Source organism: Glandiceps talaboti, chromosome 20 (genome assembly GCF_964340395.1).
Source record: "Glandiceps talaboti chromosome 20, keGlaTala1.1, whole genome shotgun sequence".
In the NCBI taxonomy this organism is placed as follows: Eukaryota; Metazoa; Hemichordata; class Enteropneusta; family Spengelidae; genus Glandiceps; species Glandiceps talaboti.
In genome coordinates, this window is record NC_135568.1 from 5006271 (window position 1) to 5150449 (window position 144179).

The following is a 144179-nucleotide window of genomic DNA, read 5'->3' on the forward strand; positions in this document are numbered from 1 at the left end:
AAATGATCTTGACACCGGTGTGTGATTTGGGTAAAAAATGTGATTTTTGGTCAAAAAAACTACTGGCCAGATCATTCTGAAATTTGATAGGAAGATTCTTAGGGGTGTTTGGATTAAGAATTGTTCATGACATGATGATCCTATCATTAAGATGCAAATTAGGTCTAAAAATGTGGGTTTTTTTGGTCAAAAATCTACAATTCCAAAACTACCTAGCAGATTGGGCAGGAATTTAATGGGGATGCATCTGGGGATGTGGTGAAGCTGTATTCGCATCCTGATGATTCCACTGATCAGCAATATGCAAATTAGGTCTAAAAAATCTCAATTTTGGTCAAAAACTTATATCTTTGAACTGCGTGGTGAATGGGGTTGAATCTTGAGGAATGTATCTGGAGGCGTTATTCTGCAGTTGTTGTTGAAAACATTAATATTGACACAATTGCCCTAGCAACCATGACCACGTCCACAGCAACGGATTACTAATGGTTGATATTGCAAAGATGAAACTGGAAATTGTGGGCAATTTGATAAAGATTCCCAAAATATGATGCAAGTATGCCAAGCAACAAGACCAGGCCCATCGCAACAAGACCAGGCCCATAGCAACAAGACCAGGCCCATAGCAACAGCCAACTACAGTTGTGCTACAATGTCATTGGTGGTATTTAGGGGTCAATTGTATCCATAAGTTGTACAACAGATTCAAACCTTGATCGCATTTTAAACAAAACTTTGAATGCAGACCCAAAAATCATTTTGATGGGGTTCATTGTGCCATATATTGTGTACAACTGCACACACAAATACTTTTACCCACAGGTGATGTTGAAGAAGTACAATATTAACATTATCATGGTAAGTCCAAAATAATAGTGTCTTTCTGATAATCTGATCGGCCCTAGTTTTAAGCCCCCCCCCCTCCCCCCATCCCCGCACCATAAACAAATTTTTGCATGCAAAAAAGGTAAAATGATAACCATTTACTTCTATATCAGTGTACACCTTCATGCCTTTGCCTCGTCTGTGGACAATTATATAAAAAAATATTCCAGAGAAAAAGTCCCTTTTAGACTCTAACAGTACAGTCTGCATAACGTGTTCGTCTACTTAACTTACATTTATAATTGCCTTCATTTACTTCTTTTACACCAGTGTTGTGATCAACGAATATCTTATACGTATCTTGGGGGTCGAAGCCCCTATGAACACATCGGAACTATACCCATTACCTCTAGGCTTCTATCTTACCTGTGGTGATAACCGATTCCCGTAATTTTCTGTTTCATCGCCTCATGAATAAAAAAAAATCAGAATTCTTTATCAGACTTGTCACAACGCGATAAGATATCGATGTATGAGGGCGCCTCATCACGGCCAAACATATGTAAAGACAATTTTTTTTTACGTCTGTGAAGAAACGGGCTTTCATGATGTATACTGCCATCTACTTTATATTCATATTTGTATTTCCTTGAATAATTTCCCATCGCAGATACATATTTATCTTAAATTATCAAAAATCCCTCCTAAATTTTATGTTTCTGCATTAAAAACTTCTCTTATACGTATATACTTGGGCCATGGGCACAGTGAAAACGAATTATCACTTAACAGGTGAGAAATGTCATTTCTTTATATTGCTAATAGCAACAGGTGATCCCAGAATCAACCCATTCCGGCCTGGGTCTGTATGGTACGCCGTAATAGGGTGCCCTCAAGCATCGCTCTCTTAGATGGTTTAAGAATTCTGATTTTTTTTATTCATGAGGCGATGAAACAGAAAATTACGGGAATCTGTTCGCACCACGGGCAAGATATAAGCCTAGAGGTAATGGGTATGGTTCCGATGTGTTCATAGGGGGCTTATAAGTTCTGCAATCGTCTCTGGTAGTTTGCAAAGGTTTCTATTGTTCAAACATACGCCGACAGTTACCGAGAAAACCGTGATTTGCTCTTCGGGAACCATCGGTCTTTGCTTCTTTGTTTGGTGTAGCTGTGTATAGCAAAGACCGATGATTCCCGAAGAGCAAATCACGGTTTTCTCGGTAACTTTCGGCGTATGTTTGAACAAAAGAAAGCCTTGCAAACTTCCAGAGACGATTACAGTGATTATAAGCCCCCTACGAACACATCGGAACTATACCCATTACATCTAGGCTTCTATCTTACCTGTGGTGATAACTGATTCCCGTAATTTTCTGTTTCATCGCCTCATGAATAAAAAAAATCAGAATTCTTTATCAGACTTGTCACAACGCGATAAGATATCGATGTATGAGGGCGCCTCATCACGGCTAACCATATGTAAAGACAATTTTTTTTTTACGTCTGTGAGGAAACGGGCTTTCATGATGTATACTGCCATCTACTTTATATTCATATTTGTATTTCATTGAATAATTTCCCATCGCAGATACATAATTATCTTAAATTATCAAAAATCCCTCCTAAATTTTATGTTTCTGCATTAAAAACTTCTCTTATACTTGGGCCATGGGCACAGTGAAAACGAATTATCACTTAACAGGTGAGAAATGTCATTTCTTTATATTGCTAATAGCAACAGGTGATCCCAGAATCAACCCATTCCGGCCTGGGTCTGTATGGTACGCCGTAATAGGGTGCCCTCAAGCATCGCTCTCTTAGATGGTTTAAGAATTCTGATTTTTTTTATTCATGAGGCGATGAAACAGAAAATTACGGGAATCTGTTCGCACCACGGGCAAGATATAAGCCTAGAGGTAATGTGTATGGTTCCGATGTGTTCATAGGGGGCTTATAAGCTCTGCAATCGTCTCTGGTAGTTTGCAAAGGTTTCTATTGTTCAAACATACGCCGACAGTTACCGAGAAAACCGTGATTTGCTCTTCGGGAACCATCGGTCTTTGCTTCTTTGTTTGGTGTAGCTGTGTATAGCAAAGACCGATGATTCCCGAAGAGCAAATCACGGTTTTCTCGGTAACTTTCGGCGTATGTTTGAACAAAAGAAAGCCTTGCAAACTTCCAGAGACGATTACAGTGCTTATAAGCCCACTATGAACACATCGGAACTATAAGCACTACCTCTAGGCTTCTATCTTACCTGTGGTGATAACTGATTCCCGTAATTTTCTGTTTCATCGCCTCATGAATAAAAAAAATCAGAATTCTTTATCAGACTTGTCACAACGCGATAAGATATCGATGTATGAGGGCGCCTCATCACGGCTAACCATATGTAAAGACAATTTTTGTTTACGTCTGTGAAGAAACGGGCTTTCATGATGTATACTGCCATCTACTTTATATTCATATTTGTATTTCATTGAATAATTTCCCATCGCAGATACATATTTATCTTAAATTATCAAAAATCCCTCCTAAATTTTATGTTTCTGCATTAAAAACTTCTCTTATACGTATATACTTGGGCCATGGGCACAGTGAAAACGAATTATCACTTAACAGGTGAGAAATGTCATTTCTTTATATTGCTAATAGCAACAGGTGATCCCAGAATCAACCCATTCCGGCCTGGGTCTGTATGGTACGCCGTAATAGGGTGCCCTCAAGCATCGCTCTCTTAGATGGTTTAAGAATTCTGATTTTTTTTATTCATGAGGCGATGAAACAGAAAATTACGGGAATCTGTTCGCACCACGGGCAAGATATAAGCCTAGAGGTAATGGGTATGGTTCCGATGTGTTCATAGGGGGCTTATAAGCTCTGCAATCGTCTCTGGTAGTTAAGTTTGCAAAGGTTTCTATTGTTCAAACATACGCCGACAGTTACCGAGAAAACCGTGATTTGCTCTTCGGGAACCATCGGTCTTTGCTTCTTTGTTTGGTGTAGTTGTGTATAGCAAAGACCGATGATTCCCGAAGAGCAAATCACGGTTTTCTCGGTAACTTTCGGCGTATGTTTGAACAAAAGAAAGCCTTGCAAACTTCCAGAGACGATTACAGTGATTATGAGCCCCCTACGAACACATCGGAACTATACCCATTACCTCTAGGCTTCTATCTTACCTGTGGTGATAACTGATTCCCGTAATTTTCTGTTTCATCGCCTCATGAATAAAAAAAATCAGAATTCTTTATCAGACTTGTCACAACGCGATAAGATGTCGATGTATGAGGGCGCCTCATCACGGCTAACCATATGTAAAGACAATTTTTTTTACGTCTGTGAAGAAACGGGCTTTCATGATGTATACTGCCATCTACTTTATATTCATATTTGTATTTCATTGAATAATTTCCCATCGCAGATACATATTTATCTTAAATTATCAAAAATCCCTCCTAAATTTTATGTTTCTGCATTAAAAACTTCTCTTATACTTGGGCCATGGGCACAGTGAAAACGAATTATCACTTAACAGGTGAGAAATGTCATTTCTTTATATTGCTAATAGCAACAGGTGATCCCAGAATCAACCCATTCCGGCCTGGGTCTGTATGGTACGCCGTAATAGGGTGCCCTCAAGCATCGCTCTCTTAGATGGTTTAAGAATTCTGATTTTTTTTATTCATGAGGCGATGAAACAGAAAATTACGGGAATCTGTTCGCACCACGGGCAAGATATAAGCCTAGAGGTAATGTGTATGGTTCCGATGTGTTCATAGGGGGCTTATAAGCTCTGCAATCGTCTCTGGTAGTTTGCAAAGGTTTCTATTGTTCAAACATACGCCGACAGTTACCGAGAAAACCGTGATTTGCTCTTCGGGAACCATCGGTCTTTGCTTCTTTGTTTGGTGTAGTTGTGTATAGCAAAGACCGATGATTCCCGAAGAGCAAATCACGGTTTTCTCGGTAACTTTCGGCGTATGTTTGAACAAAAGAAAGCCTTGCAAACTTCCAGAGACGATTACAGTGCTTATAAGCCCACTATGAACACATCGGAACTATAAGCACTACCTCTAGGCTTCTATCTTACCTGTGGTGATAACTGATTCCCGTAATTTTCTGTTTCATCGCCTCATGAATAAAAAAAATCAGAATTCTTTATCAGACTTGTCACAACGCGATAAGATATCGATGTATGAGGGCGCCTCATCACGGCCAACCATATGTAAAGACAATTTTTGTTTACGTCTGTGAAGAAACGGGCTTTCATGATGTATACTGCCATCTACTTTATATTCATATTTGTATTTCCTTGAATAATTTCCCATCGCAGATACATATTTATCTTAAATTATCAAAAATCCCTCCTAAATTTTATGTTTCTGCATTAAAAACTTCTCTTATACGTATATACTTGGGCCATGGGCACAGTGAAAACGAATTATCACTTAACAGGTGAGAAATGTCATTTCTTTATATTGCTAATAGCAACAGGTGATCCCAGAATCAACCCATTCCGGCCTGGGTCTGTATGGTACGCCGTAATAGGGTGCCCTCAAGCATCGCTCTCTTAGATGGTTTAAGAATTCTGATTTTTTTTATTCATGAGGCGATGAAACAGAAAATTACGGGAATCTGTTCGCACCACGGGCAAGATATAAGCCTAGAGGTAATGTGTATGGTTCCGATGTGTTCATAGGGGGCTTATAAGCTCTGCAATCGTCTCTGGTAGTTTGCAAAGGTTTCTATTGTTCAAACATACGCCGACAGTTACCGAGAAAACCGTGATTTGCTCTTCGGGAACCATCGGTCTTTGCTTCTTTGTTTGGTGTAGCTGTGTATAGCAAAGACCGATGATTCCCGAAGAGCAAATCACGGTTTTCTCGGTAACTTTCGGCGTATGTTTGAACAAAAGAAAGCCTTGCAAACTTCCAGAGACGATTACAGTGCTTATAAGCCCACTATGAACACATCGGAACTATAAGCACTACCTCTAGGCTTCTATCTTACCTGTGGTGATAACTGATTCCCGTAATTTTCTGTTCCATCGCCTCATGAATAAAAAAAATCAGAATTCTTTATCAGACTTGTCACAACGCGATAAGATATCGATGTATGAGGGCGCCTCATCACGGCTAACCATATGTAAAGACAATTTTTGTTTACGTCTGTGAAGAAACGGGCTTTCATGATGTATACTGCCATCTACTTTATATTCATATTTGTATTTCATTGAATAATTTCCCATCGCAGATACATATTTATCTTAAATTATCAAAAATCCCTCCTAAATTTTATGTTTCTGCATTAAAAACTTCTCTTATACGTATATACTTGGGCCATGGGCACAGTGAAAACGAATTATCACTTAACAGGTGAGAAATGTCATTTCTTTATATTGCTAATAGCAACAGGTGATCCCAGAATCAACCCATTCCGGCCTGGGTCTGTATGGTACGCCGTAATAGGGTGCCCTCAAGCATCGCTCTCTTAGATGGTTTAAGAATTCTGATTTTTTTTATTCATGAGGCGATGAAACAGAAAATTACGGGAATCTGTTCGCACCACGGGCAAGATATAAGCCTAGAGGTAATGGGTATGGTTCCGATGTGTTCATAGGGGGCTTATAAGCTCTGCAATCGTCTCTGGTAGTTTGCAAAGGTTTCTATTGTTCAAACATACGCCGACAGTTACCGAGAAAACCGTGATTTGCTCTTCGGGAACCATCGGTCTTTGCTTCTTTGTTTGGTGTAGTTGTGTATAGCAAAGACCGATGATTCCCGAAGAGCAAATCACGGTTTTCTCGGTAACTTTCGGCGTATGTTTGAACAAAAGAAAGCCTTGCAAACTTCCAGAGACGATTACAGTGATTATGAGCCCCCTACGAACACATCGGAACTATACCCATTACCTCTAGGCTTCTATCTTACCTGTGGTGATAACTGATTCCCGTAATTTTCTGTTTCATCGCCTCATGAATAAAAAAAATCAGAATTCTTTATCAGACTTGTCACAACGCGATAAGATATCGATGTATGAGGGCGCCTCATCACGGCTAACCATATGTAAAGACAATTTTTGTTTACGTCTGTGAAGAAACGGGCTTTCATGATGTATACTGCCATCTACTTTATATTCATATTTGTATTTCCTTGAATAATTTCCCATCGCAGATACATATTTATCTTAAATTATCAAAAATCCCTCCTAAATTTTATGTTTCTGCATTAAAAACTTCTCTTATACGTATATACTTGGGCCATGGGCACAGTGAAAACGAATTATCACTTAACAGGTGAGAAATGTCATTTCTTTATATTGCTAATAGCAACAGGTGATCCCAGAATCAACCCATTCCGGCCTGGGTCTGTATGGTACGCCGTAATAGGGTGCCCTCAAGCATCGCTCTCTTAGATGGTTTAAGAATTCTGATTTTTTTTATTCATGAGGCGATGAAACAGAAAATTACGGGAATCTGTTCGCACCACGGGCAAGATATAAGCCTAGAGGTAATGGGTATGGTTCCGATGTGTTCATAGGGGGCTTATAAGCTCTGCAATCGTCTCTGGTAGTTTGCAAAGGTTTCTATTGTTCAAACATACGCCGACAGTTACCGAGAAAACCGTGATTTGCTCTTCGGGAACCATCGGTCTTTGCTTCTTTGTTTGGTGTAGTTGTGTATAGCAAAGACCGATGATTCCCGAAGAGCAAATCACGGTTTTCTCGGTAACTTTCGGCGTATGTTTGAACAAAAGAAAGCCTTGCAAACTTCCAGAGACGATTACAGTGATTATGAGCCCCCTACGAACACATCGGAACTATACCCATTACCTCTAGGCTTCTATCTTACCTGTGGTGATAACTGATTCCCGTAATTTTCTGTTTCATCGCCTCATGAATAAAAAAAATCAGAATTCTTTATCAGACTTGTCACAACGCGATAAGATATCGATGTATGAGGGCGCCTCATCACGGCTAACCATATGTAAAGACAATTTTTTTTACGTCTGTGAAGAAACGGGCTTTCATGATGTATACTGCCATCTACTTTATATTCATATTTGTATTTCATTGAATAATTTCCCATCGCAGATACATATTTATCTTAAATTATCAAAAATCTCTCCTAAATTTTATGTTTCTGCATTAAAAACTTCTCTTATACGTATATACTTGGGTCATGGGCACAGTGAAAACGAATTATCACTTAACAGGTGAGAAATGTCATTTCTTTATATTGCTAATAGCAACAGGTGATCCCAGAATCAACCCATTCCGGCCTGGGTGTGTATGGTACGCCGTAATAGGGTGCCCTCAAGCATCGCTCTCTTAGATGGTTTAAGAATTCTGATTTTTTTTTATTCATGAGGCGATGAAACAGAAAATTACGGGAATCTGTTCGCACCACGGGCAAGATATAAGCCTAGAGGTAATGGGTATGGTTCCGATGTGTTCATAGGGGGCTTATAAGCTCTGCAATCGTCTCTGGTAGTTTGCAAAGGTTTCTATTGTTCAAACATACGCCGACAGTTACCGAGAAAACCGTGATTTGCTCTTCGGGAACCATCGGTCTTTGCTTCTTTGTTTGGTGTAGCTGTGTATAGCAAAGACCGATGATTCCCGAAGAGCAAATCACGGTTTTCATGGTAACTTTCGGCGTATGTTTGAACAAAAGAAAGCCTTGCAAACTTCCAGAGACGATTACAGTGATTATAAGCCCCCTACGAACACATCGGAACTATACCCATTACCTCTAGGCTTCTATCTTACCTGTGGTGATAACTGATTCCCGTAATTTTCTGTTTCATCGCCTCATGAATAAAAAAAATCAGAATTCTTTATCAGACTTGTCACAACGCGATAAGATATCGATGTATGAGGGCGCCTCATCACGGCTAACCATATGTAAAGACAATTTTTTTTTACGTCTGTGAAGAAACGGGCTTTCATGATGTATACTGCCATCTACTTTATATTCATATTTGTATTTCCTTGAATAATTTCCCATCGCAGATACATATTTATCTTAAATTATCAAAAATCCCTCCTAAATTTTATGTTTCTGCATTAAAAACTTCTCTTATACGTATATACTTGGGCCATGGGCACAGTGAAAACGAATTATCACTTAACAGGTGAGAAATATCATTTCTTCATATTGCTAATAGCAACAGGTGATCCCAGAATCAACCCATTCCGGCCTGGGTCTGTATGGTACGCCGTAATAGGGTGCCCTCAAGCATCGCTCTCTTAAATGGTTTAAGAATTCTGATTTTTTTTTATTCATGAGGCGATGAAACAGAAAATTACGGGAATCTGTTCGCACCACGGGCAAGATATAAGCCTAGAGGTAATGGGTATGGTTCCGATGTGTTCATAGGGGTCTTATAAGCTCTGCAATCGTCTCTGGTAGTTTGCAAAGGTTTCTATTGTTCAAACATACGCCGACAGTTACCGAGAAAACCGTGATTTGCTCTTCGGGAACCATCGGTCTTTGCTTCTTTGTTTGGTGTAGCTGTGTATAGCAAAGACCGATGATTCCCGAAGAGCAAATCACGGTTTCCTCGGTAACTTTCGGCGTATGTTTGAACAAAAGAAAGCCTTGCAAACTTCCAGAGACGATTACAGTGCTTATAAGCCCCCTACGAACACATCGGAACTATACCCATTACCTCTAGGCTTCTATCTTACCTGTGGTGATAACTGATTCCCGTAATTTTCTGTTTCATCGCCTCATGAATAAAAAAAATCAGAATTCTTTATCAGACTTGTCACAACGCGATAAGATATCGATGTATGAGGGCGCCTCATCACGGCCAACCATATGTAAAGACAATTTTTGTTTACGTCTGTGAAGAAACGGGCTTTCATGATGTATACTGCCATCTACTTTATATTCATATTTGTATTTCCTTGAATAATTTCCCATCGCAGATACATATTTATCTTAAATTATCAAAAATCCCTCCTAAATTTTATGTTTCTGCATTAAAAACTTCTCTTATACGTATATACTTGGGCCATGGGCACAGTGAAAACGAATTATCACTTAACAGGTGAGAAATATCATTTCTTTATATTGCTAATAGCAACAGGTGATCCCAGAATCAACCCATTCCGGCCTGGGTCTGTATGGTACGCCGTAATAGGGTGCCCTCAAGCATCGCTCTCTTAGATGGTTTAAGAATTCTGATTTTTTTTATTCATGAGGCGATGAAACAGAAAATTACGGGAATCTGTTCGCACCACGGGCAAGATATAAGCCTAGAGGTAATGGGTATGGTTCCGATGTGTTCACAGGGGGCTTATAAGCTCTGCAATCGTCTCTGGTAGTTTGCAAAGGTTTCTATTGTTCAAACATACGCCGACAGTTACCGAGAAAACCGTGATTTGCTCTTCGGGAACCATCGGTCTTTGCTTCTTTGTTTGGTGTAGTTGTGTATAGCAAAGACCGATGATTCCCGAAGAGCAAATCACGGTTTTCTCGGTAACTTTCGGCGTATGTTTGAACAAAAGAAAGCCTTGCAAACTTCCAGAGACGATTACAGTGATTATAAGCCCCCTACGAACACATCGGAACTATACCCATTACCTCTAGGCTTCTATCTTACCTGTGGTGATAACTGATTCCCGTAATTTTCTGTTTCATCGCCTCATGAATAAAAAAAATCAGAATTCTTTATCAGACTTGTCACAACGCGATAAGATATCGATGTATGAGGGCGCCTCATCACGGCCAACCATATGTAAAGACAATTTTTTTTACGTCTGTGAAGAAACGGGCTTTCATGATGTATACTGCCATCTACTTTATATTCATATTTGTATTTCATTGAATAATTTCCCATCGCAGATACATATTTATCTTAAATTATCAAAAATCCCTCCTAAATTTTATGTTTCTGCATTAAAAACTTCTCTTATACGTATATACTTGGGTCATGGGCACAGTGAAAACGAATTATCACTTAACAGGTGAGAAATGTCATTTCTTTATATTACTAATAGCAACAGGTGATCCCAGAATCAACCCATTCCGGCCTGGGTCTGTATGGTACGCCGTAATAGGGTGCCCTCAAGCATCGCTCTCTTAGATGGTTTAAGAATTCTGATTTTTTTTATTCATGAGGCGATGAAACAGAAAATTACGGGAATCTGTTCGCACCACGGGCAAGATATAAGCCTAGAGGTAATGGGTATGGTTCCGATGTGTTCATAGGGGGCTTATAAGCTCTGCAATCGTCTCTGGTAGTTTGCAAAGGTTTCTATTGTTCAAACATACGCCGACAGTTACCGAGAAAACCGTGATTTGCTCTTCGGGAACCATCGGTCTTTGCTTCTTTGTTTGGTGTAGTTGTGTATAGCAAAGACCGATGATTCCCGAAGAGCAAATCACGGTTTTCTCGGTAACTTTCGGCGTATGTTTGAACAAAAGAAAGCCTTGCAAACTTCCAGAGACGATTACAGTGCTTATAAGCCCACTATGAACACATCGGAACTATAAGCACTACCTCTAGGCTTCTATCTTACCTGTGGTGATAACTGATTCCCGTAATTTTCTGTTTCATCGCCTCATGAATAAAAAAAATCAGAATTCTTTATCAGACTTGTCACAACGCGATAAGATATCGATGTATGAGGGCGCCTCATCACGGCCAACCATATGTAAAGACAATTTTTGTTTACGTCTGTGAAGAAACGGGCTTTCATGATGTATACTGCCATCTACTTTATATTCATATTTGTATTTCCTTGAATAATTTCCCATCGCAGATACATATTTATCTTAAATTATCAAAAATCCCTCCTAAATTTTATGTTTCTGCATTAAAAACTTCTCTTATACGTATATACTTGGGCCATGGGCACAGTGAAAACGAATTATCACTTAACAGGTGAGAAATGTCATTTCTTTATATTACTAATAGCAACAGGTGATCCCAGAATCAACCCATTCCGGCCTGGGTCTGTATGGTACGCCGTAATAGGGTGCCCTCAAGCATCGCTCTCTTAGATGGTTTAAGAATTCTGATTTTTTTTATTCATGAGGCGATGAAACAGAAAATTACGGGAATCTGTTCGCACCACGGGCAAGATATAAGCCTAGAGGTAATGTGTATGGTTCCGATGTGTTCATAGGGGGCTTATAAGCTCTGCAATCGTCTCTGGTAGTTTGCAAAGGTTTCTATTGTTCAAACATACGCCGACAGTTACCGAGAAAACCGTGATTTGCTCTTCGGGAACCATCGGTCTTTGCTTCTTTGTTTGGTGTAGTTGTGTATAGCAAAGACCGATGATTCCCGAAGAGCAAATCACGGTTTTCTCGGTAACTTTCGGCGTATGTTTGAACAAAAGAAAGCCTTGCAAACTTCCAGAGACGATTACAGTGCTTATAAGCCCACTATGAACACATCGGAACTATAAGCACTACCTCTAGGCTTCTATCTTACCTGTGGTGATAACTGATTCCCGTAATTTTCTGTTTCATCGCCTCATGAATAAAAAAAATCAGAATTCTTTATCAGACTTGTCACAACGCGATAAGATATCGATGTATGAGGGCGCCTCATCACGGCCAACCATATGTAAAGACAATTTTTGTTTACGTCTGTGAAGAAACGGGCTTTCATGATGTATACTGCCATCTACTTTATATTCATATTTGTATTTCCTTGAATAATTTCCCATCGCAGATACATATTTATCTTAAATTATCAAAAATCCCTCCTAAATTTTATGTTTCTGCATTAAAAACTTCTCTTATACGTATATACTTGGGCCATGGGCACAGTGAAAACGAATTATCACTTAACAGGTGAGAAATGTCATTTCTTTATATTACTAATAGCAACAGGTGATCCCAGAATCAACCCATTCCGGCCTGGGTCTGTATGGTACGCCGTAATAGGGTGCCCTCAAGCATCGCTCTCTTAGATGGTTTAAGAATTCTGATTTTTTTTATTCATGAGGCGATGAAACAGAAAATTACGGGAATCTGTTCGCACCACGGGCAAGATATAAGCCTAGAGGTAATGGGTATGGTTCCGATGTGTTCATAGGGGTCTTATAAGCTCTGCAATCGTCTCTGGTAGTTTGCAAAGGTTTCTATTGTTCAAACATACGCCGACAGTTACCGAGAAAACCGTGATTTGCTCTTCGGGAACCATCGGTCTTTGCTTCTTTGTTTGGTGTAGTTGTGTATAGCAAAGACCGATGATTCCCGAAGAGCAAATCACGGTTTTCTCGGTAACTTTCGGCGTATGTTTGAACAAAAGAAAGCCTTGCAAACTTCCAGAGACGATTACAGTGATTATAAGCCCCCTACGAACACATCGGAACTATACCCATTACCTCTAGGCTTCTATCTTACCTGTGGTGATAACTGATTCCCGTAATTTTCTGTTTCATCGCCTCATGAATAAAAAAAATCAGAATTCTTTATCAGACTTGTCACAACGCGATAAGATATCGATGTATGAGGGCGCCTCATCACGGCTAACCATATGTAAAGACAATTTTTGTTTACGTCTGTGAAGAAACGGGCTTTCATGATGTATACTGCCATCTACTTTATATTCATATTTGTATTTCCTTGAATAATTTCCCATCGCAGATACATATTTATCTTAAATTATCAAAAATCCCTCCTAAATTTTATGTTTCTGCATTAAAAACTTCTCTTATACGTATATACTTGGGCCATGGGCACAGTGAAAACGAATTATCACTTAACAGGTGAGAAATGTCATTTCTTTATATTACTAATAGCAACAGGTGATCCCAGAATCAACCCATTCCGGCCTGGGTCTGTATGGTACGCCGTAATAGGGTGCCCTCAAGCATCGCTCTCTTAGATGGTTTAAGAATTCTGATTTTTTTTATTCATGAGGCGATGAAACAGAAAATTACGGGAATCTGTTCGCACCACGGGCAAGATATAAGCCTAGAGGTAATGTGTATGGTTCCGATGTGTTCATAGGGGGCTTATAAGCTCTGCAATCGTCTCTGGTAGTTTGCAAAGGTTTCTATTGTTCAAACATACGCCGACAGTTACCGAGAAAACCGTGATTTGCTCTTCGGGAACCATCGGCCTTTGCTTCTTTGTTTGGTATAGCAAAGGCCGATGGTTCCCGAAGAGCAAATCGCGGTTTTCTCGGTAACTTTCGACGTATGTTTGAACATCAATCACCCGTCAATTAGTAACCCGGGAATCATCGGTCTTTATTTCCCAAAATAACAGCAAATAAAGAAGGAAATCATCCTAAAATCCCGCTACCTATTATGTTTCTGTATTAAAAACTTGTATCTATTTGGGCCATGGGCAATTGTTGCTATTGGCAATACAAAGAATGTGACATTTTTCAACCACTACATAATTAATAACGTTAATACAATCACAGTCCCTCTATGATACAGGGTTGAAAAATGTCAGTTTCTTTGTATCACCAATAGGAATACATGCCCATGACCCAACTAAATAATAGTGTAGAAGTGAAGTGAGTATGTTGTCTGTTAGTCAACCTTCCCACACTGCCTTCCCACATGTAAAGGGTTGTGCCAATTGAGGACTGTGCCAAAAGAGTAATAAGAATTGTTCAGTATATTGGGCAATATTTAACCCTTGGAAAAAAAGGTATTATTCAAAATATGCATTATTGTTAATATAATAAACACATAACACAGTTTGAGTCAATTACATTTTATTTGATAATTCAAACTGTGTAAGGGATACACATCAATTTCTTTGTCTTCTTGCTCTGGTTTCCTATTAAAATATACATGAAATGCCTAACCTTATATATGGATATATTGCACAGTACTTGAAAGGTTGATATAGCCTGTCTTATTGGCCTAGATTTCTCAGTTTGTAAACTTATGTATGTATGTATGTATGTATGTATGTATGTATGTATGTATGTATGTATGTATGTATGTATGTATGTATGTATGTATGTATGTATGTATGTATGTATGCATGCATGCATGCATGCATGTATGTATGTATGTGTGTGTGTGTATGTATGTATGTATGTATGTATATATGTATGTATCTATCTGTGTATTTGTGTATGTATGTATGTGTGTGTGTATGTATGTATGTATGTATGTATGTATGTATGTATGTATGTATGTATGTATGTATGTATGTATGTATGTATGTATGTATGTATGTAGGTATGTATGTACGTACGTACGTACGTACGTACGTACGTACTTACGTATGTACGTACGTATGTATGTATGTATGTATGTATGTAATCTGCAGTATTCGCTAAAAGTGGAATGTACCACAGAAATAAGTCTTTCAGTTTTGCAGTTAATTTCTTAGTGAAAACTCACACCCTTTCAAAGATAAAATCAAGAAAAATTCAAGGGTAATTTCAATATTTCAATTGATTTGAGGTCAACATAATATTAGGACTAAGGGTAACCTGATGTTTTTTTTTTCTGTTTCTCATTACCTGACTGACTCATATTTTCAGCTCTGACATAAAAATTGAAAGAAAATTATTTTTGCCTGCTCTTAATATTTTGTGGAACAGCAACGTCCCTGGCAAGAATAAGCAAGTGTCTGGACTGTTGATGTCATCTACAGTCATGGCATTGTCGATGACACTTGTTCACTAACATAGAATTTCTTTCATGATGGAAGATTGAAGATGGGGCTGAAAACATGCCAATTTTGTAGAGAAGCTGTGAAAGGCTTGTTACCAGGAATCCAATAAAAAGATGATAGAGACACGGAGGAGGAAAAGGAGAGGCAGAGAAACATGAAGAGGATGATTTTTAATTTTTTTTTTTTTTGAAATCGATTGACTATAGTTGCTATGAAAAAGCAATGAGAAACATAAAATAAAAAGGAGTCACCCTAAGCTATTGTAGAATTCAAAATGGTCACCCTAAGGTATTGCAGAATTCAAAATGGTCACCCTAAGATATTGTAGAATTCAAAATGGTCACCCTAAGCTATTGTAGAATTCAAAATGGTCACTGATTACTGTGTTAGGTGTAACTCTATGGTTAAAAATAAGATTGCTCATTTCCTTAGAAACGAAATTGTGAACTCCAAATTTGTTTATCATGTAAGTATTATATTGCAATCTTTGTCTTGACACTCTTTGCATTTGAGACAAGAAGATCAATAAAAGTGTACTAATGTAGACATAAGTCTGACTGCACTGTTCTTTTGATGAAATATGTCTCCATAGAAGACAAAGTCTGTTAACTTAATAAGATGTCTCTTATTTTTCCCTGAGTGTTATTTTAATGTCTAATGGAAAGTGGCTAATCTCATCCACTGATTGCCTAAAAAGTTGAGTATGCTGCCATGCAATGTTTCCTCTTCCACCGCTCATTTCTGCTGTCATAGTAACAGATTTAGCTCCTTCAAGATCATCAGTTTGTACGGCATCTTCACCTGTATGGTAAAAAATCACCAAAAATATTGCGTTACAATTGAAAATTTCTACTCGCAGTCAAAAACATTTTTGTCGGTAAATTCCAAATTTTTGCCAACATATCATCAGTATTATCGATGGCTGTACTGCAGAGTTTGCATTTACTGTTATGAACCCAAATCAATGAACACTAATTATTGTAAAGATATATAAATTCATCTGTCAGAACTAATGTATAGATTATTCAATATTCATTTCCATTGGTCTTGAATCTAGATATTACCTGGTTTAGACCCCCTAACTGATCCTCTACTGACAACATACTCTGGGCTACACTTCATGTGAGGAAAGGAAGTGGTTTAGTTCACACTACCTGTAATAGCATTTTACCTCATGCTAGAGGGTCAAAATAGAACAAGAAGGTCGACTTATTCTCAGTAGTTACAATAGTATTTGACACCTCATGCTAGGGTCAAAATAGGACAAGAAGGCAGACTTATTTTCAGTACAAAAATGTACCTGCAATAGCATTGTACTTCACGCTAGAGGGTCAAAATAGAACAAGATGGTTGACTTATTCTCAGTACCTGCAATAGCATTTTACCTCATGTTAGAGGGTCAAAATAGAACAAGAATGTTGACTTATTCTCAGTAGCTGCAATAGCATTTGACCTCAAGCTAGGGTCAAGAAGGCAGACTTATTCTCACTGTGCATCTGCAGTAATGTATGCATAGCGTGTGGAGTGCAAGTCATGTGCTGATGATTGTTATGTTTCTAATGCACCTCGGCTGTAAAATGCTATTTCAGGTACCAAGAATAGGTCTTTCCAAAATTTGCCATGGTGGCGCTCTACTTCCTGTCTGTGTGTATCTTGGGGTATACATGGTATAGGTTACTTGGTTAATCATAGAGCACTGCTGCTTTCCTCAATGTCTGAACAATATGAAAAAACATCCCTGATTTACACTTCCACAGAATACCAAGGAACATGAGGTGATAATACCCTAATCTGAGTGAGGGCGCTGTATTCTCAATTTCCTGTCTGCAGTCTGGAATGGCCTGAACTTTTTAGTGGTCTGAGCCTAAACTAATTACACAATAGTAAACTTTATGCTCTCTCCATTACATATGAACTCTAAATGAAAACATGTATTGAATACTTAACTAGGGAGTACTGTCCTTTAACTTACCTTCATTTAATAGTATACATTACTTTTCACTAAAAAATCTCTACACCCATTGATCTCCAAAACATATATTGAATACTTAACTAGGGAGTCTTGTCCCTCTAACTCACCTCCATTTAGTAGCACACACTGGTCTGGACTACATAGTCGCCATGATATTATTCCATTTTCATATGTTTTACTAATTGCTGTCACAGTCACTTTACTGACTACAAACTCAGTGTCATTAAAATCAAATTTCCAAGAGACCTTTGCTGTGTCACTGCCTTCTGTTCTGGCAAGATAAACCTGTCAATAGAAATAAAGAAACAGAATATCAAAATGGTGGTTTTGACACAGGGTGAACCATGCACATTTTGTTGAGCATAGTTGTATACATGTACATGTAATTAAAATCCACCAGCATCATGAAGGTTCTACACAAGTAGTTGGTGGTTATCAGAGAGTTTTTTGATCAATGAAACTGATGCCAACCACAACCTTTTAAACTGATTCTGACATTAACTTTATAAGTGTTTATGCTTTGAACATAAATATACCAAAATAAACTTTGACCTATGAACTATGACACCTACCATCTTCCAATCATGTTCTACTTAACAATACCAATGTAAACTTTGACCTATGAACTATGACACCTACCATCTTCCAATCATGTTCTACTTAACAATACCAATGTAAACTTTGACCTATGAACTATGACACCTACCATCTTCCAATCATGTTCTTCTTTCCTGAAGACATTGTCACTTTCCATTAGCAAGCTAGACCATCCATTAATCTCACTGTTATTATCTGATAATCTCTGATATTTATCAGCAGCACAACTGTATTTGATATGTATATATTTGTTTGTCTTCTCTACTGGAGTCAATGTGATCGTCTTTGCAGTGTGCTGTATTTTGACAGTTGTAAAAGAAAATAGAATATTTTGTGTTAGTTCTAAACTGAAAGCATAAATAATTTTACCTATTATATATTTTGGTTAAATCACTCAGCCATCTTCAGCTATGTATATGATTCAATGAGATAGACTTGTCATATGACTGTAGGAGGCCATTGTATACAATACGAGCTGACGAAAGCTAAGTGAATTAGCCAAAATAAGCTAAGTGAATTATTTGGCAAAACGGCTTTTTCACTTCCTCAACTCCCTGGGGAGCATACATTCCCTTGTAGCCTATAGGATTTACATTGCAACCTCTATCCTACCAGGTCCCCAATTATACAGATGGGTTGACTGAGGCAGAGTTGTGATTCAAATCTTGCCCAAGGACTTTAGCCATTCAGAAACAAAATGGCAGCTGTGACATTCAAACCTGCAATCTACAGATTCCAAGCTGGCCACTCTAACTACTTGGCCATCGCGACTCCACAAGATGATGAAATGGTTTGATTACTTAGTGAGTACAACAGCATGAATGAGTTTAAAATGTGAAAACAATAATGAAAAACATCATTGGAACATTGCAGTTACAACTAGTGTGGATTATAATGGATCTTGAAACAAAGCTGGAAGATTAGACTTTAACTTAAGGGCATCACTTTTTGCAACAACTTAGGTAAAACAACAAATGTCAAACAAAAATTTATAACAAAGTTCAACCGTTGGCCAATAAATTCAGGATGGCATTTTGTCAAAGAATATGCTCAGCACCAAGTCAAGCATCATATGTTGAAAGTAAAAGATAAAACTAATGTACCTGTATGCCACTTTGTCCTGTTTCACCTCTTGCTAGTCTCCATGCCAACGACCCCGATGACCTCCCTTGCTCCTCTCCTTCTTTGACTGTCTTGATACTCATAAATTCAACAATTTCTGTGACAGATCTCAGCTGTAATAATTGTTTCCTGTCGCCTGGCAACCCTGCTTGCCTCTGTTAATGATATAGTAATGATAATCAGTGTAACTATATATCGGTATTGAAATTATAACAAGATGTGTTCATTCTCCAACCTTAGTACAGTTGAAATGATGTTGGTTTGGTGTTTCACTCATGTAACATGACATTTTTACACAAACTTGACAACTTCAATGCAAAAGAAACAATTATATAGTGCCATGTACAGTGGAGATGTAAAAGTAGTCAAGTTGATAATGTTGATTATCACATAAACACATACAAATCTTCACCTGTGTGATGTTAAACATGACAGATCAAAAACACAAATCTACTGAACTTTTCTCTCTCTCTCTCTCTCTCTCTCTCTCTCTCTCTCTCTCTCTCTCTCTCTCTCTCTCTCTCTCTCTCTCTCTCTCTCTCTCTCTCTCTCTCTCAACTATTCAAAATGATTTGTTCCTGCCGTTCTATGCTATGATCACATCATTGTTAAAATTATGTATTTTGAAAATTGGTAACTGCACACATTACTTTACATACATCCTTGGGTGGTACAGGTCTGGTATGCAGTGGTACTTTGATTGTATTTAATTCTAGTCAAAATCCCTACTTGTATTAATCTGTGGAATCATACTTGAAGTTGGAACATTATGACGTAAAACTAACATTGATTACGTGGGATTATATATAAATATCATGAACAATACAGGAAAAGATTTACGTAAGTATTTACAGCAATGACAGTAGTGTCTAAAGGTGGTCAGTGTGTGACTATGACAACTATGGTTAGCTATAGGATATTAACTATAGTATACATCAATGTTCATATACAGCATTATTCATAATTCTTTACTTCACAACCAATAACATCTATGCCTGTATTTAAAGGCTAAAGTTAGCAAACACAGCTACACATGGTTTAGTCTGTCTGCAGTGCTTGTGGTACCCCATTGTTCTCTCATACCATGCTTGTTTTAAGAATGTTTAGAAAAGATTCGGTAATCCACCCCCCGAAAGTCGTTATCGAAAATCTGTATGTTAAATTTACAAAATAACATATAAATTATCACATGCACACTTCATGAGTTAACTCCTGTGTTCATCTCTACAGTATGTTTATTTACATAATGATTTCATTTGAATAGAACACCCCTAATTTACATAATTACATGTAAATTGTACATTATATATGTACAAATATGTGTGTACATTTACATAATGACTTCATTTGAATAACGTTGTCATGGCAATAATCAGGTTATTGGGCACCCATTTTCCAACTGTACTATGAATTACCAACATTGTCACATTTTCAATACAAACAGTACAACTGGCTGGGCCACTATGCAAGACTACAATATATCACCTACCTCTTTATTTAGTCTGTTTATTATCTGTACCAGCCATTCTTCTCTGCATTCACTTCTTCTTTCCGTCACTTCACTTTGCTTGGTAGTGTATCTCCATATCACATCTACAATCTAAGGTCAAAGGTTACAGGTCATCAGTGGTTTTCTTTAAAGTGACAACTTCAAAAGCATGGGACCATATCGACTTTTTTTGTTGAGAAGTGGTGATTATGGTATTGTTTTTTGACAATCAATATCTCAAGATTTTAGAATCTAGGTTTCTGTTGTCTTCGGCTGTTCCAATGTAAAAATCACAAACTCTACACAAGGAGAAAATCTTAAATCATTTTTCCCTTGCCACCTTTAGAGAAACCTATTCCATACATCAGTTTTTACATATATTACCTTGTCCTATTCTTAGAGAGTGATTTCACACAGGACAAATTTTTATTTAATTTTTTCACTTCATCTTTAGAGAAAGCTAGTACCGGTATACAAGACAGATATTAATTTCTTCTTCTCACCTCATCCTTAGAGAAAGCTATGACATAAGACAGTTTCTTGCCCCAGCCTACTTCATATATCAGAGGTTTATCACAGGCATCTTCACATGGATCGCAATGTAGCCATCTCTGTTGAGATTCAGTGAAAACCTCAGTCCAGACATGATCTGTAAGATAAATAAAAAACATGATAAAGTGAAAACCTCTGTCCAGACATGATCTGTATAGTGAAGAAAACACTGACAAGTGAAAACACTGACAAAGAGAAGACTTCTATCCAGACATGATCTGCAAGACTAACAGCAACAGTAACATATATTAAATAGCAAGGTAAGGCATCTACAGCAAGCCATAGCCCAGTTTTCAAAAAGACAAAAGATTTTTTCAGTTTGGCCACTAGGAGTGCTGTTCATGTATTAGTCAATTAAGCTATCTAGCAAACACTCACCAGTCCAATCTACAACATATCTAGCTTCAAAGCCAATAGCTCTACAGCACAAAGTAAAACAGTTTGCCCATTCTCCACATCGCCCTGTCCTTGTCTCAAGCAGTTTAGAAGGATGATTATATCTGCAAATTAAAAATAATTTAGGATCAAAACAGGAAAGTAAGACCTACTAGTATATATTGTGTTCTAGAACTAGACTAATACATCATGACAGTCACAAACCATTAGCGGTCCAAGTGCAACAAACCCTCGGGCTTGCCTGGCGAAAATGGGTGTCATAAAAGTTGTTTGCATCTCTAAAGCTGTTTGTAACATTACTTATAATAGCCTAATAAATTGATAACAACTGATATAAGACGGAGATAAGGTTTGCCTCAATTGCAGTCCATGCAGACGGCTGAAGAGGTTTTACAGCTGTTTACTTGTGTTATGTAAGAGCCCATCATCACATGTGTAAATATTGGTACTCTTTGATAACAAGTCCACTTGCTTGGCTAATGGCTTGTCCCAGTAATGTCATATTCTGGTTACCAATGTTGCAGCCATTTTGCATGTAATGGTTGAAAGAGGGCACCCCAGATTTTGCAAAGTGGGGGTTAAAATTTGGCCATGACAGCTGATTGTATGGCAATGCACAAAGCAGTGAAGAAAATGTATGTATAAAGAACTGTGTGAATTCTAAAGGGAACATTACAGTAGTGGCTAGGCATGTTTTGATTACCAGTAGTTGCTCACATACTGAACAGTACAGGGTAAAATCCTTACACACGATTTGAACCATGACTGTGCCTCAGTCAACCCAGCTGTATAATTGGGGACCTGGTAGGATAGAGGTTGCAATGTGAGTGCTGTAATCCTATGCACTTCAAGAGACTGCAATGGATTGTATGCTGCCCAGGGAGTTGAGGAAGTAGAAAGGGACCTTGTGTTGTTGTATACATGATTATGGTACTTGTAAGGAAAGTTTCTTTGATTACCTTGGAAACCTTGTATGCTTGTTGCAGCCATAACAGAAGTAGTCTTCGACTCTATCAGCACCCCATCTACGTTCTTCCGGAGTTGAGTCTACCATACCAACAGATTTCGTATCTCCATTACATTGACAACATTTGGGTGCGTTAGTCCATGTGAAGAAATCCTTCTTAAACCAATGAAGTAGCTCTAATAGTAAACAATCTCGCATATTGGGTGCTTTCTCACCTGGGGTGTCTGTTAATAAACAAATTTAAAAAAATGTATAAATTATACTAATAAATGCATATTACATAGTAGATGAGGTGAGCATGTATAGAAACCATTTTTACACAAGCTCTATTTAGTAAACAGTCTTTTATATTGGGTGCATTCTCACCTGGGGAGTATGTTAATAAACAAATTCAAAACTGCAGAAATTATAAAATGCAAATCAAAGGTTGTATTAAACATTTTTCCCCTCAAATTCAGTGCATTCTCACCGAGGGGGTGGGGGTGGGGGTGGGGGTGGGGGTCTGTTAATAAACAAATTCAAAACTGCATAATTCATAATAATAAATGCATATTAATTATCATGTGGACCAGATATTATATTGAACAGTTTGAGTTGAAATATGTACAGCTGACTATAATCCAAGATCATCTAATCACTGTATAAATCCTTGTAAAGACCAAAGTTGGATTAGGATTAGAATTTGGGTGAGAAAATCAGTTGTCTGACAGAGGTATAGAAAAAAGCTGGTGTCACACAAAAGAATGATACTAACTAATCCTTATTAGATAGTATGTATGCAAAAATAACAAGACTGATAATGTTAGGGGCAATCGCACAATGTCAATTAAGCTCAATAAGTGAACTTTGTTCGGGGAGTGGGGAGTCTGGTATCAATGCAATTGCTGAACTTCATTTTTGCACTTCAAACCAAATTTCGATGGGGAAACTTTCACACCTTCAATGATAACAACTTTTGTATTTACTACTGAGAGTTTAAGTTGACAAAACTTTACTTCTAACGTGATATATGGTGCTGGGTTTCTTGTAGTATTTTAATGTGTTTGCAATCATATTTTTACATTACATTGACCGTAGTGGTGTGACCGCTACAGTTTTCATCACATATAAATGTTTGATGTCGCACTTGTGAATGTTCGTTTAGAGGAGGGGAGGGGATTTTGACCTAAATGAACGATGTTTGTTTGTTGAGTTTGTGTGACATTGTGCAATCATTCCTTATACAGTGTAGTATAGTGTAGTACATATATGTAGTACATTGACAGTATACAAAAGCTATATCTAACATTAACAGAAACACAACACATAGCAATCACTTACCTGCACTTGATAGATTTTGTTGAATACTTTCCATTCGTTGTCCAGCTTTTTGACTAAGTTCTGATAATGGTATACAAGATCTTGCCTTCTGTTGCACAGACTTGTCTTCATACAGTAACACATGGTCAAAATAATTTCTCAGCTTAGAATAGAATACTCTCTCCTTTGCCTGCAATAAATGTGTTAATGAAGGGCTGTGTTACAATCCCAGTGAAGCTGCAAGGATTACATAGGAACATTATTTTTTGTTCTGGACCAACTTTTTCTACCAGAAAAGTTTTTCATATCTAGAATTTAATCCTAATATGTGGTGTGTCCTCAAGATACAACGGACTCTATACTTTCATTCTCACTGCTTTTGTGGTTTCCAAATGCCAGCAACAGAGGGTGAACTCCATGGTTTCAAAATGCCACCAACAGAGGGAGAACAAAGTTGTACATATTTCTATACTTTGTATTTAGTTTTGGTAGCCTATCTGTAGCTGTGAGGAGCAGCTGACATTATTTCAGTAATTATAACTGACACGTTTCCTAAACATTGTGTGTAGATTTGATGAGTGAAATCCAATATGTATTACTTTAACTAGGGTATAGTTTTAGTGGATACCCAAGTAAAATATCTGGGGAACTCAGGTAGATTTTAAATCTGCTCAAGATCGGTAATGAAAACATCAACTAAGTTACAACAAATTCACATATTTGTAAGTTAGCTGAGATTACATTAAAGTGGTCATATGGATGAGGATTAGGTTTTTATTTTGCACAAGAAATGTGTAAATGTTTGTTTTTGTACATACAATACCGTCAATAACAAACTTTTACACACTATTTTAAGCTTCTTTGCAATGTATTGTGTTACAAACACAGACTTAGTCAATGTTGTTTCACATTGATTTTTCAAGTAGGAAGCTATAATGAAATTGTTTTATAAATTAAAAATCCAAAATAAATACCTAATCCTCATCCATATGGCCACTTTAAAGTTAGTGTCAAATGTAAATATGCAATAGACACTGTCATTGTGTCATCTTATCTAAACAACTCTGACATGACACAGTACAACATGATCTTGTAATATGAAATAAACATAACCACCAATGACTAAAAGTTAGAGACTGTGTGCCTTTAACCCTCAGAGCGCTGTTAGTCTGGATGTCAACTTGGTTTTAACTAAACCACATTTGGTCAAAGTCCCTCAATCAGCACAAAAAGTTGTTCATCCAATCAATGAATCCCAACTGTTATGCAATAAACATAATAAGTTATCAGTGCAGTCATTTAAATGTAATACAAAATGTATTACATTATCTGCATGCTGAGGGCTAAGTGGACTTTTGAAAAGGGTGAACTTCTCTGTTCAGTTTTTTTTTATTCAAACTTACCTGATAATGGACTGGTGGTGAGGCAGTGCCTGTTGCCCCGGTAACAGGGCTAGCACCAGTGGTAATGCTTTGTGAAGGTGTTGCTGCTGTTGATGATGAAGAGGGGGAGGGGGAGGGGGAGGTGGAGGGAGCAGGAAGTACTTGTTGTCCAGCTAGTTTCCTTTCTCTCACACTTTTCAACTCATCATGGATTCTCTTCATATTATCTAGAGAAGTAACTTCAGGTAAGACCAAGTATTCTGAATTTGTACTCTGTTGAAAATAATGGCAAGAAAGTTATGCTAGTCAATGGAAAAAATATCCTTTGTTGGTTTGAGTTGATTGCAACATTCCAAACAAGAGGAAAAAGAGAAATCACAATATAAAATATATATCTCAAATCAAAATGAATCATTGAATCAAATTGAAATTCCTCAAATAATTTAGTTCCTAGAACTTTATGAAAAACACCAAAACATTACAAGATTGAACATATTTGAAGCTGTCATAATAATCATATGTTATTAATCAAGATCTTCATTTAGCTGAGAAAATATATTAGTTACATAGACGACTTGTCAACATGAGTCAATGATGAATGGTGACAATATTCTTGTGTCATTTGCATTTTCCAGCTAAACGAAGAAAAATATTGGTGAAAAGTATCATTTTACCTGCGCAAACTTAATTTAGAAAATTCAGAATTGTTTTGAATATTTTGACTACACAATTACAAAGCTGGATTGACTGAGGCACAATTATGACAATGGTGGTTTTAATCTTTCTTGACAGGCATTCAAGAACAAAAGGTTGTGATGAGGTTCAAACCAGCAATGTACAGATTCGGAGTCAATCACATTAACTATTTGGCCACCATGACTTCAAAATCAAAATCAATTGTGTGTGCAGACATACCTCTTGAAAACCCATGGCAAATAGACATTGCAAGCCACCAATGGTAGGCAGTATACGAGATTGCACCACTGTATTACCTAGACGAATGGACCGATACTTTGGTACTGTTGGATTTCTGTCAACAGAAAATGTAGCAAGAGATTAATGTTTAAATTATAAGGAATGTAAAAAGTACACTTAGGCTATTATTGTCATAGAAACAGTAACAAGAATTAAGATGTGTTAAGTGTCCCTGCAGTGTATGTATCCATAGCTAATGCCACTGTGGCTTTGAGTATTCAATTCTTGGTACCTGCAATAGCGTTTTACATCATGATAGAGGGTCAAAATAGAACAAGAAGGTCAATTTATTTATGGAACAGAAGTTATGATGTCAACCAAGAAATCGAATGGTCGTTACTTTTATGATGTACCTTGGCAGTAATATTCTATTTCAGGTACCAAGAATTATAACAACCTTCCCAGCCCAACAGAAACACAAATTTATTGAATCAGGGGATTAATATGAACAAGTATAGTTAAAAAATAATGTTGGTACGAATGAGTGTACTGTGTATTTTCCACTTGGTTTTCTCAATACACTGATTCATGGCAATATAATGTACAATGTTTGATGTGGTATATAGCAACAGAAAAAATATTTGTTTATAAAATATTTTATATATCCCACCGGAAAAGCATGATGGAATTAACAGCGTACAATGATACACTCATAACATAACGTTTTGCATATTCACCATACAAGCAAAATTATATGTCACTGCCCCCCCCCCCCCCCCCCCGAATGTGATGTCCTGAGCATCTGTAAATGCACAGTCACTTGTGAGCTAATATTCCATTCCAGGATGGTGATATCTACTAGTCTAGGATGATCATAATACAAGATAATGACGTGATTATAGGTATTTTACAATACGATACCTTTACAGTTTACTGTTACGGATAATTATCTGATATATATTTTTGAATATCGCAAATACATATACTAACGTCATTATTTTGTATTATGATCATCCTGGACTAGTAGAATATCACCATCCTGGAATGGTTGACTGTTCACAAGTGACTGTGGTAAAATATCATACCCCCACCCGGTACCCCAACAAAAGTGTGCGGTCGTAAAATAAATACTCTAATAACGCGTTGCGATTACTACGATCATCTTCATTCACACTGTGTGGAGATAATCGCAGTAATCTGTAACGCGTCGATAGGAACTAGACTAAACATGCCGGAGGAGAACCGAAGTCAAGTCCATTCCCGGAAGTAAATACCGTATGTGCTTCTTGTGCAGACGGCAAATTACTCAGCAAGTATGGATGCTGGTGTAATTTATCACTTTTAGCGGGTTTTGATGGAAACAAGTAACACGTATGCAATCTCTAAACTCTTACCTCAGTACGTTGCCAGAAAATCGTAATAAAAGTTCAGAGACGTCGAGAAAAACAGCTGTTTCATTTTCCAACAGCTGACTGACGACATTATTAGACGCCATTTTGTCGGACGTGATAAAAACAAAAGTAATATGTATTTTACTGCCTGGTGGCGCAATACCAAAGAAATGAACACGGGCAATTTTCAGTGTTTTTTTTTTTGCTTGAGCGTTCTAACTTTGTTTATCCACATGCCAGAAAAAGGAGAGAGAGAGAGAGAGAGAGAGAGAGAGAGAGAGAGAGAGAGAGAGAGAGAAGAGAGAGAGAGAGAGAAGAGAGAGAGAGAGAGAGAGAGAGAGAGAGAGAGAGAGAGAGAGAGAGAGAGAGAGAGAGAGAGAGAGAGAGAGAGAGAGAGAGAGAGAGAGAGAGAGAGAGAGAGAGAGAGAGAGAGAGAGAGAGAGAGAGAGAGAGAGAGAGAGAGACACTAGGCATACACAACCAACTGTCAATAGTATATATTATACGTCAGTAAAAAGTAGTCTCCATAGGGGGAAAACTCGATAAAGCAGCAGTTTGTTTTTTCTCTGTCTCCTAGTATTTAGCTATAATAGTACAACGTTTAGGGGTTTCTATTGTGATTTTAAATCAATGAGTTACTTGGCATAATGACTTGCAAGTTATCGTTAACACACTTACATAAAATTACACTATAAGCTTATGCTTCTTATAACATTCAAGGTTGCCCTGGCATTACCCCAAAGTTCTGTGTACAGATTGTTCTTTCTGAAGTGTCTGATGAGATCTCTTAACATTGTGTCAAAGGTACCATCATTACCATAGATATTCTTTGTGCTAGCAGAATACGAAGGGGTAAACACCCACAGAATAAGTAGATTCAATTTGGATTGCAGATTTGCAGACAATAGCCTCGGTTTGAAAGTATGTCACTGTCCTCACTCGAGGACAAAAACTAAATCGAGTCAAACTATTCAGTCAAAGGACGGTCCATACGTGTTTGCATAGAAACGAGGGGTGGGGCAAGGCTGTTTGGAGTACCTATATGAGAACCTAGCCTTGGAACGTGTATGTCATTCTTTAGGCGGGTTGGACCATAACAAGATCATTGGACCGGATTGAAAGTAAAATCCACATCAGAGTACAGGTACGTTCCCCAACTTCTTTATACATTGCAAAGAGAAGAGCTGGGTTAGATTGTTCTTATACAAAATACAGATACCCGAAACACTTGGTCTTAACTTCAAGTTGCCTACCATGTTTGGTATTTTTTTAACTTAAAGATGACGGACATTTAGTGAATAATTTGTCCACCGGGGTAATAGAAGATCATAGTACCTCAGGCATGTATGGAGTCACACATCATACACATAGCGGTTTGCAAAACGAATGATCAAGTCACCTGGAACTTAACTTAACAAGAACCTAACACATGCCATTGCATCATAGAACAGAGATCGGATTTCCAAATTCAGTATATTGCAAAATATGACTAACCTGACCCCCTCCATCCACCTTAGACACGAGGCTTTGGAAAACCGATATAACTTACAGTTTTATTGCTCTTTAACGTGTGTTTGCTAAAGACGTTACAGAACGTTGATTTACATGCATAACTGAACAAGTGCCACTCGAGTGTTTGAGGTTACTATGGCCGTGTTTACAGCAATTCCCATGAACACGTGAAGTGCAATGCGACTTTGATATAGCGACAGACTCTCGCACTCTTCGAAGATGAAAAGTCGGAAACAACTGGATGATAGAAATATAATATTGATGATGTCATCAAAGTATTAGGCCTAAAAGAGCAAGTGGCAACAAGTTTTTAAATAAACGTTTTGAGAAAAAAAATACGTGGGCGCGAAACTAGTGGGAAATTTAAACAGGTTGAACTCTTATCACAAAAGTAACTGTGACCCAAATAGCGGACACCGTTGAGGTATTTGTGAAATTTCGATGTTCGAGAATCGTATACATATTACATGTAAAAGTTCATTTATTTTGAAATTGTGTACTTCGTGGGCAAAAACTTTTGTTTGGTCTAATATCACCCTGGAAACGTTACGACATACGAATCAAACACAAGATGGGAGAAAATCACCCTTTTTATATAAAGAAGGCACGTGCACTGTTTATGTCTCTTTTTCTGTAAATGGTTATCCAACATCGCAAGAAATCGCCCGATGGGTCTGAATGCAAAGTATTTATATGAAATATCCATGGTTATATTTTTGTATTCACTGTTTCTATGAACATACATGACATTGTATTTGTGGTCTGTAACCAAGACCCCATTTTTGAACAAAAGGCAGTGTACACGATGCACATACACACGCAAAAAAGACACGCACTAAAACGTGTAAAAGCTTCACTATAGTTGTTGGGGTATTATTTTCAATCAGACATCCAACAATATATTCAATGAAAGTTGTTAAATACAAATTTGTACATGTTAATCAAAGGGCTATTTAAACTATAAATAGTACAGTTGGGGCACTGATTTTAGGATGCGGACCCAGAAATCAATTTGGTTAAATATTGCACCATATTATGCGTACAGCTACACAAATAAGTTTACTCACAGGGGACCCAATAATGTTCAGGGTGTACGATATTATGAGTAAGTTATTATATCTTAGAAAACAGTTTTAAAAAAAACGTCCTAGTTGCATCAACGCAGAGACGCTTTCTAAGTTTATCCAAAGAGGCTTGCAATTCGAAATGAAATATTTTAATTTTTTTAGTACGTTTAACTCAGCATGTTTAGTATAGTTGGATTTATGGATATTTCAAAATTAAAAAGCAACCATCGAAACCTATAAATTAGATTATCAATTTAAAGACCCATGTTTTAATATCATGTTGTCAGATTAGCGCTATCTTATCAGTGCAACTAGACGTATTAGATTTAGGATCACTCATGTGTTCGAGACTAACATTTCAGATCTGTTGACGACTGACGACAATTTTAATCCCAATCCGACATGAGAAAATTGAATACAAATTGATATAGAAACAGCTATATGGCATGACACTTATTAATTTTATTAGTTGACGTACTTTCTAAATTTCTGGCATTCATTGCTGTCCTTCATCAAATGTGGTCCTCAAAATTGCTGCCGTTCTGTTGTACACTTTCAAGGGGTAAAAAATCAAAAGTCTCGAGGCTTCGTTTCCTCTCGAAGTATCGCAGCCAAAGTTTGTGGATTCTCTTGCAGTGTATTCTCGAAGGGAATCTTGGTCAGTCACTCAGTCAGTCAGTCAGTCAGTCAGTCAGTTTAAGTCAGTCGCCGTTGACCATGCCCGACCTCTGTAGTCACGTCACACAAAACACAATTCTAATACCTTTCAGCCTCACGTTGGTTATTTCCTTGATGCCACCAAACCACCTCATCCTTGGCCGTCTTCCCCTTCTTTTTCCTTCATCTATTCCTTGCAATATTGACCTGGCTAAGTCTGAAAACAATGAATGTTACCAACTGGAAATATCACTATAGTATAATACAACAGATAGAGGTTTTGGGTCAACCAAGGCGTGGTGTGTGCTAACCTTATCTGTAGAAATGTACACTTCACAATATAACCACGACTACACCGTGAGATCCATTGAAACTATGCAAATGACAACTCGTCCAGACATCATGGATGATATAGTGCTTATTATGTTCGTCATTCACATTTTATCTCTCAATAATATCATTTCTATGTGGTTACTGAACCATGCAGTAGTGAAGGACTGGGTTTGGTCCGACAACACTTCTCACAGTGCTGTACAATTCAAAAGATATGACATCACCAACTCACCAGACACAGTCATAGTTAGAGACCAAGCAATCCAGTATTCGAGTAAAAATATTTACATAAAAACGTCGATTAAACTATATTAACACCAATGTATGTCTTCTACGACATTACAAATTACCTTCTGGTATTGTTAGAACAGTTGATTGCATAGTATGGATTCCTGCCCTGGTGGACATTTTTTATACGTATAAAAAATTACGTCATTGAATAATTTATAATTATGTTATCTCAATACCATGTTAGACCTGTCAATTGCAAGTACGTTACTTCAGTAAGTTTAGATTGTACCCCTTTAATCATTGAAATAGTAATATAATGAGACTAAGTTGTCTAATTTTTGTTGCTTGTTCGCCGTGTAAGAATCTACCCCGGTCTGTGATTGTATGCTGGACACTAACCACATAGCATAGTAGCGTAACTGTCAGCATAACAACCACGCAGCGAAATTTACTTGACAGAACGCACATCTCTTTACATCTGGTTTTCAAGTCTCGACCTCCTTGGAAAGAAGTACTGCTTACATCAGCTACATAAGGAGTTGGCAAGGATAAATAAAAAATTGCAAATAAAATAAACAGATGAAATGAATTTTATCTTAAAGTGCAGCTGTTGATTGGTGCGCATGTGCACATAGTTGTGTTTATACATACTGTTTGTACAAAAATATAGCTTGCTTGGCCGAGAAAAAAACAACATCGTTACTAATGCTGGTATGTTGTTAAAATGACGTACAACAGAACCTGAAACTAAACTTTAACAAAAAGGAAGACAAGAAATACACACATGATGATGATCGATGATGATGATGATGATGATGATGATGATGATGATGATGATGATGATGATAATAATGATGATGATGATGATGATGATGATGATGATGATGATGATGATGATGATGATGATTATTGATGATGATGATGATGATGATGATGATGATGATGACGATGACGATGATGATGATGATGATGATGATGACGATGATGATGATGATGGTTTATATAACATACCTCAAAATGATGGTTTTGTATTCTAAATTTAAATAAGAAGTTGCTGCTCTCACAACATTTACTTGCTTCCCTGTAAGTCGACTAGATGACACTATTTCAAACGCTAAACTCAGTTTTTGTTCGATTGATAGTTTAATGGCACCAACGTTTATTACGTTACGTAGCTAATGATGTCATCATAATGAAACGAGTGCCCACTAAAATGAGCTGAAGAGATTGTTTGAGCTGTGACATACACAGACGTGTGTACCATGGAACAAAGGAAAACCAACAAATATTGGATTAAGTATATTGTCATCCTCATTATTATGTACCAGTCGTGCTTTCAAGCATTGAAAAGTTCTCTCTGATTTGTGTGACTTTGTTTGGTCTCTGTACGCCTAGCTATGGATCGTGTCCCAACCACAAAAGATACACAGCACGCTGTCGAAATGTTCACATTATTTGGTATGTAAATAATCTGTGTTGCTTGACCTTAGAGGGGGCAAGGAGCATGTATATCACCGATATGTAACCACACCCTCTCTTGTAACAAGGTCTCCTTTTCATTACGTTTCACTGCTTTGTACTCGGATTGTGAGAATTAGTTTAATGAGAGGTCTGTTCGTTCATTGTCGGGTGCAGGGAAAGGAAAACGAGCATGCGCAGGTAGCTAAGTAAGTTTACAGTGTATGTAACTTAGTCATTAATAGGGTGCACAAACTAGTACACAAGATTAACCAACTAACAAACAAAAACAACAAAAAGCAAACAAACAACTGACCAATTTACCAACACAACAGATCAAGAAATTACATGCAAAAATCGAAAACCTAACTAGAAACAGATAACACATGAATTCAGAACTCAAAAGCCACCGATTCTTAAGAATCCCTGCTGTTAAAAACAGAAACCTTTAAGTTGTTTATTATTTGTCCTATGGTTTTCCATGAAAAAAGTGCTTTATTGTCATACGAGACGACGTACAAGAACTTGAAAGCATAGTCCCGCAAAGCCCCTTACTTCTCGCGGCTTCGGGACTATAGTCACGTGTCTGGCTGCGAGACTAAAGAAAGTACAGATGTGGGGACAAGGTGACATGTTTATAGATACAGCGTGGCACACCCTCCACTCTTTGACTACTTTTCATTGTTACGCACGTCCACTTTAGTAGTACGTCCACACCCATGTAGACAAACTTTTCGTACACAACAGTTATACTTGCTATCCAAATCTACCTGTCATGGTTGTATTGTCCCATTGTGGGGTCAATTGTGATATAATATATATACTGTGAATGGTTGACGATGGTAAAACTTTGTACAATACAGCCAATCATCTCATCGCTTACATTTGAAGTGCGTTGATGGGACAGTTTTCGACTACCTTCATTTCACTGTCGTGTGTTCTTTCTAGCTAACAGGTTGTCGTGGCAGTGATGGAGATGAAAATGGGGATATATTGGATCACTTTTCTTGGTTGTATCTTTTTGACGCTGGTGACGGTCAACGGTACCGATGTTGGGTAAGTATGGTACAATATATTTCATTTGGCATGAAATAATGTATACGAAGATATATGCAGCTTTAACAGAGTACGTAAAGCACAGAGAATCACCATTTTTTTTTCAAAGTTGAAATCTATTGGTATCACGGTGGTACTTACAACATTAAAAGCATAATATAATGCCTTGTCAGTGACAAATAAACTGTACAGTGTGGAATGATTATTACAGCCCATTTCATGTTGGTGTTCACTGGTTTGTTTGATATAGCCACTCAGAAACTAATCAGAAACTTCACACATTTACACACTTCAATATAGCACAAGATTAAATGAATACAGTTTCCAGTGACATTTTGTCTAGATGAACTCAACCAACGTGCCTCTATGTAGACATTAAACAGATATCAAAATATTGGCACTCTTGTGTCTATATCCAGTTACAGCATGTTTAAATTGTATATATAGACAAAATGTAGATCTTGCATGCTATCTTAAAGTGTAGAATGTACAGTTTCTTGGTTTCTGCATGGTTGTATCAAACAGATCCGTTGAATGCTGCATGAAACCTGCTGTATTATCAACGGATAGATATTATCTAAGTATAGACTTTATTTAGTAATAGACACTTTTGGCATCTATATACAGGGGACACGATTTTTTATGGCGATATAAGCCTTACATATGATCATGATGTTTTGTTTTGTTTTGTTTTAAAGGAGCAATGTGTGTTTAAGGACCTTAAGCCGAACAGAGCTTGTTCCCGAAATCGAGTCAACTAGATCACGTGAGGTGGACTACGTAACATGTGGTGAATGTCACTGTGAGACATGTCCCATATACAGGTGAGTTTTCATAAGTTTATATTGGTTATTGTGAGACGTGAGTTAGTTTTGATGAGTTTATGTTGTTAACTGAGAGACATTTCCCAAGTATAGTTTGGTTTTGATTAGTCTATGTTCAAATCATTAAACTTTTTTGGTCGTCTTAGGTTGATTGTGAGACATGTCATATGTACTGCTCAGTTTTGATTGGTTAATAGTACGACGGGTGGTTTGTACAGGTAGGCTTCGGGTTGTTAAAGGGGCACACGCCGAGTTTGTTCGTTTTAGTTTGGTAACTTTCACCGAATGGTGTAGTATTCTACTTGATCATGATTCGCGATTGGAATGATTCAAACCTGGTATTTAGGTGATATATGTGATCCGATGACGTCATTTAACATACGTACACTAAAATGTCGATTAAACCCCATATCATGCCATCAACTCTACTAATGACGACAGAAGATGGTATTTAAAGCCATCGAAGACATACACATTTGTGCTCTGAACTTTTTAGGGTGTGGATAAGTAATTTAATGTAGGAAAAAAAACACAATTTCTTTTAGAGGGAGGGGTGTGAGCTATTTTAGATATCACCTTAAAAACGATTTTTCTTTTAAAGGATCTGTTTTGCACCCGTAAATACAAATATTTCTAAAAAAATATCAAATTGAGAAATGGAAGAATTTTCGCTATAGTAAATGCATGGCACTAAAATAAAGTAAAGTGTCAACAAAAGAAGGAATTTTTCCTCTACATACTGGGTTTATATTCATAGCATTACAAACTACTACATACTGCTATCTGAAACAATTTCAATTTTGTCCAATTTAGTAGAAAGGGTTTGGGTCTGAGGTCTAATAAAAGAATGTGGTTTTTATCCCCTACATTGAACTATTGATCTCATCCCTTGTGACAAAGCCACATTTTGTTTGTTTTCTAGGATTATATTCCGGAACTGTACAAGATTTATAAATCGTACTAGATATTACACTGATCCTAGATGTTGTGATGGTTGGAAAGGTCGTGATTGTGATATACGTAAGTTATACTGGATTCTCTAAATTTTTCCACCGTCGGCGTGCGCGCACGTGCGTGCATACATACATGCGTGCGCGTTTGTTTGTTTATTTGTATGTATGTATGTATGTATGTATGTATGTATGTATGTATGTATGTATGTATGTATGTATGTATGTATGTATGTATGTATGTATGTATGTATGTATGTATGTATGTATGTATGCATGCATGCATGTATGTATGTATGTATGTATGTATGTATGTATGTATGTATGTATGTTTGTGTATGTCTGTGTGTGAGGATGGGGCGGAGATGTGGGGTTGGTGGGTTTCTATTACTGTAACTGCAAAGGAGCAACGTGGGTTTGCAAAATGATATAGTTATGCAGTCATGTTTTGCGTTAGAATATTCAGTTATATTTGATATTAATTCTAGTCACCAATACTAACATAAAACTGATATAGAGTCGACTGGTGACCGAGAGACAGCAATGTAGTGTGATATGTATCAATCACGTTGCCATAGCAACATACATTTATGGTCTATCGCGCCAGGTCCGGGGTGCAAATAGCTTCTCGTACACGATTTTTCAATGGGATGAGGTGTTTTTATCGGTCAGTGGATAGGGAAAACAACTAAATATTTCAGTAAGCGAAACTTATTTCAGTTGAGTGGGTAATGGGAGAAGGGAAAGGTACCAGCAATATCTTCTTGGAAAAGATGATGAAGCTGAATGTGAGGAGGGTAATGGGGAGTTGGGAGTATGCCTATGGGGGGGGGGGGGGCGACACCAAGACAAGTACATATGATTCTGGATAGTGGGCATGTGGATTCAGGAGGGGCAAGTCGTGAAATATATTGGCAGTGGGCATACAACTTTAATAGTCAATGTAACTACATTTGTTAAAAAACTTGCCAACGTAGTTCATTAACTGTTTTTGGTGTTTTGTCGAATGAATTTATTTGTTGGCCGCACCGGCAAATATTAAAGGAATACTGTAATTCTCTTTCATTGTAAATGACTACTTTTGATTTAATGTTTGTTTGTTTGTGTCTGTACGTACAGCTGTGTGCAGACCCCGATGTGGTGAAGGTCAAACATGTACTGCACCTGATACATGTACGTGTCAACCTGGCTATGAGCTTAACGATGATGGTGAATGCGAAGGTATGTTGTAAAATGTTTTCGAAAACGTTTAGAATAGATTCATATTAACTTAGTATGAGCCTAAGAATCTTTTGACAAACTTTTACTGTTACTTTGAGAAGGAAAAATCAAACTCATCTCGTTGCAAATCAAAAGAAAATTAATCAGAGTTGAAGTGCACATTTTTTGATATAGAGGTAAAACTTTTTACCCTAAGCAAGTCATTTCAGAATCCAACAAGCCACAATGATTGTTTAGCTTGTGTAAATACTTCGCTATGGGAACAGGAAAGATTGTCCATTCCTTGAAAACACGTGGCAAACTCAGAGTTCTTTCAGAAGACCAGGAACAAGCTTAAATTTCATGCAACAAATAGAGATCCCAAGAACTTTTATTTTCTCGGATATTGGTCTTCGAGGTTTCACTACATGTTGTATTTATAGACCTTCAAAGTCAACAGACTTAGTATTTTTACAAAATAACTTTATGATGAAAGCGTTAGCTATCAACTCACTTTTTGTTCTAATATTAAACTATACTTGAGAAATGGTTTCAATATTTCGTCTTATTTTATTTGCAGACATCGACGAATGTGAGGAAAACAACGGAGGCTGTGAACACGACTGTGAGAACACAGAGGGCTCCTATCATTGTGAGTGTGACGAAGGGTATCGACTCGGAGATGACGGGCGGACGTGTGAATTTCAATGTGATCGTAAGTTTGAAACTTGAACATTTCTTAATCTAATTAATGAATTTGTGTCAGTTGACATTCTGGTTATATAAATTAGCTCTGGTCAAGTAACGTAACTTTATCGAAATCTCGAAATTCGTTAATTTCAAATCCATTTGAGCTAGTCGAGTCCTAATGGATATTGAGTTGGTGTTCAGCCAACAACATTTTGAACACGACAGCGACCTCTATCGACAACATGATACTCACAAATATGTATATACTAAGCTGTCAATATAATATTGTACAAAAAGTGTCAGAAGTTAGCGCATTTCCCTTTACTAAATCACCCATTTAGAGTTGAATTTGGAAAAAAGCCTCATGCTTCCCGTCTTTTCAAATCTCTTTTAGGACCGAGTTGTAAATGTCTGGGTTGTATACGATATGAAGTAAATACGGAAGAAGTCACTTGGCAAGTTGCCAAAGAAAGATGCGAAGCACATGGTGGACAATTAGCGATGTTGAAGACCAGTTATATTCACAACCAGATCCGAGAATACATTCTAAGCAACAACCTTCATCTTGATGTTGCTAAAGGATTTTGGTTTGGACTTACCGATCTCGTTGAAGAAGGCGCATTCAAATGGGAAGACGGCACTTTGTTGTCAGATACTGGATTTACTAAGTGGTCCGCCCGAGATGATAACCCAAACAACAACACAAAAAGAGATCCTGAGCACGGACAAGACTGCGTCCAGATGTGGTATGATGAATTGCGTCGTTACTTCTGTAAAAAAAGTACAGGAATGAAAGTACTACAATTGAGTACAAACAAATAGTTCGACAAAAATCTTACTAATATTGCTACATTTTATCGTCTGGCTCTACAAAAATCTTACTAACATTGCTACATTTCATCGTCTGGCTCTTCAAAAATCTTACTAACATATATTGCTACATTTTATCGTCTGGCTCTACAAAAATCTTACTAACATTGCTACATTTCATCGTCTGGCTCTTCAAAAATCTTACTAACATATATTGCTACATTTCATCGTCTGGCTCTTCAAAAATCTTACTAACATTGCTACATTTCATCGTCTGGCTCTACAAAATTCTTACTAACATTGCTACATTTTATCGTCTGTTCAACATAAATCTGACCAATATGGCTACATTTTATCGTTTGGCTTACAATATCTTACCAAAAGATTGAAAAGTGCTACATTTTGTTATCTGACTCACAAAAATCCTATTAACATTGCTACATTTCATTGTCTGACTCTACAAAAATCTTACTACATTTTATCTTCTGACTTGGCAAAATCTTACTAAGATTGTTACATTTTATCGTCCGGCTCGAGAAAATCTTATTAACATGGCAGTACTAATGGATTAAAATGTAACAATTGTTCTCTTCAATTCGACAGACAATGTAGCAATGTTATATTTTAGTGGTGCCAGACGATAAGAATACAATGCAAGCTTCCACACATCTAGACTTTTAACCTAAAAATGAAACATTTGCAATGAAACATTTGCAGTCTCCTTGAATTCAGATATTGTTCACTACTTTATTGCTAAAAGTGAAAGTTAATTTCATGGAAATAATTTCTTTGTAGGAAAGCGGAAAATCTCGACTGGGACGACGACTACTGTGGTGACTTCAGACGAGAGAAAGGGTACATCTGTCAGTTTAACAGTAAGTACACGTTACCATTTTCGTAGCAGTACCAACAATTCTAGTCTGTAAGGTACGCCGTGACGGTGCGCCCTCAAACATCGGCCAACCCCTAACCCCTGTGAGAGGAGGCCGGTGAGGGCGAAACGTCACGACGTATCTTACAGTCTACAACAATTCCCGCTAAAATTAGAAATAAACGAATTCTGACGTCATTTTTACAGTAAACTTTCAAGCGATAGGTAACACCCGTATATATAATGTTAGTATAGGGGCAATGTTGTTTCACAACTTTATCGCATCTTGCCCACAAAACTCCCGCCCAAACTTATTGTTAGAATGACCATAGAAATAATCACATTATATTTAGATTTTTATAAACCCTTCATACGACTCACATTGTACCTCTTGTTTCTGTTTTATCCACAGTTTGCCGAGTATAAATCGTAGCCATGACAACAATAGTGCAGCATGGCCAATGATGAAGATTATGATGATGACAATGACGATATGATGATGACACATAACGCGTGACTTCCCTTATTTTTAGTAACCAAGGGATACAGTCCAGCTTGACTTAGAATGATATTTTATATGTGCAGTAACACTATCTACGTATATTTAACCCAACGCATGTATTAGTTAATAAATATTTACCTTTTTGTTGAGGAGTGTGTGTGTGTGTGGGGGGGGGGGGGTTAACCACATAGGAAAGTAAGTGAGTATGTGCGGCCCAAATAGGTCGGTACTTTTTACACGAAGAGTCCATAGGGCTTCTAGAGAAACCACTATACTAAGTCCCAGCGGTTGAAAATCCCCATGCGTAAGTCCCTGTTTTGTCTAAATTTTCCCTAAAATCAGAAAACCATGCAAACTTTGGCAGATGATAAAATTGAGTTATTGTAAAACATGGCTATCCCATACTCCTATACTTTCAATTTCTAAGATGTAGCGCTCCCCCAAGAACCAACTTGTAAAATCTAAATTTCAACTCACACCCTACCCCACTTGCAATTACTGCAGATTATAAAAGAGCGAGTAATTCGACTTTAAAGACGAGGTATAACATGAAACTCGAGATGTACCTTGTGTGCAGGAGATGTTTCCAATATCATTCACAGCATTGGTTAGTAAACAGTATTTTTCTTGAAATTTAGCTTGATTATTTCATTGAAACATATTTACCTCATATTGGAAACTGTCTCTACTTCATTCAAGACAATAAAACTCTGTACATATTATTTATCAGTTATTTTTCTGCTTGTGTAATGAGCGCCTAGTACTTGCCGCCTTGTTTGTTTGCTTTGCCTGCCCGCCCTTAGTTTACGCATCTGTATGTTTAATAATAGTCCGTGACCAATCGCGACCAAGCTTTTTTTTTTTTAATTTTTTTTTTTTTTTTTTTTTTTTTTTTACAAATTGAAAATAGCTTGGCCGTTATTGGTCAGGGACAAATAATTTGTGATCTGACCAAGAATGATGTATTTGTTTGAATGTCTTTGGCAACTGTAGACTTTGAATATCACCTGATTTCACTATACTATACTATACTTCTGAGCAATGGTATATCTTCGACTGAGTTCATCATTTGAGTTAGTCTGTAAGGTACACTGTGATGGGCACCCACAGGCACCGGCCAACTCCGTTCAACCCTTGCTGGAGCAAACAAGTGAGGGCGAAGCGACATGACATATCTTACAGTTTACATTAGGCTCGTCCCAAGTCACCTGGTTTGCAAGTTGTCAAAACATTCACAAGTTCAAAGTCACAATTTTGAAATTGAATGTGTTTGATTGTAATGCATAACCTATTCACTAGTTTAGCTGCTAGACATTCGGGCTTTCTTCCGATACGATACGACAAAGCCCGACAGCCTAGCAGCAAGACTACCTATTCACATGGAAAGTACATGTAGTCTGCTTGATATGTTTTTACAATCCATTTTCAGATATTTCCCTCTTATTAGAATATTTTTAAAGTCATTGTTATAATTCATATATTTTCTTGTTTTCAATATAATTACCCAGCATGCAAATTTATACATTCTACATATTATAATCATATTTCCATATATTCATTCAGATATCACTATTTGTATATTAAAAGTGGTATTCACAATCCGATTTGAAATTTCAGTGACGTCACAATCGAGTTTGGAATCTGACTAGAAATAAAAAGGCATTTCAAGTTTGGTACAAGCACAATATTTACTCAGAAACCCGTATGTCTACCTTTAAGGAATGAAACCTCGACTGACGTCATTGAATAAGATACCCGTATGTACCATGTCCAAAATGTACAAATTGTAGCCGTTGGGTCAGGCGTTAAACTGCTTAATATGTGTTCATGGATGTTGGTATTTGTTACTTGTATTCTTTAGAGATTCTGAATTATATATATTAAATGAAGTTGAACTTGTAGAAAAAGAAAATTGTGTCTTTGATTTTCTGTTATACTATATTCACTTTCTTACCATCTAATTGAGAAAGAGCCTATTTGTGCAAACCCCGTATACATTACGTCACCTCAGCTGAACATCAAGTCGGGTGTAGAGCGAGAACGAGAACGAGAACGAGACGTTCGTAAATATACATCATCGATAACAAAGACAAACTTGTTGGTTAACGCGTACGTATCTTTGATTTTATTTCTATGTAAAATTCAGTCAAACGTTTTGGTGAGTTTAAACAGGACTGTTGCTTATTCTGTTTGTGTCGAACACTAAAAATCTATGATAACGTGACAGCACTGAATGTATTGCATTATAATATGGTAGCAAACAGGTACAATCTTCATAGTCTAGCGCCCTCCCTCGCTCCCTTCCTTACTCTCTGCCCCTCTGTGTCCGTCTGTCTGTCTGTTTGTCTGTCTGTCTGTCTGTCTGTCTGTCTGTCTGTCTGTCTGTCTGTCTGTCTGTCTGTCTGTCTGTCTGTCTGTCTGTTACTGTCTGTGTCTTCTCACAACCCCCTCTTCCTCTATTTTTATTGTCCATGGACCAGACTAATTGGGTAGGTAGAACAATACCTCATTTACTTTGAAACAAGCAATGAAAAACAATTCCCTTAATTTGCATTGACTTTACAACAGCGAAAATAGAGACTCAACTATACCATAGACGTTGACGTCTAATAAGACAATGCCATTCCTCCAACGTCTATAAACATACCGACAATATTGCCTATATGTCAATACGTGACACCTTAGTACTTGCATATTTTTCCCTTCAAGACCTGAAATTTACAAGTGATTAAAAAACTTCTGTACCCTTGAAGTTGATACATTACCTTGCCATGCACTATTTTCACATGTGATGCGTGCCGCAATACAATTGGGGGTTTGAAAACTTACAACTATAGAGACTTATGAATACAGTAATTGATATAACCACAGACAGTGGAGAAGCAACCACTATCTATGATATAACGAGATGTCCAGGTATCCAAAACGTGGCTAGCATTTTCTTTAGTTTCAGTAAATACGCCTTTGCAATGAAAAACCTGGTAAGTATATGTCAGGCGTTTCTCTGGCCATGGAGGTATCATCTGTGATGTTACTTCTATGCTACGGTCAACCAATAGAATAAAACGTTTATGAGATCACGTGATACTAAAATGTGTGATCCTCTGACCGTCTGATTTCGACTGTCAAATATTGGAGTGTTGAAATATATATTGTAACATTACAGTTTGAATATCATGCACCCTTTTGATTGCCAATACAATATAATCTATGTAATCTGAACTAATATCCTTGTCCGAGTGATTGAATAACAAGACGGGAAGGTCGATTGAAGAAAGGGCAAGAAATATATGAATAGCAATGGTCTTCTAAACTTGGACGTAGATGAGGAAACATAACACGGTGAACGTCACATGAGTAGTACAAGAAGGATAGCGTGGTAAGGGTATATAACGAATCCAAGTATTGGGACAAGGACAACTAAGGGAGCCTTCAGTAATTACAAGGGAGGGAGGGCCAGGGAAATCAACTCCAGTGTGTTACATAAAATGTGGGTCTCTAACCGTTGTGCTAAAAAGTGACACTCCCTCAATTTCCTTTCTCTAAAGGGAGGGCTTACCCGTTCAAATTTTCCAATGAAAAGTTATAAACAACAAAAGTTATAAAATGTGACCCTCCCCTAATTTCCAGCTGGTAACATATGCCCCTCCCCCTCCCCCGATTTGTAAAACGTGACCCTCTAATGACCCTTGCCCTCTCCCTTTTGTAAGTACTGAATACTCCCTAAGTTAACAAACTCCCTATCGTGTACCTAAAAGTAACCTTGACCAGACACTTTGTATTTTTGCCACCATGGCCTCGTGTGTTGACCATGACCAGAGTTGAACACTGGAATAACGATTTAACAGCCCATTACTGTTTGCGTGTAACCAGATAAACACTATATGATTTTAGAATTTGGCATAGCGGCGAATTCTACGCAGACCGGACTACATGTAGAGATTGACCACTTGGTCAGAAAAATTGGGCCTTGACGTAATCAGCGTTAATTTATGGAAATTATATTCACAGTATATTGTCCATATCGCAATTCGGAGAAAAAACAACAACGTGGAGAATTATTCACGTCTGTTGAATTCTCATGAGGCCATATTCGTAAGAGGAGGAGGCTAAAGTCTGACAACTACTTGGACTAAATTGTTGTTGTTCGTTGATTGACGATATCACATGTCATCAACCTTGGCTTCAAACGTGTGTGAAGTTCATCAACACTTTGGTAAGTGTCTTTTGTTTTTCCCAATGGATGTTGAAAGGCGAAGGCTTGGGAATCATGGTACGTACGCCATGATGAAGAGACGTGTTGATTAATTACCCCAGACAGTGAGTTGGTAATCTGACTTAGTACAGTGGAGGTAGTAGAAGTGCGAACTATACACTACTATGTATTATAGCCACCATAATGCATATAATAGAAAATATGTCTCTGGTCAAAGAAAATTTCGCTATAAAATTTAACCACGTTACAAATGAAGCCTTTTGAATTGTTTAGTTTGCTTGTTAGAACATAAATACTGTATTGTTGTTGATTATAATGCTAAAGCATAGTTGTATAATCTCTAAACCAAAGCAAGCTCATGAAATCAATAGGACGGGTGAATATATCTGCATATTTTCAAACATCTGAATAACTTCATTGCATAACTTTATAGTCAGGGGTTATATTCGCCAATATTTTAGTACCCAATGTAATATACTATATCCTGAAAAGCAGCAGGTATATGCAAACATAAAATGACTATTGTTAAGGTATGGTCGAAAAATCTCGTGCTGGGTTATTGAAGGTTAGTAACCTTGGCAACGTTGTAGAGCCGTAATGTGATAGCACCAAATCTGCACGAAACTTCTGATTCAGATTGAAGTACCAGAAAAGCAGTCATCAACCACAGACGAAAGTTTTGATGGTAAGATTTGGATGTGGTTTTCTACTTTTAGATTATTCGGGAGCGGTAACTATAGATATATTGTATGTGTGATATATTTTCTTCTCCCAGTTATGTTTTCAGTCATCTTAATGACTGAACCATCTTATTGTCACGTTTTCATTCGCAATGTACAATGTCGGGGATCAGGCTAGACTAGCTGTAAGCTATTTCTTGACTCCCCATTTACCCTTCTCTCCCTCTTGTTTTTTTATGTAACCATTATTTTGTAATTATTCATACGCTTGGATAAATAAACAGCTTATTTATTTATATATTTTAGCACAAATTTTATACAAATCTGTCAAAACTAATAATCACATTGAAAGCGCGTAAAGTGTGACGACATGTCTCATGGCCACCTGTTGAAATAGGTTTATAAGTTATGTATACAAATATGTTCTAAAGATAATGAGAATTGCCTCTGCATGCATTTTTATTACTTATTTTAACCCTGTAGATTGAAAAAAATGGACAAAACGGGTTGGAATAGTGATGGCAGCGTTTTAACTTACCGAGACCAAAACCATTCCCGATTATGCAGTCTCCGATTCGAAGAATTACGTCAGCATCGTCAACTGTGCGACGTCACGTTAGTTGTTGAAGATAAAGACTTTCCATGTCATAGACTCATCTTAGCTGCAAATTCTCCTTTCTTCAAGGCAATGTTTCTCAGCGGCATGCAAGAAAGTTTCCGTTCTAGAATCACGTTGCAAGATATTACGTCAGAAGCAATGACGTCACTTTTGCAATACATTTATCGTTCAACAATATCAATATCACAAAGTAACGTTCTATCTGTTTTACATGCAAGTTGTGTTTACCAGATGCCAACAGTGACACAAGTCTGCGTTGCTTTTTTAAAAGCCAACATGGATACATCGAATTGTTTGTCGTTTTTACGTTTAGCGGGACAGTACACTTTGCCAACACTGCAAAATATTTCGAGGAGATATGTATTAGAGAACTTTGAAGATGTATGTAAGACACAAGATTTTATGGAACTCGAATACGACATACTGTACAGTATTTTGACGGACGGCGATTTAATAACCGTGGACGAGGATGCTCTTGGTCGCAATTTGCTGCGATGGATAAAAAACTACGAAGATAGAATGATATACGCAGCGACTATACTTCGATTTGTTAATTCTAATGTGTTGAACGAACTTCTTGGAGACCTACGGAAAACAATTACTGATAGTCGACTGGATGAAACTCTCGTTAGCACTCTCGGAGTGGACTCGGAGAATATACTAAGTAGCGCCAACAGACAGAAACCGAGAAAACGATACGGATGGATAGTTATGTTCAGTACGGATCTTATCGTCGGACAGAGGAGTTTAGTCAGTTTGTACGACCCTATAAAACATCGAATTATTCGTCGTGCCGTCTTGAATCCTGTCAAACAACCAATATTTTCAGCTATTCTGATGAATGACGTCATCTATTCCGTGACATTTGCCGGCCAGTCATTTATCTGGCAACACCGGGAAGACGTCGATGACACTTGGACAGAAATTAGTAGAAGTTTTCACCACCAGTCCATGGCTGTTCCTGTGCATTTGAATAATCAGATATATTTGGTCCCGAACAGTAGCGATCATGTTTTTGGAAGATTAATGAAATTGGGTTCTGATATGACATGGAAAGTTTTAGATTCTGTACCAAACAGCATCGACGACTCTCAACCTGTTGTCGTGGTGATGAATAATACACTTCATGTGATTGGAGGAGAAAGTCATAACACTCATAGTACGACATCAATGAATGGTCGACGTCATCAGTGTTACAATCCAGAAACTGATAGCTGGAATGATTGTTGCCCTGCTCCCGTACCATTAGATGGCTGTTGTGGTGTCGCCCTCTACGGATTCATTTATGTGATCGGTGCCAAATGTCTACAAAGTAGACGGAACTGTGCAGTGTATCGATATGACCCTGCCGTAGACAGCTGGTGGCGAGTAAGTGATTTGAAATACCCGCGCATTCCGGAAACAGCCGAAGTGTGTAACGGTCGAATATATGCGTTTCACATTGAAAATCGTGATGTGGGTGACGAACTCGAACATAATTCAGACTACTATGGTGTCAAGTATCAATTCTTACATGTGGAATATTACGATGCTTCTCAGAATACATGGTGTTTGTTAAAACCTATCCCTGAAGTTGGCTTCAATGCCGCTATGTGTACACTCTCATCTCGAGATTCCTTATTTTTGGATAACTTCTTCGAGTCTTTGCTGAGAACAGACTTCGATTGAAAGATAAAATTGAAGAAAAGGTTGACTTAGGACCTAGCCCATGATGATATCGTGAAAGCCGCGAGAATGTATAGAGAAAACGACTTTTGAAATCACGTCGCTCATGAGACATTGGTGGTTATGTGAGAATGATTAACACAAGCAAATGTGAAGACAGAATGTAGAAAGGAGGCAGCTAGCTATGGCTATAATGACTTACAGAAGCTAACATGTTTTTATAGTTTGAATAATTGTATAACTTAAGGTAACTCCGAAAAAAGTGGCGTTGACGACAGCTGGCTCCGACTTGGGATGTAATATGCAAAATATCATTTGTAAGCTTTAAAAATTGAATTTGTATAATGACATGATTATTAAATGTACATTTTGCATTTGCAAATACTTAGTATACAAATCAACGAACACCACAAATGTAATCTTTGTTTGAGAAGGTGTGTATTGAGGTCGCATTGATGTGTCGAGTCCGCCCTCAAGTGGTGGGAAGCGATTTCTCTCAGATTGCGCGCATTCAGCAAAGGTGCATAAGTTCACCAACTCATTCGTTTGTTTAAAGATATGCTACTTCATACATAGTACAACGGGGTTGTATGTATGATATTATTAAACAATTCAGTCTGATATCGATGTGTTATTCTATTTAAATAAAGTTTATTCTGAATGGCATTTACTTCACAGAATATGAGCTCCACCTCTCTCCACCTCTCTCTCTCTCTCCATCTCCTCTCTCTCTCTCTCTCTCTCTCTCTCTCTCTCTCTCTCTCTCTCTCTCTCTCTCTCTCTCTCTCCTTATCCTCTTCCCCTTCTCTCTCTCTCTCTCTCTCTCTCTCTCTCTCTCTCTCTCTCCCTCTCTCTCTCTCTTCTTATCCTCCTCCCCTTTCGTCATTGTTGCAAAATTAATACACACACTTTAATTTATCAACGTATACCTTGAAGCGAAGTATATCGTATCGTCAATTTGGGTTTATATACACGACGTGTGTTATTAGGAAGTACACACACTTTACTTTATCAACGTATACCTTGAAGCGAAGTATATCGTATCGTCAATTTGGGTTTATATACACGACGTGTGTTATTAGGAAGTGTTATTTCCAAAGAAGATATAACTTTTCTAAGTGTACTATAATGTTTTCACAGAATTCAGTTTATTCCAAAGTCCAGATAGTGAAATGACTGCACATCAATATGATGCAAGTAATGCTTAGATCTTCAAATGAAGAAAGTCACAAATGGCAGTCCTTTGTTCAACCACCAATTCAAGTAACAAAAACTAAATAAAAATAAACAACAACAACAACAACAACAACAACAACACCAACGACGACGATGACAACAGCAGCAGCAGCAACAACAACAACAACAACAACAACAACAACAACAACAACAACAACAGCAACAACAACAACCAGGTACACTTCCATGCGAGATGTTATGAGTGAATTTGTCCTTCTTTTCTAATAATCAGAGCATTGCTAACAATGTAATAGATTCATTCAAAACAAGGGACGACTCGCTAAAACTTCGAATCTTCTCTTTTAATCTCCTTCGTCTTTCCTTTCTGGCTAATTTTGATCTACTTGATTTTTTGTGTTCATCAGACCTGTCCCTTCCATCAAACATGCCATTACTCCGACCGTTACAGATATCACTAAAATTCTGTATACTAATACTATCCAGAAAAGATTCATCTAATTTGCATTGATTTGCATATTTATCAAATACGTCATCTTTGTTGATGACGTCACTGAGAACATGTTTTGAATTTCGCTTCTTCTCTTCATATTTATATTTTTCGTCTTTGACAGAGTTGAAGTTCGTTGAGTATTTTGAGCTCTGGTCAAGTTTTTCACTTCGTCGAGGTCTAAATTCCGGTGTTGAACTTGAACTCTTCATAGAGTTCTGATCTGCCGTAGAAGAGTAACCAAATTCAAGTTTCTTTTTCGCAACAGGGTTTGATTCTTCAGTATCTGTACACTGTAGAGTCAAATTCCATAAGCTTTCACTCAACTGCGTATCTGGGCTCTCATTAATGTCCCGGATGTCGTTGTTATTTTCGCACACATCCTCGTACCAGGAATTGTCCATATCGTACATTTCACATGTTCTACTTTTCCCATGATTCAATTCGCTAAGAATAGCTCCCCATGGTTGGTTTGTGTTTTTCAAAGATTGCGCGGTTTTCCAAAGTCGTTTTACATCTCGCTTCACATGTTTGATTTCTTTGTGATACTTCTTGAAGTCGTCTTTTACCTCTTTCTGAAAAACAAAAACGGGGTTGAATGTCAAAAAAATTCAATTTTTATGATATTCTGCTGAAAACAAAGAATTTTCATGTCTGTGCCGAATCATTGTTTTAAAATATATAATTAATGTACGTTTTTTTAGAGCATTACGCAGTGTGAATGTAGTAGTGTAACGTGGTCCAAACTTACCATATCTTTCCGAAGAATCAAATAATATTCTTCAGCCGGTAATTCGTCGTATAACTCTTCGATGTCGTCATATTTGATTAGTCTCGGTATTTCCATGGCAACTAGTATTATCTATTTTCAGGTACAATCAACAGGGTTGTATTCTGAGAGTGATGAAGAAAATACAATTAAAATGCAATTACTACTAGTATAGTTTTTGTTATCCGATTCAGGATGAAATTGATCCCAGTATTAGTAGTACCCACTTTCGTCACCGAAGCAAATGCTTTTAAAACTTACAATGCTAATTAATGTAAATTGACCCTAATTAGTCGGACAGACTTAGCTCACTGATGCAAAAGTTCTAAAACTTTTTTCTATCGTGGTAATTAATCGAAGTGTTTTTGGATGACATAAACGCCTGTGGATGTAATCTAATGCGTATAATAATGACAGTTTTCAGAAAGAACATTCCACGAGTCCACCCTAATAAGAAGATTACGGGCTCGATAGGGCTTAGCGTTGTTACTTGTGTCCCTATTACGACATAGCTTTCAACCCCTTGTTACGATTCCTCTGAAATACAGACGGACTCCCAGCAGCACGTCTATAGGATTATTTCCCCACAATTTCCGACAGAAACGGGTACTAACTACATCATACAATCAAGCCCCAAGACCTATTTATAAATCTTTGTTGGTAGAAAATCAATAAAATTAATACAGAAATGAAGGTAACTTTAAGGTCATAGAGTGCAAAGATTTGCCATTTGTGAACATTTCTTACACTATTCATTTACTAATAGCTAATTAGCACATGTAACCATTCTCAGTATTGGACCATTTTTTGTAATTTTATTTTAGAAATACATCTTAGGTATGCAAAAAGTCACATAAAAGTAGATTTTTTTTGCATGACTAACTTTACTTGTAAAGTGCTGCCTGTGGATTGAACCCCCACTGCGGCATACCACAATGTTTGCGGCTGTTTGCCTAAAACTGCACAGGTAGAGATAGCCTAATTTTCTGTAGCGCTACCAAACTTAACGGTAAATGATTACGGTTACGAGAAGAAAACCCTATACTTTTTAACTTAATCGAATTCAAGTCACAGGAGGCACAGTTGAAAGCAGTCTTTCAATAGGAACATCATAGTGGTGTCCCTCCGGGCTGTCGAAACCCGAAGTAATCTTATAACGGTGTTAGGAATCATCGTGCTGAATAGAGGAAGCATTTGGAAGCAATACAATTTATACAAATCTTTTTACAGTTTACAGCCTATCCTAATTGCATACCGGTAAACCATATCTACGCTAGATAATCTTGTACGGACCACATGAATAAAACAGCGGACAATGGCCGATAGAATGCCGACTGTATGTCGATTGTTGTCCGTTTCTGCACTTTCTTGTGTGCTCGTTTTTGGACGCGAGCTTCCCATTGATGCCCATGTTGACGACAATATAGACCGGGCGAATTCTTCTAGACACTCTGCCAATACCTATTCATGCTGGGTTTTGTGAAAAAGGTCTGTACAGTTTCAGTTAGAGGGTATCATCGTTTGCCCTCAAGCTAAAAGAAGATCCAATGTGTGTGTGTGTGTGTGTGTGTGTGTGTGTGTGTGTGTGTGTGTGTGTGTGTGTGTGCGTGCGTGTGTGTGTGTGTGGGTGGGTGAGAGAGAGAGAGAGAGAGAGAGAGAGAGAGAGAGAGAGAGAGAGAGAGAGAGAGAGAGAGAGAGAGAGAGAGAGAGAGAGAGAGAGAGAGAGAGAGAGAGAGAGAGAGAGAGAGAGAGAGAGAGAGAGAGAGAGAGAGAGAGAGAGAGAGAGAGAGAGAGAGAGAGGGGTATTGAAGTTGATGATGGAAGAAAGACGACCTTCCTCTCAGTCACGTTGTAATTGAAGAGTCAGACGACCACTCCACTACACTACACTACATCAAACCATTTCGAATAGATGTTGTATCACATGGCATATAGTTACTAAAAGACCACTCCATTGCATAGGTCGTGGTAGAACTCCTTTTCAGAGGTGACGGTGAACGAGTAAAAAATAACAAACAATTTGACTTTATTTTCTTATCAGAGTGGCTCGTCTTGCATATTAAATAAGTCACTAGAGGCAGTAGATACAAGACTCACTTTAGAAGGTATGTTACTAATTGCTGTATGTATTGACAATAAACTACACATGCCTATTAAACAAGCATCGTTGCAATTCTAATGAACTTATTCGTATTCGAAACAGGTGACTGTAAATAACGTAATTAGGATAGTATTCTGTTAATGGTAGTCTACCGAATTCCTCACAAGTACAATGCTCTCCGACCAATGGTAAACAAATGGACTATGCAAGCAGAGAAAAAAGAACTTTTAAAGCTAACAGTGTCTATTACTCTCTGATGTATTGAATGGCCGACACAACGTGTCTTATAGTCTGATGCAAAATGTATCGTTACTTATGTCACTAATTTTAATCTGCCTACAATACAGAATATTGAAATATACCGAAATTCTTCAATGTGCATTTTCTTAATTTTGATACATGTTATGGATGTAGTGACGTCATACATGCATACATTAAATTTTCAAGGTAGAAACAACAAGTTTTGGCACGTCTGAACATGGCATTTTGGTCTGAATAACCTCATTACAAACCAGCTAATGTTTTCAAGTATCTCATCATCTAGTAAAACAGACGTTTGACAAATTTAAATGATACAGGACAGCTTACTCTTTAATGTACGTCTGTTAAGTTTTCTCTGGGGGAAGGGGGGGGGTTAAGACCTAGAAAAGCAATGGGAACTTGACACAAGTATGAGGGTTGGAGGGGGAGGAGTTATTTGTCAAACCTCTATTAGCTAAGGAAATGAAATTGGTACGACCAAATTAACGCATGGATTTTTAAAATCAGTATATGAATGAATGCATGCATGCATCGAATGGACTAATCTAAAATATACAATAATGTAGTGGCAATTTGTGGTAGGTGTTGCAGTGTAAGACCGCCCCGAAGCTATGCAATTATAAATAGGGTATTCTAGCCGAAATGGAAGTCTGCCTCCCTGATCGCCGTCTATTCCAAATCTAAAACATTAAAGCTTCCTTCGACTGTCTAGATAATTAATCAACTTTGGTAGGAAAGGGTTAAAATAAGTGATACTCGCAGTTTAAGATAGTAATACATCCATGGTACAGGCAATGGTAAACTGAGACGTAAACACATACACAAATAATTCATTGATGTAGAAAAATAAATTAGGTAGAGTACGCAGAGTTCACTCTATTCGTGGTTGTTGTTGTCACAGAAAAAATGTGATTCCATACCACGTACATCAACCATGGAATTAGTCTCAACATGGATGTATTATCCATGGTCTCAATAACAATACACATTTCGACGAACGACTTGTCTTTCTCCTCTCACGGCTATACGAAAAAGTACATGTCATAAGCTTAACTAATAGCATTAAACGTGATCTTACCTGTTAATACACCGTGAGACTGATCGCTAGGAACAAGCTCCGATTACCGAGACCGTATGAATGCTGCAAGGACACCCCTACTTCTGAGGATGACTGTAGTGCTCTGACAACTTCTCTAATCTTTCCGTTTCACAGCTTGGTTTGTAAGAAAGACCGATAATTGGTAGGCGAATTAGCAAACTCTTTAGAATAAGAATAGACGTGGCGAGTTGAAGCCACTTACACCTAACCACCTTTTGCATATCTCTATTGGCCGGTAATCAGATCACCTAGTCGCATTTATAAGTATCTTCATCGACGTAGAGTTCTGTCAAAATTCAGCGGGTCGTGAAATCCATTTATTTGCCATGTAATTACTTAGGCACGTATACTTTCAATGGTTCAGAGTTCATGTCATGTGTGTTCATTATGACCACTAATCTCTTCGCCTGTGTGACCTCAAGAGAACACCTTTTATGATGGAAATCTCCTATTTCAAATTATCGATTCAATAGCCGGTGTTTTTTTTAAATGACGCTCAGGCTGGATTTCTGTCAACTTGTGCTTTGTGTGGTGAATAATCTCACAAAAAGTGTATGTATATACTATTATAGTATACTATTGTCTTCTCAATCATTGTCATTCAAGAGACAGCCCCACTGTGTTGTTTACATATCATTTCATTTCAAAAGAATGTACTGTTTTACAGATTCACACTTATTGTTGTTTTTGGCGGTATTCACAATATCACTCGTTACATGTTGATACATAAAACCATTTACAATACAGTGGTGGGGTTCCACTTCATATCTTTTGTTGTCACCTGTTGCTTTAACTAGTTGTAATCATTCACTAGCAGTAACTGGGATATTTATTCATTCCATCAGACATCTAACAATGTATTCACTGAAAATTGTCCAAATACCAATTAGACACACATGCATATATACATGTTAATTAATTACAGTGGATTGTATCCATAGATATAGTACAATAACAGGTTGGAATCGTGATCGTGTTGGGAGCGCTGATTTTAGAGTGTGGACCCCAAAATCAATTTGATTGGTTTTATTGTACAATGTTATATGTACAACTACACAAATATGTGTTTATCCACACGTGGTCCAATACTGTGCGCATGGTATACGATATAACGATTATACATCTAACACTGTTAAAAACCGCCACAGTTGCAGCTATTGCAGGCTATGAGTCCGTGGACTAAACCTAGAGTACAGCCGATGTATTACTGTTTCTTTTTTTTTTCAAAGCCACTAATCAACACACAGCATAAAAAGTGCCATAGTTATGTTAAATTTTGGTTCCTCCAGGAAATACAAATTTCCAATAGAGTCGTGAAAAGGATGTAATTCGTAGAAAACAAAGTAAACATTAGAGAAAGTAATTTATCAATCTTCTACCTACTTATTTATAGCTCAACTACACACAGCAAAGGTTGGGTATTGTCGTGAGCAAATTGCGCACTAGATCGGCAATTTGCCGACAGAGGGCGCCCAACTTATGAACACACTCATCAACGGTGGCGACTTCGTTTGTTGTGTGATAGCAAATATATATCCACGAAATACTAGTAATACGCAGATTTTGACATTGGTCGTCAAAGTATTATGCACACACTGTCTTTCATCATCAAGTTCATATAGTATTGTTAGAGTTTACTGTGCTTTGATTCATGGTGAACAGTTTCACCAACGTGCAAGGCACCCAGATTTCGGGCCCACGGTACTATACGGAGTGACACACACTTGTACATTGATTGTATCAGTTTGGCAAACACAAACACACGAAGATGTCTTCGTTATCTTTTAATCACGTGGACAACTGATCAAAATCTTAGTATCAACTAAAATCTCTGAAGACTTTACCTCAACAAACTTGAAGTCCTCCAACCATAGACACTGTCTATGCTCCAACATAGCTGTGCGGGTTGTCTTCCTATCACGTAACATTGGATCACATTAAAGGTAAGTCATCACTGTAGTTACCATGAATTGACGGATTATCTTGAGTGTTGAGGTAAATCTCGATTTCACTAGAATTTGACGAAGTAAAAATATCAACATCAGAGTGTTTACACCTGCCTAGCTGTGTTCTGAAACAGGGCTCACGCACGTTAATTAGATATACATGTGAACCATGGCTTCGAAGAGGCATTTCAAGCAGATTAAGATGATTGTCATACATCTGCCAAGAATTCACTTTGTGATTCTCGTTTTAGCGTTACACGTTAAAAAACGGCGATCACCAAGGCTACTTTAAATGTATGTGTGTGTGTGTGTGTGTGTGTGTGTGTGTGTGTGTGTGTGTATTTGTTTATTCATTCGTTTTACCTAACAATTATGTAACAGATCGTGACCCCATTACATGTTTCTGCACCCGCAACATTATGTAATTCTTACTATAAAACATAAATAATCCAGAAATACGTTCAAATCTCTCCCATTACAATAAATACGAAGGTAGTTGCACCGTCGCAACAACCAAGAGCTAGTTCAGGTAAAGTTATTATTCAATACATTGACTGAGATCTGTGTGTAAAAAACACTTCGCCTGTTGCACGACCGGGAGAGTCGTTCCATAATGCGCCCTCAACGTCGGATCAGTAAGTTGTTGCTCCAAGACAGTTCTAACATGTGACAGCGCGAAATATAGTCGTGTTATTTGTTTTGGTTTAGTAATTTGATTATATATTCCTTTCAATGAAATACAATGCCACTTTTACAGCATAATATCAAGGCAGATGCAAGGAATGGGATACATATATTTTTATATATCTTGAACTGTTGAGGGAAGCAGGTACCGTTTTTTTCAAAGGTATTCAATGTACAGGAAGAAATCATCGTTTTTTTCTCACTGAACTCAAAATGTACACTCGAGCTCTTCTCTGCTATATGACAATCTGATTAAAGTGGTGGATATGGCTCGATTTCTTTATTTACCTCTATTTCCCATCGCTTAGTTTTGTTTGTTTTCGATTTTGTAGTTCCAAATTGTTTCATATTGTTTCATATTGGTATGAAATACTTTCAACTGTGTTTATCTGTAAGCGCATGTTTGTCCATGCCTTTACTTGCAATTCGATTGATTTTGACTTGCAACTCGATTGATGTATTACGTCGAGCAGACAAAAACGCTTACGTCAATTCAATTTTGGAACTCGATTAATTTTGACTGTAATACCTTGAACTAACAAGTCATAACCTAATAATTTAGATTTGAAGGCATGGAGAGAGATTTACTTCTCTGAACTTGAATTGACTAGCACGCGACACAAACGTGACCGGAAACTCACAAACGTCACAGTAAATCATTCCATGGGAACCTTGGACAGCTTTCATCAACCGTGACACGTTTAAACTTCGAAGTCGTCATCGTCTGCGATCAACAATTCATTTTTTACCAAAGTAGAAATGAACCGGATATGACGTCATGGACTGACGTCACAATCATAGAAAAGTTTACGTTGTGGTCAGAGTGTGACCCCCTTATTGGAAATCTGAATCGGGGAAAAATGACTTAAGGTATAGTCGTTTATTATAATCGATTGACTACATCGATTGTATGGTATAAAAAAAACATAATTTGAATGCCAAAAGTCGATTGTATATACAGGCATAATTATGAAAATCTTATATGTTAGTAAAACTTAAATAAAAACACACACAAACAAACTTTGAAACTTCAAGTAAGACCTCAGGCGTATCTTTTGACCGAGTTAACTTTTTATTGTACGTAATAAACGATATAAAAGGTTCAAAAGATAATCTGAAACCTAGTTTGAACAGCAGTTTCGTTGTCTGTGGACGTGTGAACGTTCTCTATATTGTTACTGAACAGTGGCTTTGATGAGCATAGGTCGTACAGCCTCAACCCACGTGACCTGTGTTTTGTGATCTTTACAACATGTAGTGTGTTATACAGGAAGTCGGTAATTTTTTGTGGGACACACCACCTTTTGGCGGTAAATCACACAACTGTCCTCCCAAAAGTCATGACAATACATACGTTATGGAGACCACAATACAGGACTGTTTCCATTTCAATGCACGCCAGTAGTATTTTCCCACCGTATTGTATGGACATGAGTCAGACGATAAGAACGTAACAGTGCAAGTAGCGCAAGATCGTTAGTGAAGTGTGGACAACATGGGTGTTCTTTAACCATAGAAAGAGTATGTTTATCGGGTTAATGTTAGTCAAAATTGAAAACCTATACTGCTAAACCACAAACTGCTACTTCACAAAAGTGAATTTGTATTAAAAGTGACCAATTTTCGTCCCAAATTGTGATTCTGCATGTTTGAGCAACGGTTACAAATCAAATGTTCAGTATTGAGTTAATTGTCATGACAACAAATGCGATGACTGTTTATAATCTCAAAAAAGAAAGAAAAAGTTGGGAGTACGTTTATTAAGAATGACTGACAGCATGGTGAGGAGCTCAGCACAACTTGAAAGTTGACGGTGAGAGTATACTCTTTAGTACATGAAGCGAGATTTGACGAGAAACTGTCACCAGATTATTTTTTTCTTTTTGGTTAATCTCAGAGTACAAGTTGATACATTACTAAATGGATACACGTTAACATTGAAGTCGAAAACAATAGAAATTGAATGAATGAACGGACGAATGAGTTATGTACATATACATTTGTGAGTTCTGGAGTAGTGGATCAATAAGTCAGTTAGTTATAAAGAAGGCCTGAATTTTTGGAAACAATGCTTCTTCGAGAAAGGGACAAGAATGAACCATGTAAACAGATTCTGATTAAGATCTAACCACACTCTAACTTAGAATAAAGAAAGAGCTTCCATAACAACAACAACAACAACAACAACAACAACAACAACAACGACGACGACGACGACGACGACGACGAAGACGACAGCAACAGCAGCAGCAACAATAACAAAACGCATGCTTACTTAACTTTTTAGCTTGATTTCGAAATATTGGAATTTAACGTCACAATGGAAGTTTTACATTCTTTTAAAAGCAGGGGGCAAATAAGGGGCAGGATCTATCATTCGACAGCACTGAAGCGTGGACTGATTGACTTTGGCACGGGTAGATCACAGGGTGTGGTCGGGATGAGCCAGTGATTTGAACAATACCAGACGATGATATCATTTCACACCTTATGTGTAAGAAGTAGTCAACATATCATGTAAGTTAGAATACGTGTAGTTTATATTCGCCTTACAAATTCCGGCCATAAAAATCACGAAAAGTGCCAACCAACACTTTTGAGAAAAGTGGTTCCTCCCAGAAAGAAGACACAGAAGTCGTAAATCTCAACAGATAGTTGTTAAGGTCACCAGTTTACCTGGATATATATTTTATGAAGTGCGTTATCTGGGTAAGTTGGATGCTTCGTACACTACTAACTAGAAACCACGGTAAGTCCATTTGCGACATAATCTTGAATCCTTGGATTTTAGTTTTACTACTTGAAGTCCACACAAAAGATAAGCAGCCAATCTTGCATTATATAATACTATTGATAAGTTCATAACTACATACTTCAAAACCAACTAAGTTGAACAAGTCAAGTACTATCCTAAATGATCTCATGGTATATGTAGAACATTCGAGAGTTTTGCTTTTGATTTTTCATGCCGGTTTAGCATCCACGTTCAAAATTGCGAAACAAAATACCCGCTTTCCATTTCTGAACTATTTCGCAATATTTTACAGTTTTCGGTGCACTTAGTGATAGAAAGTTTGTATATAAATGACACCATAGTGTGAAAATTTATCGCAATGGTAAGACCTATAACGGCAGACATACATCATCACCATTCTAGGTGTTGGATTGCGTTTAATAATCTCCATGAAGATCTTTATACATGTTTTTTACTTTCACGTGCGTGTATACGTTGGTTTTGTGTTTCGGATAGACATTACACAGTGCCGCCTATCCATTGCATGTTAATCCTTTTGTCGAACTTCAACACTCGAGCCTTGAGCACAGACGGCATTGGGGTGGTTGGGGGTGTGTGTGTGTGGGGGGGGGGCGAGACACACATCCAGTCAACTGATTAACGTACTTTTAGTGATACTCCAGACGCAATTCAACCTATCAACACACGTAATTCCTATCGATATTACAGCTAATCACATTACTTATGAAGAATGTGAAGAAAATTAACACTGAGTGCATTTTAAGTGCAGACAGAAAACAAATATTTTCACTCCCTCTGCTGTCAATGTATTTAGATGACCCATGATCATTTTATAGTGTGAAAGGTCAGCTGAACGGAAATAGAAAGCTTTAAGAAACCTTTACAGGTATCACTTAAAGTAATGGTATTAGAAGTAAAGACGAAGGTAGAGTAATAATGCGACTAGTCATGTGTGACGATAAACCTACAAATTAGCCCTGATTTAAGACCCACAAAAGTAAACAGATTGTAAATGCCACGGCCACTCATGTAAGGACGAAAAAGAAACCAGTAAGTTGAACCAGGAGTGCTTCTAAACGACTAGTCACTGCAACAACGTTAACTATTGTGAGATCTGATTGATGTCAAATGATGTTTGTCCGAGTGTTATGCTACAAACCGTGTATTCAGTAGCTATACTGATTAACGTCTGTAAGGGCTACAATGAAAAACACTTCGTGAAAGTTCACTCGGTGATCTACTTTTTCACTTCGAGTAAGTAAGATGTCGAGCCGAACCCCCCCCCCCCCCCGCCCCTTCCAAAGAAATCCGACGTCTGATCTTCAACCAAACTTCGTAAAAAGTTAACTTGGTGAAGTATTTTTACAACCCTTGTAACTTAGAAACTATGAAAATAAAAACAAAACGTCTGGTGAAATATGTGATTCTGTGCATAGTTACTATATGGTTTCAGCAAAGCCGCTCTTTATAATGTCGACTTTACGGTGCTTTGTTAACAAGACTGAAAGCTGGACAGAGTTGTTTTTGAAACCTTTTGAGTCGAGTCTTGTTGAGACCGTCCATTTTTCGTTTTTGTTTGTTCATAGAATGAATGACTGTGACAAAATGATAAATGTCCATTACATCAATATTGTATGTGTTTGAAAGCTAATGTCCGATGGCGATCAACGTTTGACGTTTTCTTGCTGATCTTATACAAATACCATCTCTTAAGTCTATTACTCAGCTATGTATTTTAAAAGTTACAAATTAAAAGAACTTGAACAAAAAAGAAAAGACTGTCGCGAAAACATATTTGACCAACTGACCCATGGTTCATTCATCAGTATATACGTCTCTTCAACGATCCACATGACGACCATCAATCCATTCAGCAGCATACGTCCCTTCAACGATAGACACAGCAACCAGTCGACGGTCGATCCACACAGCACCCAATCGGCCGTCGATACACACAGCCACCAATCGACCGTCGATACACACAGCAACCAATCGACCGTCGATCCACACAGCAACCAATCGACGGTCGATCCACACAGCAACCAATCGACGGTCGATCCACACAGCAACCAATCGACGGTCGATCCACACAGCAACCAATCGACTGTCGATCCACACAGCAACCTACAGACCGTCAATCCATACAACACCCAATCGACCGTCGATCCACACATCAACCAATCAACGGTCGATCTCTATCCATCATTACCATTTAGGTAAGAAGACAACTAACCAACCAACCAACCGACCGACCGACCGACCGACCGACCGACCGACCGACCGACCAACCAACCAACCAACCAACCAACCAACCAACCAACCAACCAACCAACCAACCAACCAACCAACCAACCAACCAGCCAGCCAGCCAACCAGTCAAACAGCCAGCTACCAAGGAAAGAAATTACAAGAATATTGTAAAACTGTCGTTACCCTATATCTCACCTTCCAAATATGGCATCAACGGCCTAAATTTAGACAGCGACACCAGTGTTGCTACAAGGTGGTCTACACATCGCTTACCACTACAATATCTTATTGTATATTGAACACTATAGCCATGGATGGCCGGGGTTAAGATGTGACCTTAGTGACCAGAATCACAATGTACGTGGTACAGGGTTGTCACCAACCTAATCTAGCGTGTTCAGCAATACTGACTTGCCATCAATACATTCATTCTGTATCATTGCATCTTATGTGTTAGAGTAGTTCGAGATATTTGTAGGTCGTCGAATCTTCCAGACTGGCTCTTGTTGAAGCACTCTTGTCACAAAGTCGATGTATCAATGAATCGTTGTTAACAAGTTTCCTTGGGTTACTGTGTTTAATATTGAGTAGGATGAATGTACGTGAAATCCGCTTTTGAACCGTTCACCCATCTATCGCGTTACTAAACAGAACGTCCTAGAAACTTTGCATCCCGAAAGGCAAAAATTGAACCCCTTAGTGTAAATATTTCTTACTAACTAAAGAAAAGTGACATTGTCTTAAATTCATAAATATTAAAAAAGTAGTTATGAATCATAACAAAGACGCCATAACAACATTGTTAACAAGTTTCCTTGGGTTACTGTGTTTAATATTGAGTAGGATGAATGTACGTGAAATCCGCTTTTGAACCGTTCACCCATCTATCGCGTTACTAAACAGAACGTCCTAGAAACTTTGCATCCCGAAAGGCAAAAATTGAACCCCTTAGTGTAAATATTTCTTACTAACTAAAGAAAAGTGACATTGTCTTAAATTCATAAATATTAAAAAAGTAGTTATGAATCATAACAAAGACGCCATAACAACATTCTAGAGAGTAACACGAATCGAGAGAGAATATGCGGAAAGGCTCCCAGTACTGAAGACAAAACGAAGGGTACATCATTATAGGTGGATGCACAGAGACTCAGCAGTATCCACGATAAATGAATGCATGAAAAATGGCATGACACAATGTTAAAAATCGCTCTTGGGGCGGGAAAATAATGAGGAAGGAACTTCTCAGAGATTGTACTACAGTGGAAAGATATATCTTTTTATACTGCAACTTGAAATATGTCTTCACTTTTTCAAACTATGGTGAGATGAGGTGAGGAGTTTCAAACCAACAACTAAATCTTGTACAATTGCTTTGGTCGTAAAGAGTTTTGTCAGTTGTCGTCATAAATCTTATTTCACCAGTTAGTGAAAATGGTAGAAGACACTGCGTCAAGTCATGCGCATTACTTCAAAAAGAGTTAACTATTCCCGCCAGCCAGACGGTGACAGGTAGCTTTGAGGGGAACTTCCTTAATGGTACCACAGGGCCTTAAGATGGTGAAGTGAATTCGCAATTGTGTAGTATTTGTTTCATGAAGATACATGTGACTTGTGAGTCGGCAAACAATCATCGATTACAATATATTGACAAACGTGCATAGCACCGTGTATTACAGGTCAAAAGAATTTCAACACCTATGTTAGAACACGAGATTGTGACGAACAACAATTCCAGGTGTGTAAATAGTTCGTGGTAACGATTTCATGACAGATCCTCTGTTTGTCGTCAAAGACAGAATAGACTGATCGAAGATGTACTTGTTTCAAAGAATAGCGGTATCAATGTCAAGTGTACGTGTAATGCCCTGAACCCGTGAAAGTAAAAGCACACTAAAGGTGTGAAAAAAGGTTGTCTTTTAGAGTTAGCTCAAAAAATCCTATGTAATCCTCATTGCTTCATTGATACGATTACACTAATGAAAGAACTTGGGATTGAAACCATGGTCTTTAAAGAATCTATAAAAAATCCTCTTGGGAGTGTACAATAGTAGCCTACCTACATTCTGCATTGTCATAGCTAATTTAGAGATATACCAACCTTAATTAATTCAACAATATGAGAAAAACCAAAACAGTTATTGTAGTGAATTCGCTTATTCATTGCATTCACTTCCATGAGATTATGGTCAGCTCTACTGTAACACCATCTTAGGAATGAAAGGAATTAGTGAAGGGAGGTACTGTCCAATACTTGTCTCTGCCAATAATCCTACCACTACTTGTACTATTAGCTGGGATATAAAAGATACCGTGTTTGAAAGTATGTGGTCATTGTGGTCAAATTAGGATAAAGTCTTTAATTGGTTCTCACTGCCTTGACAATGATCGAGCCTCGAAGGTTTTTGTAATGTTGACTCGGTCGGGTATCTTCTTGGTAAAGGTGTTAAAGAAGGGCAGGTAACTGTAGCTCTGAATGCTCCCAATGTTGGGTTTATTCTCAGTGGTCTGAGGTTTATGAAACTGTCCACAGTATTCTTACTTTACCTATACATTTGTGTCTACTCTAGGAACATTAACAGGTATTTATCTTCGTAAAAACAAAACTGCTTTTGTGTTGTTGCAAACAAAGAGTGTGGCTAATTGTTCAGTTCTTGATGTAATGATCACCGTCGATACCTGCTACTGTTCACCTCTATTCAGAGTGAGACAATACAGTGTTTACACATCACTACCCGCCAATAAAGAACACTAATTGAGTTCGATAAACTTTAGTTATCCCGATAGGCTTTGGCAGCGTAACCAATTTGCTTCTCACAGGGATCTACCTACCCGGTGGAAACAATAAGGGGCACGAACTTGACGAGAGGTGTGCAATTTTTGGTGGACGTAGAAAGGTTGACTGCAAGCGTCAAACTGAGCATATAGCTAAGTTGAGAAGGGTACACTAAAAGCAATCCCAATTACTGCAATTCTTCGTTGTGTTGGTGAGTTTTCTCTTTTAATTTGTTAGTTCGGTATTTGGTTAGTCTTGCAGCTCGACCATCGGGCTACTCTGGGTCAACCGAAGGTCATATAGGGCCCAACCAACACAGAGGTACTGCCACCCTTTCTATCAAAGCAAATTCTGGGGTCCCACTCCAAGACTAGTTGGTGTGAAGTACTAGTATCAAAGAGTTTCGTCATTGCTGATTCTGTACGAACGTCGAACACCGAGTTTCTTATCTACTACATAAAAACGAAATTACTGCAATCTTGGAGTAATGACCTTCCGTAGGGATGTCTTCACAAGGGAAATGTTTTTTGAGAGTTCAGTTGTAGTGACTAGAACATACACAAGAACTTGCAAATTTTCCAAGTCTATTTTTAAAGCTAACCTTTTCCAGTCACCCCGTAGACTTCTTTGTCGGAGAGATGCATGCAATATGTCTGAACAATCCACTGCAGATCAACTAATCCCATCAATGTAACAATATGTGTTATCTACAAAACTGTTTTATTCATGACACTTGCGCAGAAGTGCGGAAAGAGTTTTCAATTACATCTTAGTGTTGTTGAACAAAGTAGTTGAAAAGTTTGAAACACGTTTGTACGAAATTAAAGGTCATGGTTGTTTCACGGATTACGAACATATGTGAATATCCCATAGGTTTGAATGATGGAAAACTTTATGCAAATGATATGCAAATAATTAAGTCTGTTAAGAAGTTAAAAAATGGGATCAAGAGGCCATGTAACTTTTATGGTGTCTTACGAGGTACGTGTATTTCAAGGAAGATAACTCTAGCTGCAAAAAGAGAAGGGTCTCAGCGATAGTTTAGGTGATATTCATGATTGATAAAAAACTTGTGTCAAAACGTTCATACCGTGGCGGAAATAAAACAAAGCAAAACAAACAAACAAACAAACAAACAAACAAACAAACAAATAAACAAACAAACAAACAAACAAAATACAAATTTAATTATGTGTGATCTCACTGTTGAAAATGATCTCAAAATATAACGAAACTCAACCACAAATAGTTTTGATTGTTGGTTTTGGACACAACACATTATAAGAACGTTTTGATACTTGACTTTTATCAACAATCTTTATCCATTTTTGCAGCCCGGTTGATTTCTACTGTAGAGGTGAACGAGGTGAACATTACTAACGCTATCAGTAATTTGTCGTACATGTGTTACTTCGTTTTAATGAATATCATTACGGAAATTAATTTCTAAGAAAGCTGTCTACACAGAATATACGACTTTAATACTAATGAGTTGAACAAATTGAAAAAAAAATCCTAGGATAACTAATGATGATCAATCATAATACAACCATAATTTGTTGGTTGTCTGAATTGTAACCAGTAAGCTTTAATATGATTTCCAGTATCAAGAACTTTCCCGCCCTTTTTCTGACAAAAATTAATTTTTTTGGTAAAAATTCAAACAATTTTCGTTTAAAAACTGAATCACAGGAATATTCGATAAATTGATGACGAAATTTTGCTTCAACATTACATTATTCTCAATCCTAATAGGAAAGGAGCCGCCATTTTTATTGTGCGTATCGTAGGGACAGGGTTAATCTTGACGCGTAAATTTTCATACAAGTAGTTATACTGGCGATATGTCAATATTTAGGAGACAGTTTGTAAGGAGTCAACTCAACCCCTTAATTTGTGTTTCCCATGGGGATGGAAGTTTCATTCACTTACTTACATGCAAAATTAAATGTCGAACCATAAAGAAACATTGACGGACAAATTGATATGTTGCGTGGCTATAATTTGGCGCCAATTACATTATTTCCTGGATCATTCCATTATTTGATAGGGGTAATGCTTTCCTAAAATTGCTTCTGATTTAGTGTCGTCACACCAGCTTGAGTTTCAAGAATTTTGAATTTTTGATGAACATATTGGTATATTCATTAGGGAGTGCTTAGACCTGGCTTAGAGAGACGGAGAACACTAATTTCTATGTTGTGGTCCATGCGACTACACGTCTGTCAAAGTCGTTGCAGTCTAGAGTAATTTGCGTGAAACGTTATTATGCCTAATTTGTCACCGTGCTGAGCTGAGTTGATGTAGTTTTTCCCCGACCAATTTACCGAACCCTGGATTTACACGGTTTCACTGTCTTCAGAAGGATTTCAACACACAATCAATACGTTTTCTGTAAGTATGATACTAAGCTGACATACATCTTGGCGACTAACAAATGTAGACTTTTATTTGGACTTTTTCAGTTAAAATTATACATGTATATCGAAATAATGCATCGATAACTTCTTCTACATAAAAGTTGTCAAGTAAAACAATTCCGGATGTATATTCGACATATGTTGTTCATCTAAGGCAGAATTGAAATTTTCAAACATCTAACATTTTGAATTACACGAAAATGTATTTCGTCGTTTCAGAGCTCCCTACCAAAACGCAGTAATAAATTCTTCTTTCGTTACGTGTATAGCTTTGATAACATGTGATCTTAATCATTGCATCTAATATTACAGAGTTAAAAGCACGATATTTCGTTGAGATAAAATCCTTCAAAGACCTGATAGTCAAAAATCAACTGACATAGATATGGTTTCCTTACGATTAAAATCTCTAACAGTAATTTTGAATAGAAATGATTACATGCAATTTCGAATTCGAATCGACCACCTGTACTGAAACAACTTCTGAACTCTAAGTAATTATTTGTGTCTCAGTTTTCTACTTCAAATTTAATTTTGTTCACATAGCTTAAAACACGCCATGAAATAGTTCAAACGTTGACACCCCGATTGTATTAATATTTCCTGAAAATTACACAGAGCGAAAACGCAGTGCTTGGCTAGCTTTATTGCATTGGTTGATACAGCATAACAGTGGACGAGGCTAATGGCATAAAACAAACACGGTTGAGTGGTAATTTAATCAGGAAAAGGTTATGGGAAAATTGAATAACAAACTTAATTTCATTTACCATGCAAAATAAATAAGTTTGGAGAGCTCATTAATAGGCAAGGCATAACTGTGTCTTACTAATGAGGGGCACGAAAGGGACTGTTTTCAGTTTACTTTTTACATTTACTTAACTAAGAAAAATGACCATGCTATATTGAATTGTTCACGATCAGAGTCAAGTTTTAAAATTTTTTAGAGTGTTTACGTGTCAAACGATATATCCCGATATATATTAGCTGTGAAAGGACTGGCCATGCCAAATTTAATTGTATCTATGGAAGCAGTTAGTGAATGATTAGGTACAAAACCACATCGTTCAACTCATTTGTCTATCTAAGACCAAATTTACTGCATGACTTAACCCAGCCCATATTTGAATGTTGTACCACAGGCTGCGAAACCTGTGTAGAATCGAAGTTGTGCAAATCCTATGGGAATAGTCTTGTTAAAGGGACACACGTACACAAGTCCGCCATTTTTGTTACAGGACATTAAAGGGGAAGATATCTTGTGAACTGATGTTGTTTGATAAAAACTTGGATGTTAAATGAAATAAAAATGCGTTTCATTCACTTTCACTTAATATCAGCACGGAGTTGGCATCACTCAATCTGACGTATGAGGCTTGCTAGTCAGCTGTCAATTCAGCACACCTCTATATATAAGTTGTATTTTGGAATGAGTTTCGTTGATCAGTGCATGCTACTAATTAACATATTGCATAATTTGTATTGATTTTATTGTGTACGACACAACGTTGTACGGAGAAACCTGATTCGTTTGTCTTGGTTTTTAGAAAGTCTGAAAGACTTGCACTGCTATTGGGTGAGATTCTCTTACCCCATATAAGTGTTGATACTGTGGATAACGTGGTGATAAATAGAAGAGACTTTTATAACATATGTTGAAATTATCAGAGTTTGGTTATGCAACGACATTTTGCCATTAGATTGCACTGGGAATAAATACAGTACACACAGCCTGTAGTATGCCCCATCCTGTCGAAAAAGTAACGATATATTTTCAAACCACACGGAATGCAATATTAAGACGTAAAATGTTTACCTTCTGCCAGATTAACCTAATACAAGGGAAACAATGAAATTATGATTTATTAATATGTTAAACAGACACAAAAGTTAGCACGAAATATACTAACCAAGAGATTTTTTAACAGATAGAGTGATTTCAGAGACATGTACCTTATTCTACTGAATCTACCTTAGTATCTCTATTGTTGAGATATGTTGAGGACAACTCAGTCAACTTTTTAGATATTATTCACCAATATTTTCCGTCATTCAGCCTAGGAAAATACAAGTGGCCTAAGTGGTCTTGTTACAACGAGTCGCTAGACTGTCTTTTACAACTTTATCTTTTAATATGAAGCATAATTTATGAAAAATTGCACTGGCGATTTTGCACATTCTTTACTCATATTTCGAGCACCACAGAATCAATGACGTAGACGCGAGTTGTCGTGACGTAGACGACAAGGGTATAAATACTCATATTTTTGTTTTAACGCGTTCAACTTGGCTTGTGTGGTATATTAGGGATACTACACTGTGTTGTGTTCCGTGCTTACACATGGATGTTTAAACTTATGGCTGAAAAAACCTTGAATGTTGCCGACAAATCAATCAACATTTATACATCAATATATTTTATTAGCTGGGAATGGTCTCAGATGTTAAGAAATAATTAATTCTTTAGTTTTGAGTAGACCTGATTAATGTGAAATTGCATGCATCGGTTCACCGTGCTTAAAATAGACAGAAAACAAACAACCTTCCCGGAGTGACCATAAAATAGTTTAAATATCGAAATTGGCAAACATGCATGTGATATCTAATTGATATTGGGAACACTTCGTCTCACAATGACTAACATGGTTTGCTTATAACGTTCTTTTCAAGGAACCCGTCACTCTTAATCGCGGTTGGGTTAGATGTGTTCTACTTGGAGGGGGAGTTTCTGTGAATATATATAGTGCGGCCAACCAGAAAGAAACCTAGGAGAGGAGAGCTGTAGAAATTGAATCTATGCTATCATGGATGTGCAAAAATTGATTCATTATTGTATAAAGATAGATTCGGATTTAAAATCTTATAAAACGCAATTTCCTTTTCTCAACAATATTCTTTACTCCCTATCCTGATTCATATCATTTTAAGCTCATTCAGATGATGCCCGGTAAGGTAGGAAAATCCAGGCAAATTTGTTCGAACTTGCTCTGGATGTTTGATTAATGGTAAGAACAATTTATAACTACACCTGCCAACTTTTAGACAAGTAGCAAATTTGATATATCAATAATAGAAACTAAAAACATTGAAAAGAGGAGCGCGAGTGAACAGAATCAGTGGACACTACACATATTGTTTACCAACAAATAAAACCGACATAATAGACAGTCAACCCTACAACCACACTAATGGCCACCACCACCACCACCACCACCACCACCACCACCACCACCACCACCACCACCACCACCACCACCACCACGAACAACAACAACAACAACAACAACAACAACAACAACAACAACAACAACAACAACAACACGTGCATCACCAAATGCACAACCACTAACATCAACAACGAAAACTCTTACACAGTTATAGCCCCATGAAAACATAAGCATTTACCGACAAAGATGACACGCACTGCAAACTTTGACATGAGGCACTTATCATGTTTTCATGTACCTAATATCTCTCGGTGAACAATTCACAAAAAACTAGATTTAAATATTTCATTTTACACTGACAAAGGTGTTGTACACAGTGTAACTATGCTCTGCCAGACGTCATGCGTAAGCAAAGAATTTGAAGTTATACAGTAACCATTCCGAAATAACATTTGGTATGTAACATAATGACGTGGATGACGTATGCATGCAACATTACTATCATAGCAAATTAATCTCTGTGTACTGTCTCGTCCAAACTCAGACATTTTTAACGTCGACAAAATCTTTTACCCTGGAATGTGCCTCATCATATAATGAATTTTGATTGAAACTAATCAACGAACTGATGGGAATAATTGAATGTTCATTAAGGGCATTTTAATAAGTAGATGCACTCGATAGCAATGTTCGTTTAAAAAATAGCTTAAAGGCGAATGTGAAACTATATAAAAAATCACGCACAGAACTTCAGCGGACACGAGTCGAACTGACAGAAATTCTGAAACATAAAAATAAATACAGATATACGTGCTTAATCAGACTTCCTGTGTAAAATTGGCCTCAGGCAATGTTGTTGGATCTTAACCAACGTCTCCGGTGAGTTCGTTTCTGCTATTAGAATGCATTTAACGTGTGTACTGCTACTGGTAATGTACAGTAACATTAGCTATCAGCTGCAATTTAACCCCTGACCTCTAACTCGTGATCTTATCTCCGGCAATGTTACTCACATCACTTGCACTAAGTCAGTTGCTCTTAAAGCGAAGTCACTTTGTCTTACGTAGCTCGCTGATATAGCTTTGGTGGAATTTCCCTTGTTGATAATATCTACTATATTTGAAGTAATACATCACTTTGTACGTTGTACGACGTTTTCAATCTTTCACTTTTCTGGATATAATGAGAACAAATGCGAATCCATGTTGTTAAAAGTAAACGTGCGCTTAAAGGAAGAGTTTGTGTACTATACGTAAGAAAGCCAGTGGTAAGTTCCAAGACTTCATTCATATAATATACATCTTTCTTTATATATTTTTTTCACGTGGTGTAGGTAAACATTCCAGTGTAAGTCAATGTCATTTCAGGTGGTTTTGGCCAGACATAGTTCGAGTTTTGAACAAACAGAAACATGCGTTTTTTTCATTCATACGAGATACAATCAATTGAACAGCTTAGAATCGTTTATAGCAATGTTGTATTTACTAATAGCTTATACGTAGCAAAAGCACGACTTAAAACATGCGTTGGTGAACACTTCAACATTAGGAAATAACAAGCCACTTTTACTTCCAAATTTGACATTGAAATAAAATTAATTGCGACACAGTATTCCAATGTGTAACATTTGGGACCAACTAGCATACTTTAATGATACATTATCGAAGCTATATCAAGAAAAATATATTATCTGAAATATTGATGTGCTATTGTCATTAGTTTACTTTGAAGGTTCAACTGTCTCTGTTAGTACGTTAGAATGTGATGTTTTGTAGAGCTTTCCGCGAAGCGTATTTTAATCTACCCTGTTATGTTCTCAATACATGTATATAATGGAAGTAAACGTTACGTAATCATTGAATAATCGATATTCAATTTTAAGGAAAACAGTAACTCAAATAAAAAACATTTTTGTCCCTTAGTGTTGATTTTACTCCCATGTGAAGAAATAAGCGCAAACAAAACGCGGGCATATACGCGACTGAAAAAAACCTTATCAATGTACTTACATTCCATGTTCGATAGATCAGAGTTCCACTCCTGTTCTAAGCGCCTTGCGCCAAAAAATATAAAGTTGGTATGAGTGCGACAATTTTTTGTAGATGTAATTTTTTTTGTCAAAATTGAGACTGATATTTCGTTCATGTATGTCTGGTAAGGGGATCCGGAGGTCAGTCGTCTATATAGGTCAATGAAGACAAGAAGCTCATAAAGATATTTGCGACACTACCGCTGTCTTGTATCGTTAATATAAAGTCAATTTTCAATCATTTTTTATTGAGCCATGTGCTTCACTTGATTTTTATGTCAAGTAAAATACACCCTCGTTATAGCTGTCGCCCTAGACGAGTATTTCAATGAACGCAGACGATAACACTTGTCAGTGGAGGAATGCATGTGAAGGTATAGATAGCCCCGTATTGACGCAGTTTGGTATGCGGGAACAGAAATCATTTGGTCTGGGACAGCTGGCCACAGTGTCGAGGCCGTACCGAGGAGTGTGCGTGTGCTGATATCATACTAACTCAAGTAGTAGGAGTTCATGTGTACACTGACATTGGGGTCACAAATGTAATCTCACAATGACAACATTTAGAATGTTAATACCTCACAAAATTGTGAATGGTTGGGACCATAGACCCTACCCTGGTGTAGGGTCTATGTTGGGACATATTAAAATAGTGATCAATGTCGCGAATGGTGGTCAAAATATAAATATGATTTCTCGTGATCTCTTCATTCGATTTACGTAAATAGATATAATTTTTAAAGTTTCTGAATATAATCTTAAGTTGCCAGTTAATAAGTGTATTTCAGAACTTAATATATTTCAGGACTAAAATAATAAGCATGGAAGCAGTTTGTTTAAATATATTTGTATTTTCCGAGTACACCGAATTAATTACATTATGTTGTCATAGAGACGGAGTGGTACATATTGATTTATACGTATAAAAAAATCGAATTGTAAGTTGCAAATTAATTTAGTGTATTTCAGAACGTAATGTATTTAGTGTCTAAATAAAACAGTGAATTATGAAATGAGGTTTCGTGAAAGCCATATATGTATTTACCAGTACTAATGTCAGTTAATTATATTATGTTACCATGGAGACAGTGTGGTACATAATGGTTTGTATGTTTTAAAAAAATCAAATTGGAAAATGAAAACACTTTGTGATATATTACGATTATGTATTTAAAAAAAAATATTGAATTTCACTAATTTGAAAATAAAACTACTTTCAAGCGATCGAAAAAATAGTCAATGATTTGTCAGAGTACGATACAGTCGGTGTTATGTATTCGGAGCAAAAGGAAACTCTACTCGATAGTACTTTTATCGAAACATTTAGAAGTAAAGTGTCCTGTCATGGGTGAGGACCAAGGGCGATTGTATTCACCATGTGTATGTTCAACCCCTTGAGTGTATACAGTAAAAAAATAAACGTAAAATTTTATCCGCATCAGGAACTATACGTCGAAATATGTGGCAGCGAAAAAGACCTGAAATGTCACGATTTCAAAATAAACTGAAGACTGTGGGTTTTAAGGAATTTAAGTAGGCAAAGTTTCTCTGTTTAAATTTGTTTTCATTTTAGGGTCAGAAATAAGTTTTTTGCCATTAAAAGGGAACGAATCCCGTTCGTACATATGTATACGTTAGATTCTTGTCAAAAGCCTCTGAGAGTAAAACTTTGATAAATGTAAATAGACGTGATGTTTTAAAATTAAAAACCCCTTTTTAGACGAAATCTATACTAACAAAAAACTAAAAACTGTTTGAGTTTAAAACTATGGATATAGGATTACTAGATTGTATCATATATTTGAAGTATCCGTCTTATAGCAACATAACAAACATGTGAAATATGACTCGTCGTTGCCAAGGCAACGTCTACAGTGACTCACACAAATCATTGAAACATACGGGAGTTTTGCCGTACGGTAGTTGATTCGGTCGTCTTTGCTCCATACGGACCTGGTCATCATGTATTTTACATTAGCGTAATTAGAGTTGTCTGGTCCTAGTGCGCAGTCGCAGCAGTCTCTCGGGTCCGATTATACTATACTTCAATTAATTAACGTGACAGCGACTGATATCGATGTAGGTAGCATTACTAGTGAAGTAGGCAAACCGGGGAAACTACTTAGAATAATGCCATTTCCGATCCATTTACAAGCGGTACACCTTTCAATTTGTCAAGTATTCCGTGTGTAAACAATAAATGACGCTCAATCAAAACTAAATAGCCTGTCCAATTTGTACTACTACTTGCGTACAGACAAACAACCTCCATTCTATGATTTCATTTTTCTTCAAGGTCATTTTATTTTACCTCTTTACCGGTGGTTGGTATTTTTTTGAAGCAGTTTTAAATTGGGAATTTCCTGGAATACAAGAAAATTCATTAACGCTGTATTCAGGTTTACGCAACCACTGTAATTACCCTCTGTGACACTTTCCCCTTGACTTTCATTGATTTTCACGATATTCCCGCCTACAATTCTCTTATGCAGCAGGGTATTATATCCCTCCTTCGGAGAATTAGCACGTTTCAAAAATGAAATGGCGATACCGGGTAAATCTCGCATTTCAGGATTGAAGGCAAATTTTTCTCAAACATCTAATTCATCTGTGTTTCTCTACTCTTTCATTCACTGTCAAAACAAATACAAATACAATATTTCTTTGGTTATTTTACATCTTCAGAAAAAAATATAATATTTTAGTATAAATCTATTAACTATAGTTATGTCCTTCAGCCGCAAATCTCACAAAGAAGAATATCATAACTGTTTTCGTAAAAAGAAGCATTTTACCGTAACTGTGAGAATTTAGAAGTATGTATCGTCGTAAACCGCACCCTCTTTTACGGCACCGTCCACGACACACCGTTATTTCGTAGTGTCGCGGAAGAAATAACAGCTCTGGTTTGCGAGAATGAGAAGTATGGTGCGTGGTGGTTTTATAACGATGTTAAATCGAACCCAAACCACAGCCAAAAACTAAGAAACCCGTAAAAAAAAAACAGTGCATCGTAGCATGTCATTTTTAAAGAACATTTAGCGAGATTGCATGACAACTTTCTTTAATGCTTTTAATAGATTTTATCGTTCTAACCACTGTACATTCATAATAGATTCTCTGTGTGACCGAGAATATCAGTTGAAAATGAATGATGTTGTAAATGTATGCAAACTATGCATTACCTATGGCATCTATAATGAAGTAGGAACTCAGTGTAAATAAATGAACCGAATTAATTAATTATACGTGTGTGTTCACTGCAACTGGATTCCCTAAGCGCCTTAATTAATTCAATTCACGCTCCATTCGAATTCTGAGTAAAGAATTTGAAATCAGTTTTTGAATAATCGTTCTATCTCACTGGCATTTGACTTAACCGCTGAGTGACGCACCACTCTTGGTTTAACAAATTCTTGACGTAAATATTAATCTTTCTATCTTTTTATTTTATTTTACAGAGCTATGACGAAATAAAAGAGAAATGAATCTGCATCGGCTGCCATGGTTACTGGTGTTCTACGTTTCTACTGCACATTTTCAGCAATCTAATTCTCAGAACGGTAAGTGGCAATCTCAAAGGTGAAAGGTCAATGGAATTTATCTTTCCTTGTGATCTGAAATGACATTTTTTGCTAATTTGGTTGTTCAGAAGTCACCTTTGACCTCTCCTCCTGAGCCTCGCTTAAAAGATTGAGTTAAGGAATTTTAAAATGAACCACAAGTGGAAATTGTTTACTGTTGTTAGTTCATACAACCTAAAGCAATCAAGTCGGAAAAAAATTTTCCCGCCAAAAATTAACAAAAAAATGCGCGGGAATACACGTTTTCATGGAAAGAAGTTCATGACAAACAAGTCAAACAAAGCACTTGCCCAGGTACAATATAACGACTTTTGCTTTGTTTTTTATTCATACTTGGTACTGGTAATGCCGATATCAAAATTGTCAAACTCTTTTGACCACCTTCGTGGAAAGCTGAAATAACATTCACTCCAAGAGATCATAAACAGCGTGATGGTCGCTAAATAAAGTCACGAACATGTAGTTGACGCACAGTGTGTGTACCGTGTGTCAGCTGTTGCCACTTGAGCAGCTATGGAGATACACTATTTACGCAGATTTCTTAAAGCAGATTCAACATCATAAATCACCCTGAAGTTGATCTTTCAACAGAGTTTCGTCGAAATCCATTCACATAGATATTCTGTTTGAAACAGACAGACAGACAGACAGACAGACAGACAGACAGACAGACAGACAGGGGTGAAAACATACCCCCTCCAACTCGGGCGTTAACTTTATTGCCACATATAAATAATACACTTTATGTGGACTCGCAGCTCTTAATTTAAAAATTGAATTTCACATTATTTGATGTGGATACTTTCAAAGTCACCCATCCTGTTATTGGGCTACACCTATTGGATAGTTTCTCAATATAAAAAAAGAACAGCGCAAATTTTACTTGCAGCAAGCGTAGGGGGTTAGTGCACTCTGCTCTCTCTCTATATAAATTCTAAAGATGTCTTGAGACGAGAAACGTTAATAAGTTTAAGTAATTGAATCAAATGGAGCAGTGTTGTATCTAATTGATATAATTACACTGTAGTATGATGACTCACTGTGATAAGAAGGAACGTAAAGTTAAATGTCGTAATTTTAAGTGCTATCTCAGACAATACACCGAGTGCATATAGAACGATGCGTACGTGGTATCGAGACCAATTAGGCTGTGTCTCACTTCTTTACTTTAAATTAAATCGATACAGCACACACAGAATGATAATTAGATGGTATTCTCTCTCAAATACTTTTCGTCATTTATCTAAGGAGAAATACGAGTGACCTGAGGGGCCTTGTCAATTCGAGTCGAAGATAAAAACGTTAGGTCGTGCGTAATCATAAAGTTCTAGTTGAGTGAAGAAAAATATTGGGGAATAATATAATTATACATGCACAAGTGTAGACGTTATCAAATTTCTTCTATTCTCAGTCAAATATTGAATACATTCCTTTTGTCGCAGCGACAATACAGAATGATTAGAAACACCAAGCGTTGCTTCCATAAGTAGCCAGTTCAAACCAAAATATGTACCCTTTCATCGCACGATAAGCATATCGTATTCATCTAAACAAATTAATTTCATGTAAGCTATACATCAGCATAATACTTGGGGATTTCTCTATTCAGTGTAGTTTGTTTTACTTAAACCATGACCCCCCTCCCCAAAGAAAACCACCCACAAAGTTAAGTGGACATATAGCTAATATAAACAGTCTGCGGCCATTCTGATAAAACGAAACTTGATAACCACGGTATCTCTATTCCCTTTTGAGAATTGTGTAATGACCCATGGCTCTATAAGGTACTTCTTTGGAATCAACTACACAGTGTTCCGACGGTCTTATCTTTTTCCTTGGTGCGTTATTTACTGGAGATTCCCTAGTTATGGTAACGGCCGTATCCATGCATTTGTAAATTTTCTAACACTACCAGAAGACAATTGTAATGTCACAGAATGCATGCATTGACATTAATAGTATACGTATAGTTAGGTATTATAAGTGTTCTCTTCAGTAAACCATTTACAGACCAAGCTAGTGTCACTTTAACTCTGTGAAATCAATTTTTCTTAAAGGCGGGGTGGGGGTGGGGGGGGGGGGGGGGGGTGGGGGGGGCATGGACCCAATTTGAGATATTATAACCCCAAACCCTTAGCCTACTCGTCAAACTTAAACGTGTTTAAAATAAAGATAATCTATTTATCAACTACAACACATACACTGACTGAAAAATATTGTCAAATTCGTACCATAAGAAAACATTAATGTGATTTCACTAAGCTGAGATATCTTTGATATCTTTGTCTGATCACTGACAAACAAAGCTACAGTGAATTTCACAACACCATTCGGCTTTCCTGTTTGATACAACAACGCAGAAACCAACAAGAAACTGAATATGCCACACTCCAATAGTAAGATGACATTTTTTGCTATTTAAATGTCTTGCAACTCCATGGAGACATTCGGGCGCCAATGATTTTCTTTGTATCAAACACCCGATGAAGGGCGCGTAAAATGTCCTTTGCGATGTTCATTTGATGTCTGTATGGTGGCATGTTAGTTAGACAAATTGTAGCAAGAAACTGTCTTACTATCTTAAAGTGTAGCATGTGAAAATTCTACTTTTGGTTTCTGGGTGGCTGTACCAAACAGAAAAGCTGCACGGTGATTTGAAATTGACTGTATATGGTCTGCTACGACGAGATCACCACAACGTGACACTAACGTAAAACCAGTGGGTGAGTTGTAACAGCCTACCGAGAAGTCTGCACTTTGTCAGTATCAAATATTATTTCACCCTGTGAGATCTTCTATGACAAGATCACACTAATATAATCCAATATACGTCACCGTATGTGGCAAACTTAACAGTCGCTATTTATAGTTGTTTAACCTTTACAAAATGTCAAGTCATGACATCATCCGGTATAGAGATAGCACAAAACTACTATATAACGGGATAACGTGTACTTAAATCGAAGTTTAATAGTGTCAAAATTAGCAAAGACATTTTAGTGGCCTTTAACTGCCTCTTTTTAGACAGAAATAGTACGACAAAAGCAAGTCTCCGGGCTACGATCAAATAGTCTACACTCAAACGTTTTGGATGATCCACTGTTATAACGGACATTCCGAGAAAAAATAATTAATCCATGCGAATTTTAACCCCCTTCATATTCAATCTTAAAATAGTCTTAAAATCTGGCTTTCAGACAATATTGTTGTTTTCAAATTCTTGACTATTTCAAAACAAAAAGGCAACATCCCGGTTAGAGAAAATTAAAAATATAACGCTTGAAATAATTTAGAGACCTGACTCAAAAAGTATCAAATTCATGTCAATCAGCATGGTAGGATAGTAAGGCCGCCTTCCCGCCATTTTTTCTTGTTGTTTATAAATCTGACGACATTCACAAATCGCCAGTATGCTTTGATTACTCGCAACCTTCAGTATAATATTACTACACTGCGTTGAACTTCTGACTTTTCACGGGTATAATTTACTTATTTGTGTCCAATCTACGTACGTGTCATTTCACTACACGCACAATCTGTTATACGCACCGTACAGCTGCTCAGCTTTATTATTTTTATCTATTAATAGCGTCAAAATTGTCATGAACTACTTTACGAGAGCGATATGTCAAGTGGTCATTTGGACACGGCCACTTTGACGTCATAAAGTGCTGGTAACTCCGTCATACTCTGGAGACCGCGAGTTAGTGAACGATATCAACCTTCAAGAATGTCGACCGAAAGCATGTTCGACATCTTTTTGTAATCATACGTCTATCAGTTTGATTAAACGTTAATTCCAGATTCAGAATGAATCAATTTATTTTAATTCAAAGCAAAACATAAAAAGCAACAAATTTGCGCGGGTGGATTTGGCGGTGAAGAGTCAGACGAATCGTATAAAACGCCGCCAAAAAATTTGCTAAGATGAATTTTGGCGGGAAAGTGTCAGACGACATGTATACGTTTGGTAAAAATAGAAGTAACACTTTCCAACAGGATCGGTATCAATCATAGAATATAATTAAAACTGCCGTGGCAAGTATATTTTTAGAAGAAAAAAAGACAATGATCACTCAAATGTGACAATCTATCACATGCTCTGACCAGTCAGGAATTTTATCATGGTGACCTCGCCATGACCCCTTTGTGAGACAACAACAACGTTTGATGGTCATCATGCAAAAGTCACAAATAATGGGCCTTAAAAATAATAATTTTGGCGGCACTAGAACTAAAAGATAAAACTGGGAAAGCAAATCAAACTATCGCGAATGAATTTTGTGCTCTAGGAAACACAGAAACTATAAATCAACCCTTTTCATTCCAGGTATGTGGAGTATATAAACGAAATGCAGGGTTGTCATGTAAGTTATTTGACATAAACATGGAAATAAAAATACACCGAATTATGATTTTGGAAAAGTATGTATGTGTGTTTCGTCAGGAAGACAGACAGACAGATGTGCTATTACCGCCCGGTATTTCCGGCCTAGATTCGCCGAAATTCTGTCATTATGGACACACATGTGTACCCTTGACTTGATTCATAGGAAAACTTAATTAAAAACGTTATTTTAGTAACAAATCATATCAGAAAACAGAGGAAGAAATGGTTCAAGAATGTTCTATCGTGTCACCGACACTAAAACACAACATCACCTGGCCACATTCATTATACTGGGACCTCCTGTGACGTCATACCCTGTGCTATAAATTCACAGTGCCAGATTGCAAAGCTTTCCTGTCACGAATGAAACAATTGATTAATGGAAGGGTCGTGATCTCGTCAATGATATGACAAACTTACGAGTATTACCTCACAGGCGGAATTAGCAGAAACAGGCTATCAATTAATCTTTGTCTGACGAAGACGTCTATTGATGTCATTAAATACACGTAGGTAAAGTGTACATGCGTACGTACGTATGAATGTGCTATGTATGTATGTATGTATGTATGTATGTATGTATGTATGTATGTATGTATGCACGTATGTATGTATGTATGTATGTATGTATGTATGTATGTATGTATGTATGTATGTATGTATGTATGTATGTATGCACGTATGTATGTATGTATGTAGCTTCCTGCGCTATCTCAACATAATATTGGTTTGGTAGTTTTGTTAGATGAAATGAAAAGGATAAACATGTAGGGCAGCGAGACGCAAGTATGCCACATATTGTATAGAACGTAATTTTTATACAACGTTTGTTATTTTTTCGTGAAGTTTGTGTTGGGTGAGGGCGCTCGCATTGTTCTCGCTTCAGAAACTTTGTACAGATAGCTGAGAAAAGAAAGCGATCTTATGTTCATCATCGATAGAGTCTCAACTGACTTTGCTAGAATCATCATCGCTTATTGAAAAGTCAATGGTATTAAACCTTCACTGGCTGCAACGTGAACATTTTACTAGTGATATTTTATCTGCGCAGTAAAGATGCGCAGTAAAAAGACCAAGATTCAACCCTTAATTAGTGATAAATGTTATCCACAGGTAGTGTAGTGACAGGTTTAAAACTTTAGCGAAAGCTTGGTTTTGATTCTCCTCCATGTTAGTTTGACTTGCCTTATACCTATATATGGTAGTACTCATCAAATATTCAATATAGGTCACGAACTTTCAGTCACAGTAATTACATATACCGCATATTATTCACAGCGTGTCTCGTGAATGATTACATTTTGTGTGCAAATAGAACGAGTTGTGGTCGAAGGAGGCACTGATTTTAGGGTTCGTATCGTAAAATACAAATTCAGTACGTGGTGTGTGTATGGCTACATACGAAAGTTGGAAGAGATTCAATATACTTCATGGTGTACAATATTGAAAAGTAAGTCATTATAGCTAACATCACAGTTTCAAAAAATGGCCCAGTTGCCGCTAGTGCAGCTTTTAAGTCGATGAGCGTCGGTTTACCTGCGATGTCACCTGTTGGTAGCGTCTACAGTCGTTACACAGTATATTGAATTTAATACAACGTACCTATGTTTTGTCTCAGGTAATTGTCAACGTGGCGAGAAGGTATTCCAAGATGGTGAAGTCTTTTCATGGGATGAAGATCCATGTTCAAGATGTAAATGCAATGTACGTAAGATGGAATCTTACAATTATGCACATTAAGAAACCGAATCATCCTTCGATTGTTGCCATAGTTACAATATTGAAATAATTTGATGTAATTCTTTCATGGAATGCCATTTTATCAGTCAAATCGAGTATACTTTATATTTGAAATTATTGTAGTTTTGTTATGCATTTCTTATTTTAAAATCCGAATGTTATTTCAACTATTTCATTTTCTAGAATGGTGAGGTAACGTGTAATGTACAGAAGTGTGATGAATTGAAATGTGAAGTCAAAATAAAATGGCCAAATGAGTGCTGTCATCGATGTAGTGGTAGGTATTAAAGTCACTGTTGTACATTAACATGTGTCTGTCTGTCTGTCTGTCTGTCTGTCTGTCTGTCTGTCTGTCTGTCTGGCTGTCTGGCTGTCTGTCTGTCTGCCTGCCTGCCTGTCTGTCTGTCTGTCTGTCTGTCTGTCTGTCTGTCTGTCTGTCTGTCTGTCTGTCTGTCTGTCTGTCTGTCTGCCTGCCTGCTTGTCTGTCTGCCTGCCTGGTTCTTTTTTAATTCTGGATTCTTACGGAGACTTTTTATTAATCTGCAATTGATGTACCGGTAATTCCAATGTAATCATTCACATTTCACTTTAGATATGATTGTACATGATAGCGCTGAGAAGAACAAGAATCCTATGCCAGAACCGGTTATGATGGTAGCATTATCAGATGACCCAGCGCCAGCAACGACCACTGCAAAAATTATATTACGTTTACCACCTCCGCCGATGATTCCTCCCCCACCGCCGTCGATGATGGCGATATTGTACAATCATACGAATGACAACAAGATTCCAGTTACCCCGCCGACTACTTCACCGGAACCCACTCCTGTTCCATGTGTAAGGTTTCTTTAGCAAAATTTATTTTTCAACTGAAAAATTAGGAAGTTTCCTAAGGGAAAGGCAAATTAAACGAGTATTTCCACTGCTATTTTGTGAACGAAAGGAAATCTAGTTTAAAAAATATACTTCTGATTGAAATTTGGTCAGTTGATATCCACTCCAGTATAACGAGTCAAACTTTGGATCATTAACATATTTAAATCACAGAAGTTGTATCTTTAATTTTCAGCACACATTTCAAATCTGCAAGATGATTTTCTTATGATGACCAACTTTTTATTAAACGCACGTATCATCGTATTTTATATAGGTTACAGTATCGACATCATGTCGTATATTTTGTTGCAAAACATACTGCTATATTGCCTCGATTTAGCCTAAAATTGACATTGATGTACCTGTAACATAAAATGTTGGCACACATTTGTCGCTTTTGTCCATTAATCGAGACGCGAACTTGACTTAAGAGCAACACAGTTATATCCGGAAAGATTTGGTGAAATTTTCATTTGCAGGAATGCTTGTATACAGACTATAGTTGTTAGGGCTACAATAAATCGGAACCACGCTCTTATTATAAGAAGTAATTTAAAACCATTTCTTTCTTTTTAAGGAATCTGAGAATCAAGTCGAGCATTGCTCCTCGCCATGTGGATGTAAACAAGGCCCACAAGGTCCTGAGGGACCCCCTGGACCAATGGGTCCTCCCGGCCCTAAAGGACCAGAGGGACGAAAGGTTAGGTTGGACTTTGATAACTCCAGGACAAAAGCAATGCTTTACAAATATGTTCATGTGTCACAAGGGATTGTGAAGTATGGAAGTGTTTTATCAGAGCCTCAAAAATTTAACAGATAGAATTGAATGGCACGTGTAATAGTTGGTATGCAAATAGCATTGTACAATATCGCCTATTTAACATGCAACCAAAATAGTGGAAGAATGTAGTAATACTTTAAAGACACTTGCAGCCAGCCATATTATCTAATTTTGTATGCATTCACTATCCACACATTTATGTTGATGTAAGAATTGTCCATATGAACACTTTCTATCTGCTCAAGGTGTATATTCATTTAAGACAATTTGTGGTATGCCTTGATGAAATAACACATTTGTGACAAGTTTGAATGTACAGCTATACGTGCATAAACGTTGTAATCATAATTCAAATGCACCATTGTTACAACTGTACGTTGAAGCAGTGACAACAACTCTCCAAGTTTACATTACAGGGTAGGCGTGGTAAGAAAGGCAACATGGTTAGTAACGTTCATCAAAACCATTGTAACAAAAAGATCTTACTTCTATCATCACTCCCTCCATTGTATCCATTTTAGTCATTAAATCCCATAAACTAAAGTTATATTAATTTATGTTATTTTTCATGCTGCAATGCCCATACACACTCCCACATATACCTACCTATTTACCTACATATCTACCTACCTACCCACACACCTACATATTTTCACACACACACACACACACACACACACACACACACACACACATATGCACATAGATGGCTAGATAGATAGATAAATAGATAGATTGATGGATAGATAAATAGATAGATAGATAGATAGATACATGCATGCATACATACGTATATACAAATTATGTAATACATAATATTTATATATATATAATTAAAATCATGAATAACATTAAAGTCAGTCATACTAACTTGCTAACATTTGCTTGGTGACACTCCTTCTGTAACTAAACTAACGTATATGAGAGTGTGGAAATAATGACTGATATAGTCTATTCGAAAGGCATCAATTCCTTTCTCTTCATATATCATTATTTTCGTCGACATTCAGACTCATTATATTACAATTAAAATCAGTTTTTATTTCTGGTAATTTTGGCTGAACCCAAAGAATGTTTGGAGTCACGACTTTTGTGTGTGGGGCATCGCTTTGTATCAATGCCTCGAAGCTATTTGAATGGCTATACAATCAAATGTGTTGCTGTGGATGTGTAATGTTTTAGTGGTTTAAAGTTAATGACTTAACTATTACTATAACTATAACTATAAACATTAATGTTTCATTAACAGTGATTGTTTAAGTTAGTGACATCATCATTTGTGGTCATCAATTATTCGTTAAAGTGACACAGTCTGTAACTGGTGTTCAATTTTTAACTAAAGTCAATGTACAAAATGCAAATACACAACGCACACTAGAAGTAAAGCTGAATAAAAAGTGCGGAAGCTGTTGGATTTATAATACAAAGAGGCTTTGAAACCGAGACGGGTGTTTTTGGAAATATTTGGTAACCAATATATTATGTCACAATATCCTGTCATTACTTATGTCATATACACTTTCCTACCAATTGCTCTACCAGCTGCTGTCATGATTTAGCATGCTTTACTTGGAATAACATAACAATATTTCAGTAATATGGAAAAAAATATTCACCAAATACCATAGGGCTACATACTGTGTCCCTTTAATTGAACATTCATATTTTGCCTGAATTTCACCCGACAAAGAACACAATGATAGAAATATGGTGAAAACAGTGTACAGATAATGAATCCTTGATATCTTTGTGCATTCCTTCACCTTACTTTTATAGAACAAAGCACAGAACAGTATTTGAACTAGCATAAAAAGTATTGGAAAAATGGCGAGTTCCTTCGAATAAAGCAGCCTTAATGACACATAAATCACTCAACATTTTAAACGGTGGGGTTTATGACTAATTGCTTTCTAAACATAAATCACAGAATTAAATACGGTAATAGTACATGTATAATGTTTTGGATACTTATGTAAATTAGTGAGTTTCACACGACGTCAATGGCCTTTATATCTTATTTGAGATACGTTTTTGTACAGGGCGCACCTGGTCTTCAAGGTGAACGTGGTCTACCAGGATTGAATGGCGTTCCAGGTGTTCAAGGATTAAAAGTAAGTTTCTGGTTTCTAGTTTTGAGATTTTAAAGGTGATCTAACATCATACAAACACAGTGCCTCTTTGTGGCACAGTAGGACGTGCTATGTCACGGGAAAAGGATGCTATTGGGAGAGCTCTCGAGGACAGGGTGGTCATAAACTCACTTTCATTAAGAATGTTATATCGATGTTGACTCATATCTGAAAATCTGTCTTTTACAGGGCGAAGAAGGTGTGAAGGGTGAAAAGGGTGATGATGGCTTACAAGGACCTAAAGGACCTTCCGGAGAAACGGTATGTTATGGCAATGTGACTGTCGTGATGTCAAATTGAAGAAACATGCGCAGTTATGTCAATCTAAATAAAGCATGTGCAGTTAGGCCAATCTGAACGAAGCATATGAAGCTGTTTGCACGCGGTATGCTGTCATGGTGCATGGCGCTTAACAAAAATGAAATAGCATCTACGTCAAGCACTGCTAATGTGGCTTTGACTACTTATTTGAAGTGCTTGTTTGGGGATTTGCGGTTAAATGTGATGGAAACGTAATCTCCGGTAAATGTTCACGATCACATACTCAATATTGTCCTGCCCAGCTGAGCGAATAACAAACTGAGACCGTCGCCTGCATACTTGATGTTACTAACGCACGTCCTGGTTTCGAATGAATGTATTGCAATTGTATTTTACATACTTTAACGGCAATGGTGAGGGATAGACTCGAGAAAACCAAAGACATAAGCTTTCTCAACGCCAGCTGTATGCCACAGAAATGAGCAATATTACAGCACATCGATGATTTCCAAAGGACAAAAGAATAAACATTCAATTATCTCTAGCCATTTGCCACCGTCGACGTGATCGTTATGTAAAGAAAAAATTACTGGAGAAATGATGTTGTGCATTATAGGTAGAAGCCACAATTGACAACCATTGAGAGATAATAGTGAAATAAAATACTTAAACAGTTGGCAAAGTCAAATATGAAGGACGAAGACACATTGTCAATGTAATCATCAATATATAGCTTAACTCTACCTATCTATTTATTTGACATATTACAGGGTATTCAAGGACCACGTGGTTTGCAGGGACCCATGGGTCGAAATGGTACAAAAGGCAGGAAGGGAAGACGAGGGAAAAAGGTATAAAAGGGTTAACGTTCATCTTTACAAATTACATCTTCATATATTAAAATGTTATAAATAAGGCAACGATTGTAGATAAACGATGACGTATCAGACGGGGGGGGGGGTGCCTGTCACGTGACCTGGTATCCCCCTCCTCTGTATCAGACCACAATGTAGGGAAAGAGTAAACGATAGCTGATAACAGTATTATATGAAACGATTTCAATCCACGTTAAAAACGATCAACACAAACGTAACTAGCGGTATATACTCAAGCTTGCAGAGTTTGTATTTTAGCATAATCTCAATATTTGAAAAAGGCATAATCCACAATCTTTAAACGTGTCTTGTTATCCAAGTTTCACCTCAAAAGTGTCATAGTTTATACTACTACTTAATCGTACTGGTGTCAATAATTGGAAGAAATTATGTATTTAAACAATTACATAATAGTAATAAATATTTGTGTAATGGCTGTTAAGAGAATGGCAATAGCTATCGTGATTAATAAAGCCACAGTATGATCATTAGTGGTCGCTACTAGTTTGAAGCTAAAGGTTCTAAAATATCAAGTAGTGTCCGGGACTATACCATAATATACTCCCTTTAATCTGTTTATCGACTATTAGAATGTTATATGTGATATAATGCATAATGTTACATTCACAAGCCTAGTATTTTGTATCTCGGTAGAGTTACCAAATGAGATTATTTCTCTTATAGGGTGATCGTGGTGAAACCGGAATTCAGGGGCCAGGTGAGAAATGATACTGATAAAATGGATTTGCTTTATTGAGACTTCAACATGATCAAAGTTCCTTTCCAGACGATTTTCCTTGGATATGAGTATTTGCTTTGTGTTAATGAACAATCGAAAATAAATTTGTCAAACAAGGAAACATTTTCTTTTCAATTTAGACGGTTCAAAAGGCAGTCAAGGAAATGATGGATCAAAGGGTGCACCAGGTAGACATGGTCTCCCAGGTCCAATTGGCCCGAAGGGGGAAAAAGGAGATTCCGGATTGCCGATACCATCTGGGGTATGTACTGCATCGTTTAAAGGGTCACCTTCATCTGGTGCGCATGCTCGAATACAAAGCACTGCCTGTACACAGATGTTGCTCACTAGTGCTGTATGATGGCATAGCTTTAAGTCAACAACTTTGACGGGGAACAGAAGAGATGCTCTTCCATTCAAGAAAAGAGACAAACTCATCAAATGCTAAATTTATAATTAATTGAAAATGAATATATAAAATATGAAGTCTTGTCCTCACTCAGTGAGAAATATCAAATCTAGACACTTCTGACATAATCATGGTGCCTTTGTATTTGGGATTATGTTTGTACAACTTTGATTGGTGATCGAATTTGCAGTGAAATTGATTGTCAAATTATGGACTAAATTTGATTTCACAAATCCTTGTCATAATTTAGAATGAATATTCAATACTGACATCTAGACTATGTATCGTTTTCTTGCAAATCCAGCAAGTAGTTATAGTGAGTACAGAGCTGGAGATGAATAAACTCACCAAAGAAGGTCTCATAGCATACTGTATGGAGGATAAGAAGTTGTATCTTCGTGATGACATCAGTTGGAAGTCTGTTCAAATGAACGGGGTTTCATCAACTACCCCTTCACCTGACAAATGTCCACCTTGTAAAGAGGTAAGCCTTGTTTGTTCGATTGACAACCGAATGGATATTCTAATGTGTGCTGATGTGCACCATGATTTATTTAGACTACAAATGGTTATCGTGAACAACTGAGCTCCCCAAATCTTGGAACAAACCATTGACGTCGTTTCTACATTACAATTACAAATGGTGGTGAACATAATTCGTGTATCATTAGCTTCTGTCCAGACTTCTTTTAGAGCATATGAAGGCGAAAACTCTAATCCACATTTAGAAGTAACAGAATTTATCAAAGTACGCTGCATTCTTATCATTGTTAGATAGACCACTGATCTATGAAACTTTCATTTCTTAGCAGGAAGAAAAGAAACCAGTGTGTGGAAATAAAAAAGTAGAGAACGGTGAACAGTGTGATGATGGCAATTTGGATGACTCAGACGGGTGTATAGGTAAGTATCATATACAATATCTTTTTCAAACAGAACATGACAACATTCCTGAAAATTGTGATATTGGTTTTGTTTTATATATATACTAAAAGTTAACTTGGATTGGGATAATTCGCACATAACTGTCTGCTGAATCATCGCATTTTAATGATCTGCTAACGTGGTATGCAAATGCCATTCTATTAACAGATTGCTTTGATTGTTACACCAAATGACGGATTAATTGTTTAAATACAATAATTATTACCATATGATAGATCTGGTGAAATAGTTTCTAGGCAGTTATTTAATATTTGTGATGAATATTTGTCACCTTCACATTGTTTCCTATTTCTACGATGACATGAGTTGCGCTGATACTGTGTTTTGTTCTTTATTTTCTAGAAGATAATATAACACCCCTTATTGTAAGCATAAATTAATAAGACGCTGACCACCCTTGCCGCCCTTTTCGAATATTTTTCCTTCCCAACACCCCTTTTTGGCTTGCTCCGAGTTCGTGGACGGGATGTTTTCTACCTGATATTTTAAACCTTGGCACCAACATTTTGAAGAGACGTGGAACAGTAAGATACCATTTAAGCCCTCAAATTTCTCACCATTTCTACTTTCATTATTTCATTATTGACTTGTCTTGCATGAATTATCATTTATAGTTGTCCAATAATGCACGAATTTCCTTTTGAGTGATATTTTAATTAGAAGCGTTTAGACAATTATGATTTAGCATGCACTGCACATGATCACGGCAGTGTTTAGTTTTATTACTCAAAGCACTGATCGGCAAATGCAATGTGACCCTTTATTCAGAGCATGCGCATGTCATCTTTGAATAAATTAATCAACATTTTGATTAATAGTCAGGCTACTGCGCACACGTATGTATGAGTAGAGGGCATGATAGTACGTTCATGATGGACGAAAGCACGAGTTATCGTTCCCATCAAAATAGTAGGTCTGTATGTACATCTTTTATTAACCAGTGAAAAATGGTACAAAATGTAGCCCACCTGCGAACTCGGTGCAAGCAACGAGTCATCCAAGATGGCTGCCAAGATGGCTTCTATGTATTGTGACAAGTTGTATGGTTATTAGCCTGCAGGCGATCCTATTGTGGTGATGGGCATGCACAGGTAGGTGTCGAAGAGTGTGATGGCAATGATTTATTTGGACGTACATGCAATACTGAGTTCCCAGGGTAAGTTTGAAATCTTCTTCAGTTTTAGCAGCATCTTTATATAGGTTTGACATGGTCTGTAGTTCTGCAGTGGCACCATAGACAACCCACTGGCTGTCTATGGGGCACAAATCGTGAATAGGCCATCGTCATATTGTGTTATGAGTAGTAACGAAGAGAATCGACTACCCCCAACTATAAATCTTACTTTGATTACATAAACACATTTTTGGGAAAGATTTTTATGTTTACTTTGATGCATACTTCTGAATAAGTCTTCCAAATAGGACACCTTGTCATTTTCTTTCTGTCCAAATTTAGACTCATTCTTCCAGGTTTCATGTAATGCAAAGGATCACAAATTAGGTTTTAATGAATTAATGATTTTATGAGGATTAAAAAAAACCCTGTAATATGTAATTTTATATAAACGATTGTCATGTTATATTATGTAATGTTTTTGGCTTCCAGTGCATTTTTTGCTTATTTTTCTATCTGAAATATACATAAACAATAATTCTAATATTAACAAGAAGTGCCATATTCTACATCTACATTTGGAAGTCTTGGATATTTGATGATTTATATTACTTTTTCTTCATAGTGTGATGATTTTCAAATTTTCAATTTTTTTCTCAGATTCGTGACCCGAGGTCGTCTTCGATGTACTAAAAGGTGCCAGTTAGATAAAAGTAGATGCCTAATAACTTCCTCCAGACCTTCATTTAGATGAACTTTAACCTTACTTCAAAGAACAATTTACTGATTCCATAAACACCTCAAGGTTTCAATAGCGCCACCTTTGGATGAAAATTAGAAAGATATATTGGGATGAATATCTACAAAGTAGTTGTATTGTTGTTTATTACTTTCAATCGATTTTCCAAAGTCGTTTCGAGTCGCTTGAACTGTCACGAACAGACCTTATCAATGATACATCCTTGATCATGACAGCCTCTGCCAAAAAGGATCAAGAGCTATTTAAAATCAACTTGCTGTTCAACGAATAGTCCTGGAATATTGAGGTTAACAAATTGAACTGTTTAAAGTGTTTTGTGACCTGATTTGTATGTAGCTCATTATTTCAGAAATTCTAATTAGTAGACATTATAATAGAAAAAAAAAGACATTTATCAACATTTGTTGTATACGCGAATTACCATTATTCGATTTCTGTAACACCTAACGGTTCTGTCATACTTTGTACATGTTAAGTGTTTTCTTTCACATAATAAATATGGTGTAAATAATGATGATTATATTGGAAACTTAAAATGGAAAGAGTAACTAAGGTTTACTCTGTATACAAGCAATAATGTTTTTAGTCGAAACTCTCTCACCTGGAGTACCATCACATGGAATGGATAGATATACTGGAGGAAAGACAACAATAATGGCAATATACATACATACATACATACATACATACATACATACATACATACTGCCACAGGATATTGATTTCAGCACAGGAAAAGATTCGTCAGCTTCATAGTTTCATCAACAGCAGAGGAGAGAATTACCATTCTCCTGTGTACTGCATAAGATTTGCAATCATGTGTGTCGCAAAAATATATTCCACAAATCGATAACCGACAGAGACAAAATATATGATGTCCAGGCTTAGAACGGTCAAGTTCGCGCCTGCTATGCTTTAAATTTATGACAAGCTACAGTGAGATCTCTGAAAGTGCCAGCCTTAACAGATCCAAAGTAGGAGCTTAAGACGTGCACCAAATAAAAATACTGTAAAACTCTACTTAAGAAAATAAATCAGTATCGAACAATGAATAATACTAACCCTAATCTAAACATTGCACATTTGCGTAGGAATAAGAGTCAACAATATAGAACATTCATAACTCTCAGATATATATATATATATATATATATATATATATATATATATATATATATATATATATATATATATATATATATATATATATATGTATATTATATATATATATTTTTTTCAATACAAGGTAAACATTGAAAGACTTGTCTTTTGCGCCACGTTCTCATTAATCTATACTGCCGTGTTTCGAACAGAATAAATGTTACAACCCTCCAATTAATCAAATACATCTTCAGCTTGTCTAAGGGTCGATAACAACATTGGTATTACATGGTTACCATGGTGATGTATACTAGAAAACTAACATAATCAGCGAGATGGTTTGAGATGACAGCTACAGCTCTTTGGGTTAATGTGAGATGGTACTGCTTAACGAGTGAGAGAGGTTTCGGGAATTCCTAGTTTGTTAGTGAAAGTTCTTTAACCGTCATATGCAATATGCAAATTTAGGAGTAAGATGTCATATTATTTTCGCATATGCTCGGTGTATTATTACTGTACTCTAAATTCATTTTAACGTTTGGAAACATGTCTACTATTTATCTGTATTTATTAAATATTTTGTCAACATCAAAATATGATTGAAAATAATTTTATGTTGTAATAAAATTAATATAAATTCCACTCCTTTTTCTTGTTTCATCTGTTTTGCTCGCTGAAAGAGTGTACACCACTGCGAATTATTTTTCATTTCTTGTGACGTCACAAACATTTTGATAACGTTCTCATTCATTATTTCTTATTACATTATACCACTATATTGATGGCACAAATGGAGAGATTTGATTGGTCTAGACATCGAACTAGCGCGTCTAAAATGAGCGATAATGCACAGTTGGCACGCATCCAATTTTTGATGTTCACTGTTCGTCTACGAACGTTGCAGTCCATGCGGGGATGGTGGTGGAAATGAAACCAGAAAATGTTGTGTCTTATCTTGTTTCCGATACTTTCAATATACTGGTATAATATAATAGCGATAAACCACCCCATGGAATGGTATACCACTCGGTTTTGACTAGTGAACTCAATATATGCACTCGCTATCGCTCGTGCGTATATTTCGTTCACTGGTCAAAACCTCTTGGTATACCATTCCCAGGGGTGGTTTATTGCTTAAACAACGTCCATCATGCAAAAATGACACAATTTTTTAAATCTTAAAGAAATGAAAATACTTGGTATTTTTGAATAGTTATCTCTTGCTGACTTAACTCGTATAATACATATGATTATCTGGATTTGACTTATATTGCGCCACCATTGCAGATTTATTCATGTCACGAGTGAAGGGATTAACAGTCTGACAAGATTAAAACACTCAACTGTTTACGCTTGACTGACTTCTTACAACAACTTTAATCATTCCATTAGAGCATTCTACAAACACAAAGTCTATATTTAGTTAACAATTGCTTAAGATTGAATTCTCACATTGTGAACACTGTTGATGATTATGCAGTATTATTTCTGCATGGTAAATGCAGAAATGTCTGCACTTTAGGCATACACATCTGATGTGATATATATTAATGATACTATGCCTAGAACTTCTATCTGTGAATTCTCTCACACTGAGTGCCTGGAATGCCTGTTAGTCACTTGATCAAATAACTGACGTAAGGTTCTGTAGAGCTATAGGCATATGTATGTATGTATGTATGTATGTATGTATGTATGTATGTATGTATGTATGTATGTGTGTATGTATGTATGTATGTATGTATGTATGTATGTATGTGTGTATGTGTGGTGGGGTGGGATATTATTGGGGTTGGCAGTATTGGCCGCACACCCTACCAGAGTTGGCCACTGGTACTGCCCCTGGGTCCATTACTATTGGTGACTGTGGGTACATCATGACCATAAATGATGTGTAAATTGGACAGTAGAAAGTCATATGAATATAAAATATACCATGAAAATAACCTGATCAATCTTATTTGGTCATTGATAGATTTGAATATTGTCTGGGCAATAAAATGATTGGACAAGAAGACTTAGCCTAGACTCGATGACAGCTGAAAGAGAGAAAAGTAGCCAGGGATAGAAGAAAAAAAGGTTTTATATCACCACAAAAATCAAAGAGTCAATTGATCAATATCACACACAAAATAAATTTTATTTCTCCACAAAAATTAAATCATTCAATAGATTAATCATTCATTCATTCAAACAATAAATCAATCAATAGATCGATCGATCGATCGATTGATCAGTCAATTACATGCTCGCTGATCCCTGTGTTCATACCTGACTACACATGGCATTTCAGCTAACCGGACAAGCTTCTGTAAAGTACGTCATTGAATTGACTGAGCACAAAACACGTGCTTTATGCTGTCGAAGACGAAATGGGAGTGATCAATAATGAAATGTTCTCTAAATACTGCTGTGTTCTTTTGTTTCAGGTCACGATCTCCAAATCGAATATTGATCGAAAACTAAAAACTATAGCTGTATATTATAGTCTTTAGAGTGAAAAGGGTTACTTTACAATTGATATGTTATTGTAAACTCATTTACTTAAGGACTCAACTGTTATCATACCCTCATAACTATCGATCAATTTACAGTAAAGCGACGATCACAGAGGGTTTCCCATTTAAATGCTGCCAGTTTATCACAGTGTTTAGCCACAATTTGAAGAGATTGATGGCTGTAGCATTGCTGCATAGTTTTATCGTGCGTTCCGCATAGCAAACAAACATCGGTGCATGTTAGTTTAATCAGGTGACAATGTTACTCAGCATTCAAAGTATGTGTTCCACGTCAACAGATCAAGGTTATAGTGAATTGCACTCGGTCTCAATTTAATGTTCAGAAGAATGAACACAAGCCGGAGGACAGGATTTACAGAGGTTGATGAAAACGAGAAAGTGTTATGTAGTAGAGGAAGGATGGCGGATGAAGAGGAGAGAGAGAGAGAGAGAGAGAGAGAGAGAGAGAGAGAGAGAGAGAGAGAGAGAGAGAGAGAGAGAGAGAGAGAGAGAGAGAGAGAGAGAGAGAGAGAGAGAGAGAGAGAGAGAGAGAGAGAGAGAGAGAGAGAGAGAGAGAGAGAGAGAGAGAGAGAGAGAGAGAGAGAGAGAGAGAGAGAGAGAGAGAGAGAGAGAGAGGCAGGCGTATGTATGCGTGTGTGTTGGAATATGTATGTATGTATGTATGTATGTATGGATGTATGTATGTATGTATGTATGTATGTATGTATGTAGGTATGTTCTGGAAAAATAGGAAAAACTAGCAAAGCAGTTACATCACAGGTAGACAGGATAAATGAGGTTTGGATTATTGAAGTTTAGTACACAGCGTATGCATTCGGTATAATCATAGCACTCTGATATCACATAGGTCAGAGGTCAAACTGCATCAATTAACTTTCATCGTGATATTCAATATACAAATAAGAATGAGAGGCCTATAAATATATGTTAACCCTTATATACTTTATCAATATTATTTACCTGTCTGGGACTGAAATTAGGTGTTCGAGAACGGTTTATTAGTAGTCTGTCTTGTTTGGGAATAAAGTTGTTCATTTGGAACATACAGTGTATGATAGAATAGAAGCACTGATAATTTGATTGTCTTTTGATATAATCAATATGGAATGAAAGGTTGCAAGGTTGACAAAACCGATGACCGATAACTTATCTTTTACATCCAATTATAATTTGTAGAGTGAATGTGAATGTATAGTAACGAGTAGATCGTGGCTTATGAACAGAAAACATCACGACATACAGTTATTGGATTGGGTTGTCAGATGTTGTGGTGTTGCTGGTTATAATCCTGTAATGGTATTCAGCAATTTAAGCTAATTGTTCATGCGTATGCGCACAGATGCAACACAAACACAATTCACAAACACACACACACACACACACACACACACACACCCAATATATGCAAAACAAAACAAAGCAAACAGATGGCTTTCGGATTAAATGAATATCTAGTTCTTCATCGAAATCTAGAACTAAATGCATTTAATCTTTCCATATTTACAGTACATTTATTATTTTCTCTTTTCACCAATGTTAGGGCAAAGGTTATCGTCGGCCTATTTAATCAAAATATCTGTATCCCACGAGTTTATTATACACCACTCACACCCACACTACCTAATCCTAAATTGTGTTGAAGCGTACGATCTCTTCTTTGTACAGTTTATCAGAATTGTGTGTAGGATTGAAAACTAATTCAGGAACTGAACGAGCAGCAAATACACCGTGAAAGGTGATTCTTTGCCACCTTTAATATTGACGTAATACTTACTTCCAGCAAAGTACTTTGTGATGGTGGAAAGCTATTCAAAATAAGTGCGTGCTTTATTGCTTCAAGACTGGCAATCTCTAGAAATAAGTGAGCAGAATAAGAAATTTGCCTTATATAACTATACAGGCTTTTAAGCTCGGAAACTTTCATTTTTAACATTTTGATTTTAGAATCGTTTGTATCCTCTTTATAATGCAAATATTGGTTTCTAATTGAAAGAATCTTCCTTGGAAACGTACATTTGCATTCAATGTAATTCTTTAGTTCATAGACACGAGTGAGATTTCGAGTATATCTTCGTCGTGTACGATTGGGTTCCCTATATTATGTCCCCTCAGGGCTCTAAACTCATAAAGGGTATCGGAAAAGATTTGCCGGCGACAACGAATGACAGGAACAAAGTAGGAAGAACCACACATCTGTCTTGAATACTTATCGATTTATCTTTCCCAAGATGCACTGCAGTGGCTCTATGGTTTTTCGGTGAGTCTACGTCAGATGCATGTTAAGTTCGCTTCGAAGGTATGAAGATGTTGAGATAACTGTTAGCATATTTTTTTAAAATATCACAAATAGTCATAATCTCAGAATCATGACTTTACCGTTTAGCTAGACTGACACGCAAAGGTGAAAACGGTTATTCTAGAAAGTGACGTAAACGCATGGCTTCGTGTGATGGGAAACTAAGAAGTGCTCCGTAACTGCAAAGTAACCGAAGTCATATAAACAGACAATTGATCAACGAAACTGTTCGAATGTGCTCGTCGAACAAAAGGAATACCTTACAGTGAAAGATCCATGAAAATATGACGAGACATGAAAGAAATTCTGAAGATAACTTCGGTAAGGTTTCATATTTCTTTACTGTATTTCGTCTGTTTTCTATCACTGTATCAGGTTCTACGATTTCCTTGTATTAAAAGTAGAATTGTATGCTTAACACACCACAACCATTTCAATGATTACGCAGCCCATGGATAACACTACATTGCGAATCATGAATGTTTAACAGTCACTTTTAAGCAATGAATAGAATGTTTTCTACAATCGTAATGATTTATTTGAACTGTCTGAATATTTCATCATGTGTTGTGAGGAATCAATTTGTCAATTATAATTAACCCCTGCTGTTTAACTTCCCCCTGTGAAAGCGCTACTATGGCGACTTTCATTCTGTAAACTACACGATAGAACAAACGCTAAAACTAGATACTTCAATATTTAAAAACATCAACAGTTATACATATTGACTAGCAGCACCGACTCCTTCTGGCTTTAAGGTGCTTAAATAGAAAAGGCATTTCGAGCCACTTCCATGTGGTAACAGATATGTGAAAGAAACGCTACGAAAGACTATTGATCTCAAAATGGGAGTTTAATTAGACAGCGAAATGAGATTCTCCGTTCAGAAGTATGCTAGCCGATTATATTCCGAAGGTAAAATTATTGTATTCGATCTCGATAGGCATGACATGCTTGTTCTCGGTGTGAGAACTGCTTTTCTACCGTACGGCCTTCAATATCTCTAAAACTCATTTTCTATTAAACTCCATCCCTGTGGCATTATACAAAATAGACATTGAATGTGTTTTCAGGGGCACAGTTCAGATGTATTCTAGCACAGTAGTTCGTTCTCTTAATTTGTTTTTTTGATAAACCATACATTCACTTCGTTAGTATTCATCTGAAATGACCTAACAAACTTTTGATAATAAACTGCACATCATTATGTTAGGTAGACAGCGTGAGAGTATATTATGAACTGACGAAAAATGCATGATGTACTTAAAGGTATTCAAAGTCGCTGAAACGTTAGTTTACCTGGGGATAGACATCGAGACTACCTTAGTTGTCTGGAAAGACTACGTATCACTTTCCACTGGTTTTCAGAGTTAGATTGCGGGCTCTATTTTTGTGCCTGTACACGGTGACGACTTGTGATTGTGATAATCTCCCTAATATCACACAGTGTATCTCAGTATTGATTTGTAGACCCACTGCAGAGTATTAAAGTAACTTACATAACAACAAAGGGAAGGCATTTTAAACTGTGCATTCAACGGTTTGCGTTAAGAGAAACACAGTGTCCAGTCTGACTGCTCCACTTATGGTTGTCACTATGCTGTGACGATGTACAAGGTGGGTTCCTACGTATTAAGCATGTCTGAGGTTGTCTTATTTATAAACGTGTATTATAAAAGTCGTATTTTGCAACCATGCACAGTTTGCAAAGCATAAAAAAAACTTGTATATGTATAATTTTATGAAGATCTGAAGTTCCATGCCTTGATTTTAGTTGGTGCTTGTGATACTATACATTATAATACTACTATATTTCAGAAAAACTACAGAGTTGTGTATTACACTGTTTAAAATATTTTGCATTCACTGCTAAATATCATGAACAAAAAATCTCCCCCGGGCCGGGAAACCAAGTAGGTGGGTAGCTGACTAATGCAGATTCGAACCACAATCCGTTGTGTGCTTAATTATAAAAACCATATAACCGTAACAGTAGACCCTTGATACGGCAAGCTTCAGGACAAAAAAACTCGAATTGTCTTGAATTCTCGTTTCATCGACAATATTATGAAATAATCTTTCTTCGTGGACACTAGAGACATCTTGCTATATGCCGGGCGACAGCAAATTTTATCAAGCATTTGACAATGTGTTGGTAACAGTGATATAAATATTGTCAGGTATTCCGGTCATGCTTTAACACTGTTCTAGCCAGACAAAGATAACGAGCAAGAGAACATAATGGACTTGACCCATATCTGCTTCGATTGGAGGACTGACATGGCGGCTGTCACCTTGACATTCAGTTAATGGATACTAGCACATATCTTAAACAACAGGGTCAACATAACACCATAGTTTGATGGTTCCTTCAGTTAAATTAGTTAAATAAAGCAATTTTACGCATCTATGTCTTTTACAGTATAAACTTTAATTCGTCAGGATATATTATAAGCTAGGTCTAAATAATTGTTAGGATCCGGTTACCCGACCCCACCTAGTTTTTCATGCCGACCATAAACTTTTTTAACGTATTAATAAAATCGCGAATATTGTGAAGTCTAGAAGACATAATGGATGCGGAAACTGACATCAACTTAAAAAGACAATATAAAACTGTTCCTCTAATCTGCCTGTACATCTGATGGGAAGAAACCAATAACACAGAGACCATATAGAAAACAACGGAAAACGTAACTACCTGAACTAGATACTCACATATGGAAAAAATATATATAATAAAAAAAATATTTTAAAAATCTACCTAACCCACCTATTCTAAAATTGAGCCTATTCAGAACCACACAATGTTTTTTGTTAGGCTCTATAATTCGTCAGGATAAATAAATAACTATGTCTTTTACAGTATAAACTATAATTCGTTCTTCTGACGCCAAAGGGCATCAGCAGAGTATGCAGGTATCATAAATCCAGCTATGGTGTTACGGGTACGGTTATTGGTCAACCAACCATTAGTCTTACAGTTTCTTTCCTGTTTTGTGTGTCTACTGTATTAAAGTCACATACATGTCTCTGTCAAAATGTCAATGTATGTTACGCAGATCTTTTCGATCAGTAATCCGTGACCGCTAGGCTGAAGTCAGTGACTTAATGCCGTATGCTAAGTTTCGCTTCGGTGCATCTACATCTGCAGTGAATACCTGTGTATACTCAAGAACAGCAAGGTATTTTCTAGATTTAAAGGCACTTCTTGTTTTTCATATATTCACCTATCTTCAGGCGGTAAAAAGTCATTAAGACTTTGCGCGACAATCATTTGTCATGGTCCGAAACCTCATTTTCTTATGACTATAGTCCCTAGATGTAAATCCTTCTTCAAAAGTCGATAGCGTATGCACAAGTTTACTGCTTTTCAAACTATATTGTTTACTCACCAGATCACCTTAAAACTGACTAGCAGCAAAAAAGAAGGAAATAGGATGGTCTGAATGAAATTAAATTTCAAGGATTCAGTAAATTTAATCCTGTTCACATCATAGGGTTAGCAATAACAATACGCTTTTGCCCTGTCCACATATGTTAGCACTAAGATATATAACATACATTGAAGCTCTGAACTACAATTGCAACGTTAGCAGCAAATATATTGTAACCAAACATATAAAGGAGAGCCAATCTCTCTGTTATTTCAAAACTACAACTATTTTACTACATGGCAAGCTTTCATCCCGCAAGACTTACATAGAATAAATAAGACCGTTGTCATGGATACAGAATACGTAATCAGATTGACAGATATAGATAGATCTAGTTGTTCAATTTTAAAAATATTATTCATCATCTCTGGGGTTTGACCTAGCATCGAAATTTGATAGATGATGTTAGATGGTCGTATTCATAGTATGTGAGCAACAATGCATCATTCAATCATTAGTGCGTGTTTTGAAACATGGAGTTTATGAATATTTAACTGTCACGACACTGAATGAGTAGAGATGGAGTTTGGAGCGTCGGCTACTTTAAGTATATCAATGATTTCAGTTGGTGTACAGATACCACAGTATGAACAGAGGTTAAAAACCGGTCAAATTGACAAAGTACCAGCATACTTAATTTATAAAACATTTCTACTTTTTTATGATTCTAGGGATACTGGTGAATAGTCCACGATAAAAATAGTTGTGTGTGGGCAATTAATCACACGTTGCTACGTCGGTACTTAGAGGAACCCATTGGAGCTTAATTTCCTCTTCTCCAATTAGTTTGGTATTATGTATTCCTCACACATCCCTCTACTTTGAATCGAAATTAATTGTTTAGTCGTTCCTTCAATCGATGGTCTCAATAGAAAGACTGAACTTAAAGGAAGATGCGAAAGCCAACTTTACCAGTAACTTAAGTATCAGATTTGAAAACAACAAATTCATGACTGTAGAGTTGTCGCTATAAATCAATATAACATCACCTTGTTATTTCAGTACTGTCGTATCGTTTTCTAAGACAAGTGTTATTTGAAAAGTTTCTAAAACCACTGCTTGGAGCTATGATTAGAAACAATAACATTGCATGCATGTTATTGATTGTACGAAGATTCACTGTATGCTCTGACAATTGTCATTAAACTTCAATAGATGTGTGTACAGCTATCTATTGACGCGTTAACGATCCAAACCACAAATAATGTACATGCAAAGCTTTATAAATGTATGTGTAGGTTTAATTAGAGTCTTGCTATCATATAATTATACAGATATTCCATCTAACTGTTCATTGTATCAACTAAATAACTTTTACGTCTCAATTAAGAAACCACTCCAGATTGCACACCCCACTGTGTTTTACATATTATACAGATAAAAGGTTCCTAGCGAACAATCGCTTCCTGATTACCCTGGTAAAATACACTGCATTTGGTTTTAAAGTGAAATGATAGCAAGTCAATATTTGTCATGCTTTTAAATGAAATTTGTTTGACAATTACAAATACTCTAAATGGGTAGTAATTAGTCTTCAAATTGGAAAGAAAATCGATTTGAAAATCTATATTTTTAACTTAAAAATAAAAAGGGATAGTATATGAATTGGCTTGCTAACCTTAAAGTTGCACAAACTGAGTTTATAAGCTTTACTGCCCATGGGTGGCTTACAAAAATACTTACTGTTACATAAATCAACAGTTGAAACTAACTTAGTATAATGTTAGTGTCGATACAATTGATAGTATGATAGGTGTTTCGTGGGCATTTCAATGAATATACTACACTTTGTCGTGAAAGCCAACAGGAAAAGGAAAATTAAGTATGTTTCAGTAAGTAGAATACACAGAAATCCTTTAATACAAATTAAATAATTGTAATTTTTTCCTTCGTTTTGAGAGACATCTAGTCTAAGCGTACATTTTGTATAGGAAATAATAATAAAGTTTCGATTTTAAAGAAATAAATATTAATATGCACAGACTAATTTAATTTGCTGAGTACTCTTTTGTATAAATAAAATGATAGTCGATTTCAATTTCAGGTGCGTTTTTCAATAATTACACATTTTAAATGGACTTTAAAATACCAATTACGTAATTGTTTGTTTTCGGGCTCTTTAAAACCTATGACGTCATCAAGGTAAATATAACGCCACGAAATATTAATTGATAAAGAACCATTTAAGTAGATGACGGTTTGTTAACATTTCATTAATTATACTTTTTGTATGTTCAAACATTTTCAAAAGTTAAAACCAATACAAACAATACAAACTATACAAACCAAGTGGTTGCTGTTAATTTCCAAATTTGTACATCTAAACTTTGAACTTTGAACTTTGGGTGTTAAAGATGGTTTGTAAGCTTTTATAGTAATTACGAAATTATCTGATTGTTCCCCTCTCAGGGTTGAATGGTACCGATAGTAAACACTTTTATCGATCAGGATACAACTCTGTGGATTATGCAACTCTATCGTTTGCTTGAAATAACATCGTTATTTTGCAAAAATAGCATGGCACAGTTATCTAATTAATTATTCATGGGATCAATTCCTTATCTCTCAGCTTATCTCATACAATGCGACTGGTAGGGCTACTTATCACCTAAAGTAAACAGACAAGAATCAAACATGTCATCATAAACTCTGGACATTCATCATATCTTGAAACATCCAATTCTATCAAGATAAGAATAATGTTCGAAATCTTTTTATGTATCAATTGCCAATTGTAATCTGAAGTGAGCATGCGCAGATAGTACTCTGGGATCATTTGTTGCGGTAATGTCTAATCTGCTTTGATCTGAAGGATAGCCCTCCCGCAAGGGTATGGTTAATCAAGATTATTTGGGGTTGCCAACAACGTGACAGAGGGCTCACAACATTAATTGATTCATGTATGTTTATGGCGTGATAAATTCCTCGCAATGCACTGTTCAAGATCTTTCAAGATGGCGGCTTTGCAAGTTGCCTGGCAGGCTTTGGAAAATAGATCTACTTTTGAAGCCCCGACAAATCCATTGACACTATATGCCGATGAAAGGTGCAGAATGTTGTAATTTATACAATACGCGTCAAGTTCACGAATTCGAACACAAAATATAGTATTATACCCAGGTCGTTCAAGTCACCACAACGCGTGTCTACGTCATTGGTTTTGCGGTATCAGAATATGAGAACATTCAGAATCGCCATTATATCCCCCTCCCCAATCAAGCTTATACTTATATTATCATATTATTCTTCAATACTTTTATTTTCATCCATCCCGAAAACACTTGTGACGTAAGGTCACTGCTATTTTTCGACCCATAGTGGCAAGGCCCCTTATCTTATCATTTCTATTCTTTTCGGCTGACTCATGGTTTGAGTCTGACAGAAGCAAAATAGTCAGTGAAGCATACTATCTAAATATCTGTGGATTCGTCAATTTAGAATTGTATACATTATGTTACCTATGCAGACTTGTTCGTCTTAAAAGGTTTTATCCGACGAGAGATAACAATGTACAGTTAATTGTAATGGTTATACTTAATATGAACAAAATGTTCGCATGTCCATTTATGTGTCTGTGAGTTTATGAACATTTTTGGAACTCTACTGACATTGATTGTATTATTGACATTCGATTGCGAAATAGTCATAAAAAATAAAACACACTGAACTTCGACTGACCTTAGGGCAATTGACAAAATGACACAGTTGAACGGACAAGAAGTGCAAGTCAGCAAAAAGACAGCAAACTAGTAAATATAGCAGCATTAAGATATGAAAGGGAAAAGTAAATCCTTTAAAAGCTTGTAGTTACAGATAAAACTAATTTACTACTCAGTCACCCAGCATATTTTAATAGAGTATTAATACATAAGGTCATCTTAAATAGCAAAATAATGTCATTCTCATGTACTTTGGGTTTTAACACGAGGAAGCTTAAAATCCAAGTCCAATTCACCAATGTCCCATTACCATTTGCCATGACCTCATCAGCACAGAAGAAACTATATTGTAGAGCGGGAATACTTAGTCGTCTGAGAAACTTCAGATTTTCATTGTGGTTTACCTTACAAAGCCTTATTATTTTCTCTCTATAGATGCTGCATATAACACACAACTACCATAAAACAATGCTGCCGATATCTCTTTTGATTCTTCTGGCTTGTCTTACTGGTAAGTCATTTTCATTTTACAACCGTTTCGGTTTTACTTAGTCCGTCCGCTAGATGAATCAGTGACGCCACTTTGCGCTCGTTCTTATCCCCGTTAGGATCAGGGCGAGATTAACTTGATAAGAATGATTACAGCGAAGTCACGGTAGATTGGCTACGTTTTGCTAATAAAGCCTGCCATTTACAATAATGGTTTTGCTAACACATGTACAATAAAAATTTATCGAGCTGCAAAAATAAATGGTCTCAGTAGTGTTCATAACGATTGGCACAGTAGAGAGATAAGAAAATAATATCAAAACATGTATACACAGACACTGTGTTATGTCCATAATCAACGGTCAAAGCTATTTGTGGCGGTATCTCGCTAATAATCATTTCTACTGTGAGATCACACATCATCTTATTGTTGTATTCGGATACCAGTCATGGAAACCTGGAAAATTATTGCACGGGTTTAATGTACGCATTCTCCATTGAAGCGATACTGGGTACATGCATATGATGAAATTATCTTGTTGACCACTAGTATCTCCTGAACCACTGTGCAGTCCATCCTCTTTTCGCAGCTCGATTAGTCATCATTGTAAATGCACTTTTCCTAAGACGACTTTTTACAACATGAGGGCTGATTCAACTATATGCATTCGATAATAAAATATAAAGTTATCACATTATCGCGGCAAGACTGTCTTACTCAGAGATGATAGTGAAGTGAAAATGAACCTTTATCAGACAAAGCCCGATATGGTTGAGTGGTGAATTATAGTTAATGGTTATATTATGTTGGTTCGTTCACTCAATGTCGAGCTGTCTAACGATAAAACTGTATCATTCCCACATGACATGTCCTTGTTACAAGCTTCTGTAAGTATCCATACACGTAATGAACTAAAACAGAAAATACAGACACTGTCTGAATATGTATGTATGTATGTATGTATGTATGTATGTATGTATGTATGTATGTATGTATGTATGTATGTTATCTTTCTCTGCCACTTACCTTTTCATCATCATTGTGTTACTTTGTTTACTATGGTTCCTTTGAGCCTTCCGATGATATCCATATCTCCCTTAGAATTACTTTTGGAATTTCTTTTGGCACTAACTGATGTGATATTGTATTTTAATAGGCATCGTAATTTAAAGATTATGTAACTTTGAAGCTTGCTCAGTTTGTCAGTTTGTTCCTGATATCCGCCACTTTCTGACTTTCCGTAGAGTAGCTCAGTCAAGTGATTCTCTTATAAAACAATGTGCGTTCATCGTGGAAGCACAAAGATTCATACACGGTTCTCTTCTTCGACGTTTGATTGACAAATCGAACAAATCACTTGTCCCCCTTCAGTGTCTAAAATTAACAGGATATGAAAGAATGATATATATTAGTTGGAGGTATAGAGTAAACTGGAGGTGTGAAAATGTTAGCTATATGGAAATTCGGGTGTGAAAGTACGTGTCAGTTATGTACATCTGACTGTCTACCTTCTGTGGTAATGTCACTGTAGATTTGTGGAATGTCATATTGTCTACATTTACACTAAGTGACGTCAGTGGCAGGTATTAAGAGACTCAAGTATTCAACAACACAACAGAACAGTACCTTGTAAATTCTAAATCCATGATATACTACCGCACCAGCCCTTGATTCTTGGTACATGAAATCCCGTGGATACAAAACCATACTGCCAGGAATTCCTGAAAGGAATACCAGACAGTGACATTAATGCTTGGAGAGCGGAGGGTGAAGTTTTCGGGAAAAAAAATCCCAGGGTGGATGGATTACCATGTAAAACTTGTAATATGATAGTTTGTAAAGCAAAGCGCAATTATAACTGTAAACTAACTCGTGTAAGGTGATGTTCCCAGGCGATTGAACATAATCAGTGATTTGTAATATTTTAGATACTACAGTTGGAGTAGCATTGTGACTACTGTCCTCATGCCTCAAAGTAGCCCAGAGTCACGTTATGTGGGTGTTTGGCGAAATGTCGAAATGTCCCACCCACAGCCTAGAATAGTGCGAACGGTTCGGTATTTAAACTTAAAATTAGACACGCAATGGATCAGCCATAGGTGCTATGGTTCAACCCCTCTTAGATGTGTCTAGGTTGATCAGGAAATCTATCCATTTGTGGTTGGTTTTGTGAGTACCATTTGATATGGTAATTATATGGTTAATGATAATGATAATGGTATTTAAATAGCGCCGAGTATCAATCAAGCAATGCTCCATGGAGGGTTACAATAAATACTGTCACAAATAAGCTTTCATGAAAAGGTATGTGTTTCCACTGCAATGACATACTCTCCTTATTTATTCTAATCACGTGGTGATGATACTGACGTAACTTAGCACAGCGGGTAGATTTAAAAGCCAGTAAGAATTTGAGCCAATTTTAATGAAATGTGAAGTGTTCTCAGTTGTATGGAGGGCAATAACCACTCTCCCAACACGACTTTACTCTGTACTAACCTGAAAGAGCGACGCTTTACAGAACAGATACTTTTAAGTTTGAATGTGTAAACTGAAACGATCAGATATCGTATTTCGACAGCACGAATTCTGTCTGTCAAGGTACTTACGGTTGTATGTGATTAGAATTTAAAAGGAATGTAACACTATTTTAACATCCCTGAAATGGTTTCTCTGCACATGTACATGTAATACCCTGTTATATATGTCATGTTTCCTTTCTAAAATAAAAACATGATTTTGAGCTTTGCAATATTCTGGCTAATAGAAAACGTTATGTTTTTCATTGGCGGGGATTCACATGTATACTAGTCAACGGAAAAGGCCTGTTTGGTATTTTACGATCATAACTCACTGTAGCCAATGAAATGTCACAGACGCTATTCAACACCGTTCTTTTAAATTCCAAAACATCGGATTATGCGCTAGTATTGACCTGTTCATGAATAGGATTAAAGCACTTATTCTATTGACGGTTGTTCAAGTGATACTTCTTAGTGATGCAAACACTCCATACGTAAACGTACCAGATCGATTACTAACCAACTTCGTGATTTACGAGTGTCTCGATTGCATTGATCGCGATCGGAAATTGCACAGTGTGTCTGCATCTAAAATCTGATTAAAGATGCACACCGTTATGATTCGCCTACGTATTTGGTGAACATGTTTTGAATAAACAGATAACAGCTGCCGCTAATGCATCTTATATTTATATTTTCATTTCATTTCTGATGGACGCCAGGGAAACCAGTTAAAAGACAAAAGTTCCTGTGACTCAAAATTGATGTCACACGAGTGAACGACGTTTGAAATATCAGTGTAACACATCCTGTCATTAATTATTAATTCCGGATGGTATGTGTTAATCTATCAACTTATTATTTCTATCTTATCTAAATTTATGGTTCTAAGCTGTGCCGATTTCGAGACTGTTTGTGTGTGTGTGTGTATGTGTGTGTGTGTGTGTGTATGTGTGTGTGCGCGTGCGCGCGCGTGTGTCCGTTTCCGCCCGCCCGTCCGTCCGTATGCTTCCGTCCGTCCGTCCGTCCGTCCGTCCGTCTGCCTGCCTAACCTCTCTGTCTGAAATAACAACGCTTCCCCTTTCCGAAAATAAGTCTTCAAACAATGTATATGGAGATTCCATCTACAGACAAAGACATGATAACAAAGTCTCATATCAGCAGTGAAAAATGTCTTCAGCAAATCTAGAACACATAAATGTAACACGACATTTATAGCTAAGGTTTCAAGATCATTTCTTTGCAGACGTTTGCATGGCTTCTGATAGTGAAAGAAGACTACAGGCTGATTTATTTAAGGACTATCAAAAATCAATTCGACCAGTCTTGTCAGCCGACGAAACTTTACAAATGAACTTTGGTTTATCTATAACCCAACTATTGAACGTGGTAAGTATCGCCCATGTATATATATGTGTGTCTGTGTATATATATATATATGTGTGTGTGTATGTATGTATGTATGTATGTATGTATGTATGTATGTATGTATGTATGTATGTATGTATGTATGTGTGTGTCTGTCTGTGTGTGTGTGTGTGTGCGTGTGTGTGCGTGCGTGCTTTTTAATAACAACACACGATTCTCTCTGTTTACTGTGCAACATCTTGTGCCATCCAACAGAAATGTCTTAAATATGTGTTGCTGATACATCTCTCCTAAATTCATCAATTTATTTATGCAATTTGAGATTTTATTCTGCCGGTTCTCGATGCATATCCAATAACTCTCTAATGTCAAGCGCACCAGTAGTTACATAGGCCTAAATTACGAACAAAATATATATTGTCCTAAAATATTTAGTGTCACATCATTGGGATATCATCCATATCCACAAAGCCTTTAAACTATATTACAAATAACGTGTGAAGTAATGATTCAGATCTTGTTTTGGGCTCAAAACTCGAGATGCAAAAAGTTCATTTCCAGGTAGTTACGTGTATTGGCTTTTGAGCACGGCACTATCTAGGTCTATGGTAGGCATGTCTGTTCGTGTCGTCACGCTCTGGCCATTCCTCGAAACGAATGTTCATTTTCCGAACTCGACAGTGTCCCAGTCGCCTAAAGTTGCGAGTCAAATAAGTTGTCGAGGAGCCAAATAAATTGTCGAGGCGAGTCAAATAAGTTGTACATAATAATGGCCCCAATAATGCGCCATACTCGCGTGGTATTGACAGGTGTGGATGTCGAAGCCCCTGAAGTATTTCACACTACTAGTAGATATGAATAATTTGTTCGCAGATTATTGGTAATGTAATAGTTTATAGTTTATGTATAGTTCAAAGGCTTGATGGATATGTATGGTATTTCAATGAAGTGACACTAAATATTTTATGACAGAAGATTAATTGGGCCGTGATATAGGTCTATATAATAACTGATGAGTCAGCAATAAAAGAACAACAATGGCTGCTGGAAGATAGTCTCGTATTGCATTACTAAATTAATGAAACTGGAAATCAACATTATTAGCGACTCATATCTAGTACACTGGTACAAAATTAGGATAATACGAGACGTTGGGAATAGAGAACACATCTTGTTATTAGTCATTTCACGGTGCTTCGTCAATAGATTCCCTTGACAATGCAAATTCACCATTTTCTGCATGGTCGATGATGGCGCTGATTTTAGGGTCCGTCCCATTGGATAAATGATATTATAACGTTCACAGCTACACACACACACACAAACGTTTATTTGTAGGTGATTAAATACACGTCAGGGAGTACAATATCAAGACTAAGTCATTAAATACAACAAAACAGTTAAAACAATATTCCAGTTAAAAGTTGATGTGGCTTTGATAATATCATTACAACTCTTGCAAGACAACAAACTGTTGTTATTTTATTCAGCTGGTTTACTTTTAACAAATAAAATGGTACGAACCACATAGCTTTGTTGAGAACACAAATTCTAACGTGCGGCAGCCGTCCGATACACACGGGGTCCCATGCTACGAAAACGTACTTAGTATAAACAAAGGGCACTCATATCCTTATTTTGATTTATAAAAACCATCTTCTCTATATAAACTCTGAAGTCATGCAAATACTGCCAAATTCAATCAGAACTTGGAATGGGGAAGAGATTAAATAGTGATCTCGACTCGTGCCTCACATTTATCAACAAATAAACAAATAAGCGCACGAACAAACAAACAGTACGTCATCCAGACATGCGCATTGGAAGTCCATTGACCTTAATTGAATAAATTATAAAATGTATATCATGAAAGAAATCGGTTAAATTTATTTTACTAAACGAATTTCTCACTGCGAATACGATGACCGATTCCTCGTGCATGTACATCATCGAGATGCCGGTGAAATGACCTTAATCCCACATGAAAATAGCACACGAGAAATACGTAACTATGTAACCATGGTGAAATGAAATAAATTCTCAGAAAGAATGCTGACAAGGACTGTCCCAAGTGACAAAGTAATATCGAGGGACAAACTGAACACGGGTGATATAAATATCGACATATTGTAGGGTTAAAGTTCAAGCTATTAACACCGCGACTTGAAGTAAGGTGTCCCAGTGTTACTGCACCGGTTACTCTTATGACGTCGTGCTGTCACGAAGTTGAGACTTCAGCCTCGTTATCGATTATTGATCCCTCCGTGGCATAAAAGCAAATCTACATAGATCAGTAGCCCAAATACTCATATGAAATCTTAACCCTGAACAATTACGTGTAAAATCCCAAGACATAATAACGTGTGCAGTATCTTTTTACGGTTTGCAAATAACTTGTGCACTGTCATCTGGGATAATCTACCCCGATGAGAAATGGCTTAAATATTCCACATTTACTGTTGTTAGTTCGACATACGGTATACGTCATTTTATCGAATTTAGTACTATTCTACTTCACTCACGAGAGGTGAAAGTGCCACAAACTGAGTTTATAAGTTAGTGATTTGCTTCACTGTCACTGAAATCGTAGTCTAGCGTTTTTAGCACAATTGATAGCATATATGAGGTTTTGGCAACATTTGTATAAGTATAATACATTACGTCATTGTACCGTTTATCTATCAATCATTTCTAAATACCAGCTTTGACTTGTACTGCAAGAAATGGTTACTACTAAACCAGAGAGACTATAGCATTTCACTTAGGCAGCACAAAATTCGTTACATCCCACACAACGTTTTTGTTACGAATTACAAACAAAATCCAGTCACTGATAGCACTCTTTCAAATGAAATGTTACATTTTATTTGACCGTGAACACAAATAAACAGTTTGGTGTTTGAATCTTCCTTGTTTCATCTGACAGTGATGTTGATTTGTGTTCACAGTGAGATAAAATGTATCATTTAATATGCTTGCATGCTATCAGTGTCTGTATTTTGTTGTATGTCATTTGTAACAAAAAAAACCTTGTGTGAGACGCCTAACAACCATCCCTAATTAAAACTCTATAGTCTCTCTGGTTTCGTAGTAAATATGCCCCAGTAATTAGATTACAACAGATATATCTTCACTGCAACAAAATTTATGCCTCAAAAAAGTATAAACTCAACTTGTGCCATTTTAGGTAAAAAATACCGCGCATTGTAGTGAGCCTCTCTGTTAGAGCTTGGTATTGGAAATGCACAGGGGAGGATATTAAAAAACAGAAGACTCCACTACACTACAAAACCGGTTTCAACTTACATCAGTCGATTCCTTTGCGGATTAATTTGTTGTTTGTGTAATCGGATTAATATTCTCCCGTGGTTTCATGTCAGTGGCGAGAGAAATCCGATTCTGCTTTTCCAGACATCAAAGCAATTCTACGAGTCTTTATTATAAAAGAAATACCTGTAACACTCATGCATGGTTGAATCTTGAAAATTAAAACACGCTGTGTTGTCAGTCGATGCGGGAAAATGTGATTAATGATGGCATAAAATATTGAATTGAAACAAAAAACACAGGCGAAATGTGATTGTAGAAATGTGAGTGATTAGGGCCTTGATTAGAGGCACTTCGCGTGACATATTGGAAGTTTGTTTAAGGCTACAGTGTGTCATTTCCTGAAGGTTAATTTTCGGTCACGGATAGTCCAATTAACCGGCTCAGTTCATTTTAATAGCGTTATTTCGCTTTGAGAGTTTAAAAACCTCGAAATAGAGTGAAATGTACTTTACAGCTGATATCGGGTGAGCATGCATTTTCGATGTGATGACGTATGATATGATATGATGACACTGGTTATAAGATTTCATGTGACAGTAAAACACAGTAAAGATAGCAGGGATTGTCCTCTCGCAGTAAAAGTGTTTCATTATCTTGTCTGTGTGTAATGCTAAAGTTGGGCACCAGTATTTGATGTTTCAACATGTCCAACTTATCAAGTTTACCATGATGTATATTACATTAGTAGAAATGTGCATGCTACTACTATTTACAAACTACAAAGCATGCATAATAGTAATCTGCCTACTAAACCCTACTGCAATTCTGCATCTTTTAAATGTGACCACAGGTCGTATACCACAGAAGGCGCTGTTGAGGGACTGAGCTGTGATATTGTCATCCTCGGCTTTTGTTCGGCACCCTTCCGAGTGCACATCCGGGTCTTTCTAGACTACCACTTCCGAAGCAATGACTGTGCACTATCCATTTTGTGATTAACGTAACACAAAACTTTTGTGGCCAGTCTAATTAAACTTCATGGTAATCCTGTAAAGGTTGTATTGAGTTCGTCATCGCCATTGTAGTCGTCATGAACATTAATATTATTATAGTTATTGGCAACGTTTGTAAATTCATTTAGAATGAATAGGAGTAACCTTTGAAGCGAAATACAGTTGATTTTAATAAAAAAACTCTAAAAAGCGATCAATTGAGGGCCATAGGTTTTATTTTCAGCGGTGAAACATATTGTTTGTCAGGACCCGATTTCTATTAGTAGAATTAAATATATACACTTAGATATTGTTCTGACAATGTGTCGTAATATTACGGTGTGCGAATGGGATTCACAAATGTGTGTGAGTGAGGGAGGAGTGGTTGAGCGAGTGAGTGGGAGAGAGAGTGAGAGAGAGGCACATTCACAAATATGCACACATACCAGTAGCCAAACATTGCGATGACTTTCTCAGTTATTGCTATGTGACCTTGCCACTCGCCTAGCAATATTTTGCTATATAATCATTGATGAACATTATCCCCCTCCACACACACACACACAAACACACACACACACACACACACACACACACACACACATTCTCTCTCTCTCTCTCTCTCTCTCTCTCTCTCTCTCTCTCTCCCTCTCTCTCTCTCTCTCTCTCTCTCTCTCTCTCTCTCTCTCCTGTTCTCCCACACTAGTTTAAATGTAAGACTCACTTCATGCTTTTTTCTTTTATATGTTTTTTAGGATGAAAAGAATCAGATAATTCAAATCAGTGTGTGGATGCCTCAGGTAATTTTCATATTATATCTATATGTTAACTATAATGAATCAAAAATGAATTATAGTGATATAAATGATAATATATCGGATGTGTTTAATATTGCGATATTATATATAGAATGAAAAGGGCAACAATTCTTACATGATGATTCAATCTAAACGACAATGAAACACATTTTAAAATAATATGAGAAAACGTTACACTTTACTTAACACTCATGTACAGCTAAAATGATGTTGGCTTGGTGTTTTGATCATGGGACATAACGTTTTTGACATAGAGCTAGACATATTTCAACGCTAGACTAACAATAACAGAGACACAACGAACACAGCAGGATCCTTTGCCCAATCACATTGAACACTGATAAGCATTACTATTCTTTCATAGTGAAGTAGAAACAGGCTTCTAGTGAAAACATTACACATGGACTTGATGATTTTAATGGCTGTAATTGTTAATTTTCTAACTAATAATCAACATCTCAACTTGCTTTTACATCCTCAATGTGCATGGAATCTATGTAATTGTTTCTTCTGCATTAGAAGTTTATTGAGAGTGTGTATTAAATATCATGTCACATGAGAGAAACACAAAGCCTACATCATTTTAGCTGTAAAACCCTTTCAATGACGGAGCATATATCAAAGGGCGACTTTTAGATATTTGATATACCTTTAATACATCACAGACTTATTCCCCTTTGAGGGCAAAAAGGATTACGTTCAGTGACTGGTGTAAATACTGACAACATTTATTCTCTATTTTTGTACTGTGTGAAACGACTCATTCTTGACGTGTATTAACTGAAACATGTTTAAGTTGCCTTATGGTTCGAGTTTTTGTTTTATTTCTGAATACACGATATTATGTTGTAGATGTGACATGAGGTGTACAGTTCGAATCTGAACGGTTTCCTCTGAATAAAGCGTGTTTCTTCTGAAGACCAGCATTTAAAAAAAAATATTTATTATTCTTTATTAAAAAATCTAGTCTTTAAGTCTATAGTACTATTTCACAACTAAATACAAAAAAATTAAAAGCCTTTGAAGGTAAAGACACGTTTCCCCACAAAGAAGGATAGAGACAAAACAAAAACACTCAAAAAACAAAATGCAGACAAAACAAATCAAACTTCATTATCTCTACTACAGAACAAATATTCCAATAAAGCTAAAAAGAATAAAGTAAAATAAAATGAGGCTAAATGAATTACCTAATTATGCAGCAGAATCTTCCCATTTAGCAAGGTGAATTTGGCATTGTGCCCTTTCTCGTTGAAATGAAAGAACGACTAACATGTTATTCTGCGAATTGAAACATGTTTAGTCATTACTGCTCCTGTAACGTTAGTAACCATGAGATCTGTAGCATCACAATTAGGCATACTAGATGAAAAAAATCAATGACGTAATTTTTGGATGTACCCCAAAATTGTTACTGTCATGAGGGTCGAGAAGCAGTGCATATTCATAACCTAGCTAATTAATATTCAAAGCTGATTTTACACTTTTCGAGGCACGCATCAAATACGATACGAGATGAGTTTAATACAAATATTGATTTAGAGCAAAATAGGGAATCTCAATTTAACTTTGATATTTAATTTGTAAATTATATTGGCCATCGCACAAGCAGCTGTTTCTAAACCCTTTTCACATTTTACAGTTCACATCAATGAGAAGCAATTTGATATTAACATGTCAGTTACAGCTCATTTACTTATCTTTCTGGTATCAACAATAAGAATCAATAAGTCGTAAAATAAATTTTGTGAGGGGGAATAACAATATATGACCATTTCTCATTAGACGTATGATGTATACGTTATGTTTGATAATATATGATTTGATATCATATGACAAAATGCTCTTTTGGGGAAAATGTTGTCATGGGAACATAAGCAGAGTGGATCTAGAGGATGATGACGTACATGCACGTTCTGACTGCTGAAATATGATGAATGGTTTGATTCTGAATTTGAAAACATTTCTAACAAATGCGGGCATAATTATGGCCTCAGTCGAATATTTAGCACCCTAACTTGTAATTTCTATTGAAAGTATTGATATTAAGAGATTTATAACGGGAACACAATACTGTATGCATAGACAGTTAGATAGATAGATAGATAAATATAGACAGATACTTGCATACATACATACATGAATGCATACATACATACATACATACATACATACATACATACATACATACATATACATACATACATACATACATACATACATACATACATACATGCATACATACATACATACACACGTACATACATACATACATACATACGTACATACATACATACATACATACGTACATACGCACATACATACATACATACATACACACATACCCACACATACATACATAGTCAGTCAGTCAGTCAGTCAGTCAGTCAGACAGACAGACAGACAGACAGCCAGACAGAGACAGACAGACAGACAGGCAGGCGGGTAACTGATATTTTTTAGAATCACCTGCACAGTGATTCTGATTTGATTTGAATGCCGAGAGGAACTTTTCTTGTTTGATGTATGCCGACTGTCAGAGGATATGTTAGAGTGAATTACAAAGCATAGTCAATTAAATTGTCTGTAACTCTGTAAACATTACTCTACATTACTACAGTACTTGTATATATTCAGAAGGCAAAGACCAGACAATTAAGAATTGTTAAGTAGAGCTTATCACGAACTGAAGTAACATAGAGTGTTCTAGTTGGGATATTCAAAAGTACCTGTGTTTGAAGTAATTAATTCAAACGTCAGATATCACACATTATTGCCAAATGTAATGTTTTATATATATCGATGCTCTTTGACAATGGCATAACATATGACTTGAATACATTGGAGTGTAGGGTTGGCTTTACTATATATATTCAAATATCAAGATATCAAATGGAATCATTATCGATTACTGTGGAGAGCAACTTTTTGAGTTCGGAAATCAACCACATCGCATTATGTCACACCGCACTAGATCACATCACATCACATCACATCACATCACATCACATCATGATCACACTACATCACACCACACCACACCACACCACACCACACCACACCACAAGACTATCACATTACATCATGCCACTCATAATCATTCATTGGACACATAACAGGTAGAACAGAACAAACAACGTATTCGCCACTTTAAACCTAATAACGATAAAACTCTATTTAACACACCACCCATTCACTGCTATCATGGTAAACCAACAAACATCAACACAAACTCATCTTTACACAGCTAAAGCGTAGAATCATACCATCTCATTGCAGTAAAACAAATACATTAAAATGTACATTTTCATTTTGTTGGCAATAAAATGTAATTGACGTACGTGAGGGAAATTCAAATTCAATCATTCAGAATCAGATACGAATTTTTATGTGGTTGCTATGCTGCACTATTGCTTGTAAAGACAAACATTTTGATCTAGATATAGTTAACAAGAATTGTATACATTCAGTTCATCAGATACAAAATCCACCACTTTCTAAGTTGTGATAAGCAGTCATGTATTTTCATCTATATTTATCTATTCTTTATTACAGCATTGGCACGACTACAGACTGCAGTGGAACCCAGACAACTATTCAGGTATACCATCAATGGTAATCAACTTTGACCTTCTCTGGTATCCCGACATGGCACTGTATAATAGGTAGGTAAGACTAATATATCCCTTTTCAACAAAAAAAAAACTCCTATGCTAAATAAATAGTAACAACTGCATTAATTTGCAATGCTAAATTTTCACATCAAAGCAAAAGGCACGCACAAAGTCAAATCTCAGACCACCAAACGTTTCTTTGGGGTCTGAGGTCAAATGAGCTTGCCAACATTTCATTTGTTAGTATAGAAAAAAAATGTGTAAATTTTGATTACGAATTCATGTCACCGATGATAATATATACATGTACATCCAGTCAGATCTGAATATGTATTATCACGTGACACGCATATGCGATATATACCGATTACTAATAGGGTTTATATTCTTGTGGTGCATAGCTCTAGAAATATGCTTTCCGAGAGCTGCAGTACTGAGGGGACGGAGACGTGTCACAATACGCCATCAACGACAACAAGAAAACTTCAGTTCGATGATGGTCAATTAAGTGATTATTTGAAAGATTACAAAAATGAAAATGATAACGCAGCTGATAGCGAAGGAGGCTACGATCTAGCTATTTCAGAGAAGCAGATTGTACAACCAACCGATATTATCGCATTTCCAATATGAATCAATTTAAACGGAACTTATCGCTATAAAATGAATACTTGATATCTTGCTCTGACTTTCTTGTTGTCATATCTACGAATTGAATCAAATCTCGTATGAGAATGACGCATTCCTTCATCTTTAGAAACGTCCTTAATATTATCTATAATTACACTGGTGCGTCATTGGTCCTTATGTTAGCAATAAAGGCTGAATCATTGTCAATTGGTATAAGTCAATTTGCATATTTTGTTATGGACCAATCAATCACGGTTTCAAGGAGAACACATTCCAATTTTGTGAAAATGCTGTTTTTACATGTCAATGAGTTGGTGTGGTTTAAAGAGGTATTCATACTCAACGTGCTGTAAAGTATATAAATATTTTGTTTCGTTCAGCTGGAAAATACTCAATACCTAGGAGTTTTGTCACTGCTCGTCTAACGACTCGATGAGACAAGGCCCCTTAGGTCACTTGTATTTTCACTGACTTAAGACAAATATTGCTATGACATTACAGCGAGGCAATTATGTATTGTCTTCACTCAGAATTAACAACTACACGTTCGAATAAGTGGATAAACTCTATACTATTTTTTTCCCGTTTCTTTCTAAGTGCTGATGGTAGGTACGACTTACCGATGTCTAAGAACGCACGTGTGTCATCTGACGGAACAGTGAATGTAGCACCCCCTGCCATTCTATCTAGTCCCTGTGTTATCGACATAGAATACTTCCCATTTGATGAACAGCGATGTTCACTGAAGTTTGGCACTTGGGAGTACAACGGAAACGAGACGGTCCTCCACCCTCTTGTCGATCACGTCGTCAAAGAAGATTTCCTCGAAAATGTAGAATGGGAAATAATTGACTCCAGAGTGACGAATCTATTGAAGAAATATCCATGTTGTCCCTACATCTACAGTAATTTGGTGTACACGCTTGTGATAAGACGGCGCCCTCTATATTACATAGTCAACATGGTTGTTCCGTGTTTGTTCATGTCATTTATCACGTTATTCGTATTTTACCTGCCACCAGACTCCGGTGAGAAAATGACGCTGAGTATTTCAATTCTGTTGGCGCTATCAGTGTTAAACTTGATTATTGCTGAGATTATGCCCCCAACGTCAGAAACGACACCACTTCTTGTCAAGTATATCCTATTTTGTATGCTGATAGTGATGACGTCAATCGTAAGCACTATCGTTGTTCTAAACGTGCATCACCGCACACGAAATACACACGCTATGCCCAAGTGGGTTAGGAAGATATTCATCGAATTCTTACCGAAATATTTGTGTATGAAAACTGTGAACAAGGCGACGAGATACAATAATGATAAACTTGCTATCGAATTACGTGATTTGGTATTTTCTGACTCAACTATAGGTGTGCGTCGCTCTTTTTCGAACGAGACAGAGACGAAGACAAACTATAATAACAGGAGATCATATAAAAATGGCGGTTTTCGAGTTCGTCGCAAGGATTCGTCATCTTCCAGAGATGATTATTCCACATCTAATTGTATCTGCCCTATCCATGGACAAGCTGTCACCATGACAACAAGTTTTAAATCCGATAAAATGTTTTCACGACAGGAAATACAAAGAAAGCTTCCAGTCCGATCTCAAGATTCGTCATCCGGGAGATCTGACTCGACAGAAACAGATGCGTTGTTAAGACGACAGGAATCGGTGCGTCAGAATTCGACGTCACCAGAAACTGAGACGCAGAGTGCGGACAGAGCCATCAATCAGGGGGTGTCCGACTCTGATTTTTCTAATGGTGGCAATAATCTAGCTTCTCTCACCACTTTTCAAAGAAAACTTCTTGGAAATATTGGAATTATCAGTAAATACGTTAAAAGAGAAGAAGATGAATATGACGTAAGTGAAATTTCCATAATGTCCATTCCATACTTGCAAGGATATTATATCTATATATACATGTTCGTGTATATATAGCTTACACCACTTTGTCAGTATATTCTCCCTAATTATTCTAATTATTCAATTTCTAACCAAAGAAAAAATGATGACGATAGATATATTTACCCGGAGACCGTTAATATATATATACGAGGTAAGAGTGTGTGTAATATATATATATATATATATATATATATATAGTTTTGGTAGTACTGGAACTCTTTCTTGGGTGTAACTCGGAGTTTCACGCATATTGCGATCATCAGACACTCTGAGGCCTACTCTCTGGGTGTGCTGTATATATAGAGTGTAGACAATAGAAATACCATCACTATTGTCTGTGTCGGTGGGTAGGTGTTGTATGTGTGGAGGTGTTGGTTGTTATTGTGTGGGTTATTGGGTGCGGACAAGTAAGTGTTGGCGGGTTGTTCCATGTTGGGCTTTGATGTTCCGTTAGTTAACGGGTTTAATAGTTTAGGTGATAGATGCTCTATTGAAGCTGGACAAATAAAACTTATTCTCGTGTCGGCATTTGGATATCAACTCAGTTCTTTTGTTTAGTGTGGAGCTTTTGTCTGCTTTAATAATAGTTAGTTTTTCGGTTAAACACAGGTTGCATCGTTTTGTTTTATTGGTGTATGCTTGGGCTTTCTTGTTGATGGACCAGGATACGGAAAAAGGCTCATTGTTTCTTTTCAGTTTCCAAATGTGTTTTGATAGTTCTGTGCTGTTTTCGTGTTTTTCATGTTTGAATGACTGTTTGTGGTTGGCGTATCTCTGTTTGAAGTTGTTCTCTGTTAGACCGATATATACTTTTGTTTGTTTTCCGTGGACGGTGGCTTGGTATACGATGTTTTCCGTTTGGCATTCGCCGTTCAGAGGGCAGGTGTCTTTCTGTCTGCAATTACAGGGTTTTTGAGTGGGTTTAGTTTCGCTGTTGGAGATGGTGGCGTTATGCGCTTTGATTATGCCATGTTTGGCATGCAGCTATAACTGACTTTGACATTGTTTCTGTTGAATATTTTGTGTAACTTAGAGTCTGCTGGGAAATGTTTTGTGATTAGGTTGAGGAATCGTTTGCCTACATTGGTGGCTACATTTTTGCTGTATGGTGGGTTAAACCAGATGGTGTTTCTATTTCTGTTTTTCTTGTTTTTCTGCGTCGGGGTGCTGGTGAACGTGATGTTCTCTTTGTGGCCGCTGGTTTTTAGTGCATTTTGGTACAGTGGGGCTGCCTGGTTGAAGATGTGTTCGTCGGATGATATGTCGGAAATTCTACGGCCGATGGCTGACGATATGTTCTTGATGATGCTGGGTGGGTGGTTAGACTGCGTGTGTATATACATGGGGTTGTCGTTGGGTTTCCTGTAAGGGTAATATTTACCGTTGTTGAGGTTGAGCGTTATGTCTAGAAAGTTGACGGTTTTCAGATTGGTGAGTATGGTTATTTTTAACCCCATGGCTTTGAAGGTTTTAGTTATGTCTTTTCTGATACTTTCTGATTTACTTCCGGTGATGTTCTTGAAGGCGGCTAGTCCGTCGTCCCTATATAGACCTATGTTTTCTTTACCGTATTTTTTGGCTAATTTGTGTAGCATGAATATTCCGACCAGTTCGCATATTTCGGCCCCGTCGTTGCTTCCCATTGTGACGTCAAATGATCCATTGCTATTCTTTTTTACCCATGGTTTGGTTTTATCAAAGAGTAGAGATTTCCGACAACCCCATGTATATACACACGCAGTCTAACCACCCACCCAGCATCATCAAGAACATATCGTCAGCCATCGGCCGTAGAATTTCCGACATATCATCCAACGAACACATCTTCAACCAGGCAGCCCCACTGTACCAAAATGCACTAAAAACCAGCGGCCACAAAGAGAACATCACGTTCACCAGCACCCCGACGCAGAAAAACAAGAAAAACAGAAATAGAAACACCATCTGGTTTAACCCACCATACAGCAAAAATGTAGCCACCAATGTAGGCAAACGATTCCTCAACCTAATCACAAAACATTTCCCAGCAGACTTTAAGTTACACAAAATATTCAACAGAAACAATGTCAAAGTCAGTTATAGCTGCATGCCAAACATGGCTACCATAATCAAAGCGCATAACGCCACCATCTCCAACAGCGAAACTAAACCCACTCAAAAACCCTGTAATTGCAGACAGAAAGACACCTGCCCTCTGAACGGCGAATGCCAAACGGAAAACATCGTATACCAAGCCACCGTCCACGGAAAACAAACAAAAGTATATATCGGTCTAACAGAGAACAACTTCAAACAGAGATACGCCAACCACAAACAGTCATTCAAACATGAAAAACACGAAAACAGCACAGAACTATCAAAACACATTTGGAAACTGAAAAGAAACAATGAGCCTTTTTCCGTATCCTGGTCCATCAACAAGAAAGCCCAAGCATACACCAATAAAACAAAACGATGCAACCTGTGTTTAACCGAAAAACTAACTATTATTAAAGCAGACAAAAGCTCCACACTAAACAAAAGAACTGAGTTGATATCCAAATGCCGACACGAGAATAAGTTTTATTTGTCCAGCTTCAATAGAGCATCTATCACCTAAACTATTAAACCCGTTAACTAACGGAACATCAAAGCCCAACATGGAACAACCCGCCAACACTTACTTGTCCGCACCCAATAACCCACACAATAACAACCAACACCTCCACACATACAACACCTACCCACCGACACAGACAATAGTGATGGTATTTCTATTGTCTACACTCTATATATACAGCACACCCAGAGAGTAGGCCTCAGAGTGTCTGATGATCGCAATATGCGTGAAACTCCGAGTTACACCCAAGAAAGAGTTCCAGTACTACCAAAACTATTACGCTCTGCCACTGCGGTATAGAGCACTGTCTTAGCAGATTGATACTCACCGAGTTATATATATATATATATATATATATATATATATATATATATATATATATATATATATATATATATATATATATATATATATATATATGGGGCAAATGTGTGCGTCTATGTGTGTGTGGGTTGGGGTAGAATGTGTGCGTCTGTGTGTGTGTGTGTGTGGGGGGGGGGTAAGAATGTCTGCGCCTCTGTCTGTCTGTCTGTCTGTCTGTCTGTCTGTCTGTCTGTCTGTCTGTATGTCTGTCTGTCTGTGGATATGTTATTCTGTTTGTCTTCCAGGTTATTTGGCTAAGTGATAGTTATATACCAGTTTGTGTTTCTGATATTGCAAACATATTTTCTCTGAATACCCAGATTTAAATAAGTTTCGAATTCACTCCCATAGTTTGTTTTAATGCGATGACATTTCTTTCCAAACTAATGTTTATGCTTCGTTTTTGACAGGTACGAGAAGACTGGAAATATGTTGCCATGGTTATGGATAGAATACTTCTTGTGTTGTTTATCGCGGGATATATCTCAGGGAATTGCATCGTCATGTTGTTGATAACAGGAACATTATGAGCCAACAGTTAAAGTGAGAAGATAACAGTATTGTTCTCAGGTGCAATAGTATCGATTATGTGGACAATTATATCATTGATAGAGGAGCATTGTAATGTATCTAGGATGACGTCATCAATATAAAATGACGTCACATGCAATAACAGTATTATGTTATTTAACAAATATCGGACAATGTCAATAATTACAGATTTGTTCATTAAATTCAACTTACCCCACTATTGTATTACCTCAGTCTGCACGGCAGTATCCATGGAAACGGTATGTAGGATTTGAATACGATGCTGTAACCTTCAAGTTAGCCACGTGCTGGCATTGTTCATAAGACAAATAAGACCAGAAGTCCAGATTCCAAGCCAAACTGTCATGTCTATAGTTATCGTGAAAAGCGTGACTTCGTCGCTAAACAATTGCAGCCATGGTTACTATGGTATAATCACATGTCCAGTATATAGCCTAGAATTGTCAAAGTTATTTCCATGGTGCTATTTATCGCTTGACAAAGTCCGTGATTTCTTCAGTAAGAGGTGAACAGTAACAGGTGCTGACACGAGACAACAATAATGAGAACTGGGACAATACAGACTCTCTTACAACGATTCCATATCGTACATACCGACGTTCTATCAATCATAGTGAATGATACAGGCTAAAGCTCTCAAATGCTTATGAGTGTAAATTTGCAAATTTAGCCTCTAGACTTTTGATCTTAAGTTTTTGCGCGCGAACCCGTGTACGCGAAATCTACTATTGAATATCCCATCATCGAAGATGCTACTCATAATATAACAGCAAATGATTCTGTCAGGTGCATGGTGACTGGTGACCTTTGACCTGGCAGCTGCACTCTAATTATCTGCGGAGATTATGCAATATCATGACATTCAAAGACGATTATCCATTATTATTAAATGTATAGATACCATGGCAACTTAACATGCGAAAGAACATTTGAAAATACCCAATCTAACACCACTGTTTGATATATGTGTGTCGACTTCTATCTGATGGAAAGACCCGGGGAGAGACGTTGACAACTACTATCACGACAGGGCGGCATGAATGAGATAGGAGAACGTAGTTTCTCTTTCCACCATTTATTTAGTTTCTCGGACATCAAAATTATAGTCATAACGGGCATTATACTGTAGTTTACATTTTTTTACCATTTTTTATCTAAACTTGCTTCGTAATCTGCCCATAGTAGTGTATATTTTGTGAATATAATTTGTTTGTTTGTTTGTTTGTTTGTTTGTTTGTTTGTTTGTTTGTTTGTGTGCTTTTGTTTTCAACAGTTGATGCGGATATTTTTAAGTAGATTGCGTTTCAAGTCAGGATGGTATAACTTTGAAAATGTGTTTATTTATCTATTTAATATTTATCAATTCATTGTTACAATTTTGACAGGAGAAAATAAAACCCGGTGATTTAAGAAAACGTACTGTACATTTGTCGCCTCTTCAACATACAGAAATACTGAGAAAGCCGTGGAAAGAATGGGACGTATTATTTATGGTCTACATTTTCACGATTCCAGTGAAATAAAGCCACCTGTTGTGGAAAAATGAATGTTTCTTTCTATTTTAATATCGCCCCGTTCATTATTATCACATAAAGGGCATTACTGAACACGTCGTGCATGCATGCAATTACTACACTTTGAAATGATGCCAACTAAGATAAAACAAAATATAAATACGTACTCGTTGTAACCTAGTACACAAATGAAAACAGAGCATATATGTAGTTCTTTGTTGTAGTTACAGTTGCTAGGTATGACGTTTCTAAGTGTTCAAGTCGAAAGATGAAAGAAGCAGCTGACAAGCAACATGTATATATCGGAAAAGTTCCGAAATTATCAAATATCAAAATACAATTCAAAGAACAATCATGTACACTTTCACATAGACCAACGCTCACCAAAATACAAGTTGAAAGCTTTCTTTTCTTGGTAGTGCACGTGTAACTTGGGTCATTAAAGCTATGTTTTAATTTCATTCTGCAAACATCATAAATGCAGTCTGTTTTCTTTACACTACATTTCTTATTCAAAAATGCTTGCAGATCCTCTGGCCAATCAAAAGCATAGTTATACCTTGGGGTCCCCCCCCCCACAATGTTTACTGAAAGTACACTCAATTCCTCGGTGGATGTTTTATCACAAGCTTTTGTCCTGGCACCACCTTTTCATGCAAAATGCACTGTCATTTTACCACTTCCCGCAATATAGTTTCATCACACGTACAGTCTTTCCCCATTGATATACAAATTGAACTTATTACTTGGAACTAATAAACATGATTCAATCATACCTATAATGTGGTTTACATTATGGTAGATTAAAGCTTTACCTGTAAAATGACTATCACCAATGGCAATTGTGTGGTGTGTAGGACATCCAAAGAATACAAGGACTGAGGAGATTGCTAGAAGGCACAGATGCAACTATATTCTGATCTTATGTAAAATTGATATGGTTTGTTTTCAATTGTCTCTTTCCGGGTTCTCCAACTTTCAACATTGGCGTTTTTAAAAAAAAATATTATCAATACTTGCATCAAAGTAGACAAGAAAGGAATAGCAAGTAGTACAATGACACAGGCTGCGATATTCTTCTGATTTTGTGTGATGTAATGTGAATTATTACTTTTTGTTTCATGTTTCCTGTTTTTCCATGTTCGAAGTGTGGCAATATATTGCCACCCCTTCTCTGAGAACTGTGAAGTAAGGTAAACCCCTCTATTTTTTGTAGGTAAAAAGAAACTAAATGAGGACAGTACAGAGAATGAAAGATTATTAAAGCAGAAGTGATGTAATTAAAAATTGAAAACAGTAGTACAACCTCTTCCACAACAAAACCATTACCAGAGAATACATCAGGAAAACCAATCAAGCAACAACCCAGAACAGATACAAGAACGAACTTATAAACCAAGTCATTTGAATTTAAACTATAAGAATAATCATTCAAATTGGAGCGTTGCACAGGCTTATACCTACCCTGTTGTGTAATTTCTGATGGATGCGGCTTTATAGGAAGGTAGAAAGAAGGGGACAAATAGCTATGTAACGAAAAGACTGTTATTTCTAAAACCTTTATAAAATAAAACATGGAAAGAACAAAACAAATAATAAAACGAAAATGAAAACAGCTGGTAAAATAAAAACAAATTTTAAATAAAAAAAAACCCAACCCAACAACTACTCTACGGAGACCAGTTACACCACTGGAATGAGATAAATCATTACTTGTACCATCACAACGAGTCTGGTATTTCAACACTCTGTATAACTGATGTTCAAACACTGAAGCATGATCACAGAAAGAGAACAACATGAAAAATCCTAATGTAAACAGGTCTCAAAATATATTCTATTCTATCAACACTGAAAGCAAATAAAACTCTATATGAAGAAGGCTTTTCCCTCCGGCACTCGCTGTTCAATTAGTACGCGGTTACAGCATTGCTCCAGATCGGAGAGAGGCGACGACTTCAGTTGTAGATAAAACATAGAAAAAAGGCACGAACGACTGTCGACAGTCTAATGTACAGTACAGCTACAGTAGTCAGTCCTCCACACAAGTACGTGTACAACGATCTTGTAAACACTGAGCAAATCGGAACAACGGACATATTCACCAACCGTTGAAATTCAACGATATGCTACGGAAGCCAACTTCACGCTTAATCTTTTGATCAGTGGGATTTCCCACGCAAATGCTGTTCACGGTGCCTCGAACACTGATTCCTATATCAATTTCTTCAATGAATCAGCCAACACTGTGATGAGGAATGGTATGCCTGCACGTTGTTGTAATAGTTGACAACTGCCCGATACATCACAACAGAGGGGGTGAAATTTTGTCAGAATTCTTGGATGACATGAGACTGCAATGTGATGACTTTTTTGTTTGTTCCAAGAACGTTGTATGTGTCTGTGTATCAGTTAGGGTCAGATGATGATGTTGTTTTATATTTGTAGTGAGTGGTCTGTGGGAAGCCTGTTTCTTATTGATCTAAATTGTTCTTGGGGGAACATAAAGTATGTATGATACGCACAGTATTTCGGTGATCCTTTGAATTTTCAGCAGTAGATTTTTCCCTAACGACAGTTGTAGATGTAATTCAATTTACAAGTTTAAATGTAAATATGGTATACAGAAAATTACTACAAACAAGTGAATAAATAACATTCAATTATAGATTAAAACAAATTGAGATATTACAACTGAACTTGGGGAATGTTTGTACAGCGTCACTGTTAATTTATTCTAGCTTTTTCCCTCCAGAAGTCGACGACACATTTAGCACATATTTGGCAAGCTCCTTGTTAAATTTGTCGACCAGTTCTACGTGCGGTGTACTTTAGAAATATAATCGCTAAAAACGAAAAATAACAAATATCGCTAATCAAGTATAATATAGGTTTGCCGCCAACTATATTTGGGAAAACATGGACAGGTTGCAATAGATTTTTTAAAATCTAGCTTGAATGTATCTGTTTCTCACTGCAATCTGTCTTAGTTTACTTTTTTGAAGCTCAATTTAAAAAAGATTACTCAAAACTTATTGGAGAAAAATATACCAAAAGAGAAGGAAATTACATTTATTGAAATATGATAACGAAATGCAACATTTGTTTGAAGTGATTGGAAAACAACTTGAGTAAATAGAGGAAATGGACATTGATCAGATGTAATAAGGAAATGTTGTTTGTTTTGAGATAGTTACCTCAGATGACACGATAAAAGTAATCCAGTGATGGTAGTACCAGCCAGTCTAAGGCCATCAGTCATTCGTAGGTATAATGACAGGTGAAGTTGCACGTAGCTAATAACGTCTTTGTCCTTCAATGACCCATACCGAACTAAGACGCCTTTGATTTTTTTCATGACATATCAGACAAAGACTTGCGCATAAGTGATTTATTCTTCCTGGGAGAATCAAGAAACAGCGACGAAAACGTTACGGAATTATTAGCTGACATATTTTTAATAGAAATATTCAGTTTGTACAATCGTGTTCGAATAACTGAGTACGTTTTCTTCTTCATCAAAAATGAATTTCAAAACGTGAACATAAACTTAAAGTAAGCTTGTTCTAAACTTATCTATAAAACTATGTGTATAGATGTCTAATGTGAGACTGTCACAACTGTTTGTATTTACAACGAAAATCAGAAACCCTGAAACAAAACACAGACTGCCTCGACAAAAATCTCATTAACGTTGCTCCATTCTATCGTCTGGCTGACAACAATCTCATTAACATTGCTACATTATATCGTCTGGCTGACAAAAATCTCATTAACATTGCTACGTTCTATCGTCTGGCTGACAAAAATCTCATTAACGTTGCTACATTCTATCGTCTGGCTGACAAAAATCTAATTAACATTGCTACATTATATCGTCTGGCTAGACAAAAATCTTACCAACAGCGTTTTGTCAAATTGTCTGGAGTGACAAACAGCTTTTACCGATACTGATGCATTTTCTTTGGGCGAGCTACGATCATCCTTGGACATCATCGCCAAATGTATATGTCCCTACCTGGTAAATGTAAGGTTGGCGCGTTCTGTGATATTTTTGAGACAATTAAGTTCTTGTTGTGCCAGACGATAACATGTGGAAATATTTATTAGATCTTTGTCAAGCCAGACGAGAGGGTTTCCAACATCAAAGAGATATTTTGTCTAGCCAGATAAAAGACTGCAGCAATGTTAGTGAGATTTTTGTCGAGCCAGGCAACATTTTGTTGAGTTTAAGATTTCAGTCGCAGTACATGCAGGTGCACGTCTTTTAATGATTAAATCAACCTTACTCTGTCTCCCTGTTTCTCTCCCTCTAACTCTATTTGTAAAGCTAGTGAAAAACATTTGGGGCTTCATGGACTTGTGATCGTTGTAGTAGAACTTTAAGTGCACTATAATGCATGAAATGAAATTAAAATTATATATTTTTTAAAAAACTGATTTTGAAAGGACATGCTTAAAAGTTTTGTAAGGAGGAATGCATAGATAGTTTGCATTTTTTTGACCTTAACTACGAGTACGGCGGAATATAATTTAATTACGTAATTCAAGAATAACAGTTCAAAATTATGTGTAGGTACCTGGTTATAGAAACATCAAACATACAAAGACAGCATACACTGGATGGATGATGATGACGTTGATAAATGGGTGAACGATACCGTTAGAATCTCACAAACTGGTAGCAACTATCAACTACGTATTCAATATGGCTGACTGTGTGTTTATACCAATCGGACTAGAACCTATTATTGTAAGCCAGACAAAGTTTCTGCTGTTACCAGAAAAAAACTTTACTGTTGTTCTATTATTGACGTAAATAGGCCTGGTAATTTTACGACAATTGTCAACACATAACCTTGCAAACTAGTCGTTAACGACACAGTTCAGTGTATAAATTTGACAGTCTGTCGTCGATTTAGGCAACAATGTATGGACGACATTTAAACTGAAAAATGTACAGAGAAATGCAGAAAAATAAACGAGAAACGTTTTGGATTGTCTCACAGTGAAATGAGTTAAATTTAGAGGCAATGTACCTGAAAGATAAAATAAAATTCTATATTGAATTGTAAACTTATTGTAAGTGGCATCTTTGTCTTACTGTAACAGTTAATAATAAATATGTCGGCCATCTTAGTTGGACGAGCGAGGTGAAGAAAATTTCATTAGCTAAATTGAAAATTAATTATGTGTACTACTGGTCTTTTCCGTGTAATTGTCAGCGTTGTTGAAAAAGGGAGACACTTGCCCATACTGGTTTACCAAGTTTGAAATCATTGCAGTAAAGACGCACGGCTAAACTTTGGTTAAAGAACGACACGTTACTCTGTATGTCGTCAGAAATAAAAGAATGTGTAGGCCAAAAGGACGCGAACACTTTTGTGATTTGAGATTTTACATACCGTACATATCCATATTGTTGCATTTGTATATCGGCCAACGATGGTCTGTATTCGTCGTAAATGGGCCAGAAAGAGTACCACGACTTTGCGAGTACATTTGATATATAATATACAATTCGATAGCGCAAAGGGAAGTGTTCAAATTTAATTCAACAAACAATGATTGCTAATATTACTCTGGCTAACAATGACGAAGATCAACTTTTGATGTACAAAATCAGAGAAATCGCACAAAAACAAACATTATCCTTGGCAACAGTAACATTGTAGAATTTGATGATGTAATCCCGAAAAGTGGCCAGACAAAATATGGCGATTTGGTAACTTCATTTTCACATCGGACCTTGGATCATTGCCAGCATTGATGCAGAAAACTGACCATATCTTACACATGGCAACAGGAAAAACAAACATAACTTCGTTAATTTTGTTTTGGCAACTACCTTCGCATTGTTTAAGATATTGGCCAATGAATTCACACTCTGATAAGTAGATTACGATGATATCATCGCAAAATACTTTTATGGACCAATCACAATTGAGACAGACTGAAATGTTGAAATAGATTGATGTGATTTTTAGAATTTATAAGGGATGCTAAATCACGACGAAATCACAATTCTTTGAGGACTTGTTTGCTGGAAAGCTGTGTAACTGTGAACTGTCAGCAAAATGAGGTACGTTTTTTATTCCTTATATTGTATTTTATAATATTGTACTAAGAAGGCGCACTTGACAGAGCTACCGAAACGGGAATGAAATATGCTGAGCCACGGAAAAAACTTTGAAACTGTTTCTAACTATCGTAGATTTGATTTGTAACTTCGGATGACCTACATCGTAATTTTGTTTCACTTTGTCAGGTCTATGTTATTCGTGTTGTTAACTTTGACACTGGTAGCTGTATCACACACCCAGTACAGTGACGAATTCGAGGATAAAAAAGGTAAGTATAAAAAGACGCAATTTAGCCTTCTTCTGTTAATGTTGAACATAGTCACTATGGTCGTAAAAAAAACCCTCTTTTACGGTACCGTCCACAATTCGTTATTTCGCATTGGCGCGGAAGAAATAATAGCTTTGCTTTGCGAGAAAAATCTCCTGACACGTTGTTATACAGTGTTTTATCGGATCCTTTACTGTATCATTCGTTCAGAACATGTCCCTGTAAATGTCATTTTTTGTTGATTGCCATTTTGGCTACGCCGACCATTCCCACCCACCACAATGCCTACTTATTTTCGTCTGTAATACTATCTATACCTATATGGATAACCGTCACATTCACACACTACATTTCAGTTTAAAGACCAAGGTTTCATACCCACGTTCTCGTATCAGTGGAGCCATAATTAGATGGGATTATTCTTACTTTTTTCCGGATACACTTTTTATATTGCTCTGACAGAAAACTGTTTTTCGCATCTCAATTTAATCCTGATGTGAACTTGGCGAAAACTAATATATACCTTCTCTGTTCTTGTTTTCAGCTCCCCCACTTCTAGAGGATGTGGCTGTGGCTGAGAGTGAGCCTGAGTCTACAGCAGGTGAGTTATTATTCTTCTCAATTAGTTAATCATTGTCTATATAATCATGTACTATGATTTAAAATGATTGATATATGTAATGAGCGGAAGTCTTTAACCCGTTGATATTATTAAAGTCGTGATAAATGTATAACCATTTAGGTTCGTGTTGCGAGTTTCCAAATATCCTTTGACATCTTTGGCGAATTCTAACATAAATTGTTGTAGTTATAGCCACCACCACCACCACCACCATCACCACCACCACCACCACCACCACCACCACCAACAACAACAACGGACGTTACTGTTAACGGGTTTCTAGGGCTAGTTGTAGGGCGTGGATACTATTTGCTTGTAACGATCGAATATTGATATGCACCGTAAAATTGATGATGTTACAACAACAACAACAACAACAACAACAGCAACAATAATAATAATAATAATAACAACAGCAACAATAACAGCAGCAACAACATCAGCAACAACAACAACAGCAACAACAACAACAACAAGAACAAGAACAAGAACAACAACGACGACAATAACAGCAACAACTATTGCCGCTAAAATGTTTTTGTTTTCATTTTGAATAAATACCCGAACGACCATACTAGAATCTGATTAAGGAAATTTTGTACTTTAAATATTGGTTTATTTAAGAATACTATGCGTAAAGTGTCAAACCTGAAAAACTTTGGAACATAGGGAAAAAATATCCAGTAGGCCTGCATAATCATGGATTGCCCTCTCCGTTCATATGTCAATTTTGTATATTCTCTAAATGTAGGTTTTTAAACAGTAAATCATTCCTTACACCTATTACTTTGATGTCACTAATCTAAAATATACTTGCTTATATACGATTCTTCATGATATGCATGATATAGACGTACACTACAACGAACGGACAAACGTATTGCTCTGCTGAGTCTTGGCAGGAAAATGACTACCATTCTATATTTAGTGTATTTTTACAAATAAACCTTCACTTCACTTGCCCATCTCTAAATAAGTAGATTTTAGAAAATGTAAGAAATTACTTACAGGGGTCTGTTATTTCAATTATGTCAACGATACTTTCAGTTTGGAAAGTGTTAGCTAACCGACTACACTGTACACAGAGTAATTGGAATAAAAAGCTACACTGTCTGTGCACTTTGCTGAAACGAAATCCTTTCTGTCAGACTTTTCCAACAAAATATTGAAATATCCTGTACAGGCATATATGAACACCATTCATAATGTATGAGACAGACATTTGATAGACATTTGTTCCCTTCAAATGGTAATCATAATATTTTTCTTCAAATTACACCAGGGGTAACAGGCGGTGAAACGACTTTGCAAGACACCTCGCCCGGTATGTTATCTTCTTACACTATATGATGTAAGATCAAGGTAGTTTTGACTGATAAAACAAGTTAAACTTTGCGATCATGAAACGTCGGACATATACTCACTTTAAAAAAAATTAATTTTGACACTTACATCGGAAAGTATTATCAAATCACTTGTTGATGAGATTCGTTATCACTCATCCATAACACACATAAGAAAATGTTACACTTTCATGATTTTGGAATGCAACATGTAATTAAGTTTTGGCCGTGTATTGTCGTGTTTCCACCATCAAGTGAATCTCTCTATATATACCATCCATGTTAGTATCTCTATACCATCGCTGTTAGAATGTCGATACCACCCCTTGCTAGTATCTCTATATCATCCCTGTGAATTTCGAGAATAACGCACCTTTTGCCAACTGAGTGCCGTGAGTTCAGAAATCAGCAAAAAGTCTGAAAAGTACGACTGGATGTCCTAGGTATATTGACTGTTCTTGAGATTACAAGTTATTCGAAACAAAGCAAAATTTCTACAGATCATAAATGAAACATTGACGTGAGTAAAAATATCGTGTTTTAGCCTCAAAATAACGTTTTATGTTGACCACATGATTGAATGTGGATAACGTTTCATGTGTTTGATTTGCATATGAATTTCATAATGAAAAAAACCTGATATTGACTGCGTATAGACATATATTAATTTCAATACAGTTTATGAAATTCAGTGGGAATCGAAATAATTAGTGTGCCAATCTGAAGAACTATATTATAAATAATGTTAAGGGCTGATACATCTATTTTACAGAAAGTGGTACTGGTACTGCTGATACAACTGAACCTGACGTCGGCACCGGAGCAACTGAAGGTAAGATAAAAGAGAATGACAGTTTCCAGGACGACAGTATAGTGCCATCTATCATATCATAAACAAACGTATGCCATATTAATGGTGATTAAATAGCGCCCTCAACGACGTGTTATCTTGTAAACAAGAATATCTTTAACTTCACAAATAGTCGATTCATTAATTGACTTCATTTATGTCCAAGGAAGTTTGGTTAATGTTTTGAACTTTTTCCTTTGATCTTTGACCTTGAAGGTGATGGCAGCATAAAGCATGGATTCAGTCTGATGTTGCTGAGTTCCTCGTTTATAACAGTCTTCTTACTGAACCTGGCCTGAGTTCAAGTTTAAGGTAATTAAGTTGGTTTTATATACTAAGTACATGAGAACAGTTACATAAATATAAAATATCAAATAATCTGGTAGAACGATATATATTTAAAACCACTTTTTACTTTTACTTTGTTTCAGGGCACTTTTACGTCTACCAGAAATGGAAGGAAAAAAGAAAATTCTTGTTTAGTAGTTTTAGTGGTAGTAGTAGTAGTAGTAACAACTACAACTGTGGTGGTGGTGGTTGGTTTGTAATGTACTGTTGACGTGGACAAATTGTAAATAGATAGAAAAAATTAACATACACATAAAAAATGAGTGATTTTTACCATGAGCACTTTCAAATCCAATCTCCTTAATCGTTCACGACATTTTAAAAACAATTATTGCCATCTCCGAGTCAAGTGATGATGAGGCGCTCTCATTGTAACGATTTACCGTTGCCGTGTTGCCCTGCGCCACAACATAAATGTACAATTGTATGAACAAATAGCATTTGAAATACTGATTTTAAATCATAAGTACTAGAAAAAGGAAATTTACGATACACCAGACATGACTATTGGAAAGTTATTTGATGTAACCTCGGAACAGAGAATCATCCAACGTCTACTAAGATTAGCGCCACCTACGGTGTGAAGTAATTGCCTCACATTTGAGGCTGCATCTTACATAATAGAGCGAAATATCGCCGAAAAATTCCCGAGATGCAGTGTCAGATATGAAGGATATATAGTGAGCTGTACCCACTAGACCAGAATCTATTTGTACAAATTCTTTGCGTCAACAGCAAAATCGATGCAAACTCAGTCGTGCCATTTTATAGGATTACAAGAGTGTACATTCTGATTCCTACACACCAAATTCAATGGTTGCCTCAGATAGTTCTCACGATATTGTGCATTGTTTATGATGTAGTAACTCTTTGGTGTATAAAGATAAGTTGTAGAAAATAGCCATCTGTTGTTACATTCGAAATATGATCGTGAAATTATCAAAAAAAATTATATATTAACATCACACCAAAGAGTTACAATGAAACATCACTAGATGTTTTAGTGCACGGAATCTTGCGAAGATAGCCTCGTATGTAGAGCCATGTATATAGAATACCAACCTCCATAACAGTAGTTTTGTTGACTTTGTACATTGAGTAACGTAGATTTATTAGCTAGGTACAAGGTGTTAAACACCCCTAAGTTGGATGTACACATTTTGCCATGATGAATGTCGTCCTCTGCGATGGGCACGCATCATCAATAGGCTCCTCTTTTCCATGTGCATGCGCACAACTAGGCAAACTACTGGTGTATACAGGGAATAACCATATGTTTATTATCTATTGATTGGTTTACGTCTTGCATTTATGAATATATAATGTGAAGTGATGACGGCGATGGATGAAAAACCAAATGTGGAATTCATTTGCATTGGCTGAATGACTCCGTGCCAGATGTTTCACATTAGTTGATGTTAATTAGCAGTGTTCCTCCTGGGATGAACATTCTCAATATGCAAATTATAAAAAGTGTAATTCTATTTTTTTCATTTAATGTATTCTGATAGCTAGTTATTTTTAATTTTTTTATTGAATAACAAACGAAATGTTCATCCCGTGACTAACCACCTATACTCATTCTTCATTTGATCAAAATTCAAATATAAAAAATTTTTTATATTAAGATATGCCATATTTGTCTCTTAAGACATGTCTCATCACTATTAACCTTGAACTTGTAGCTCTATGAAGTCTTTGACTGAAAGCTTTTGAGGACAAGATGAAAATGAATCAGGGACATGTCTTGGTGGATAAGTTGTCGGAGAATGTTCTCTATATCAATTTTACTTTTAACGTAGAATGCACCTCAGAAATAAACATTTTAAACTTTCGCTGTTACTTTAAATTTGTTCAAGAAAACCCCCAATTATTCTAAGTTCAAATCACTAACAAAATTCAGGTCACCATACCATTTTTCAAAAAAGAGATCAAAGTAATATCAAAATTGGGTCATTTTTGGATCCAACATGGCCGCCGAATACTGTGTTAATTGACGATTTTCTACAATCTCAGTTTCTTTTATAATTTCAAAAGGACCAGGAAAGAATTGAAAAACTTTGATTTTCATGGAAATTTGCCTCTAAGGTGCATTCTACTTTAATTTCGTTATCAATGTTTGCAGGCAAGAGTAAACCGGATGATAATTAGAACTTGCATTATTTCCTTGTACTCAAGTTTGTGATAGTTTTCGAAAAGGAAAATAAAATTTCCTAAATTGAGTTAAATGTGTGTTTTTGCATTATTCACCCTATTATTTATTTCATTTTATGTATGTATGTATGTATGTATGTATGTATGTATGTATGTATGTATGTATGTATGTATGTATGTATGTATGTGTGTGTGTGTGTGTGTCCGTGCGTGCGTGTGTATATGCAGGTTCCTGCCAGCCTGTAGGTAAAGTACAGGTAATGTTGCTCACAAAATTGTATTGAAATTCTCCGACCATGTTTAAACATTCTGACTAAGTAGTGAATGTCTATGAATTGTTATTTTAAACTGAATATTGGTATTTGTCATCAGCTGCCTTTGTTGGCTACATACACATGGACATGCCATCTCAAGAGGATAGTCAGACAACGGTATCACATACATCCCATTATGGTTGATATCGTATCAAAAAAATGGTACGAACCATATAGCTTTGTTGGGAACACAAATTCTAATGTGCGGCAGCCGTCCGATACACACGCATTCAGGGTCCCATGTTACGAAAACGTAGTTTATAATAGTATAAACAGAGGGCACTTGTATCCTTATTTTGATTTATAAAAACCACCTTCTCTATATAAACTCTGAAGTCATGCAAATACTGCCAAATTCAATCAGAACTTGGAATGGGGAAGAGATTACATTGTGATCTCGACTCGTGCCTCACATTTATCAACAAATAAACAAATAAGCGCACGAACAAACAAACAGTACGTCATCCAGACATGCGCATTGGAAGTCCATTGACCTTAATTGAATAAATCATAAAATGTATATAATGAAAGAAATCGGTTACATTTATGTTACGAAACGAATTTATCACTGCAAATATGATGACCGATTCCTCGTGCATGTACATCATCGAGATGCCGGTGAATAACCTTAATCCCACATAAAATAGCACACGAGAAATACGTGAAACCAATCTGACTATGTAACCATGATATAAATATCGACAAATTGTAGGGTTAAAGTTCACGCTATTAACACCATGACTTGAAGTAAGGTGTCACAGTGTTACTTCATCGGTTACTCTTATGACGCCATCAGTGCTGTCACGAACTTGAGACTTCAGCCTCGTTATCGATTATAGATCCCTATGTGGCATAAAAGAAATTCTACATAGATCAGTAGCCCAAATACTCATATGAAATCTTAACCCTTCGTAAAAGAAGATTTCCTCTAAAATGTAGAATGGGAAATAATTGACTCCAGAGTGACGAATCTATTGAAGAAATATCCATGCTGTCCCAAGATCTACAGTAATTTGGTGTACACGCTTGTGATAAGACGGCGCCCTCTATATTACATATTCCATATGGTTGTTCTGTGTTTGTTCATGTCATTTATTACGTTATTCGTATTTAACCTGCTGCCAGACTCCGGTGAGAATTAATTCACATAGAACTTTGCCAATAGAGCCCTATGAAAACGTAACTTACCGCCAAGGTTCATGGGTAAATTTACCGCTCATGCGCAGATGAACTGATCAGGCTGACGGCACATGCGCAGTTACAGTTTTCACGTTCACTTCCGTAAACAATATAGCGTCAGTCAGATGAGACGCAACATGGCCAAATTTTTCATCTTGGGAAAGGCAGTAGAAAACATGCCCGGCCTCAACAAAGAAGTTGTTGGGTTTAGACTATTATTTTCCACCCAAAGGGCACAGTAGAACAGACATTGAGATGTAATCAGGGCATGTTTGTGAACACTACATGTATATGTACGTTCAACTTGAGTTAACCTGTGTTCTCAATCAATCGAGTATCTCGTGTTACTACGATTTGATCTAAATGACCTTGGACATTCACGATCATTAATTTCAAAGTATGGTTTCATATAACATTCCTCATTTGGTCTCCTATATTTTTGTGTGTATGTGTTGTACATGAACAATTTAGTTAAGGTCAATAAACAACCTACGTCTCAAACGTCACTTGTATTATTAGTATGTACGTATGTATGTATTGACGCAATATTATTGAGGACGGTAAAGCTTATAAAATCTTACACAAGTCAGCTATTAATGCAGTGACTGTATTCCCTGAGAAAAAAGTTTGCATTCCACAGATATGATGTGATAGGATAATTATGTTAGTCCTGAAGGCGACCATGACATTCAGGGCTAGGCACAGGATATTCAGATGATGACATCTTTGGTCCTCACAAAAAATTGAAAAAACAGCCATGCATAAAAGACCGTTTTTGGTATTTGCACTTGCGTTATTGTCATTTAAATCACAGAAATCGACAGATCACAACATGGCCGTTTGGGGAAAATTAGCCATGACAGCGTAAAAAATCGTCTTCAAAGTTAAAAGTACCCTTCAAATTACTGCTGAAAATGTTCAAAGAAATTCAAAAAATAACGGTCATTGTCAATGGCATATTCAAAAACCTGGAACTTGCCGACGGATTGCTCAAATTTCATGGTTTTTTTTCATCTATACACCCCCAGATGCACCCCCATTAAATTTCGGTCCAATCTGCTCAGTAGTTTTGGAATTAAAGACTTTTGACCAAAAATGCACATTTTTAGCCCTAATTTGCATATCACTAATGGAATCATCATGTCATGAACAGATCTAAATTAACATGGCCCTAAGAACATTCCCACCAAATTTCAGGCCAATCTGCCCAGTAGTTGTGGAGTTTAAGTTTTTTGACCAGAAATCACATTTTTGACCCTGAACGAACACAAGGAAACATTGACCGCAAATCCAACTGAAATAACGGATATGTTGTAGAAACAAGATGACATTATAAAATGGTGGACAGACTTCGGTTACCCAGCCTCTTGCTGTTGAGAGCATAACGTGGGGGTGGGTGGGGGTTATGTTGGGGGGTGGGGTGGGGTTATGCCCTCAAAGGCAAGAGGTTGGGTAATCGAGACTAGGACAGACTGTCCCAGTTAAACTACTTTGCATTTATTTGTATCATTCATTATCAATTGAAGCCAATAAGCAAATAGAAATGTCAATGAGGTAGGTTGTCCATGACAACAAAAGTTTGCTTCCTCGTAGCATGGATATATAAGGGGAGATATCTAACTTAGGTTTGTAACTCTACCAAATTAGGTTGGGATCAGAATTTACGGCGGCGGAGGGGGTGGGGGTGGGGTGGGTGGGGAGAAATTGGTGGGGCAATGGAAAAAATTGAGGGTCCAAGGGGTGGGGTGGGGGCATGAAAATTCTGATGGTCTGAAATGGGGGGGGGGGGTCGCAATATTTTGTTCATGATTTGGACCAAATTAAACCCCTTAAAAGATTTCTCGTTGTTTCGCCGCAATTACTTCTACAACATACATTGAATGATGAGTGACAGCCATGCGATTGTATTTGTGTACGTGTATGCCTTCCTCTGTCTGTCTGTCTGTCTGTCTGTCTGTCTGTCCCTCTGTCTGTCTCTCTCTCTCCAGACTTGTTACAAGCCTGCCAATTTGCATTGACTCCATGGACTGTATTGTCTGTTCAGGTCCAAGTTTACATCGACTAATTTACATGTTTTACATGTCAGTTACAATGACCGTGGTTTATTTTGTTTGGATAGCGACTTGTCTGCACTTCCATATATGTGATATATACTCTGCATGGGGTATTAGTCATGTGTCATTTTCAGCGGGAACTACATAATTCACGTCATTTGCGATGGATACAGAAGTACATGTAGGTGCATCATAACTTCAACATATACTCAAAGGACGTTGAAGTAATCGATGTGAAAGTCCATTATAACTACCATGGCCTGCCACGACGTATTGTCGTCGAAGTTCAAAGGGCTCCAAACTGAGGTAGAGGTAAAGATAACTATATTCCAGGTTTGAAAGCAAAATACAACAGAATTTCATAATTTCAAACCCAAACAAATACTTGCTCATCGGTTGTGTTCGACAGCTAATGGTTAACTCCGATATTGCCATATTAAGCAGCTACTACAACGGTAAAGTACCTATATAGCTGACTCGTGTGAACTCTGGCCAGATATAATAGACTCTTTAACAAGAAACAAAGTGAAAGAAACAAAAAAGACTGAACATCCAGTCCAAAAAATTCAGGAGATGCGTGGAATTTCACTCCAAAGTAAAAAACCATGTGTGCAATCTCCAGATAAAACGTCTGTTGAACTTGTGAGCAGTTTGCCGATATAATATTATATGAATTTTACGTCTTGCAGTGTACATGTTAGAGTCAGTATGTTGTAACATAGACCCTACGTGTAGGGTCTATGGTTACAAGCATGGAGGTCACTTGTAACTTTGAATCAATACACTTGTATGTGTCAAAATCTGCGCCTGCAATGTGATGACTTTCGATAGCTTGTGTGTTCTAAAAACGTTGTGTGTGTGTGTGTGTGTGTGTGTGTGTGTGTGTGTGTGTGTGTGTGTGTGTGTGTGTGTGTGTGTGTGTGTGTGTGCGCGCGCGCGTATGTGTGTGTGTGTGTGTGTGTGTGTGTGTATGTGTGTGTCAGTTGGGGTTGGATGGTGTTCTTTATATTTGTAGTGAGTGGTCTGTGGGAAGCCTGTTTCTTATCGATCTAATTTGTTCTTGGGGAACATAAAATGCGTATTGTATGATATGCACAGTCTTTCGGTGATCCTTCGATTTTTCAGCTGAGAAATGAATATGAACTAATTTACATGTTTTACATCTACTAATTACAATGACCGTTGTTTATTTTAATTGGATAGCGACCTGTCTGCACTTCCATAAATGAGACATATACTTTACATGGGGTATTAGTCATGTGTCATTTTCAGTCCATCAGACACAGGTCACTGTAGCCAACTTTGACGTAAGTACATCAAGGCAGGCCATGGTAGTTATAATGGACTTTCACATCGATTAATTCAACGTCCTTTGAGTACGTTGAAAACTGTCGCCGAATAACTATGTTCAAGTTTTGACAGCAAAATACAACCGTATCTCATAAATTCAAACCCGGACAAATACTTGTTTAGTGGTCGTGTTCGTCAGGTAATAGTTAACCCCGATATTGCCATATTAAGCAGCTACTACAAAGGTAAGTACATAATTTGTGTGCATAGATAACGTAATGTGAACTCTGGCCAGACATACTGGACTCATTTATCAGAAACCAAGAGGTGAAAAAAAACACCAAAACAGTAAACATCCAGTCCAGAATATTCTAGAGATTCGTAGAATTTCACTCCAAAGTAAAAGACCATGTGTGCAAGCAGTCATCAGAGATAGACGACTCAGACCACGCAATGGATGTTTACAGAGAATTGCCACCAGTCATGGTTCATGGTAGTGTCATGCATTAGACTGTGAAATATAGCGCCAATGGCGTTGTAGCACAACTGTATAATTGCTTGAATATTTGCATACATTTTTTGAATGTTTATTTATTTATTATCTATTAATCTGTTTTTATCTTTGCAATATAAGTGATCATTTGGCTGTTGCAATGGGTGTTGTCTTGTTGCTACGTACATTTGCATACATTTTTGAATGTGTGTTCACTTGTCTAAAAATCCATGTTGTTATCTTTGTGAAATACACCACCATTTGGCTTTTGCTATGGGCGCGGTCATGGTTGCTAAGGATATTTGCATACATTTTTTGATTGTTTACTCACTTGCCTACCTAATGATGTTGTTATTTGACCAAAATACACTGCCATTTGGTTGTTGCTATGGGCGTGGTCATTGTTGCTAGGGCCAAAATGTTTCACAGAAAATCTGCAGAACATCTCACCAAGTTTTAGTCTCATTGACAAAGTACTTTCTGAGATTTAAGTTTTGACCAAAATTCACATTTTTACACCTAATTTGAATATCACTGTTGAGATCATTATATGCTTAATATTTCGTCATCTATACACCCCCAGATGTATCCCCATCAAATTTCAGTCCAATCTGCTCAGTAGTTTTGGAATTAAAGACTTTTGACCAAAAATGCACATTTTTAGCCCTAATTTGCATATCACTAATAGAATCATCATGTCATGAACAGATATAAATTAACATGCCCCTAAGAACATTCCCACCAAATTTCAGGCCAATCTGCCCAGTAGTTGTGGAGTTTAAGTTTTTTGACCAGAAATCACATTTTTGACCCTGAACGAACACAAGGAAACATTGGCCGCAAATCCAACTGAAATAACGGATATGTTGTAGAAACAAGATGACATTATAAAATGGTGGACAGACTTCGGTTACCCAGCTTCTTGCCGTTGAGAGCATAACGTGGGGGTGGGTGGGGGTTATGTTGGGGGTGGGGTGGGGTTATGCCCTCAAAGGCAAGAGGTTGGGTAATCGAAACTAGGACAGACTGTCCCAGTTAAACTACTTTGCATTTATTCGTATTATACATTATCAATTGAAGCCAATAAACAAATAGAAATATCAATGAGGTAGGTTGTTCATGACAACAAAAGTTTGCTTCCTCGTAGCATGGATATATAAGAGGAGATGTCTAACTTAGGTTTGTAACTCTACCAAATTAGGTTGGGATCAAAATTTACGGGGGGGGGGGGTTGCTGGGGAGAAATTGGTGGGGCAATGAAAAAAATTGAGGGTCCAAGGGCATGAAAATTCTGATGGTCTGAAATGGGGGGGGGGGGGGTCGCAATATTTTGTTCATGATTTGGACCAAATTAAACCCCTTAAAAGGTTTCTCATGGCTTTGCCGCAATTACTTCTACAACATACATTGAGTGATGAATTGGGTGACAGCCATGCGAATGAATTTGTGTACGTGTATGCCTTCGTCTGTCTGTCTGTCTGTCTGGCTGTCTGTCTGTCTGTCTGTCTGTCTGTCCAGACTATTTACAAGCCCACCAATTTGCATTGACTCCATGGACTGTATTGTCTGTTCAGGTCCAAGTTTACATCGACTAATTTACATGTTTTACATGTCAGTTACAATGACCGTGGTTTATTTTAATTGGATAGCGACCTGTCTGCACTTCCATATATGTGATATATACTCTGCATGGGGTATTAGTCATGTGTCATTTTCAGCGGGAACTACATAATTCACGTCATTTGCGATGGATATACAGAAGTACATGTAGGTGCATCATGACTTCAACATATACTCAAAGGACGTTGAAGTAATCGATGTGAAAGTCCATAACTACCATGGCCTGCCACGACTACTGTCGTCGAAGTTCAAAGGGCTCCCAACTGAGATAGAGGTAAAGATAACTATATTCCACGTTTGAAAGCAAAATACAACAGAATTTCATAATTTCAAACCCAAACAAATACTTGCTCATCGGTTGTGTTCGACAGCTAATGGTTAACTCCGATATTGCCATATTAAGCAGCTACTACAACGGTAAAGTACCTATATAGCTGACTCGTGTGAACTCTGGCCAGATATAATAGACTCTTTAACAAGAAACAAAGTGAAAGAAACAAAAAAGACTGAACATCCAGTCCAAAAAATTCAGGAGATTTCACTCCTATGTAAAATACCATGTGTGCAATCTCCAGATAAAACGTCTGTTCAACTTGTGAGCAGTCTGCCGATATAATATTATATGAATTTTACGTCTTGCAGTGTACATGTTAGAGTCAGTGTGTTGTAACATAGACCCTACGTGTAGGGTCTATGGTTACAAGCATGGGGTCACTTGTAACTTTGAATCAATACACTTGTATGTGTCAAAATCTGCGCCTGCAATGTGATGACTTTCGACAGCTTGTGTGTTCCAAAAACGTTGTGTGTGTGTGTGTGTGTGTGTGTGTGTGTGCGTGCGCGCGCGCGCGTGTGTGTGTGTCATTGTTGCTAGGGCCAAATGTTTCATAGAAAATCTGCAGAATAACATCTCACCAAGTGTTAATCTCATTGACAATGTACTTTCTGAGATTTAAGGTTTTGACCAAAATTCCCATTTTTTACACCTAATTTGAATATCACAGTTGAGATCATTATATGCTTAATATTTCTTCATCTATACACCCCCAGATGCATCCCCATCAAATTTCAGTCCAATCCGCTCAGTAGTTTTGGAAGTAAAGACTTTTGACCAAAAAGGCACAGTTTTAGTTTATTCTAGTTTGGTGAAATTCTTACTGCAATCTGTCTAAGTTTGCTTATTCGACGCTCAATTTAAAAAAGGATTATTCAAAACGATATTGGAGAAAAATATGCCAAAGAGATGGAAAATTGTAAATTTAAGAAGATAACGAAATGCAATATTTGTTTGAAGCGATTGGAAAACAACTTGAGTAAATAGAGGAAATGGACATTGATCAGATGTAATAAGGAAATGTTGTTTGTTTTGAAATAGTTACCTCAGGTGACACGATAAAACTAATCCAGTGATGGTAGTACCAGTCAGTCTGAGGCCATCGATCATTCGTAAGTATAAGAACGGGTAAAGTTGCACGTAGCTAACGTCTTTGTCCTTAATTTTGACCCATAACGAACGAATGATTTTTTTTCATGAAGTACCAGACAAAGACTGCGTGATTTCTTTTTCCTGGGAGAATCAGAAACAACGACGAAAACGTTACGGAATTATTAGCCGACATTTATTTATTACAAATATTGAGTTTGTACAATCGTGTTCGATCAACTGAGTACGTTTTCTTCTACATCAAAAATGAATTTCAAAACGTGAACATAAAATTTAAAGTAAGCTTGTTCTAAACTTATCTATAAAAAAATATATGCATAGATGTCTAATGTGAGACTGTCACGGTGACAACGGTTTGCAATTAGTTCATGAAGGTGCACGTTTTTTAATGATTAAACCAAGCTTACTCTGTCTCCCTGTTTCTCTCCCTCTAAGTCTATATGGAACGCTAGTGAAGAACGTTTGGGCTTCATTGACTTGTGATCATTGTAGTAGAACGTCAAGTACACTGTAATGGATAAATTAGAACTGAGACAGTTGTTATGTACAAAAAACTGATTTTGAAAGGATACGCTTCAAAGATTTCGAAGGATGAATGTATAGTTTTTTTTTGCAAAGCGTATTTAGAACATAACAGATTCGTTTTCTTGACCTTAACTACGAGTACGAGTACGGCGGAATATAATTGAATTACGCAATTGAAGAATAACAGTACCAAAAGTATGTGTAGGTTATAGCAATATCATAAATAAAAAGACAGCGTACACAGGATTGATGATGGTGACGTTGGTAAATGGGTGAACTATACAGTTAGAATCTCACAAACTGGTAGCAATTATCAACTACGTTTTCAATATGGCTGACTGTGTGTTTTTACCAATCGGACTAGAACCTATTATTGTAAGCCAGAGAAAGTTTCTGCTGTTTCGAAAAAAAACGTTTACTGTTCTGTTGTTGCCCTAAATATATAATCCTGGTAATTTTACAACAATTGTCAACACGTAACCTTGCAAATTAGTCGTTAACGATACACTTCAATG

General features: G+C 36.9%; 5 protein-coding genes across 15 annotated transcripts; 4 read left to right on the forward strand and 1 right to left on the reverse strand.

Moving 5' to 3' along the window:
• Positions 1-16073: 16073 nt before the first annotated feature.
• Positions 16074-27634, reverse strand: LOC144450891 (peptide-N(4)-(N-acetyl-beta-glucosaminyl)asparagine amidase-like). The gene is made up of 12 exons (XM_078141638.1): positions 27534-27634; positions 26140-26254; positions 25246-25497; positions 23870-24032; positions 22536-22767; positions 21559-21680; positions 21132-21277; positions 20629-20739; positions 19121-19294; positions 18127-18312; positions 17528-17705; positions 16074-16249 (listed from the first exon to the last, which is right to left on the reverse strand). Exons 1-12 carry the CDS (start codon positions 27632-27634, stop codon positions 16074-16076), a joined length of 1956 nt encoding a protein of 651 aa, XP_077997764.1.
• Positions 27635-28475: 841 nt separating this feature from the next.
• On the forward strand, positions 28476-41579 carry LOC144450687 (epidermal growth factor-like protein 8). Its single transcript, XM_078141347.1, has 9 exons — positions 28476-28674; positions 33737-33844; positions 34543-34668; positions 35591-35688; positions 36738-36839; positions 37399-37533; positions 37903-38254; positions 39114-39193; positions 39602-41579. The coding sequence occupies exons 2-9, from the start codon at positions 33759-33761 to the stop codon at positions 39613-39615; spliced, it is 993 nt and encodes a 330-aa protein (XP_077997473.1). The 5' UTR covers positions 28476-28674; positions 33737-33758; the 3' UTR covers positions 39616-41579.
• Positions 41580-45080: 3501 nt separating this feature from the next.
• Positions 45081-46874, forward strand: LOC144450989 (kelch-like protein 25). Its single transcript, XM_078141748.1, has one exon. The coding sequence runs from the start codon at positions 45081-45083 to the stop codon at positions 46872-46874; it is 1794 nt and encodes a 597-aa protein (XP_077997874.1).
• A 10907-nt stretch (positions 46875-57781) lies between these two features.
• Positions 57782-90100, forward strand: LOC144450491 (uncharacterized). 11 transcript variants are annotated; one of them, XM_078141121.1, is made up of 16 exons: positions 57782-58164; positions 74274-74375; positions 80405-80490; positions 80710-80803; positions 81119-81366; positions 81983-82105; positions 82603-82629; positions 84226-84297; positions 84505-84576; positions 85347-85427; positions 86136-86169; positions 86331-86452; positions 86904-87083; positions 87412-87502; positions 88598-88700; positions 89319-90100. In XM_078141121.1, the coding sequence occupies exons 2-16, from the start codon at positions 74297-74299 to the stop codon at positions 89410-89412; spliced, it is 1506 nt and encodes a 501-aa protein (XP_077997247.1). In that variant the 5' UTR covers positions 57782-58164; positions 74274-74296; the 3' UTR covers positions 89413-90100. The 11 variants fall into 11 exon arrangements, 9 of the variants coding, with proteins under 9 accessions (XP_077997247.1, XP_077997250.1, XP_077997249.1 ...); XR_013482250.1 differs by having other exon boundaries at positions 57783-58164; positions 87409-87502; positions 88486-88700; XM_078141124.1 differs by having other exon boundaries at positions 57783-58164; positions 87409-87502; positions 88598-88635.
• A 16596-nt stretch (positions 90101-106696) lies between these two features.
• LOC144450990 (acetylcholine receptor subunit alpha-like) lies at positions 106697-121541 on the forward strand. Its single transcript, XM_078141749.1, has 5 exons — positions 106697-106831; positions 111828-111872; positions 115446-115555; positions 116732-118004; positions 121422-121541. Exons 1-5 carry the CDS (start codon positions 106697-106699, stop codon positions 121539-121541), a joined length of 1683 nt encoding a protein of 560 aa, XP_077997875.1.
• Positions 121542-144179: the final 22638 nt, after the last annotated feature.

Coding starts and splice junctions, on each gene's coding strand:
- LOC144450891 (XM_078141638.1), bottom strand. CDS start 27,634: ATGGCGTCTAATAATGTCGTCAGTCAGCTGTTGGAAAATGAAACAGCT. Junction 25,498..26,139: donor TTGCCATGGGTTTTCAAGAG/GTATGTCTGCAC, acceptor TATTTTCAACAG/AGTACAAATTCAGAATACTT. Junction 21,278..21,558: donor ATATGTTGTAGATTGGACTG/GTGAGTGTTTGC, acceptor TTTATCTTACAG/ATCATGTCTGGACTGAGGTT.
- LOC144450687 (XM_078141347.1), top strand. CDS start 33,759: ATGGAGATGAAAATGGGGATATATTGGATCACTTTTCTTGGTTGTATC. Junction 34,669..35,590: donor GAGACATGTCCCATATACAG/GTGAGTTTTCAT, acceptor TTTGTTTTCTAG/GATTATATTCCGGAACTGTA. Junction 38,255..39,113: donor CAAGACTGCGTCCAGATGTG/GTATGATGAATT, acceptor ATTTCTTTGTAG/GAAAGCGGAAAATCTCGACT.
- LOC144450990 (XM_078141749.1), top strand. CDS start 106,697: ATGGCTTCTGATAGTGAAAGAAGACTACAGGCTGATTTATTTAAGGAC. Junction 106,832..111,827: donor TAACCCAACTATTGAACGTG/GTAAGTATCGCC, acceptor TATGTTTTTTAG/GATGAAAAGAATCAGATAAT. Junction 115,556..116,731: donor GACATGGCACTGTATAATAG/GTAGGTAAGACT, acceptor TTTCTTTCTAAG/TGCTGATGGTAGGTACGACT.
- LOC144450989 (XM_078141748.1), top strand. CDS start 45,081: ATGGACAAAACGGGTTGGAATAGTGATGGCAGCGTTTTAACTTACCGA.
- LOC144450491 (XM_078141117.1), top strand. CDS start 74,297: ATGAATCTGCATCGGCTGCCATGGTTACTGGTGTTCTACGTTTCTACT. Junction 80,491..80,709: donor GTTCAAGATGTAAATGCAAT/GTACGTAAGATG, acceptor TTCATTTTCTAG/AATGGTGAGGTAACGTGTAA. Junction 82,106..82,602: donor AAGGACCAGAGGGACGAAAG/GTTAGGTTGGAC, acceptor TTTACATTACAG/GGTAGGCGTGGTAAGAAAGG.